Source organism: Panthera tigris, chromosome C1 (assembly GCF_018350195.1).
Source record: "Panthera tigris isolate Pti1 chromosome C1, P.tigris_Pti1_mat1.1, whole genome shotgun sequence".
Lineage (NCBI taxonomy): Eukaryota > Metazoa > Chordata > Mammalia > Carnivora > Felidae > Panthera > Panthera tigris.
The window spans coordinates 187923677-188051774 of record NC_056667.1 but is presented as its reverse complement, the minus strand read 5'-3'; the positions used below and the strand labels follow the sequence as shown (position 1 = coordinate 188051774).

Here is a 128098-nt window from a genome sequence, read left to right as displayed (position 1 = left end):
GGGGGGAGAGAGGAAAATAGTAATTACTTTCCCCTAATTAGTTTCCAAATTGACGATCCCGTTGGATAGGTTTAGTTTCATGTTGGTGGTGCTTTCCCTAATTTCCTTAATTCCCAGAATTTAATGTAATAATATCAATCCTTCAAAGACATAAGTTATCCAAGCCAAATTCTAGAAGTTCCATTGTGCTGTCCCAGCAGTGCATAAAACAAACTAGTGTGCACTACAGCCTGCAAAACCCACATGTTGTGTCCAAGGGAAGTCAAGAGTGAAAGCATCTGGGGGGGGTGGGGGGGGGGGAGGGGGGGTTACTCTCTATGGATAATAATAGCACCCTACAGTTGTCCAGAATTTGAACCCAGAAATTGTTAAAGTAGCCTTAAAGGGATTCAGAATGTCCAAGGAGAGTCCTTTGTGTACAGGAGTTTTCTTCTGAAGACATCAGAGGAAGCTAGAAAGCATGAAATGTCAAATGCAGCACCCTGATTGGTCAGATGGCAGAACACATAAAGGCAGAGGCAGCAGCCATTGGTGGATGAGGAGGGAACTTTGGCCAATGAATAGGTGAAGAAAGAGGAAACAGTGAGATGGGACAGAGAAAGGACTTGGGGGATGAGAAAGTAAAACAGGAAAGAAGAGATACTAGCCAGAGGAAGAGAAGGCTGTGAGAAGGAAACTCTACTTTCTAGGGAAGGGCTTAACAAGGGAACTGATTTATTGAGAACACCCCATTCCACCTTTCTAGGCTTAAGTATTTTCTGAGAGGCTTCTACAAAAGGGGGTGCCTCGGAAACAGAGGCTTGATCTACAAGTTCCCCAAATTTGAAGCATTCTTGTAGTCACAGGATGATTTTGTTGTTGTTGTTCTTGGGTTTTGCTTCTGTTTCTGTTTTTGTTATTTCCCAATGCCACTTGGGCTGTGATTATCTATCTTAACATTTGTGTTTCTACTAAATTTGTCCTTCTATGTTTTTATTTAAAACTTAGAGGGGCACCTGTCTGCCTCAGTTGGAAGAGCATGTGACTCTTGGGGTCCTGAGTTTAAGACATGTTGGGCAGAGATGAATGACTAAATAAATAAATAAATAAATAAAATATTAAAAGGAAGCCTTTTATTTAAAAAAAAAACTTTAAAATTTTTCATATCAGTAATTAAATGGAAAGCCAATACTACTTGCCAAGAATAAAAGGCAATGACAATAATAATAATAATAATAATAATAATAATAATAGGGAACAAATAATGCATTAAATTCTAGCCAGAAAGAGAGAAAGAGTTTAAGATGAACAAATGTTAGTAATGTGCTAAAGATATAGAGAACTATGAGATTTGTTCTTTGATGTAATCCAAAAAAGTGAAAATTGAAATGGGAAAATATATTCTCACTTTGTGAGTCAATGTTACTCAATGTCCAAATACCACCCAAAGTCATTATTTTCTGATACCTGTTAAAATTAGTGGTATCCATTCCATGCTTTAGAGAGCACTGGGGCTATGAGCATTTCATTCCTTAGAAAAGACCATGCTCTTTACAAAGTATACATTTTCTCGTTAGACCAGACAACGATGTTACCAGACTTAGTTAACCTGAGCCCCCTTCTAGGGACTAATCACCTCTGGAGGCTCTCAGGGCAAAGCCTAAGACCAGAGCTGGAAGAGGTGTCACCCCAGAGAAAGGCTGCCAAGGAGTCACTGAGCCCCTGAATGACATCCTATCACTGCCTCTATTCCTGTGCTGTCCAGTATAGCAGCCTACAGATACACGTGGCTACTGAACACTTAAAAATGGCTAGTAAACACTGAGATGTGTTGATGGGGTAAAATGCACAGCAGAGTTTTTAAGACTGTGCAAAAAATCAAAAAACAAAAAACAAAAAAAAAACCCATAAAACCTCATGGATAATTTTATACTGATTATGTGTTGAAATAACGTTTTGGATGTATTGGGGTTAATAAGACATTAAAGCTAAGTTTGCTTGTTTCTTTTTAATTTTTAAAATATTTGAGCCAGTTTTAGCCTCACAGAAAACTTGCACAGCTGTATAGAGTTCCCATATAATCTTCACCTAGCTTCCTCTCAAGTTAATATCTCACACAACCATAGTGTAATTCTCAAAACCAGAAAAAAATGTTTTAATATATGAAATTTATTGTCAAATTGGTTTCCATACAACACCCAGTGCTCATCCCAAAAGATGCCCTCCTCAATACCCATCACCCACCCTCCCCTCCCTCCCACCCCCCATCAACCCTCAGTTTGTTCTCAGTTTTTAAGAGTCTCTTATGCTTTGGCTCTCTCCCACTCTAACCTCTTTTTTTTTTTTCTTCCCCTCCCCCCATGGGTTTCTGTTAAGTTTCTCAGGATCCACATAAGAGTGAAAACATATGGTATCTGTCTTTCTCTGTATGGCTTATTTCACTTAGCATCACACTCTCCAGTTCCATCCATGTTGCTGCAAAGGGCCATATTTCATTCTTTCTCATTGCCACGTAGTATTCCATTGTGCATGTAAACCACAATTTCTTTATCCATTCATCAGTTGATGGACATTAAGGCTCTTTCCATAATTTGGCTATTGTTGAAAGTGCTGCTATAAACATTGGGGTACAAGTGCCCCTATGCATCAGTACTCCTGTATCCCTTGTCAAAACCAGAAAATTAACATCGATCCAATATGATTAACTACAAATATACTCACATTCCACCACTTTGTCCTACTGATTTTGTTTTGTTTTGCTTCGTTTCCAGGACCCAATCCAAGGCACCATAGAGAATTTAGTTGTCATATTCCTTTAGTCTCCTCCAATCTGTCACATTTTCCTCAGTGTTTTCTTGTCCTTCATGATCCTGATGCTGTTGAAGAGTACTTATATTTTATTTTGCAGAATGCCCCACAGTTTAGGTGTATCTGATGTTTTCTCATGATTGGGTTGAGGCTATTGCTTTAGGGCAAGAAAATTGCAGATGAGAATTGTCCTTTTCCGTGCATGCCATCAAGGAGTATGTGATGGTACTGTGGCTTATTCCTTCTGACTTTTATTTAATGTGGCTAGTACAAACATTGTAATTATATAAGTGGCCCACAATATTGTTCTATTGGGCAGTGCTGGTTGACACCATGCATAAGAAAATAAGTATGTGACTTACTAAAAGAGCATGTTCATAGCAGAAATGTATGGATTTAATCATCTAGATTTTCTAGGCTCTTTTGACGTATTTTGCTTTTTGATACTGATAACAACTAATGTTCGTTGAGAGCTTATTCTATGCCAGATTCTTTTGTGAACACTTACTTGTATTAAATAATGTAATCCCCATGAAATCTGATAAGGTAGATGCTGCTCTATTATCCCTGCCTTGCAACCAAGGGACCTGAGCGACAAAGAGGTTGTAGGTTGTACAATGTCCTTCAGCTTGTTAAGTGGCAGATCCAGAATCTGAACCCAGGGAGAGAATTCCAGAGGCCAGGCCTGTAAGCATGACCTTTATTAAAAGCCACAGCATCAGTTAATTCAAATCCACAACTCAAGCTTCACCAACTGTAAACTCTGTTTTAATTCTCTCCTTTCCTATATAACACCAAATGGGAGAATTGACATGTATTTAAGTTTCTACACCGTGCTAAGAACTTAACACACGTTATCTCATGTGATGCTCATGGAAGTTCCATGTTACAAATACAAAAACTGAGAGCCTTAAGAAAATCCCAACTGGCAGAGGCTGGAATTCACATAGTCCGCTCTTTTTTCCCATTATACTTCTATATTCTCCAGTTGGCCTAACTGCATAAGTGTTTCGTTTTATCAGCTTGTTAAGGTTTAATAATTTTTTTAAAAGCCAGTACTATACTATAGAGATCCTATCCATCAGGTTTTATGATAATGGATGATGACCCTGGTGTGTCTTCTCAGTTACCAAAGGAAGAAAAATGGTATCACTTTAGGACAAAGTACAAGAGTAGTTAGGTTCCAAGTAGGGGGAACCTAATCACCTATGTAAGGAATACATAAGGTAACTCTAATGTTACCTTATAGAATGTCTGAGGGAGAAACCGAACCATTTGACCTGTTTGTAGTTAGCTAGGATAATTCCTTTTACAAGCAGTAAAAAAGTGGCATCCATAGCACAGAAAGTGATACCAAAATGGAGCTGCCTGTGGTCGAATACAGAATCCATTGTGTTCATCGCTACTCACTCCGGTGAGTGAATGGCTGAATGGCAGAATCTTCTTTAATGAAAGAGTAGAACTGGGCACCTCTTCTTGGTGCTGTGCTGCTTAAGTGGAGACAGGCAGAAGTGTGGCCCAGATGAAACATTCCAGTGACGCCTGAGGCCAAAGCAGAGAGGTCCGGCTGTTTCTGTTTGTTCAGTTGGATTGCCCAAAGAAAAATCAAAGTAATGAGGTGATTAAAGAGTTGTATATAATTAAACATACTTAGGAGTATCAGCGTGGCTCATATTATTAGGTACTAAAAAGAAAAAATATGTGAATATGTATTTCTATAGGTTTCCTGCTTTGAAGTCGCAAGAATCATTTACATCTCAGTTTCCAAATATAGACACTAGGGGGTGCTGCGGAATCGTACTTAACTCACAAAATAAAAACTAAAAAACACCCATCAATTCCACAGGCCTGTGTGCAATGCAGTATAAGAGGAAAGGTTTGGGGGTGGGGTTTTTTGTTTGTTTTTTTAACAGTTTGCAGTATAGGCTCATAAAGATAACTCCGTAAATCCCTGTATTGCTAACAGAAGCAAGCAAATCTCAGCATGAAGAGATGGGCAAATCCATGTAGTGATACCTTCCCTTGAATCATTCTGTTGAAAGAGATGACTGCCTGGGGGCGCCTGGGTGGCTCAGTCGGTTGAGCGTCCGACTTCGGCTCAGGTCATGATCTCACGGTCCGTGGGTTTGAGCCCCGCGTCGGGCTCTGTGCTGACAGCTCAGAGCCTGGAGCCTGTTTCGGATTCTGTGTCTCCTTCTCTCTGTGACCCTCCCCCATTCATGCTCTGTCTCTCTCTGTCTCAAAAATAAAATAAACGTTAAAAAAAATTAAAAAAAAAAAAAAAAAAAAAAGAAAGAAAGAGATGACTGCCTGAAAACCTATGCACTTTTTGTCTTGCTTTGCTTTGGGGGATGGTGGGAGAGCTCCCCCTCAGAGCTCTGAGAAGGAAAGTGAGATGTCCTTGGAGAATTGCAACACTCAATGAAGGCAAGAAAGCCAGTTGATATCAATATGCATCTGCAAGGCTCATCTTGGTCCAATTTCTCTGTTTCTAACCACAAACGCACTTCATAGTGTCCCTCCTGTGCTTGCCTGACCAGCAGTAAATCTGTAATGTACAGAGAAAGATAAACTTGCCCTTGAAAATTCTAGAAATTTAAAACAAAATGCATGTTTGCACACGCGGGAAGGAAACAAAACAAGGAAACTAAGGCTACTGAGGACAGACCATGACCCCAGCACCCCCGGGATAGCTCATGGAACACTTGAAGAGAACAGTCAGGACACAGGCATGCGCCAACTCATGGAGAGCATGCCCTCTGGAAGTTCACTGGCAGGTCCAAGTCTGGCATTGTGAGAACTGTGAAGGATGATTAGAATTCCCGGGTGACCAAAGCACATGCAGTCATAGGCTGGACCATATGCAGCAAGGGTGGAGGGAAGCATCCTGCACTGAATACACAATGCACAGGCTGCCACCACTGACCACTCCTTACCTTATATTTCTGTCAAACAATGCTTTAAGGTGGGTGTTAGTATCCTCATTTTCCAGATGAAGATGGGGATTAAATAGCTCACGATAACCCCCAAAGTCACACAGCCAGCAAATGGCAAAGGTAAGCCTATTGACTTCGAGACCCACGCCCAGACCTCACTTGCCTGTCCCTGTTTCAGTGTGCTTGTCACTCTTCCAAGTGCGCCACATGCATCATGTCATTTACACCCACGATAGGGGTAACAGGTACTGTTATTATTTCCATTTTGGTTTTTTTTTTGTTTTGTTTTTTTTAATTTATTTTTGGGACAGAGAGAGACAGAGCATGAACGGGGGAGGGGCAGAGAGAGAGGGAGACACAGAATCGGAAACAGGCTCCAGGCTCCGAGCCATCAGCCCAGAGCCTGACGCGGGGCTCGAACTCACGGACCGGGAGATCGTGACCTGGCTGAAGTCGGACGCTTAACCGACTGCGCACCCAGGCGCCCCATTATTTCCATTTTGAAGATGAGGCGACTGATGCACAGAGAGGCTAAGAAGCCTGTCCAAGGTAATGAACGTAACTACAAAGTGATGGTGCATGGATTCAGAAGCAGACAAATGGGGCTCCCAAACTGTTTCTCTGAACCCAAAGCAGGGTTCCCTCATGGCCCCTCATGGCCCCTCAGCAGGTGCTCAGGCATTTGCTGAGTTACATATTCCTGGACCGAAGGTCATGACTGCCAAAAAAGGAAAAGGGATTGCTCTCCCTGTACTGGGCATGAAATCAAGTAACACTGGTTTAGAGCTATATATATGATATAATTTGGTTCTCACAATAGTCCTTAGAGAAAAGAATAATTATCCTCATGTTTAGGTGGGAAAATCTGTGCCAGAAAGGTTACTTAACCTACCCAAGGACATGCAATTAATAAATACCAGAGGCAAGACTAAAATGTAACATCTGTTTAACTTGGAGGCATTTCCACTGAAATATTGTTGAATAAGAAAAGCCAAACCCAAAAGAGTGCATGCAATGAACATGTGTAAAGAATTATATCATTTTAGAAAAAAAAAGGATACATGTTAGGTTGTTAATCTAAGTTATAGCAGAAAGTGTGGTAAAAATGTAAAAAGTACAGACATCACACACTTAACATCTATGAAAATTATGCATGTGTATATATAAAAATATTTAAGAAATTTAAACAAAAGTTATAAAAACTAAAAACGAAACAATTTAATTAAAATTTGACAATATTCAGTAGCCATTTCTAATGTATTAGTATACTTTACTGTTATGGATGTATCTTTCTAATCCTGGATTATTCACAGAAATCAAAAGTGAGCATTACGTTTAGGATTAAAATTCTGTATACATTCAAATTAAAGTCAGAAGGCCAGGGATTCAACTATCATTCTATGGTTACTCAACATTATTCTAGAAGTTCTGGTTTATGCAATAAGACAAGAAAAGGAATTAAGGGGTGAGAGCCTTGAAAAGGAAGACACAAAATGACACATGCAAGTAATCGAGTTATAAAAGAAAAATAAACATGTAAACATAACAATGACTTCATACAACATAGGACCAAACCTAGATAGCAATTTTTAACTAGAAAAAATTAACACTGGTGCATTTTAATTCCTCTACTACCTATCACCTACTAATTTCTAGCCTTCCAAGGTTTGACGCCATTATGTTTCTCTAAGTCTTAAAATTACCATCTTCTTTCTTTTATTACTCATTATCAAAGCTTACTTTCCCCTTTGTAGAAGAAAAAAGACCCCCCAAAACTAATTCATACTACCCCATGTCCCCATGAATGCACAACCTCCATGTCCCCATGAACGCACGACCTCCCCTACTATCAAAATCTCACACCAGAGCGATACACTTGTTATAGTTGACAAACCTACACTGACATATCATTATCACCTAAAGTTTGTAGTTTATAATAGGATTCACCCTTGGTGCTATACTTTCTATGCAGTTTGACAAATGTATAATGACATGTATCTATCATCATAGAATCATATAGAATAGTTTCAAGGCCCTATAAATCCTCTGTGCTATGCCTATTCATTACCCCCCTCTCATAACCCTGGCCACTAGTAACCTTTTTACTGTCTCCATAGTTTTTCCTTTTCCAATGTCATATTGTTGAAATCATGTAGTATGTAGTCCTTTCAGATGGGCTTCTTTTACTTTGTAATATTCATTTAAGTTTCCTTCATATCTTTTCATGGCTTAATAATTCATTTCTTTTTAACAGTGAATAATACTCCATTATTTAGATGTACCAGTTTGTTCATTCACTTACTGAAAGACATCTTGGTTGCTTTCATGTTTTGGCAAGCATACATAAAACTGCTATAAATATCTATGTGCGGGCTTTTGTGTAGACATTGGTTTTCAATTCATTTGGGTAAATATCAAGGAGTCCAATTGCTGGTTTATGTGGTATACCTATGTCTAGTTTTATATGAAAATGTCGACCTGTCTTCCAAAGTGGTGGTACCATTCTGCATGTCCATCAGCAAAGAGTAAGAGTTGCCCCATGTTGTTGCTAGCATTTGGTGTTGCCAGTGTTGCACATTTTGGCCATTTTAATAGGTGTGTGATGGTATCTCATTGCTGTTTTAATTTGCAATGTCCTGACGACATATGATGTGGAGCATCTTTTCATGTTTATTTCCCACCTGTATATTTTCTTTGGTGAGGTGTCTGTACAAGTCTTTGCACGTTTTTAAAATCAGGCTGTTTTCTTGTTGAGTTTTAAGAATTCTTTGTATATTTCTGATAATAGTTCTTTATCAGATGTGTTTTTTGCAAATAATCTCTCCCAGTTCGTGGCTTGTCCCCTCATTCCCTTGACATTGTCTTTCACAGAGCAGGTGTTTTTAACTTTAATGAATTCTACCTTATCAATTATTTCTTTCATGAATCATGCCTTTGATGTTTTATCTAAAAAGTTACTGCCATACCCAAAACCATCTAGGTTTCTCTCCTGTTATCTTTTAAGAGTTTCAACATCACTCCTCATCAGGGAAATACAAATCAAAACCGCACTGAGATACCACCTCACACGGGTCAGAGTGGCTAAAATGAACACATCAGGAGGCTATAGATGCTGGAGAGGATGTGGAGAAACAGGAACCCTCTTGGATTGTTGGTGGAATGCAATAGTGTGGAGGTTCCTCAAAAAATTAAAAATAGATCTACCCTATGACCCAGCAATAGCACTGCTAGGAATTGACCCAAGGGATACAGGAGTGCTGATGCATAGGGGCACTTGTACCCCAATGTTTATAGCAGCACTTTCAACAATAGCCAAATTATGGAAAGAGCCTTAATGTCCATCAACTGACAAATGGATAAAGAAGATGTGCTGTATATATACAATGGAATACTATGTGGCAATGAGAAAGAATGAAATATGGCCCTTTGTAGCAACATGGATGGAACTGGAGGGTATTATGCTAAGTGAAATAAGTCAGGCAGAGAAAGACAGGTATCATATGTTTTCACTCATATGTGGATCCTGAGAAGCTTAACAGAAGACCATAGGGAGGGGAAGGGAGAAAAAAAAGTTACAGAGAGGGAGGGAGGCAAACCATAAGAGACTCTTAAATACTGAGAACATACTGAGGGTTGATGGGGGGTGGGGGGGAGGGGAAAGTTGGTGATGGGCATTGAAGAGAGCACTTGTTGGGATGAGCACTGGGTGTTGTATGGGAACCAATGTGACAATAAATTACATTTAGTATATAAAAAAATATTTTCAATATACCAAAAAAAAGTTTTATAAAGTTTTGGGTTTAACACTTAGGTCTGTTTTCCATTTTGAGTTAATTTTTGTGAAGAGTTGAAGATCTGTGTCTAGATTCACTTTTTGTTCCTATGGATGACCAGTTGTGCCAACATAATTTATAGAAGAAATTATCTTTGTTCCATTATATTGCCTTTGCTCCTTTGCCAAAAACCGAGTAACTACATTTATATGGGTCTATTTCTCGGCTCTCTATTTTGCTTCCTTGATCTATTTGTTTATTCTTTCAGCAATAAGACGCTGTCCTGATTATTCTGGCTTTATGAGTCTTAAAGTCAGGTATTGTCAGTCCTGCAACTTTGTTCTTCTCCTTCAATACTGAGTTGGCTATTTTACATCTTTTGCTTCTCCATATAAACTCTGGGACCAGTTTGTCCATATTCACAAAATAACTTTCTGAGCTATTCATTGGGATATGATTGAATCTATAGATCAAGGTTAGGAAGAACTGATATATTGACAATATTGAGTCTATCAATGAATACCTCTTTATTTAGTTAGTTCTTGCGGTGCCTGGGTGGCTCAGTTATGTGTCCAACTCTTGATTTTGGCTCAGGTCATGATCTCATGGTCCTAAGACCAAGCCCCACATAGGGCTCTGCACTCACAGTGTGGAGCCTGCTTGGGATTCTCTTTCCCTCTTTCTCTGCCCCTCCCTCATAATCTCTCTAAATAAACACTAAAAAAGACTTGCTATTTCTTCCTTAATTTTGTTCATCAGAATTTTGTAGTTAAAAAACTAGATAGATCTTAAACATATTTTATTAGGTTTATACTTAAGTATTTCAGAGGTACAAGCAAAAGGAGGTTTCCAAAAGACTTCATATGCTGAAGAAGACTCACGAAATACTGGAGGTCTAGCTATTGTCAAGCTAAGATTATTTTTCCCTCTAGTAAGGCATTGACATGAGGACAGTAGGGAGTACCTGGAGGAATGTTTCACTCTGCCTATCTGCCTGTCAATGGTCTGCAGGTTACAAGGAAATTTAATTTTACCTACCATTTCTTTCTTGCCTTTGTTCTCACATCTCTAGGGAGGAGAGGGTGACGTTAGTGTTCCAGGAAACTGAGTCTATGAGTTTCTGGAGGCTGGGGTCTTGATAAGATTGCCTTTTTCATGTAATTTACCAAGACATTTGTAAACTGATGGAGACTCGTGACCTTCATGACTGTGATCTCTATCAGTTAACAATTTGTTTTTTCCCTTCCTTTTGTTTTTGGGCAGTCAGGGGTGCCTGAGGAATATCCCACATATCCCGGTGGGGGTGGGGGTTGCATGGTGTCAGCTTGCCCTCTGCTCCCTCATCAGTCAGTGTTCTCCATGTAAACAGAACCAATAGAGTGTGTGTGTGTGTGTGTGTGTGTGCGCACACATGCATGCAATATATGTATGTGTACACATTATATGGAATTGGCTCATGCAACAATAAAGGTTGACGAGCCCCAAGATCTACAGTCAACAAGCTGGAGATCCAGGAGAGCTAATGGTATAGCTTTAGCCCAAGTCCAAAGACCTGGGAACCAGGAGAGCTGACAGTGTAATTCTAGTCTGAAGGCCAGCAGTCTCTATACCCAGGAAGATGTTTTAATTCAAGTCTGAAGTCAGGAAGAAGCAGATGTCCTAATTCAAAAGCAGTCTGGCAGGAGGAATTCTCTCTTACTCAGGGGAAGGTCAGCCCTTTTGTTCCATTCAGGTCAAGTGACTGACTGAGTCTCACATCAGGGACAGTAATCTGCTTTACCTGGTTTAGCAATTTAAATGTTAATTCATCCAAAAACACCCTCACAGGCACACCCAAAATAGTGTTTGTCCAATATTCCACACCCTATGGTCCAGCCAAGTTGACACATAAAATTACCATTACAGCCACATGGGAATAGGAAGAATTGATCTTGCTAAGAATCTAGCTTCAAAATTAGCTCTAGATCATTCTGTTTTCATAGCATCTGCCCTTCCTTTATCTCTGAACCTATAGATTGTTTAAAAAGTCCAGGTAGCTTTTTAAAGTGGGTTCTAGGACAGTAACAGCAGGGACCTCTCATCTCTAGAAACAGGGGAGGGATTAACAACACTGGCTGCTATGGGAGTGAATAATTTCTCTGCAGAAACATACAGGTGAGTTAAGATCCAAAAAGTAAGGACTACTTGGAATGCTAACATGTTAAGGGTAATAAAGAACGCACATATTCATGCGCATACACACACTTATATTTGTGTGTTATACATAATACAAATAATTACAGATAGTAAAGGCCAAATGTAGCTAAGAAAATTTAAAAATTAAAATCAGATTCTGTTTAGAGAGAGGGAAAAAATATATTTCCCACATAAGAAATGAGAAAATCAGATGGCATCAGACTCCTGTGCCAACGAAGATACACTTTTGAAGTTCTGAAGCAAAATTTTCAACTCACATACCCTTAATCAAATGTGAGGGCAAAAGAAAAACATTTCCAAACTTGCATGGGATCAAATTTGTGCCTTCCACACACCCTTTCTTAATAATTTACTTGAGGACAGGGGCACCTGGGTGGCTCAGTCAAACGTCTGACTTCAGCTCAAGTCACGATCTCACAGTTCATGAGTTCAAGCCCCACATCAAACTTTGTGCTGACAGCTCAGAGCCTGGAGCCTGCTTTGGATTCTGCGTCTCCCTCTCTCTCTGTCCCTCCCCCACTCATGCTCTGTCTCTGTCTCTCTCTCTCAAAAATAAATAAACATTAAAAAACTAAAAAAAAAAAAAAAAAGAATTTACTTGAGGACATAACTTAAGAAAGCAAAGGTATGTCTTCAATTTCCTCAGAGGCAAAATGAGAGCAAACACCAGGCCTTTGGTCTTGAAACGGCTCACCACAGAGCACAATGTTCCAACAGGGGCACCAGGGACAACATGGGTACCAGGGACAGATCGCAACTTTTGCCCCTACCTCAGTGAGAGAAGTTTCATTCGGAAAAGCTTCTTATGGTGGGTTTTTATGGAAGGCTTTATTTAAAGAAAGAGTTCCGCAGATTTGAATCATTTGGAAGCTCCTAGACTGGACAATCTCCGAAGTCCCCCAGGCTTCAACACCCCACAGATCTGTGAACACAGTCCGGTTTGATCGAATAACACCGCTTGTTGAAATGTACAGTGCCAGGGCTCCCTTTCTGCAAACTAAACCAGAGCATCCATCAAAAATGAAAAGCCATAATTTCTCTCACCCTGCTTAAATCTTTCCCTTTACAGTCTACTTTTTCAGAGCAGAAATCCTGAGAAACACAATGCGATGCTGTGGAAAAAGAACAATTAGCTAGGAATCGGGAAATGTGGCTTCTAAACCTAATTGCCTTGCTTTAAGCAAGATGGTTAACCTTTGTGGGTCTATGTTCCTTTCCTGCATGAATAATAGAGAGTTGAAGAACATTTTTTAGTTAAAAAAAAAAAAAAAGCAAAGCAGAGTGCCATTCAGAGTAAGGGAAACATTTCTGTGATTCTAAGTCCGGTGTTGAAAAAATACATAACTTTGTAGAGTAGCAATATATCTTTCACTGAAAGAACACTCCAGGCTCTCCAAAAATGTATTGGCTTGCCTGCAGAAGGTTTACCAGCTTTTATCTTTATGAATGAGGTAATCATGAAATAAGTGAAGTCACTAAAACATTAAAAACGAAGTAGTTCAAACTATGAGTACTTTTTTGGTTTTTGTTTTTGTTTGCTTGGTTGTTTTTGTCACTTCATTGGCCAAAGCACATTTCTTAAGCCTGTGGGTCAGTGCTGATTTGTATAACTTACGTAAAGAACTTAGAAAATTCCTTATGATGGAAAGTTATGTATTTTATAATGTAAAAATCATACAGAAATTTTGCATAGGTCATCAAAATGTTTTGTAATCAAATAGCTGGAATGATTCTTGAGGGGTTACCAGGCCCAGCTTCAGTGTCTGAGACTTGGGCAGATGTGAACTGACGTGGCCAGTGTTCCAAAGGGACAAAAACTCCAAGCTGGAACTTGTTAGACTGTTCCAAGGCTAATAATGGCCCCATTTCATGAATTCCTTTGTATTGCTCAACCATGTGATCAACAGTTTTAACCCAATTCTTCCTATTTTATTGTCTAAAAATATTTAAGGTCCATGCCTTCTGCATTACAACTTTTCTATTTCTGAGGAATGATATTAACACTCCAAGCTAAGTGTCGCCTGGGTGGCTCAGTCTGTTAAGGGTCCGAGTCCGGCTCAGGTCATGATCTCGAGGTCCGTGAGCCCCACATGGGAGTTTATACTGACAGCTCAGAGCCTGGAGCCTGCTTCAGATTCTGTGTCTTCCTCTCGCTGGCCCTCCCCAACTCGCACTCTGTCTCTCTCTCAAAATAATAAATAAATACTAAAAAAAAAAAAAAAAAAAAAAAAAAAAAGAATAAAAAAAAAAGACTCCAAGTTAAGCAACCTCAAATCCTTCAAGGATTTTCTAGTTCATAACAGACAAAATAATTGAGGAGAAAAACCTGTTAGAGTAACTAAAAAGATGAAGAGAAAAAGGAAGAGGAGTCTAAGAAGGATAAAGATAAGCTAGTGTAGCATCCACCTGTGGTTCCCAGACTCTTGAGTTTCACAAAGTAAATGTTCAAAGCTAAATTGATCAATTAGCAGGGAACTTTGTTAGCTTTTCACTTAACCAAGTAATAACATTAAGTTTAAATACACTTTAAAACAACAAAGATCCTACTGTAAACTACCATAACAAAGTCATACAAAGTAAGCATGTTTGACACTGAAATGTAAGGAAGAATATACATTCGCAAAATAATGACAGTTCTTTAAATGGAATTAAAAGTGAATTACATCACTTGTGTTTTTCTCATCTCACTGCAGACAAATGAAACTTTGTCAAAGAAAAACACTCCTCCTTGTAGGCCCTGGCATTTGAAAACCACTAGACGACTCCATTGTGAACATGAAATTGAACAGAAAAGCCCAAGATACTGCAAGCACAGGGTAGTTTCATAGCGCTTATGTAGCAAACACCTGGCATGTGCAACTTCAGAGCTTTCTTAGTTTGAACCCCTATCAGAAAGTGATTGTATTTTCCAAAAAAAGGCAAACTACCCACCTCCATCTTGTTTCGAGTAGATACAATCCATTTTCACATATTGCTCTTGTATTCTTCAACCCCACTGAACTTGTGTATTAAGACTGTTTTTTGTGGATTCTTTAGGTTTTACTGTATATATGGTCATGTCCTGTGCCAGTGAGTTTTCTTTCTTTCTTCCCAATCTGGGTGCTTTTATTTCTCTTTCTTGCTTAATTTCCCCAATGTTGATTAGAAGGGGCTAGAAAAGACATCCTTGTCTTGTTCCTGTTCTGAAGAGAAAAGCTTTCAGTCTTTCACTATTAAGTATCACGTTAGCTCGGGTTTTTTGTAGATAACATTTTTCAGGTTGAAGAAGTTCCCTTTTATTACTACTTTGTTGTTGAGTGTTTTTATCATGAAAGAATGTTAGGTTTTTGTCAAATGCTTTTTCTGCAACTACTGAGACCGTCTTTTATTCCATTAATATAGTGCATTACGTTGATAGATTTTTGTATGTTGAACCAACTTTGTATTCTTGGTACAAATCCCATTTCATTCTGGTGTATAACCCTTCTTACATGCTGGTGGATTCTCTTTGCCAGTATTTTGTTGATCTCCTGTATTTATAGGACAAATTGGTCTGTAGTTTTCTGTAATATCTTTATCTGGTTTTGGTATTAGGGTAATACTGGCATCATAAAATGAGTTAAGAAGTGTTATTTAGAAAGATACTGATGTAGGAAACAATGGACAGAAGTAACAGAAAGATCTCAAGATACTATAGAAAAATAGAGAAGTCCTGCCTTATTAAATAACTATCAGCAGGAATTTTGTAGACTATACTCTAAACAAATGTATTTTCAGAAACTAAGAATTTTATATAATAGGTAGATACACAGTGCAAGCTAAACCCAAGGAATAACTGTCATAGCACAGAAAAGGAGCATCATGACTTGATGGCTAATTCCTAATGGAGAAAACTTGAAGTTTAATATTAAAACCCCACTGTTGACTATTCATTGTTTGTTGAATATAATTATGCTGAAGTTAACTATACAGGAAAAAAAATGTTTAAAGTTTTCATTCCTAGTCACAGTTCGGTTGTTTTTCAATCAATCTTTCCCACCCAACCCCCGCTCCCACCCCCCACCCCGCCCCGGCACACACCCCTTCTTTCTTTTTCTTTTTTAGTAATAGGAAGATTTATCTAGGCACAAAACTACACAGCTAAAGCCTACACTTCTCAGCCATCCTTGCACGTAGGCATGGCATATGACTAGATTCTGGCCAATAGGAAATTAGAAAAGGTGACGTGCAACTTACAGGTCATACCTTTAAAAAGATAGCAGTATACTCTTCTCTCTTCCCTATTCCTGCTTGTTGGAATGTGGAAATCATGGTGGAAGTTACAGCAGCCATCACAGACCACAAGATGGAAGCCATGTGTCCAGCATGGCAGAAAAAAGGGACCCCAGGTCCCTGACATCATTGAATCTTTTCACTCAGACCATTAAGTAATAGAGAAATAGGTTTCTATCTTGTTCCACTGCTATTTTGGGCTTTATTATAGCAGCCAAACTAGTATCCTCATTAATACAATCTTTGTCTACAATTCCAAGTTAAAAAACAAAAACTTTGAAATTGTTGGAGGCTAATATTTTTATCAGCTTACAGCTTTCATTTCTATCCACGATTTGGGTATTGAAAAGCAAATGAACAAAAAGACCAGATAAGAAATATCCCTTACAGAACACTGCTTTTAGAGGGCTTTCCACCTACACCCCCACCCTGGCCATTTATTTTTCTTCTCACTCTTTCTTGAACACACTCCAGTCAAGTCCCTTCTCCCCACCCTTGCACCAAAATTGCTTTTGCCAGGATCAACAATAACCTCCATGATGAAATTCTCTGGTTATTTCTCAGCCCTCATTGTACTCAACCTGTCAGCATCTGATGCATCTGTATATTTTCTCCTCTTTGAAACATTCCACTTAGTTTGCATAATAGCTCACTCTCCTGGCTTTCCTCCATCCCACAGGCTGCTCTTTCTCAGTGTCTTCTTCATCTATCCTACCATGTGTTGCTACTATGCCTCTGTCCCTACAAATCTCTTGTCTATCTACATTCACTTCTTGGTGATCTTATCCAGTCTCATGTTTTAAATATTATACAGATACTACAACTCCCAAATTGTACTTCCAGACTACTAGAATGTAAACTCTATGAGGGTAGGAATCCTTCCCTGCTTCTTTCCTACGACATTGACAGAGCCTAGAACTGGATCTGCCCTATATCAGTGCAGGAAAAAAATATTGAACGAATGAACAAATAACTAAAGGTGCTTTGCTTTATAAATAATCTCTTTAAAGTGCTTTACTATTTACTTTCCCCTTGAAAGTCTTAACAGAGGGCAAGGAAAACCATATCCTTGCTCGGCATGCTGAGCGCATGCAGAATAAATTTCAGCTATGAATTTCTGGTGGCACAGACAGGCTGTATTTCACTCTCACTATTCTTGGCCAGCTATGCAGAGGCTGTGATGACGGTGTCCTCAGTTGGTTTTAAGAATTTATAGACCTGCAGAATACAGAATGCTATGCCAAAGTCAATAACGGGCTTAAAGAAAATGAACGCTTATTAGTATTCAGCTCTTCATGTCTGTGAATTCTAATTCCCAATACAAGCTCTGTTAGGGTCATAAACAATGCTCAAAGACCAGCACTTGCAAAGGGTGTTTACAGGGTCTTCTTTGCTTCTGGGTGTATTTAACAACCTGTGCTTACCCAAAACTTAACCAGGAACTGCAATTAGCCTTTCCCTGTACAAATCACGTGCACAAGTTTAATTTCTTAAATGTTCATTTAGTGCTATCTGAGTGAGTGACTCAGGACGGGTATCTCTTCGTATGTGCATGTTTCAGTGTGTGTACATGTGTGAGTGAGTGTGTGAGAGAATGTATCTGGGTCTAGGTTCTTTTTTTTTTTTTTTTTTTTATTCTGAGGGGGAAGGGGCACAGAGAAGAGGAGAGAAAGAATCGCAAACAGGCTCTGCTCTGACAGCACAGAGGCTGATGGAGGGCTCAGTCCCACAAACCGCAAGATCACCATCTGAGCCAAGACCAAGAGCCAGACGCTTAACCAGCTGAGCCACCCAGGCACCCCGTGTCTAGGTCCTGAAAATACTCTGTTCAGATCTCCACCAAGAAAAACAAGAGCTGACCATTACCTGAAAATGTGTTTATACAGAGAAAGCAGAACATGCAGGAGAGAAAATACTTCTTCCCACTTGGGAACTTAATTCTCAGAAATGGCATCTCCTGAGTTTGTATTTGACAGATCGTTGCCAGTGCTTCAGTTTGACAGTGTATACCTACCTCCCACATCTGAGAGAAGTGGAGCTGAGAAGAGGGAATATTGTGGACCCAGTTGACTGCCCACACAACCGACATCCATTTCTCCCTTCTTCTAACAGGACTCAATTTTGTTCAGATATCCAACCTCCTACTCATGCAACTCAGGGGACAACTGACCCCATTTGCAGCTCTAGAGGTAGATCTTGATTCATCTAAGCTAGGGGTTAGCAAACATGCACTTTAAATGGCCAGATAGTAAATAATTTAGGGTTTTCAGCTACATAAATCCCTCTCACACATTCTTCTTTGTTTTTGTTTTTTGTAACCCTTTTAAAATGTACAAACTCCCTTTTTTTAATTTACATCCAAATTAGTTAGCATATAAAAAAATAAAAAATAAAAAAAAATAAAATGCACAAACCCCTTTTAGACCATGGGTCATATAAAAATAGGCCACAGGCTGGATTTAACTCATAAGCTGTAGTTTGCCAATCCCTTGTCTAGCCTGTCAAATAATTTCATTCCCCTTCAGTAGCTGCTTTCGAAGACAGCACGGCCAATTCTAACCAATGAGATACAGGGGAAAATCTGTTGAGGGTTCTTGAGAGAAGTCTCATCTCTACCACCACCAAGAAACGATTGCAGCTATCTTGCCATATGAATCAACACAGAGAAGGGAGAACCGGGGGCCAAGGGAAGTGAAATCAGATCCTAACTGCACTGTGCCTAGAGTCCATCCTGCCTCTGAACTTACTGCCATGTAGGATGATAACTTTTGTCACTGTTTAAACCAATCCAAATCATTATTTTCAATTACCTATAGCCCAAAGCCTAAATTCTAATGGATCCAGGTGGTAATGACTTCAGAGCAGATGAGAGGAGCAACAAAGAGAATACTTGACGAGGTAAGATGGAAGACGTTTCCCCAGCTCCCTAGATGTCCTGTCTTTCTCTTTATTCTCTTCAACCCTCTCTCAGATTTCAATTTATGAAGATGATCTGAATGAGTATTAATTACTTTAGTTTTGAAAACCATAGGATTTTAGAGGCGAAACAGACAGTAGGGATAATAATATGCTTTAATTCCTTCCTACAGTAGATGAGAAAATGGAACCCAGAGAGAACTAATTTGTCCCTAATCACACGACTACTTGGTGGCAGAGATGCGATTAGAAACCAGGTCTCAAATCCAAGTCTACACACAAAAATATATGATCCAAGGTCTATATACTAGGAGATAAAGTCTCCTAACAGTGCTTATTATGAAAACCTAGAAATCAAGATTTTCTCTTTTGAACAGCAAGAGATTTTGTTATACCCAGACATAAAATCACTACATCTGTGTATTGGTCAGTGTTCTACAGAGAAATACAACCAATAGGATGAGAAATTGTTGGAGGGAGGAAGATTGAGAGCGAGATTGAGAAAAAGAGAGGTTGAAAGAGAAATATTGAGATTATAATGAATTGGCTTATCCCATTACGGAGGCTGACAAGTAGTCAGGAACCTGAAGACCCAAAAAAGTCAATGTACAGTTCCAGTCCAAATGCTTGCAGGCTTGAAACCAAGGAAGAGTCAATGTTTCAGTTCAATCTGAAGGCTGGGAAAAAACCAACATTCCAGTTTGGAGGCAATCAGGCAGGAAAAGTTCCTTCTTACTGGCAGGAGGGTCAGTCTTTTTGTTCTATTCAGGTCTTAAACTGATTGAAAAGGTCTCACCTTAGGGAGGGCAATTTTCTTTTCTCAGTTTACCAATTTAAATGTTAATCGAATCTAGAAACACCCTCACATTCACACCTGGATGTTTGAGCAAATTTTCTGGGCACGCTATGGCCCAATCAATGTAACATAAAATAAACCATCACAATCTGTCGTCGCTGACTTTCTGAGATTTCTGGGTCTGGGTAAAAGGGAGGCAAAGGTGCCCATATAGTTCTCAACACCTCTATATTTGACAACTGTCCCTGGCCCAGAAGCTATGGAGGATTGTGGTGCCAGGGGAAGAGGACGTACCAAGGCCTCCTTTCTGAGCCCATTCATTTGGAGCTGGGTAAGAAGGTGGATAAACTAGAGCTAAAATAATAACCTCATTTACAGCAGAATTTGAAATGTAAATCCTGACATTTAAGAATGAAATGGAGAAAAAGAATAAAAAGGTAAGATATGGCTTAGAGAAATTTACTCTTAAATCATAAGGAGGATTTTAGAAAGGCAGAGAGTTTTATGAGAATAGCATTATATCTTTGTGGTCTTTCTTGAAAGCAAGAGCCGCCAAGTTTTGATGAAAAGGAGCCAAAGTCCTGTGCTCACAAGTGTGGTGGAATGAGGAGGGAAAAAAGCCATAATAGAAAATACAATGGAAGAGGAGGAGCTTTTACTTACTGATTGGAATTTTGGCAAACCACAGAGCTCTCTGTTAATGGCTATAAAGATCTCAGAGTCCCACTATGAAAAGACTAAAGGCCTCTAGTTGGTGGTAATGGGTGTTGACACCAAATACCTTGTACATGTTCAAAAATCAAAATAATAGGAAGAAAAAAATAAGGAGCCCTACATAAGTCACACAGAGTAATAAGTTTGCAAAAGAGTAGAAGCAATGTCAGCACTTTCTAATGGGAAGTGAAAGACCGATGAGGAACTCACTATTTAAAGAAATCAAGAGTGGCCCCCTGAAAATGAAGGTTCTACTTCACGACCTTAAGTACAATTTCCTCTGAAACTTTTGGGTGATGAACAGGGATTATTTTTAGGAAAAGTACATTTTGCAGTTCCACTGCCTGGACTGCATCTTTACTGAATTTTTAGGCCATCAAATGGCTTACATAGCCTAGAGTCCAACCAGAGGCAGGAAGGAGGTTTAGCCATTATTTCTATGGCTTGTGCCAGTACTGATACTAGGGAGAACGCCCAATAAGACCACAAATGTAACACACCTGAGCAACAATATCCTGTTTTTAAAAAATTAAAGAGAGGTTGGTTAATTACCACACTTTGGAGATCAAATCTGGTTACACCCTTCCAGGCTGAAAACCTTCCTACCAAATAATGTACCTGGAAACCTCCCCAAAGGGTGCATGTGATCCCCCACCCCACACCTAAGAATTCATCTCTCTACCTTCTGACAGATCCGGAAAAGGGAGAAAGGGTATTTGATTCTTGAGTCCCCAGAAATGGCATGTTGTTTTCCTGACCTCCTTCAGAATTGTGGCAAGGGGTAAAAGACTAGAAGCAACATATTTAGAACTGGGCTATAAATTAAATGAAAGAGACAGAAGTAGAAATGCCCAGTATTTGTTTACTGTCTAGGCCGTTGTCCAGGAACTGAATTATTCTCCGCAGAGTTAGCCTCTCTAGGTTCACCCTTCTGGAGCAGTCTCTCCACCACTGTAACTGTCACACAGCTTGGGGACCAGCAGGAGCAAACTGCAGGCCCTAAGCAAGGGAAATAGTAAGGCAGGGTGGGGGTGGGGTTAGGAATTTTGGCTAATGGCTTCCCAGACAATATTACTGATATATATAGAGTATATCTATTTTAACCTCAGGGAATAAGGGTTTTGTAGGGTTTTTAAATAAGAATTAAATGCTCTGATATTTGGAGACATGATTGCTCAAATTATATATGAGAAAAGAATCGCTTGTATTGTGATTGCTTAAAACTCTTAGAACTACTGATGAGGCCAAAGATATTACTACATTGAAACCTCACAATAACATTGGTTGGTAGGCATAATTATCTTCTCTTTTATATAAGAAAAGCAAATGAGACTCATAATTAAATCAAAATGTCTTTAACTTACAAGCCTGGCTGGGAGATAAGGCTGTCTGAGTTTAGAGGCTTTGTCCCTTCCAGGTACCATCATACGTTTCTTCAAAATTGGGAAAGGGGAGAGGAGAGGATGTAAAATACAGGAAACTTAAAAAGACATTTGTTTCATTTTTTTCCTATAATTTTTTAAATCTCCTGGAGAGTAGGAAAGTGCCAGACACTAGGAAAGTATTGTAAGTATTATTAGCAGTTGCTATGAACATATGTAAGCAATCTAATGCTAATGATATTCTACATTTTAAAACAATCCTCAAAATAGCTGCTAATCTATTAATTTTTTTTCTTTTTTCCAAGTAAAAGGTACAGAGAAGAATTAAGCTATAGCTCTCTTTTGCTCCATTAAGGACAACTTTGAAAGAAATGTCTCTCCCAAATCCCATTGGTTTTCATGATATCCAGTGACTGATATTCCCATAAGAAAAGATTTGTGAGAGAGGCTAAATTAATAACCCTTAGCAGGAAAGGATGTATGTCCTGCCTCTGTTTTGGATGGTCTAAGTCTAGTATGTTTGGTGCCGTGAGCCAGTACCAGCTGTTAAAGGGACAAGATGAAGTATGTGATTCTTGGTCAGCAAGGTTCAGGTGATGGGTGAAGGGATGAGGTCCTCACCAGAAAGACAAGCTAATGGTAATTGACAAAGGATGGCCAAGTAGGTCACGGCCTCAGTAGGCATTTGGAGGGGTAGGCAAAGGCTGTTCAGGAAAAGGAGACTGAAGTAAATCTCTCTGTACACATGAGACAGGTAATGGCGCTTCATAAAGCCAATGTCACCATGTCTCATGCTTCAGAAGACAATGAAATTTAGGTGTTAGAGAGTATCTAACCATTGTACTCTGGTTCATCCTCTTAGCAAACCACTTCCATCTTAAGGAACTGGCTTATACTAAAAAGATGGTCTTTCTGACCACATTCCTTGGGAATGGTGTCAGAAAGGCCAGTCACATCCTCGGCTAAGCTAAGCTCTACTCAGAAAAGAGGTGGTCCCTGGAGTGAAGAAACACGAATGATGTACTGAGAGTCTATGTCCTCAGTGACCCAGAGCAGAGACACAAGGCCTCAGAAGGTTTACGTGGCTCCAAAGTAACTTATGGTGGCCATCCCATATAATGCTGGGTAATCTTTAAGTGGGTCTTCCTTCCTAGTTCACAGTCCTCAGTCTTTTCCTAACCACATTTTCTTTTTTGCTGGGCTTCCTCTGGTCTAAGTGCCCATTCCTTAGTTCTCAGCATCCTTCTTTATCAGTGATAAAGCCTAGTAACCCAGAACTGTGATGCCCAACTTGACCACATCACATCATAACAGACAACCCAAAGAACGTCTTATATTCAGTTTCTGGTGCTGTAAAATGAGATTAGCTTCTTCCTCAGTTCTCCAAGTTCACATTTTAAAATGAATTCCTTTACAAGAAGTCTGGAAACAGGAAGAAATACAGAACTATTTCCCTGTCCTAGTTTTATTCCACAGTTAGCCATGACAAGAAATGTTCAATTTCACAGAGCAACTTGTTCTAATGAACACTTTATCTATGGTTCTGAACCCTGGCTACACATCAGAATCACCTGGGAAGCTTTTAAAACATAATGCCTGCATCCCAGCCCTGGTGTTTCTGATTCAATTGGTCTGAGTTGGAACCCAAGCAACAATAGTTTTTTACAAGATCTCCCAAGTGGTTGTAGTGAACACCTTGGGTCCAAGAACCACTGCTAACTTCATAAACAGTGCCTTACTGTATCCATTTTTATGAGTCAGAACTCTATGTTCATCTGAGGAAAGTGGCTCAGAGGAGATGTTTCCTTGATTCATGGGCTGTTCTTGCTGGTCACATATGTTTTCATCATAATTGACTTAAATGTCCTATGACTCATTTCAAAAGTCAAAAGAGCCCAAATTCTATTTTAGCTGTATCTGAGCAAGTACAACAATTTTCATCCTCTTGCACTTGAAAAGTGCATCCTACTTTACAGATCATTTTCTTCGTGTAGTATCTCATTCCATCCTTACCACAATCCTCAGGTAAACAAATCAGATGTTATTCTTCCATTTTAAAGAAAAGGAAATCAATGCCTACAGAAAGGGAGTGATTTCCCCCAGGATCACACTAAGGGAAAGTGGCAGAATAGGGTCTAGAACCAGGTCTCATCTTTCAATCTGGTCTTCTTTACATCCCTCAATGCTGTCCACAGCCAGATTTGCAACCCAATCCTATTGACCCAGTCCTACAACTTGACTCTGTCTGCCTTCAGTGCTCTTAACCTTAAGGTGCATGCAAATCTCCAGGGGATCTTGTTGAAAATGTAGAATCTGAGTCACTGGGTTTGGAGTGGAGCCCAACATTCTACATTTCTAATGCCAAGTGACACCAATGCTGCTGGTCCGTGAACTATACTTTGGGTAGCAAACTCACAAAATCACAAAATATATCCCTTAGAATAACACTGAAGAAAAAAATCCAACTGAGTTTCACTCATCTTCTGGGTACTCATGACACAAGACATTTATTGAAGCAAATCATCAGATCCTTGGCAGTTGTCTTTCTGACCAGAACACGTGTTATTCTTTTGGCAACCAGATCATCATTGTGCTCATGTCTGGAATCACATCAACAGCTGGAGTTGCAGCAGCCACTGACTATAATTTCTCTTTCTTTCCATCTCTCTCTCTCTCTCTCTCTCTCTCTCTCTCTCTCTCTCTCTCTCTCTCTCTCTGTTCTGCTTCTAGTTCTCAGGCCAGAAGGATAGGCCCACTGGGACCGGTGAGCCATCTGGCCATGCAGCTGGCCTGGACTTCCGAGCCTGAGAATATAATGGTGATTCACTGTGTGCACGCCAAGTCCTTAGATGACATCTTCAGTTCCTGGAAATAAACTGCCAGGAATGGTTATATTGGCAAAGGGTTTTGTCTTGAAACCCACTAAAATAGTGTTGCATTGGCATTGATGAAAATGTGCTTTTTCAGTTTGTTCTTATCCTTAGAATAACCTAATTGTTGAATAGCTTTGTAATATAGAAGAATGTTCTAGAGAACACAAAGGACCCAATGGCTTGAGTTTAGTTCCATTCTTGCCATGGAACTAAATATGGACTAGACAATTGGGGGCAAATTTTATGAGTTTTCCATCCTTTAGAGAATTAAATGATACAACTATATGATCTCCAACAATCTTTCTATGAACCACTGACTCAGAGTATTAGTGCTATCTTCACAAAGTAGGAGGAAATATGACTTCAGAGAAATGTTACCTCCCCTCTTTCTATTTGTCCATTTCCCCTCAAAAAGTATCCTACATTCCAGTTGCCCCACAGGCCATTTAATCATTGCTCACTATTCTATTGGAGCCATCCAATCCTAAACAATTAGAATGTGTCAGAGAAAAAGGCAGAACTATTCCCATTAGTGTCTCTCCCTTTTTCCAACGAAAGTCCCCAGGGAAAGAGAAGCTATCAAAGGAGCCTGAACAGAGGATTTTCCTCCCTCCCAAAGAGACTCCCCCAGGGATCTGGGGGAGAAAGAGGTAGAGCAGAAAGCAGAGAGTACCTATATTTCACTCTCTTTTGCCAGTACCTGGAAAACAGCAAGACCTCAGAGAAGGAAGGGATAGCTATAGGATGCACACATGCCAAAGGGACTGGAGACAGCCTCATCCAAGGCAGCCCTGCCCCCAAGCTGAGCCTGAGAGTGGCTTAGAGCCACTATCCCTAAAGGTTCAAGAAGACAGAAATAATGGAATTGGAGAGGTGTGGGAGGATCTGACGACAGCTTAACCCCATGTCTTAACACTGCAAGATACAAAAGTATGACACAATCCTGGGGAGAGATGGGGAAACCCCAGAAAGGGCTGAGGTTAATAGTTCTTTCCACTAGCCTAGCAGAATGAAGCTTGCAGTCAAAAATCAAAATCTGAAATTGAGTTACTAAAATGAATAAAATGAACTGAAATATACATTATCTTGGCTCTACATCCATAGAATGTTACATTACATTGCCTTGTATGAGTACCTCCAGTAGGAATTAACCAAAATATTGGGGAGTCCAATTATTATTAATTATTTCTTGCAAACTAGGCATCCTTTAAAGCACCTGGAGCAGTTCATGTCATACAGGAGCCTCTATGAATATTTCTTGCTGGCTATCTGGTTATCTAAATAACCAGCATACATAATGAAGCACTAATACATCTCCTTTCCTTTATTTTCTTGTGCTAGTTTGAATACAGAAAGGAGACTATTCAAATTAGTAAAATGTGACCTAAGATTAGGCCCTGAATAATAGCTTTTTCCAGATCCATTTCCTCTGATTACTCCAAAGATCTAGCCTGCAAGAATTCAATCAGTTTCACCAGGGAACTGACCTGGGAAGCAATAGTTGCTATGTGGGGTCTTACAGGAACTAAAGGCATTAACAGCTTTGAAGCTCTAGGACCACTGTGAAATCTGAGATGCTGTGTTTTGAAGTGAGAAGTTCACCCTTGGCAGCTGTGCTATAACCGAGCATGGCCAGGTGCTAACTGAAATTGAAAATAGCCTTTCAAGAGCCTTAGGTCTTCATTATTTTTAACATTATAGTTCACATTGCCAAAAGTATTCTTCAACCTCTCCCTTCTGATAATGTGGAAGGGGAGTTATGTATTTTGAGAAATAAATAGCTGAATAATAACCACCTCCCTACTGGAAGTTCAGGATAAAATCTAGCAAAGGCATCAGACATCTTCTGAATGGCAGCCATATTGGATTCTGTCTTGCTGCAGAAGATTCTCCCCCCCTGGCTAAGACATACTTCCAAACAACAGCTTCTACATCTCTTCTTGTATGAAAGTGAAATGGTTTCACGTTTCAAATCTCTAACAGTCACTACTTAAAAGTACCAACTCACCACCCATGAATCCTGTTTTGTTGCTTTCTTTGTTTTAAAAAACATGTTTTTAATGGGACTTGGAATCTGAAGTATAACGCAAGAAAACAGGGGAGAGATATGATTTTAACACTCAATCAAATGGCAAGGTTGTGATACTGGGTCTTACTTCAACATCAACACTGATGTGAATGCCTTCCTTACTGAAGTTTTAAGTCCTAGCTACGTTTAGCCCCCTGCACAGATGATTTTAGTGGTATACATTAAACCCAGAGCAAAAAGAATGAGTGAGATGAACTTTGACTATTCACTCCACTCCTAGTAGAATCCAAAGGGTGTGCAGAAACTAATGTCTAACAAGAACCTCCTGTCTCTAAGTTTCAAACCCCAACTTGAAAAGGAGAAGTTATGGACCCAAGATTTTCCAACAAGTCAGAAATCTGAAAATAGGTTATGGGGCAAGGATAGGAATGCCCTCAGCCTACCTAGCCTAGATTCTCTTCCACAAGCTTAGTTAGGTCATTTGAAATTAGTTGTCCTGTCTTCGAAATACTCCGCTTTCCCTAAATGCCCACACAATCACTCAGATCTTAGCTGTCTACGTGATGCCACCTCCCCAATTCTGATTTTCCAAGTGAAAGTAATAACAGTTCCTACCTCATCTTATGAAAATAAATTAATTCAATGTTGAAGTTTCAGAACAGTTTTGGTGCATAGCCAGCACTAAATATTTGTAAATTATTATCCCGGAAGACTCTCATGGTTTTTCTTAAACATATGCAAACACAAAAATACCACTTGCCAATATTGTAGAAATGTCATTTTCAATGGCTATAATCATGATTATTCTAGAACCTGTAAGTTAATTACGTGTTCTTGGTCAGGGTCTTCTCTTAGTTTTATGAGTTCACTATCATTTTCCCTGAAGTTTCTTGGACAGGGCAGCCTTTGTAATCACCCACCTCGCTCACTGTTTCTTCATCCACCAACAGGAAATTCATAGCTATAACAATTGAATCTAAGCATACCCCATTGACCCAGAAGCCATCCCTCCATTCTCAGTCTGTGAAAGTCCTCTCTGCCAACCTACCAGCAATGGGAGAAAATGCTGACTCTGCAGGTGGACATAGACAGCTTGGGGCTCTTCAACTAGATGATTATCAGTGAGGAGGTGGCTAAAGAAGATTTTTCGGGTATAGCTTTGCTGACAGAAGCTGTTCCAGGGGGCCTGAAAGTATAGCTAAATCTCAACAGAACTGACCCCATGGTCGTCTCCTCTCTTCTGTCTATGCCCTCTTCCCTTCTACTAGGACTTGAGGCCAAACAGACAACCAAGGGTTATGACTGCAGTAGATTTCTATAGCAAGAATGCCGTAATTCCCAGTTAGAAATTATTTTTAGGGCAGACTCCCACTATACTACGTTGTAAGAAAAAAATGACTAGTAAATTCCATGTGTGGAGAATGATATTATGGCATAATATGGTGACAACAAGAGGTACTAAACAAATTCCTCATTTTCCCACCCCCAGCCTAGCAAAAGCATTAGGTATCTCCAATTATACATGGGTCTCTGAATGAGAAAAGCCATAAAATCATATGATGGGATCATCAAATGCATGTGTATACACAAATGAATTCATGGCTTTTCTCTGAATCACGAATCTGAAGTCTTTTCATTAATTCTTAACAAATGTGCCAAGTTCAGGCTATGCATCCCTGTAAGAAAAAAAAAAAACAAAACAGCTCACATCTGTTTCTTGTAATTCATTAAGTGGCAAAATGCCACTCTACTGGTTCTGTGCACCTATTGTTTAACTTGGCTCTGTTTTCAGCAGTCTGAATGGTGTTCTCTTAGATGGACAATGTGTTTATTCATTTAGCTGTAGCTGTTCTGTTATTAGAAGTGTGTCTTTGAAACAGACTTATAATGTCTGGAAGGAAGGAAAACACCCAGACGAAAAAAAAGTAAGCATATAACATTTTTTTCTGAATGCTCTTTGCCCCTTACACAAATATTAAACACATCATACTCCTCAGAACATCTTTAGGAAAGGTGTAGTTACCAAAAGAGTAGAAGATCATTACCCCAAGGCTGGGGCAAAGGGGATGAGCTCCTATTCTTTATTCCTCAAACATTGATAGACCTTCACACGATGCCTCACCTTTTATAGAAGTCAGAATCATGCTTCTGTTCATCTCCATTATGCTAAAAATGATAAGCAAAATCCTCCTGTTCAGAGGAAATGAATATTTTTGTTATCATAGTTTTAAGTACACCTTCTCATTTAAGTTAAGGCATCATTTTGTGGTGCTGGAGGGCTAAGATTTGGAATGGTACTATGGAAAGGCTTCGAAGAGCACTTCCTGATGGGGTCTTTCAACATAAACAGAGGATTGTTGGGTTCACCTGATAAGAGTTCAACATGGGAAAACAGAATGAGAGAAGGGACTTTAGCTAAATGATTTGAGTCTCTTCAAGCACTAGTGTTGAATGATTCTATAATAGTAATGTGACTGTATTTTTAAAAATCTACCGGTGACTAGATTTGCTAAGGAGATAACATGAAGGAAAATCTGAGTAATGAGTAAAGCTGCCTGTCAATCATAAAGGAATTCAATAGGGTGAAACAGAAAGAGGTCTCTTGAGAAATGGTTGGCCACACGGTACAACACCTCATCAAATTTCTTGCTGGCGAAACCCTCTTGCTTTGCTGAGAAGGGCTCATTTGCTGAGCTTTCACAGATGTAGAAATATAAACTCAGCAGGTTGCAAAGCCAATTGGCAGTTTCAATGGTGTCACTTACAAGAAGAATTTGATAACCAATTCAGAAATGAATTGTGCTTCTTTCCTCTCTTGATGAGCACACCTCACCAAACCCATTCTTACTGTTCCAAGTGTGTGGTCTAATTTGTTGAGAGTCTAATGGGTTGTGGAGCTTATGTATTGAGTTCTTTCCAAAAAGCAGAGCTCTGAGGTTTAGAGGCAGGGAAGGAGGAGGAGAGAAGGGCATTATTTTAAAAATCACATGACTTTCCTTTCGTTCAATAATAAAAATTAACATTCTAGTAAGAAGGTGCTAGGAAAACAGCCTGTGTTGAATAAGTTTTACTTGCTTGTTTTCAATCGTACAGGACAATAATTATATTAACATTTATGTTCTTTTACTAATATATCCAGAAGTAGTGCCATAATAAAATAAAGCTGAAAAGAGACTGAACAGTAAAAACATTCTGTAAGAAGTTCTGGGCCTAATATGACTCTGTCGCTAAACTAAGCTAATTAACATCTCTAAGCCTTGACTTTCTCATCTAAATAAGTCAAGCAGCCTGGCACCACCTACTTAGGGCAGTAATGATGGTCCAAAGAACTGCCATTTCCTCTCACTGCTACATTTCAGCAATGTACATGAAAATGCTTTTAAAACAGAAATGTATTCCTCAAATAGAAGGTATTGAGAAAATTCACACTCAGAGAAGTTAAATGACTTGCATGAAACGGCAACCAAATAGTACTGTCTCTGGGACTCAGGGCTAGTCATCTTTATTGTCTAGCAGTATTTCCTCCCTAGACCCTGTTACCTTTTCAATTTCTCCTTGTGAACCCATCGTGAAACCAAGATGACAATTTTTATTTTTTTTAATTTATTTTTTTAATAGGAAATTTATTGGCAAATTGGCTTCCATACAACACCCAGTGCTCATCCCAACGGGTGCCCTCCTCAATACCCATCCAAGATGACCATTTTAAAAGAACATGCTTTAGAAATAAGCACTATACTCAGGCCTTTACCACCCAAAAGGAACTGAAAGAGTGTAACATCAAAATGCAGAACAGACCTACTTAAAGGGTTCTCCTCTAAAATAACTGAATATTCTGCTTTGAAACGACATTTGGGAAACACCCAGACATGGCGCTAAGTTGTCCCTCTATGGATGACATACTCCTCCTCCCCAAGTCATCCACCAAGGAGGCCTGTGGGCTTCTGCCTACTCCCATGTACCCCAACACAGGTCGGCTTCCAGCCACTTGAGGAATGGGTTAATGGAATTTTGTGCTTGAGGTTTGTTCTTAAAATATGCAGAATTCCAGAATACAATTTACTCTTCTATCACTCCCTGGGAAGTAGATGACAGCTTCTTACCTAGCAAGCAAATGCCCTCCAACCTCTTGAGGGTTTCTCTTTATATTGATCTTAAGTTTCTTCAATGCTTAGCCCCTTTTTCATATTCAATCAGGTACTCATTCCACTGGAGATATTCATTGAAAATCTACTCTTTGCCAGTCACTGTTCAATGTCCAACCTGTTACGGTTGAAAAAATGGGCAGAGTGGAAAGAAAATATTTCAAGACCCTGACACCAGCACTGAGAAACCCACAAATGACCTCAAATCCCTGACAATTGTAATTTATGTCTGGGATTATACTCATAATTAGCCAAGATGCAACTTGCTCAACATAGTTCACGTCCAGGACACAGGGACTTGAGATGTCCTTCCATATGAATGAGGACTGCTCCTTAATTCTACCCTTAGGCTCTTAACAAAGGGAGGAAAGAAGAAAGAAAAAAAGCAATTGATCTTTGTATGAGCCAGTTTCCATTTCCAATCTAACTTTGCGTCTCTCTTAAGTTCCTATCTTTTAAGTTATTGAGCCAAATCAAATCACAGCACCCAAGTCTGATTTGTGCAGTGACAAGCTACTCTCACGGATTGCCTTGCACTTCCTACAGATCACGCTCTGTGAATATCCCCCAGATTTACTCAATTTGAGCCACATCATGTACTACTTACTCATCCCTGAGTCTTTTTGCTCATGTACTCTCACACAGCCAGGCATTAATCACCTGGCATTTCCACCATTTATTTTTCCCCCAAGCGTGCTTCTCTACACTTGTTCTTAATTGAAATTCATCTTGTTTGTATCTGAAAACCTCTGCAGTTTATCAAGATTACTCTGGATTCTAATGATAGTTCTGTAGGCTTTCAGACCGAAGGGACCTTGGACATAGCAAGTCCGCCCAACCCCCTTATGCTATAAGGGAGGAAACAGAGATCTGGATGCAAGGAGACATTTCCAAGGATATGTGATGTATTAGTTAGGATCTCAGCACTAAACAGAATTCACCTCTGATAGCTCACCTAAAGAAACTGGAATAAAGGGACTATTTACAGAGTTGTGGACAGGGTTAAGGGAAAACAGCAGATACTGAGATCCCAGCAACAGCAAAAATTCTTTACTTTCCCTAGGGCTTAAGGAAAAGGGAAAAACAGAGGAAGACAGGTGATGTGGTCCATTCAGGTCAGCTTCTCCCCACATAGCAGGGCAGGAAGCATAGAGAATAGATTTGGAGAAGAATAACCAGTGGATGTAGTGAATTCGATCACCCAACATCTACATTAAAAAGAGCATCTCCATTTGAACCAGTATGTGTCTTATTGCCAAGGCTCCATTTGCCTAATATTTGCTGAAGGGGAAATGAAAGATAAAAGAAAACAAACTGGAAAAATAGAACTTTCCTGTGCCAGGCACTCTACCAAGTATTTTGGGGGGTCACGAAGAGATAATAAAAGTATTCTGTAGCAATACACTTGCTATGTATATTAGTACATAACATAGTGTTTAGCGTATGCCAAGTCCATTCTAAGCCCTTTATATATACCAACATTTTTCATCTGCAACCTCCTTCTATAGATGAGGGAACAGAGACATATGGTATTGAACAGAACTATCCCCAATTGCCTGACAGCAGAGCTCATGCTTTAACCTCTCCTGCACACGGCCTCTAGAAAGTGAAAGAAGTCCCTGAGGGAATTCATTATGTATTTGGAGAGAAAGTAATATTAATGTATGAAAACTTAATTTTGAGAGTCAAACAACAATTACATCAAAAATTATATAGATACAAAACAGCACAAGAATAAGTTCCAGGGATGAGGGTTCAGCTGGGGCTGGAGCAATCAGCAGAGTGACCTGGTGACTATCAAACAGCACATGGCCCAGAAATGCTAACCTGCTGGGACACAGCCAACAACAGATCCCGGGTCTCCCAGCTCTCTAAACAAGGACTGCTGGTCCCCTTGCCCTTGACAATTTGCTTTTCAGGGCTCCAGAGATATTTCCTTAGGAACAGGGTTCCAAAGTACAGATGTGGTACTTCACCCCACGGGACCCCAGAGGGTCACCTTGGCCAGCCTCCTGCCCTCAGGCCAGGAAACACATGCTCTCTTCTCAAATGAAGTAATTTTTCTGCATTCGTCTTCACGGTTCTGTGGGAAAACCAGTGACCAGTATTTTTAAGGAATTGAACACAGAACTATAAATCTATGCACAGGAAAACATTCAAATAATAGAATATAAGCAAAGTAAGGCTAACCTTGTCCATTACACCTTTGTCTCTGTTATCACCACTTTTGAATTTAAGTTAGACTCACGGTGGGTGATTATATTTCCTTTCTTAACTATCTCAGGATTTTTATTAAATACTGCATTTTTCTAACAGAGCGGTCTTTTGTTCAAGGGCAAAGCAAATTATTTTCTTTACATTGCGCGTGCATTTTGACCTTGAAGGGAATAGACATCACATTCGGTTTTACGATGTTGCTGTGTGGTTTTCAATTAGGTTTCTGTTAGGTTCTGCAAACAGAAAAACCAGTGTGTATCTAATTTAATACCTATGAATTTCCACAGATGGTCGTAGTCTAGTGGATAAAGATTTTGCCACATGTTTTCCAATTCATGACTTAAATTGTGCTTCTACCGCATTCTTTTTTATTAAAAATTTCCATTGACTCTTTTTTTTCCAGAGAGTATGATTATAAAATAATTCAGTTTCACTAGGCATAAATACATCTAATTTGCACAAATTTGTATGTTAGACAGCCAAGTAAGAGATAGCTCAGCTGCGACTGAATAAAGGTGCTAGGGTGGTTGTCAAAAGTCAAATTCATCCACACTACTTTGATCCCAGTGTATATAGTGCACCAAAGAAGATGCATTTCTTAAGGGGGGAATTGGGGACTCTGCTTCCAGGGTAGCCAGGGAATTCTTCGTATGTCTCTCTATGCTCACAAATGCAGCCTTGTTCCCCTCCTACCTAAGCCGGTGCCAAGGTGCTGAAAGGCACACCTTGAACTGACTTGAACTCAAATCCCTCTGCCACTTACTGTGATGAGATCTTGGGCAAGTTATTTAACAAAACTTGAAGTCATATCTTCCTATCTAAAGTCTAGGTAGACAAATGTAAGAGGGACTCTCCCATTGCCCACAAGTGAGCTCAATCTAGAGAAGACCCAAACGATACTGCAGAGGGGTGAAAGCTAAATGGGGGAAGGACTAGTATGGTGAGGGTAACCAGTGTGAGGGTTTAGGAAGGCTCTTAGAGGAAGGAACACTGGAGCTGTGTCTTGGAAAAGGCAGAAGAGGAGGCTACAATCCCTGGGGTTATCAATAACATCTTGAATGCCATCTGTCATGAATATAATTTCCCAGAGAACTGTACTGAAAAGGATTCTGAGATGGTACCTGGGATCAATGGCCTACAGGTTAATCCCAGAGCTAGTCTATGGCCATACCTCTAGGCAAGATCTCCAGGAAAATAGGGTCCTCCTTGACTAATGAAGTTCAACTGGACTCTGGCCTCCATTTAATTGCCCAGCATGCCAATTCTTCCTGACACCCTTCCTAGCCCCCACCCCGAGCATGGTATCCTAATCTCTGTACCCCCAAATAGCTGGAGGTGTCTTAATGTGAAGCAACTGACCCTCCAGAAGAGCAATGAACATCTGGCTTTGGGTATTTCCTACCATATCACTTCGTGCCATGGCGCTCACCTACCAAGTTAGCGTCTATGGACAGTGACACCTGCCTGAATGAAGCCTGAACCCATCTCAGGTCTCAGATGCAGCCCATAGGAGAGCTGCCTGCCCAGCAGGGCCTAGTTCCTCAACCGGGTCTATTTCCTCAATGCCCTGCCCCACCCAATCTCCTGGCATTCCCCTTCCCCACCAGCTGATGTTGATGAGGACTCGGCGGGCCTGCCTTGAGCCAATCTGCAATATGACCCAATAAAATGTACTCTCCCTGGGCTGAACCCATGTCTACATATAGGAAGAAAAATCATGCTGATCCCCTATTCTACCATGTGCCCCTGTGGAACACTGGGGCTGAGTGCTCTAGGAAGCCCACAAAGCAGATTTAATTCTATCTACATATGATAGCCCTTTACATCTTGAAAACATTTCTCACACCTTCCCTGAACCATCTTCTCAAGCACAGATTACAAACACTATAAACGCTCAAATTGGCACAACTACAATCCGTGCTACTTAGCTTTGTGCAGGCTCAAAGTACTTAGCAGTTCCTTTGTGATAGTCCTTGCTGCTCTCTCACAACGAGCTTTTACCCCTGTGCAGTACTTACTCCCACACCACACACCTCTGCCTCCACCACCGTCCATCCAAAGTGGAACCATTGCCTTTAATGCCCATTCTTGGCAGGGAAAGCCTTTTTCTGTTTCTGGGCCCAGGTGCTCCCACACATCAACTTCTGGTAGAAATTACGCACCTACCTCTGTCACGACCTTGCCTGGATAGTGCCCTTGTTCTGACATGGGTTTCTCTCACTCTTCCATGTGGCCTGTGGCCTTGGGCCATGCTCTATAATTTTGATCCCAGAATACTGGTCCACTTTGTTTGCCCTCTGGAGGGGATCCTCAGGCCCCTGTCTTCTGCCTTTGTTCTCTTTTTTTTTTTTTTTTTTTTTTTTTTTTTTTTACCTCAAACGGACTTGTTGCTATTTTCCAGCACCCCTCACCTTCAACTCAGAGGCTCTCGCTTCTCTTTACTCTCACCCCCAACCTTCCCTTCTGCTCCGGACTGATTACTATTCTTTCACAAACCAGCCCCATTCCACGGGTCATAGAGACACATGCAGGGTGGGTCCTACTGACTTCCACTGGTCATTGCCTTCTATTATCAGCCTGTTTTCAACGCGGAATGATCCCATTTTCAGGGAGCACACCACAGTTACATGAAGATCAACCCTCCCCACTGGTTGTCAAAAATGGTTTCCGTTTTCCCTCATCTCCGCAGCTGTAACACCTGCGATCAGCCAGCAATGTTGTCATACTTAACTTCAGTGCCAGTGAACGGGCAATCAGCTACTGCTACAACTGTGGATTCGAACCAGCAGTCCACTGTTAAATGTCTTCGATTTCCTGTTTTCCTCTCTCTGGTTACAACTTAGCTGCTAGAGCTAATCTTATAATTGAGCACCTTCAAAAAATCTTTTCAAACATTTGTCCAGAATACTTACTTATTCTGACACCCATTTGTAGACCCCATGATACACGCTTTATACTTCCCTAGCACTCCAATCCCCATTTACGTTCCGTGTTGCCGTCTTCCTTTCACAGGTAACCCGCAGAATTAAGATAACGGTTGTTGGAAAAGAAAGTGGGCTTTGGAATTCACCATCGTTTCTAATCCTGACTCTGCTGCTTACTAGTTATGTGCCTTTGGTAAAAACAGCATGAAGTAGTAAAACCTTTGTGCACCTCAGTTTTCTCATCTGGAAAATGAGAATGCTGGCAGTCCCTCCTCTGCAGAGATGTCATGAGAATTACTTAGGCCAGTGTATACCCACGTGGTGTTAATGGCTTCACAAGTTGGTTTCTTTTCCCTCTTCATTCAGAATAAGGACCTCGTGAAGTATAGCCACCATGGCAGCTTCCTCTACAGGAGAGCAATACTAGAGAATGCTGCTTTTTCTTCACAAACCCAAGTTTCCTGTCTTCAATGTCCAGTCTTGGTTAGAGGTCACTTCGATGTGCCAGGGACAGAAAAAGATGTTCATAGGAAACTCGAGACCTTGTCTGAGTTGCAAGTTAACTACAAAGAAGGAAAGCAAGATTTATTTTCAACAAGTTGAAAAAAAAAAAAAAAGCTAACAGTGGGATGACTGCAGCACAGGCTAAAATATCGTCAAGGTGAAGCACTAAGAGGAAGGAAACATCCTCAGAAAAGTGCTGTTCATGAGAAATCATTTGTGTTGCTTTCTAAAATGCGAAATTGCCTCCTGAAATATGTTTCCTACAATTCCTCCCGGAGAGAGCCTCCTCTTGTTGTTCGACTAGGTAAGATTCTTTTGTAGGACTGATATCGTGTTTTTAAAACACTGTTGGTTGCTATGGCGACCTGATTGCGTGTGATAAAAAGAGCACGTATCCTTTCACTGGGCTGTTACATGACTTCCCGCAGAATTTGGAAGCTTTCTCAGCATACTGTTGGCTTTGCTGGCAGAATCTTGGCAGTGGTGTGCTTTCTGTTTGCCTCTGCTGCATTCTTCTGTAGCTTTGCTGAGGACAGGCTGCATCACCTGAGACTCTGTTGCTACTGCCCTGGAAAGTTAAGGGAGAGCTAGAAAAGATACAGCCAAGATGGGAAACAGCAGTAACGATCACAAAGAGGCTTACCAGAGCAGCTGGGGTGGAGGTGGGAGGAAAAGCAGGTTTTCTGGGGGTAGGCTGGAATGGTGATAGTGACACTCCAAGGCAGCCTGAAAAACACAGCCCCTGGGCAGAAAGGTTCATAGTGTCACCCAATGCACAGCCTTGATGTGAAAATCTAGAGACCTGATTCTCAGCCTGGTTCAAACCCTGTCTTCCCCTGGGGACTTGGAGGACAAGGTTGCTAATGTCTCTGAGCCTCATTTTCTTCTGAGACGTAAAGATAATTCCCCAAGTCCCTTCTCCAATCTTAATCATCTGTTATGGTAGGATCCTGAGTTAGACCAGGACTGCTGAAAGTATGATGCCAAGACGTGCTGGATAACTAAAATCCCTAGGTCTTGTCTCCAATCTTATAAATGAGAAGCTCTGGGTCTGAGGCACCTCAATCCTCATTTTTTTCTAAATCCTCCAAATAATTACCAAACACAATAAATACAAGAATACCTATAATAGAGTGTACCCAGGAAAGCAAAGATTTCCAAGAAGGGTCTGAATGTTGGACTTCTGACCATATAGACCAGAGTGGGTTGAATTCTTCTAAGAAAAACATTTGGAAAACTAATAGCTGCCCCCTCTTTGTTGCCCCCAACAACACTAAGTAGCAGTCCCACACATGCCCAGGAATGGGAACAGGAGAGGCAGAGTGTTAGAATTGAAAAAGCAGTCATTCTCAGGTTGTTCCTGCCCAGAAACTTCTGCGGAAGGTCTCCAGCACGTTTTATTCACACCACATTAGAGGTATTAACTTTCCTGCTGATAGGGTTGTCAGATCAAACATAAAGCATCCTGTTTTTGGGGTTTGTGGCTTTTTGTTTGGTGGGGGGTTGGCTGAATCTGGCAAATCTACCTATAAACTCCTATTCCAGCCTGCAGCCAAAGTCACATCAAGGAAAAAGGAAAAAACCTTTCCTCTCTCTCCATTAATAGAATGTGTCATCCTTCTGGTGTGAACAGAAAAAGTTGGCCTAAGATAAGACAAAATAAAGAATAAATAAAACAAGGACCCCAGGGCAGCAGGTGCAAAAGAGAAGTGAGGCAACGGGAATAACTTTCCAGAGAAAGCCATTTTCTCTTTTGCTTTGAGACCTGCCAAAACAACAACTTAAATGTATAACTTCTTAAGCTTTTTAGCTGGCTTTGCTCCAATTAACAGCACAGTGACATCAACATTTTGCAAGTTCTGTCCCAAGTAAGTTGTGTATCAACTGTGAGGGTGGAAGAAGGCTCAGACACAGTATAAAAATACAGTCTGTTCTAGCAACAACCTACAGTTGAAAAAAGAAAGGCAGTAACAACGAGACTCATCTCCTTTCCCCTCTCAAAAGAAAAAAAAAAGAAGAAATTATTGGAAGGCTGGATTGAGATAAAAGTGAAATTTTTGAAGCAGGGCAGCCAGCTGGAGTTCACACTCCAGAGTCTTCAAGGTTGAAGCCAAGTGATAGACTGACCCACACACAATTCTTCTGGTCAAATGGGAAAGAGATTAGACTGAGACCAAGAAAACATGGAAGGCAGTTGTCCTCTCATAGTCCCAGATGTCCTAGCTTCCCAGCTTTTCAATATGTCGACTTGAGCGTCTTCTGGGTGCCTGAAGCTGTGTTGTTTCCTATTTTGGAGACGTTGCCACTGAAGCTAGGGAGAAAAGACATCCACACTTGAAATTATTAGAGATGAAACCAAGTATAGCTGTGAAACAGAAGGGGAGAGATCAACGTGGGCTTGACGTGTCAGCAAATCTGATGCTGGATGAAGAATTTGACGTGAATCTTTTTGGGTGTGAAAATGAGGGCTAAAGATATTTGGGGGTGAGAAATAGGGAAATAAGAAGTAGCAGAAAGGAGAGTGTCATGTTGGAAGAAGGGAGGGGGGCAGAAGTATGTTCCGGGAAATGCTGGAGGAGGGGCTGATCCAGGCAGTGCTGGATGTTCCCTTTGTCATCCACATTCCTACCTGGGAGCAGTGGTTCAAGGGAAAAGTGTTATGGTACCCAGCCTTCCTCTCCATAGTGAACCAAGCCCTATTGAGATGAGTGGCGTCTTTGGGCTTCCCCAGGACCCTAATGCCAGAGTTGGAAATTAATAATGATGACGTTTGACATGCCATGAAAAAGTTGGTCCTTTGATTTGGGGGCAATGAATCTCTCTGATTATTGCAGGTAAAGGATCTATCCTCAGAAAAAAAAAAAATGGGGATCAGAAGAGGCTTTCATTTGATGCCCAAAAACCTCTATATTTTCTATCTCCCCTTCCAGTGGAAGCCCAGGTCCCAGACTTTCTTGCCCTTTTCCTCTGCCTCAAAGGAAACTTTTTTGAGTTAAGGAAGATTTTTTTTAAGCTAATACTGAATAGAGAGAGCGATGCTTAACTCAATAGCTAATGGCAGAATTTCAGGTATTAAGCTTATATAAAGTAGTCCATGGTCTAATGTTGTCTGAAAGATACCTGAGAGGTCCTTCATCTAAGGCCCTTTGTCATTTAAATTTGCCATCAAAGATGGAAAAGAATCTTCTCTCTAAAGACATTTAAAGAAGTAGAAATAGTATCACTCTCTCCACTGGGGCTTCTAAATTGTGTGTTTCTCCATGGCTTCCAATCAAAGCCTAAGAGGGCAAGAAGTACAGTCTTTGACCTAGTAGGAGCTCTTTCTAGGTAATTGTGACTACATATTTTGAAAGACAAATTCATTTTTATTTTTAAAATCTTTGTGAAATTCTCATATGTGCTGTCCCATTTGTTTGTTAGCACCTGCTGAAAAAAGAGGGAGAGATAGAGCGCGCTATGGGTAGCAAGAGGGTGAGGGGGCTGCCTGCACAGTGATTGTCAAAATTTGATGAGTATAAGAAGCACTGGGGAGCTTGCTGGGAGAGCACACTCCTGGTCCTATCACCCAAAGCTTCTGATTCAATGCATCTGAGGTTAAGCACTTGAATTAACATTTTTACTAAGTGACCCAGTTGATTCAGTTACAGGTGGTCCCTGGCCACACTGACAATCATTTCACAAGACAATAACAGGATATAGAGGTCAAGAATAAGAAACCTGGAGAGGAAACCAAGCAGACTGAGGCCACACATTGGTTAACCAAGAATCACAGAGTGCTCAGTGGGTCAGGCCCCCGTCTGCCAGCTGATAGCAAAACACAGGACCACAGGTATGTTTTCCCCACATTTGTGAAATAGTCCATTTGGAAGCCACAAGAAAAAGCTCCATTTACTTTGGAAGCAGATCAAAATGGCTGCAAGGAACACAATAGACAACAGAGGAGTTGCCATGGCAACCGTAGGAGCCACGCTGAGGAAGTCGTGCGTAGGCAAGAAAGGGGAGATGGAGAACTTATGCTAAAGAGAATGCTGTGTGACTTATAAACGCTGCTGTATCTGCACTAACCCCTTTGTATCTCAAATAGTTGTAAAGAAACCAAAAGGACAGAGGAGGAGTTCCTTCCAAAAATGACTTGCAGATAATGGCTGATGGACAGCTGACTCATGAAGCATTATTTGCCTTTTTATCAATTTGTTCCCAATATTCCTAATAATGGAGACTTCACTGACAGCTGAATGGATCAATTAAAAATAAACTCAAACAGGGCATCTCAGTGGCTCAGTTTGTTGGGCGTCTGACTTCGGCTCTGGTCATGATCTCACAGTTCGTGAGTTCCAGCCCCACGTCGAGCTCTGTGCTGACAGCTCAGAGCCTGGAGCCTGCTTCAGATTCTATGTCTCCCTCTCTCTCTGCTCCTCCCATGCTCATGCTGCGCGCGCTCTCTCTCTCTCTCTCAAAAATAAAAACATTAAAAAAAAACCTGAAACACAATATTCAAATATAAGGAAGATAAAGACAACTCTGGAAAATGACCACCACAGATTTTTATTTAATTAAAAATATTATACATGTTGTTGCATTTTCATGGAAAATAATGAGTTAAAAAACACCAACAGTGTTAGTTTTTAGAAACTTTCATCACCCCGTTCTGCCACCTGCTGCTTTTTTCTGTCCATGGCATGAACCATGTGTTAGGAATTGGGGCCCTTGTGAAACTAGAGCTTCCTTGAAGTTCATACCTACAAGACCCCTGGAGTGAGCCATTTTCTTGAGGTTGGTGTTCTATTGAGTTACATCAGATACACCAGTCTGGACTCCCTTGCAAACCTTTGAAAGGAGCTAACATAAAAGCCCAAAGCACATGTCAACACCAATTCAGCTCAACGTGTCTATAAGAATCAGTTATGACCTCATCCAGTTTCCAAGCCAGTTACCAAGTGACTTTGTATTCTACCTGGTGTATTAGTGTCCTGAGCCCCTCCATAAAACTTCCCCTGAACCCATGGTGGGAAGACACTGCCATATAGTGTTTATATTAAAACCATCAGCAAATACACAAAAGCACATGTGGCCCCCATGCACAATACTATCAAATAAAAAAAATACATATTGGTACAATACAACCTTTGGAATCACTGGCTAAAATATAGCCATGTGAGTATTTTTAAAGTCTTTATGTAATTCCACATTTAAGAAAAATAACAGCACAAAACTTTAACTTGAAAACATCACTTCAGGTATAAACTTCTCATGTGTAAATACAAAGTGTGTACAATATCATCCTCTCCCTAACTCTCTTCCTTTGTATTCTTTGGACAGCACCACCCCCTAACCCATATCCTTCACCTACAACATAAGACTGCATCCCTATATTGCTCCCGAGTGATGCTTTTACTAAAATTGGATCTGATGTGACAGAAACATCCTGGCTCTGTTTTCCTGCACCTTTGCTTCAAATTGTAGTACACTTCATCTGGATTTTGCATCCAGCTTTATATTAAAGAGAGATGAATCCCCCCCCAAAATACACAAATAAGCAACATAGCTGGATAGCAAAAAGTTAGAATTGCCTCAGCTCTTAGAAATTGGACAATGTTCTTCCTTCTTCATAACGGTGTGTCAATTGATGGGAATAAAATAAGGCTGAAATTGCTTTTCACATTCTGGCTCTGTTGGGGGCATTTTCACATAGACCCCTGTAGTAAGAGGGCTTCTTTTCTTTAGCTGCCAAATGCAAAAAAGGAAACAGTAATTATTATTGAGAAATACAGAAGCCATTTCTAGACATAATAGGACTCATCAAATACTGGGTCCCTATCCTGTTGAAAAATGAATGTTCACCACATACAGAATTATAAGCCCCAGAAGATTTTCTTGATTCAGCTATTACAACTCACTTTAGGTAAATAACTCTGTGCTATTGATGTAAAATGGCAATCATTTTCCCTGACTGCAAGAGAGGAGTAAGAGACTTTGAGAAAGCTTTAAAAAGGACACCCAAAATGCCTATGGTGATCGACCACATCTTATCTGTGAGGGGAGGAGCTTGATAAGATAATAAACTTCAGTTACTCTGTTCAAGAGCTGTATTTCTCATATCCACTCCTCATATACTCTTTATAACTTTTTGCCCACAATAGTGCCCATTTTTTATCACCTCCGTAAATTGAGATTCTGTGTCCATGTGGCAGTTTCTAGAAAATGAGGTAAGAAGAATCTACAGCAATTGAACAGGTTGAGTAGAGGATCTTGGAATCCAGTGAGGGGTAAGGGGAGGGAGAGAAGGAGAGGGAGGGGAAGACAGGAAGCCAGGGAGAGAAAGAGAAGCAGGGAAGAGGTTTGTGTTGACAAAAGCAAGCCATAGACAGAGGTAGATGAAAGGAACCACCAAAAAGAAATCCCGATAGGAGGCCTGAATCCATATTTCCATCTCTTCCACCAACACTGCAATAAATAAAACCTTGTATTCTCATTCACTGGTCTAGAGGGGAGAGCAAGACTCTCCATTTGAGCAGACTGGATAACAGGGAGCCCTGGACAGGTATTGGGTGGACAGCTACAGCTTGGACAAGGAAGGCACAAGCAGGGTGGCACCAAGAGATGGCTTCCAGGTGAAGTGGAGTGACATGAAGGGGGAGACTAAAATCCATCCAGTGGTCTTCTATAGCAGCATTTTGTCCAACTTAATCTTACATTTCAGGGTTATGAAGTACAATTGTCTTGAAGATAAAGTGCAAAACAGCTGCCCCGTGTTGTTCAAATGGTTACTCAAACTGAAACCCTGTTCAGAAGCACACAAACATTCAATGTCAAACACACTCATCTGAAATGTTAGTCATCCTGAAACCTCAAAGGCCAATGCCAAGGGTTCTAGCGTGTTCTTTACCACTGCCCTTCCTTTACCACTGTTCTGCATTTATTGCTTCATCTCCAGAAAACTGAACTCAACAGCATCATTCGGTCAGTTGCTATCACTGGAGGCATCCCCACCAGAAGTGTTGTGTTGTCAGCATTGCACTCACCATTTTGCTCAAAGAAACAGCTGTGATAAGGAAGCTATAAAAAAACAATCCTGAACTGACTGCTGCGAGAATCCAGAGGAGGAAGTCAGAATCTGGGCAAGGTTCAGGATCTGCAACAGAAGACAAAGCACAGCTTCCTTGAGACTCTCTTTAAACTTAAGGGCCCTACTCCCCCCCCCACCCAACCCATTAGTGAAAAAAAAGAGCTTCCAGACCTTGGTGTCCACCCCTAAGTAAGTCTGACTGCTGGGGGCCACTTCTACAGGAATGTCCTATCAAAGGCCCAAAGTCAAATTTTTCAATGCTTATCACTCCAGAGTAAGTGCCCCCAACCTCCAGTAGAAAAAAACACTATCCCCAACCCATTTTAGTTTTAGTCAGAACGCTGTTTGGGTCACCACCCATTAACCAGACTCCCATGCAGTATGCCAAAGAACTCTTAAAGAGAATTTCCATAATCCTAAAAATGAACCACCTGAAGTTGAGGAACAAAACTGTTTTCATGCAAAGAAGACAGCAATGCAAAAGGTGTAAGCTTAGTGATAAGGTTTTGCTCACCGATGACATAAATCTGGGTTCCATTGCCCATGCCTGCATAGTAGGGTGGTGGGTACATGAGCTCCACCTTGCAGATGTAGAGTCCCGTGTCCATGGCCCTCAACCCTTGGATGGTGAGGTTCACTTTGTTTCCGCTGGAGATGCCAGTGCAGGTGGAATCATCTAGGAAGGCCAACTCATTCTCCACTGTGTATGTCGCAGCACAGACTTCAGTCATCTGGCTGCCAGTCTGCCTCAGCACAGTCACTCGGACTTCGGCGGCATTGCCTGAAGACCCATATTCACACACGAAGCTGGCGACACCTCGGCTGCTGGCCAGCACCACTGCAGGCTGGGCCACATGCATCCCTAACAAGGGAAAATTAGAGGGAACTCAGTGAACTCCTGCTCACCCGCGACCAGGCTCAGGCAAAATCTCTGGCTGAGGGAAGTGGATCTTTGATGGACACTCTCCAGCTTCACCTTCCAGTCCTTCCCTCCCTTCAGCCAATACTCTTCATCCCTTCCCTTCTCTCCCCATCCATCCCCTCCATCACTCAGCTGGCTTCCAGCCCATCTCCATGAAGGTGTTTCCTTACAGAACAGAGTTTCTTGAAGGCAGTTGGTTGTAGCAGGAAGAACATTGATGTGACAAACTGAAGGCCAGGCCCTACCATGAAATATACTTGATTTGGGGTGAGTCATGCCTCCCCTGTAGCCTTCATTTTCCTTCACATGTACTAAGAGAGGATTAGGTCAGATGAGAACAGAGTGCCTTCCACCTCTGATATTCTATGGTTATCACAGAACTACAGGAACTTTAATGAGCAGGAGGGGAAATTTTGGAGGTTGAGGTACAGAATTTCACCTTACCTCTCAATGCATATGTCACAAACCTCTGCCTATATTTACCTGGCCAGAGAGGCTGAGCCCCAGGTCACTGCACCGGACGTCACGTTTCCTAGCATTATTATCAGAAGGAGGGACGCTGCTAGATGAAGGAAGCCACAGAGCAGAGGGCACCGGGTCGTTTCCTCTCTAGGTTGAGGCAACCCTGCTATTAACTTCTGTGGGCTTCCCCTGACGCCACCACCACCTCTTCCGCCACTCTCTCCTCCACTTGAACACTCTCGTGCTCCTTTGTTCTTTCTCCCTCTGGCTTCTACAGGATAAAGGAAGCCAGCTCTCCATTCAAAAAGGCTTGCATCATCTAAAAAAAACTTTAGCTTCATGTCAAACTACCTTCCTGCAACTAACTCAGCCCCTCTCCAGTCGATCATACAAGTGACACTCAACACTTGGATGAACCATGCCACTAATTAATTCTGCTCAAACACTTTGATGCCTTGCATACCATTGACTGCAAAAACAAATGAAATAAGTGGCATTTATGTCCTCTATGATCTAATCCCAACCTATCACTCCAGTCTGAGTTTCCAGGACACCTCTTCCTATGTATAAATGACTCTATAGAAATCGCTCTATCACTAGTCCTTTCTCCCAAGTACCTGAACTGGACAACGTCTGTCCTTACAAGAGAGAACAACATGGTAGCAGCCCTTGCCAGAATTAATCCAGCAGCCCTGGCTGGCTAGATAACAGTCTTCTTCCCCAACCCTCATCTCAGTCTATCAGAGCATCCCCTGAACATCCTCTGAGCATCTTTTGCACTGTTATAAATCCGTCACAGTATTTAATCAAGTTCTATCCTGTATTAAAGGTTTTTTGCGCACTAATTTGCAGCTTCCGCCTTTGGCTTATAACTCCTAGGAGCGGCCATTATAATCTGCCCATATGAGCACCCAATAATCTCTGTTGTATTGATGCTAAGCCTAAAGACCAAGTTTCCTGCCCTCCCCCCAACCCCCAGGCCAATTCCCAATTATCACCAGTAAATCTGGTCACACTCGATTTTTCAGTGGGAGAATCTCAGTAACAGGTAGAGATAAATTTTCTACAAAGTAAAGGTAATTACTTCTAAGAGTATTTAATCTTTACATGTTCAAAACATGTAGAATAAGATAATGTATATAAATATTTCTTATAATATTATTGGTAATAATTTAATTATGGAATACCCTTGAGCATCCAAGATATATCGTACAAACCACATGGTTTCTTAACTGATATGGTCTAGAGAGAGAGAAGGTTGAAATTCAGTGAGAATGCTCATCATTTTATATGTAGCAAACCTAGAATCAACCTGTAAAGAGCTTTATTTCATCTGAAAACTGGGGAATCTGCATCTGAAATCCACAGATAGGTCAGGTGGCAATTAAGTATCTTAGGTTAAACAGACTGATGGTGTTCTTTCTTCTCTTCTTCCTTTTCTTTCTTTCTTTCTCTTTGTGTGTGTGTGTGTGTGTGTGTGTGTGTGTGTGTGTGTGTGTGTTATGGTTTCAAACTGCTTTCATTTTTTAAATAATTAGCTAACTAGTTTATAGAATTGACTGAAGACCTTAAGACTTTGAATTGAGTAAAGAAGGCTTAAATTTTAAATAAGCCGATTCATTTATAGAAGTGAATTCGAGGATCTTAAAATCTCAAATTGGGTAGGAAAGAAACTTGATATGTTTTGCTTAAATCAATGTTTTTGAAAAAGGAAAATCTTGAGCTCACCCTGATTCCAAGCTCAAATATATTAAGGCCTGTGGAGATCTTTCCTCTTAACTCACTTAACTTTACAGTAATTTCTTCCAATCATATAGAAGTATATGAAATTGCTTGTCTCCCAAACCAACTCAGATGTATCTATTAAGCTCCTAGTCAGTGCCTGGGACTCTGCTATGAGCTGTATCTCTGCTCATTTGCTGCTGCCAGCTGTCCCCTTTGCTGTCTTGGAATACAGAGTTATCCAAGCCAGGAGTTTGGAGTTTTACCTTTAGCTTCTGGCTTTGTTATAAATCACTGCCCTTGACTGCTGAAAGAAATGAAACCCAGGTGGGAGAAACACCTCCTCCACCTTCATGCTCCAAAAGCCTCACTCACCTTTGGAGAAGACGGGGATAAAGAGAAGAGAAAACAGAGCAGTGCAGGGCCAGGTCCTAGAAGCCAGGTCCAGCTGAGCCCCATGCCTCCGGAATCCAAAGCAAGCCATGGCTTTATGGGAGCAGTGTTCAGGTCTTCAGGAAGCAGAGTGAAACCTTTCAGGATCCTGAAGCTTTGAAATGTGTTTGAACCCACACAGAATCAAGGACTTTATATAGTTGGCTTTGATCCCAGGTATGTACTATACATGTGCACACACAAGAGGCACCTGAATAGAAAGCCTTTTTGTTTTGGTTTTACGAGAAAGGAAGTCGTGGGTTTAGCTGTTACGTCGAAAAGATAACCTCAAACACTCAAAGTAAAACTGAACAAAACAAGCCAATCCATGGATGGAAAATGCACTCAATTTGAAACTGAAGCTTCTTGCTCACTTTGAGGATAAGTGGAGACTTGGAGAATTTCCTGGAGTGCAGGAGTCTCCCTAAGTCCCAATTATGTCCAATTATCTAGGCATCTTTTACCACCCAAGTCACTTCGTTCACATCTCCAAAACTATGAAGCTGCTGGTTCTGAGCCCTTGACCCAATGACAGCAGTAGTCTGTAGACATTATTAATAAAAGCTCTGTATTCACCATCTCTGGCAAGCTTACAAATAAGAGTTTATTTCTCCAAGCTCCATTGAGCATTTTGTTGAGAGAAAATACCAAAATCACAAGAAATGAATGATTTTGCTTCTGGTTTGCAAATTAGGAAATAATTCGGGTACTCTCGAAAGCCTTCACAAAGACAAAATAGAGTTGGAGACATTCCAGCAAACATCAGCCAAAATGATCCAAGAGATTCTTCCTTAAGAAGATGGACATTTTTTTTCTGAAGAGAATTTTTCAAGTATAAAATCCAAGAACTGAGGTTAAATATGACTGAAGTTCCTAAATGTATGAAAGCTGTAAACAGTACAAGTGTTCATTCTATAAGAGAATACTAAACATTGGGGCCACCTACCGTAAAACTGATGAGTTTTCATATACTTCAATAACAAAAGAGACATTTATTGAAAACCTATGCCAGTTCCATGGTATGTGCACTTAGATTGAATGGGGACCAGACAAAACACAATTAATGCCTTAAGGGACTTCTAGGAGATTGACATGCAAACAGACAGTTACAGCATGAATAGATGTTTGCCTATTCCAGCCCTTCACGGTTTCCCATTGTCCATATAGCTCAGCACAGCAGAGGAGGCTCTATAGAATATGGACCTAATGCCTCTCTTGTGAGCCTGTCTTCCAGCATTCCCACACATGACCCCTTCTTCCGTTTGTCCTTTCTCCAAAACACTTCTTTTGGGTCTCATCAACTTTATGCGGTTCCAATGCCTATTTTCTCCCAATATCTAATCCTCCTTCTCATCGTCCAGGAGTTAACCAACATGACAGCCTCTCCTGAGGCCTTTTTCTGTACTCCCCTACCACCTTATACAAGCCTTCCAACCCAGCTGAGATGCCAACAGGCAAGAGCAACCTAATGGGCTTTTACTAGGGGCCAGATCCCAGATAGGTCACTGAAGATACAAAAGTGAAAATTGTATGTTCCTGCCCTTGAGGGGAGACACAGCAGAAGGAGTGGGAGATAGTTACACCCGTGATCATGACAGAATAGAGAAATGCTGGAATTGAAGTATCTTGCACAGCCATAGAGGAGCAGAAGCCGTTGGTTCAGCCTGTGGAAGTCAGAAAGGGCTTCTCAGAGAAAGTAAAACCTGAGCTTATTATTGAGGACAAGAGCAAGGGCTGGGTATTGAAACAAAAAGAACAATATGTGCCAAGATTGGAAAGGGCATAAAGCACTCATTATGGCCAGAGGACAAGACAAGTATGGGAATCCACAGTAGGTGGAAGCTGATGCTCTTAGCACTGAGGGTGAATGCACCAAAAAGGAGCAAATTGGCATGGCTGAGTTCACATTTTAGGGAAATTCCTGCTTGCACGGGAGAAAGGATGGGGAGGATAAGTTCAAGAAGAAGTAAGATGTAACCAGGAAAACCAAGAAGGAGGTTATTGCTATACCCTAGGCAACCAGGAATTGACAAACTTCTTCTGTAAAAAGACTGACAGTAAATATATTAGGCTTTGCAAGTCATATGGTCCCTGTTGCCACTACTCAACTCCACTGTTATAGGGTGAAAATAGCCACAGAAAATACATAAATGAAAGGGCATGGCTATGTTCCAATAAAACATTATTCACAATATCAATTATACCCTAATTAAAAAAAAAAAACATTATTTACAAAAACAGGTGGAGGCTGGATTTGGCCTGCAGACCGTGGTTTGCCAATTCCTGGTGTAAAGTAAGGCAGTGACAGCAGTGGTGACAGGTTCCTAAGAGGACTATTCCAAAGGCAGTGAATGCATAGAGAACACCAAATTTATGGCTTAAGAGGTACTGTCGTACTGTGACAGTTCAAATGTCTGTCAATTTTATCTCATCCAAGTCTCAAAACAAGGCAGGGATCATAGGTTTTCTCAATTTATAAAAGGTAAAACCAAGGCACTAAGACTTGAATTTATCCAATCCCCCATTGTCAGTGGTAGAGCCAGGATCTGAAGTGGGAAATGCTGTTCACCACTGCACTAAAGGTTTTAATGTCCAAGAGAACTAGATTTGAATCCTAGTATGAAGACTTGCTAGCTGTTGATCTGGGGCTCAGAGCCCAAAGTCTTCCAGAAAATAGTGACTACGACTCAAGGCTGTTGTAAGGATTAAATGAGATCATGCATATAGCATGTATAAAAGAACTACTATGGTATCTGGATATTCAAGAAAGCTCATTGAGAAAACAGAGGTACAATTTCTGGGAATAGGGAAGGAACATAAGCAGATCAGGAAATGAAGATGATGAGTTCCATTTGGGTACATTGAGTTTATCTACAGAATGCAAGGGGGAAAGACTCCAAAACGATTGCTAATATGGTCTGGAGCACAGGAGAATGATCTGAGTTAAGACATTAGTTTAGGCAACCATGAAGCCACTGATGAAAATTTCACAGGCAAGTTTTCAGGTGAACGCTCTATAAACATTTGTTAAATGAATAGATAAAGGAGTGAAAACAGTTTAATATAAGAAGACATGAAGGTTGTAATAGGAACTTTCAAAGAAGCTTACCAGGTTCCCTAATTATACTTTCATGAAACTATTTCTGCAATAGCAAGAGAATTCGATTGTTTTGAAAAACACTAGATAAAAAGAATGTTGGTGAAAAAGATATATTCTTTTCCCGTGTGTCATCCCATAGATTATTTGATAATTAGAAAGGGGAAAAGATAATGGATAAATCTAGCAGATACTGCTTTAACCAAGTGATCAAACTAAAGATCACCCATGATGAGACATTTTGACATCATGTGACTCCAGATATAATGCACTGAGAAGAACACGACACATCTGTAGTAGTATTGCCAAAATGGGTTAAATTGAATCTAATCGTGAGAAAACAATTAGGCAAATCCATATTGGGATCATTCTGCAAAACAATTGGCCTTCAAGATGGGCCTTTGCTTCTTCAAAAATGTCAATATCGTGAAAGATTTTAAGAAGAAAAAACCTTGAAAATTGTTCTAGATTAAAGGAGACTAAGGAGACATGATGATAAAATCCAATGTGCGATCCTTGATTTAAAAATAATAACTACATAGCACCTTATAGAGGCACTTGGGGAAATTTGAATTTAGACTATATTTGACAATAGGATTGTATTAATGTTAAATTTGCTGAGTGTGATCATTTAACTGGGGTTTTGTAGGGAAACATTCTGTTTTTATATGATGTTTGCTTAAGCATTCAGGGATAAAGTCTCAGGATGTCAGTAAATAACCCTCAAATGGCTCAACAAAAATACGGGTGTATGTTTGTGTTAGCCCAGAGAGAAAAAGAATAAAACAACAGAGACAAAATATTAACAATTGGTGAAGCTAAGTGAAGAGTATATCTGTGTGTTCATGATACTATTCTTAAAAATTCTTTGCAAGATTGAAGTTTTTCAAAATAAAAGGCTGAATGCAAAAATTGTAGAACCACTATTACTATGGAAGGCACTATACCACAGATAAGCAGACTGAAATTTAGAGAAAGAAGTGACTTGCCCAAGGTTGTTATTCACCCCCCTTCCTTACATCCATTTTCCACCTGGGAGGCAGACCCACAGGGACAACTGGGTTCCCTGGCAGATTGGCTTCTGGGAGGGACCAGCGGATGGGAAGCACCTGAAGAAGATCCAAAGGAAGGAGGGCAGAGATCAGGATATTTCTTCTCTCTCCCAGATTCAGGACCTTATCTCTGGCAGTAACAGTAGCTCTGCACAGCTACAGCTTTTGTTGAGTACCGCCTGCCCCTTCTTTGAGCCAATTCTCACTCTTTCTTCCCCCGGTCCTTTCAGTATTGGGAGTGGACCACCTTCCAGGGTTGCTAGCATCTGTGTGCATTAACATCTTCTATTCCTGACCCTCCGAATACCTCTTAAAACAGTCCTTTTGCTGAATCTCTCATTTGAACCGCCTGTTTGCTGTAGAGTCCCTGGTTGATTTAGTCCCACAGCTGATAAGCAGCAAAAACTGGATTTAAATTCTGGTCTCATTCCCATCCAGCACTTACTTTTTCCCTATTTTCTCATGTACAATAATAACATATTTATTACAGTCAATTCTGTGCAATTCTTCTATCTCACCTATATCAAATTCTATTTCCATGGCACTCACACATTCACCCTAGCATCTAACTAGGGCCTCCTTTGTACATAATAGGCGATAGAGAATTTCTGCATTTCGATTTAGGTCTCAACCCACTTTATGTTTCTGGCATCTCATTTCCAGCTCTGGGAAAAGGGCTAGTAAGTAAGGATTCAATCAGGGGACTGACAGATACTAACAAGCCCAGCACAGTGGTGAAGAGTATGACTGGAGTTCAAATCCTAACTCTACTGCATGATGTGTGATCTTAGGTACAGTTTTTGAACTTCTTTGATCCTGAGCTTCCTCATCTGTAAGATAAATATAGCTAATTATGGTAGCTATCTTATAGGGTTATTGTGATGATTCAGTGAGACTATGCCAATAAAATGTTGAAAACTCTGCCTATAGTACATGCTCAGTAAATGTTAGCTTACATGTTAAATACGGAGAAAACTATGGGTTTCAAACTTCAGCTGTTATATAAACCCTTTCATTATCATCTCTAATGGATGAGTGGTACATCAGACTTAAGCCAGGGACTGACTATTCTAATACTCACACACTTACTAAATTTCTGCTATCGGTGTTCCCATCAGTATCTGAAACCAAATAGCTTATTGTAACTCACATTAGACATAACCTAAGGATATTGTAAGCTCTCAGTTATTCAGTGGTTGAATACTCAAATGTCTGGGGGTACTACATCCTTGGATATTTTCATTTCAGGGTAGAAAGGGGAGAGTCGGTTTTGTTATTTACTTTTACCACCCCAACAACAGCAACAAAAAAGGTTGGTGGTAGAGGAAATGAAAATAATTGGCTAAAATTAGGGCTCGGGGATTCACTGTGATTTCATTTCCTCACTATCTTCCTGTATCCTACTAGTTTGAGTAAACCCCAGACTGGTTTTGTAGTACTCTTAGTGGTTACTGGATTTGAAAGATCTCTCAAGATTTGCATAATTTCAAGTGATGCCTACAGTGGGTGTCTTCAGAATTCCAGATGAGATAGAGTTTGGGTAGGGTAACTGCATTATTTTACTTAATTATAAAACTCCTCTGAATTTATAAAGCTCATTCTGAGATTAATTGGACTTTTCAGTTTTATTAAGCTTTTTTTTTTTCCCTAACCCTCCTCCTATTATCCTTTCCCCAACTAGCTTACCCCAAAACCAACCTTTTGTTGAAAGATGTGCACCTGGCATTGACTGCGGTACATACTGCAAAACATCCTTTGCTTGATGGTTTCAGATGTAATGGGAGGAATGAAAAGTCTAATATTTGCATAGCCTGCAGTTTCAGGACATCCCATTACGTTGAGCCTATTATCATGCCTAATTAAGGTTATATACTCTGTTTTTGTGCTAATTAGCTCATCACAGTACAACTCCTTTCAAAATTGACTTCAAAGGAAAAAGAAAATCATCTACTCAAGTGATTGCTAAAGAAGGACCTATCAATCATCTCACTTCGAAAGAGAGCTAAGAGAAAGGAAACGATATGCAAAGTGACTGGAAAGAAATTTTAGCTTCATTACCATTAAAGGGTGAAAATATGGGCTGGGCAAGAACTCACTTAAATAAATGTGGTAGATTAATTTTCAGTCCCTAGGGAGCTGTAATCTACATCATAAAGTCAGGTAAAAATGGATGCTTCTGAGCTGTGGACCTTCTGACAGCCCCTTTGTGGGGAAAATAGAATAGATTACTGCTGTCCTTTCAGTCTACATTGTCACCTTGCTGAGGGTAAAGTGAAAAGGGTTGTCAGGGAAGCTAAGTTTTATTTGCTGATCTTAATGACAAAATGAAATGCTGAAACCACTTCAGTTGAAGGCTAATCCTATCTGTCAGAGCTTCACTTACGTAGAAATGAAAACAAATATTTTTGAATGAATAAATGACAAAGTCGTTTGTAGGAAGAATCTACGTTCCAATTGCCTAAGCTCCTTACTTTATATGATTAAATCTTTTTGAATATCTTATCTCCATTTATATATAATGGTCTCTCATTATATTTCTGATTTAGCCATTATCATCTCTGATTTTCCCTCAATCTCCTTAACTTCTCACACCTAAAAATAAGATTAAATTTGGATTGGGTTTTAGTCTTAATCCTTCACCCCTGTTGCAACATAGCCAACCATGAATAATTTGGGTGAGGGACTTTATCAAAAGCCAGGAATAGACATTTTCAAAATAGGTAACCTCTTTATTTTACGGATCAGAGAACTGATGTTGAAAGTTAATTGACTTGCCCAATATCACACATTTAGGGTTTATCCCTGTGCATGTAGATCTTATTTCTTTATCATCAAGAAGAAATAAAAAGAAAAAAGAAAAAGGGAAGGGTAAATAGTCTTGTATTTGACCTATAATGCACCCCAGCTCACCCCACCTGAATGATAAACCCAGAGTACACCTGATTCCCATTTGGAACAAGTTGAGATAGCCCAGGATTATTTCCATTTTACAAAAGCAGAAATGTCACAAGTCACTAATGTTTTCTTGTCCTAGTGCAAGCTCAGAGTGTGACTGAAAATTGTCTTTAATGCTGAATAACCACCCAACCTCAAAGAGTTACAAGCTCTCTCTAAAGAGTAACATTGGAAGTACCAAACATTTGATGGAATCCATTTCTCTAATGATAGTTGTGGCCTGTATAATCTGAGCTTCAAGAACTTATTTCAGTTTCTTGGTTACAGAGGCAATCACTGTTTTCACATTTTGAGCTGTGTTATTTCTAGCCCTACTGCCATTGTAGCATTTGAATGATTTCAGGCCATGACCTCCTTCACACCTCCAGTTCATAGGAAACTTTTATGTTCACACCTTAAGCATAGAAAAGGAGTGTCTTTGCTCCTTTGCAGTGTGAGCATTAGCAGCTATGATGGTGGAGAAATGTGTATTAGATAATAAGGAGCACAGTGTATTTGCACAGCCTATTGCAGGCATTGAATCCTAGAAGAAACGTTAGTTTTGCTCTCCCATTTTACAGAGGACAAAAGAAAGACCCGGGGAGGTGAAGTGATCTACCCCAAATTACATGCATAGCCTATTGGTGGCAGAACCGAAATGAGGCCCCAAAGTCCTTAACTTAAAGTCTCTTCTCACTATGCCTTCACTATCATCCACCATCTTCCCAAGACCTCTTAAACTAACATGTCTTCTGGTTTTAATTTCCTGCAAGTTTACAACTTGAAGCCCAGCCCCAACAAACTTCCTCATAGGTTTTTGGTACCGACAAACACAAATCAGCAAGTCAGATTTTGAGTAAAAATTAAAAATGACGGTCTTACAGCAATACCAAAAACAACAGGCAAAAGATGGAAGCAACCCAAGTGACCATCAACTGACAAATGGATAAAGAAAATGTGCTACATCCACTCAATAGAATATTATACAACCATAAAAATAAATGAAGTACTGATGCATGCCTGACTACGGATAAACCTTGAAAACATCATGCTGTGTGAAAGAAGCCAGACACAAAAGGCCACATATTGTATGGTCCATTTATATGAAATACCAAGAATAGGCAAGTTCTTAGAGACAGAAAGCAGACCATTGACTGCCAGGTATTGTGGGGAGGGGGGAATGGAAAGTGGCTATTTGATGGTACAGGATTTCTTTTGGGTGTGATGAAAACATTCTTGAATTAGATAATGGTGATGGTTGCACAACATAATGAATGTATTAAATACCACTGAATTATATACTTTTAAATGTTTAAAATGGTAATTTTATGTGTCCTTTACCACACATACATACATATACAATATGGTTATGATGATGGATTCAATTGGCATTAACCATCTTAGAAAGCATACCACTGGTCTTACGATATGTGTTGACCATACGTTTTGCTCTTCTCTGAATGTAATCTGGACAAAATCTATAGCCAAGTTGACTACACTCCAAGTGTAAAAAGAATGAACTGGTAAATGCATCATTAACTGGCTGAGGCAAGGGAGAAATGTTCTTGTTTTTCCTCATCATCTACAATTCTGACCACACATCACACTGAATCATAACCAGCAAGAATCTGAGATATGGATCATTTGGCTTTGCCTTTCCCTGGGCACAGTTTTCTAACAGGTTACTCAGTTGTGGAATAACTAAATGAGATGGAGAGAGGCCATGTAGGAAATTTTGGCTCAGTGAACTATATGATTCAAGCATGTTTTAGGAGAATATAATTTGAGAGCAGCTGGTTGCATTTAGCAGCTTTCCTTAGCAGGCCCCATACCATGGATTATGCTCTAAGAGGAAAATCTCTGTCCCAGAGCTTCATCCATGAGCAGGAAACTGAATAATTGCACTTACATGAGCACATCAGAGCCTGCTGAAGGCAGTAAGAGTAATGCACTGAAATGAAAACCCAGGGTCTGCAGTCTTTGTCTGGCACATACATAGAGCCCAGCTTCCATGCCCATCTAAGAGAATCCTGTTACAGAAATGACACTGACTTTAAAATCCTGAGGAATCCATTGCTTATCGTTTTTGTCGTTTCTCAACATTATTTGAGTTCATTCTGATCACATACAGTTCTTACCCTACATGCAGACTTTGCAGTTCTGGTCATTTGTGTTATCTGGTTAAAAAATACTGACAAGTAGAATATACCACAAACATTTGTTTCCTGTCCTCCCAAAACATAAGCAGGTCAAGAAACATCAGTCAACTGTATCCCCTGCATTTTACCTTTTGGATAAGATAGACAATGTGTACTGAAGAACATATGAGGTTGTTAGAAATTTTTAATGCATGATGATACAAGAAAGTTAAAGGAAGTTATGATTTTTCAAAATTAAATCTTTGCTACTGGAATTTATTATCCTGATTTATAAGACAAATTCAGGAACCAAGTTTGTGGTGATAAATATATCGAGCAAATGCAATTTTCTTTCTTATCACTTGGAACCACTGTTTGTATTTGAGAAAACAAATTACTTGCAAATCCTCTGACTCTGTCTAGCTATGCAGGCCTTCTTTTAATTAGCATCATAAACTGTCTATGTAAGTCAATGGCCTTTGTAAATCTGAATATATTCAAGGACTTCAATATCTCCTATATCAAAAAAATAAACTGGAAGGGAAATCCACAAGATTTTTTAATTTAAGAGAATGGAAGTAAAGAGGAAAATGTGAAGAAAGAATAAGAGAAATGAGAAGCAAATGGAGCAGAGAAAAAAAAGACAAAGCAGAAACTTTAAATGAAGGATAATTTGCATATATTCAAAGAAATATCAATTCCGACCCATCTGACAGAATTAATCAACCATAAGAGAACATTGGTTTTGATTGTGGGTGGAACTTTCATAAAATCCCAAAAACCTCTTGAAATCACAAAGCCCCTAAAAAGATGCTCTGCTAGATGTTTTTATACAAAGAATGTGCAGATAATGTCATTCTAGTACTAAATTTAGCAAATAAAATGATTGTGATTGATAAGACTCATAGAACCAGTTTTAAAAGTCTTTAACTCAAATTACTGCAGCATAAATGTTTTTTTTTTTTTAAGTCACCAACTTAAAAGTCAGGAAACTCTTACTTAGATTTAGCCACATTTCTATGACACTGGTTAGACAATAATTTTTTATAGACTTCTAGCAGTTTGGGATGTCACCTAGATTGACTGCCTCAAGCCCTGTTGTTCTGGTACCCGGATTTCAATTTGAAGCTTTAAAGATTGAAAACTAATTAGTAAAATCTACAAATTGTTTTCTATAAGATATTTTCAATAAATTCTGAGACAATTGACCTTTACCACTGTGTTTTCCAGCAAACATTTAGCCCAGCTAAAACATATCAGGGGAAGATAAGATTTTCTCACACTCTCTAACTCTGATTTATTGTTTCAGGGTTGGTTGTAGCAAATAAGGTGTAAAATGCATAAAATGGTGACATGGGATTTAAGAGTTTTGAATTATAGATGTGGTTCTAATGCTACCTAAATGGAAATCAGTTTAATTATATAATCTCGCTAGTTTAATTTTCTCATCTGTGAAAATGAGGAGGCTCAATTAGAAAGAAACTCTAACTTTCAGCCCTAAATAATTTTTAATTAAAAGCATATTTTCCCTTCATGATATGTAAATGGGAAAAGCAGGTTAGAAAACTGTATTTAGAATATGATTCATTTTGTAAAAATAAAGTGAAAATACATGCAGAATTATATACAGCAACATGCTACCAGTGATTATAGAATTTTTATTCTCTTATCTTACCTCTATTTTCCATCTTTCTGAATGTATATGTATTATTTGTGACTAGAAAAATAAGATATTACAAGCCATATAAATTAAAGTCTTTATTGTTTATAGAACACTAAGTATATACCCGTTCATCAGAACTTGAACATTCCTATTTTGGGGGAAAAAAAATGAAAGAAGATTCATGCAGAGATTTGAAGTATGAGTTTATACAAGAACTCTGGTTTCTGAAATATCAACCAAAGAAGGAATTTCACCAGCACAACGTATTGTAGCATCAACTTCTCTACTTTTGTGACCGCATTGGCATCACAATACTCTGAAAGCACTTCTTGTGTTAATTTTCCTAGAACATGGTGAAAAACATCGTATACGTTCAGAAACACACTCCTTTTCCCAAATATAAGTAATGTGTTGGATATGGTTAATTGGACATGCAAATAAATGGATTATGTGACCAGTATAGGAGAAAGACATTAGTGCGGTAAATTTTAGAAGAGGAAGTAGTCTAAGTTATCCAGGCCCTAATATACTGAGATCTTGAATATGGGAATCAGAACTTTAAGGTCCATCTCTTGCCCTCTGATCGTTTGTGAAAAACAGAAAGTGATCCTCACAGGCAGATGGTTAGGCCTGGCTTCATATCATCTGCAGACTTTGCATTCTCTAAGTGTATGTCCTTGGTTTCCAACTTGACAGAAATCATTCAAGACATACCATGCAGGTCATTCAAGCAGATCACTCTCAGTTGAACATGGACTTCAGGTGTCGTGGGGAAAATCTGTCAGAATCAGATATTCAGTAATATAAATTAGACACGATACTTAGCATACAAAGACAGAAAATTCAAGAACTAACCCTAAGCATTTTTAAAATTATCTGGCCAATTCCTCTATGTCAGAATTCCTACTTAAAAGTATCTTTTGATGTGCTATGGGAGTCCAGTTGAAGGCTCCTAACCATGCCAGCCTCTTCCCTGGCAGAAGGAAGCAAGAGAAAGAGAAGTTCTTCTTGGGGCCCTACATTCAAGGCGATGCTCCACTATTTCACAAAGAGAATTCCAAGGAAATGTAAGGCTGACTGGCTTCCCACAACTCATTATAGTTAAAAAGCAAAACAAAACAAAAACTTTCAGTGATAAAAGGTTCAATCGCTTTATCTAAAATTGCAAATTCAAATGACTGCAGCCCTTCAAATATGTCGTCTTGGAAGGTTATATTTTTCCAGTGATACTGTCATTGTTCAGAAAATCCCTGGGATGCCACTTTTGGAATTATTCTCATTTTTATGGAGGGGGAAAAAACGCAGTGTCTTATTACTGTATGGTCATATCTTGGTGTTTTAACCACCAACATCCCTCAGATAATGAGGAAATTGTTGTCGGTGGGAGGGAATATCAAATTATTATTCATATAAATAAGTGTTACCTTTGAAGATGTTGGAAGGATTGTGCTATATACAGGCCTTCAGATACCAAGAACATTTTCCGTAATGGTGGCAGCACTAGAACAGGGATGAACATCTTAGATTCGAGTGGGAATCATGACCTTACTCCATGGCCACACAAAGCAAGTGTAACATGGGGAGGAAGGCTGATTCTCTCATTAGCCATCACTACTGCAGAACTGCAGCTGAACTTCAGGCCCCTGGGGGACTAGATGGTGAGTTATGCCGAACCTTCGCAGGGCACAACTTAAGTAACAGCACTGGAGCCCACAGAAAAGAGATTGTACACAGTGAGTAGAGCACAAAAAGTAGGACTCCAGGCAGATAGTAGCCTGATACTTCTTTATTCAGAAAGCCTGTCCACATACTGATGAGCCCCAGGCCCCAAGATACAAAGATGGAGATCAGGTCAGGGTTTCTGGCCCCAGGGGAAGGGCAAGACAGAGCAAGACACTCAAAAGTCTCAAAGCAGAAACTCAGTCCTCTGAGATGCAGACAAAGGGACTTAGAGGAAATCTAAGCCTTACCTGAGTATGGCAGGAGCCCAGTGGCCATTTTCCAAAGTGACAGTCCCATGGTCAGAACTTCATTGGATCTAAGTCTTGGATAGTGACTAATGCAAGCCTCATTCAGTGAAGGACTGAGAATTTTAAAACCCTTAAAACTTCAGTTAGGAAAAACAGGGCCTGCAGGTGAGGCAAGACATTTGGGGACACAGATGAAGAAAACTGATCAATACAGAGATATGAGACATAAAGGGGGCTGGTTGGATACCCAGGATCACTTTCTGAAGAGGCTATCACTCATAAATTCTGAAACATTATTTTAGAATATCTATCACTTTATTGGCAAACCTAACAAGAAAACTTCCATGCTTCCTTTTCTTCTGGGTTTAGTGTCCTTAGAAGAGTGCTATTGTGCTCCATGGATTGATGGGATTTTCTAGTCACTACTTTTTTTAAATTAAACTATCCAAGTTTAGTTGGGTTGAAACCAGACCGTGGTTTTCAAAGAGCAGACGAATTGAGACCAGACTATATTCTAAACTCCCCCACATTCTGGTTTCATTATGTTCTTGAAACCCAGACCAATTTTATGAAAAGAATTGACAAAAGTGGGCTTGATTCTTAGCAAACCTGACCCAGTTAGAACCTGACGTTGGACTAAAATCGGCTTTAATTTGGGGGTGCAGTGCTAACCGTAGAAGTGAAACTGAATATGTGCAAATGCGTAAGAACTGAAGAGGAGGAAAAAATTATTAAGTGATAAATTTATTAACCCAAATCTCCTAGCAATCAGTGGACAATAACTGGTAAGAAAATATTTCCAGATCTAAAAGCCCAGCAATTACCCTAAGATCATAATTCTAAAATAACTTTTCTGATTAAGTTCAAACTTTCCAAGAACATTCACCTTTTATCCGAAACCAAACCATGAGAAATTTCAAACTAAAAGTCATTGTAAACTGCTTGCATGAGAATTGTGTTTTCATGATGGAACTGTTGAGTAATCATTGTCATTTACTAACTATACAATATTAAGGCAAGAGACAAAAAGTCACTGGGGCCAGAAAAGAGAGAAGGAGAGAAAAGGAAAGAGAAGAGAGAAGGGGTATGGGGATTAAGGAATGAAACAACGAAAGAAGAAAGGGAGGAAGGAAGGAGGGAAGCCAGAGTGGACAAGGGTTGTTAAGACCATGGTTTCTCAGAGAAAGTCAGTTCTGACCAAACCCCTTGGAAGCAGAATACTGTTAATCTTAGTCCAACTGCTTCTCAGAAATATCATTTTTCTTGGTGCAGCATCTGCCATCTGGCGCAATCCTCAGGAGCTCTATCTCCAGGGAATCACAAAGTAGTTGAGCTAATATTGATACTCAGCTCCTGCTGTTATTATCTCTGTAAGCCAAAGTTTCTCAACTTCAGAACTATTGACACTTTTTACCAAAATGGGATTAAGCATGCAAAGGTCTTATTAGGAGAAGTATCTATGAAAGAAAATGGGGAGGGAGATGGGGAAAGCTGGAAGAACCATCAGATATTTATGCAAAGCTGGCCCCTAAGGGAAGAAGAGTGGGAGGGAAGGTTGGGTGGAAGCATGCTAGACCCCTATACAGTCTAGGAGAGGTTTGGCAAGAGTGTCAGTGGTCCTTGAGCCAAGGTGAACCATCTGGAACAGGCTTGCTTTAGAATTTTTGCCACTCAGAGTTATTGGCTAGGAGCAGCCCATGGGAGGCAATGCCTCAGTATAAACAGGGCTATGGATGTCAGAGTGCCCCAGCTTGGGTCTTTGGTCCATAACCCTCCTTACAGTAGGGGATTTGTGAGGTTTATTTTCATAATCCACCCCTTGTGCCACATGGATCCACTTTTCCACTTAGGTTCAGGCAGCTTCTCTTCCACTTTTCCTATGAGCCTTTCTTCCTGAGGGAAAACTCAAAAGAGGGAAGTTAGTGGATGAACAACAACCCTCATCATTGCAATTGACCTCAAGCCCATAACGAGTCTTCCTCCTCTCCCTCCCCCAGTCTTCATTCTAAATTCCTTCCCCACATTCTTAGCTATCACTTCAGTAGACCTGGGTGAGTTACCTCCTGATGTGACCCAAACCTTCATTTCTGATTATCTGACCCCTTGAAAATCATATCCTTCACAGTTCTGGGTAGCTACACATGTTTGTTCATAGTTAAAATAGGTCAAGAGTACCAGGAAACATCCAAGTAGATCATCTGTGTGCCACATGTAATCCTCCCTGTCCCATTGTGTAGAAGCAGCCTTATCTCCTCCTGTGATCATTGTCAATTACCTCTACCAGTGTGGTGAAACTGTTTTTTGCCTGCTGATCCGGGGACAGAGGACTCCGAGGCATCCTCATGGCAGCCATAATCTGTAGTTCTTGGGGAGTCTTTCTGTGTCTTCTAGCAAGAAAGTGTTCCTCATCAGTAGCAGAGACCGAAAGCACAAAATCTTCTAATGGGTCAATGGGAGTGGTGGTAAATGGGCTCACTTCCTCTTCCACCCCTTCATTCTTTGACTCATGTTCCCTTTCTACTGGGTACACAGCACAAAATAGGAGTCTCTGATTTAGTAAATGCATTGCATACTAAAGGAAGTCACTCCATCCTCCCAGAGTGTTTTTTCCAAGCTGGCACTTCTGTTGCTTTCAAAGGACATTACCGCAGTCTATGAGGCTGACAGCGTCTGGGTACAATATGTGATACAACCAATGGACCTGAGTACATTCCAACACCTCCTTCAATGTGAAGTGGATCCCCTGGTCACATGATATTCAGAATGAATACTCTGCATGTAGATCAGGCATGCTAGAAGTCCCTGGATAGTAGTGTTGATAGGAAGCTTTACAGGCAGATAAAGCAAGTCTTCCTAAGAACAGGCATCTGTTCCTGTGAGAATGAACCACTGGCCTGTCTGGGATGGAACAGTTTCAATGTGGTCAACTTGCCCCCAAGTAGCCAGTTGGTCTTCTAAAGGAATAGTGCCATATGGGAGGCATGGTATTGCTAATAATTTGGACATTCATAGATAGCATTAGCTATCAGCACTGGTAAGAAGTCCATACTACTGGACGAATATGTTGCCTCCATTTCTTCCACCAATGATGAAGGCTGGCTAATGTCAACTGCCCAAATCATTGTATCCTCTTAGTTGTTCAGTGCCTCTTCTTCCATGGTGAATGCTTTCTGATGGGCATTAATGTATGAAACAAAAGTTTTGTGCTTTGTGCCCGCTTCCAAATGTTTAGCCTCAAGACTCTACCCCAGACTTCCTTTTCTCCAATCTCCCAATCCTTTTTTTCTAAGTCCTTTATCAGATGTCCAGGCCATCGGCCACCTCCCAGGATCCATATTCTCACTTTAGGCCACTTTACTTTCCACAAGATGAAGGAAAGCTCACAGATCGGTCCACTGGAAAGATTCTTTCCCCCCACTGTCTTCCAGGGCCATACTAAATGAAGCTATAAAGGAGCCACTGTCAACATTCAGCTTGTACGCAAGTACAGGCAGAGCCACCCATAAGCAACTCATTTGGCAATAGGTACAAGCTGGGAGAGAGGCACTGGTATGAACGTGGTGGATGACATGGGATCTGAGCCATCTGATCATTCAGCTTACTCATGGCCTCCAGCTCTTCTTAGGCTCAATCCCAGATATACCATTTCCATCTTGTAATAGACTGATTTGGGGCCATGTGACTTTATAATCTGGTGGCTCTAGTAGAACCCTGCTCATTGTTGGCCGTTCCAGATGCACAGTCACTTAGAGTCCCACGGTAAACGGTAAACTGTCTATTTGGGTCCAGTAACAAGCCAAGAACTATTTCTCTATTTTTCAAAAGGTAATGGTGCAAATGCCATGGCCTTACTTCAGAATCCCAGATGTCTGCATTATGGTTCTCCTGCCAGAGTGTGGAATAAACTCCATACTGCATCTTTTTCCACCAGTGATCCCTTCTCCACCACAGGGTCTCCTGAGTGATATGACACAAGTGGCAGGGCCGATTGCACCACATTCTAGATGTGATATAGTATACTTCTCTGCACTGAACTGCACTCAAAGCTAGTAGCCTTCCATATCCCTGATACAGGGGTAAGAGCAATATCCCTAGATGTGGGGTGAGTTGCCTCTAGAACTCAGAGTCCTACCAAATGCTGTTTCTTTCTTTCTTTCTTTTTTTCATTTTCTTTTGTGTTCGTGTGATAGAAAATACAAGATACAGCAATTTGTCGTTCGCTTTCAAGGAGCTATTCCAGCATGCCCCTGAGTACTGGACCCCTAAAATCTTCACTGAAGTGCCTGACCCTGAATCTTCATACCCACTAGAGCATACATGGTTTACCAAAGCCCTGCATACTAGTCACCTCTTGTTCAACCTGTCATGATGTCATCATGATATCATGATGTCATCTATGAAATAAATCAGTGTGATGTTTTGTGGGATGCCCAGGTAGTCAAGGCCTCTTCAGACTATACCATATCAGAGGGTGAGAAAAACATAGACCTGAGGCTAAATTGCAAGTGAATATTATTTTCCACCCCATGAGAATGCAAACTGTTTCCGACCCCCTTTTCTAATTACAATGAAAAAGAATGTGTTTATCAAAACAATGGCTGCCTACCTTGAGCCTCAGCCCTTACAGTCTGCTCTAGGAATGACTCCTTATCTGGTACTGCAGCTGTACTTGGGGCTGCTACTGCCATAGTAGTCTATAGAACTATTGGAATCCATCCAGTTTCTGAAGGGGCTAGACTGGTGAATTAAATGGAGACATTTAGATCTGCATTCCTTATATCTTTCATGATGGCACTAATCTCCACCATTCCTTCACCCCAAGATATAATGTTTTGGGGGTCTACTATCTTGGATGGGGAAGAAGAAGGTTGGGAAATTTTAAGATTTTTACATGGCCTTCCAAAGATAACTCATTCCACAGACCATAAATCCCCTATGGAGGGTTTCTCCAATTTCCAAGTATATCAACTCCAATTTTGCAATCCTCCAGGATTCTATTTATCCCTTGGCTTCCATAGGCTCTCACTCTAACAAAGGATGCCATGATGACATTTTGGGACTCCAAATATTGATGTCATCTCAGACTCTGTGCCCATTAATTCTCCATATGTCTGGTTATTCCTATTCCCCTTCCCCCATTTGAGTAAGTGGTCCTAGTCTCTCAAGGAAAGAACTGAAGGAATTGTCCTAGTATATTCTTGCCATGGTGCTAATGGGTCCATCTTCCTAAGCACCTGGTCACCTCTTCAGTCAGCAGGTTCCAGATCTGAAAATTAGATCATTTGAGGAATTGAGCAAGGGATTGTGACCTTTAATGGTGGTAATTTTCCTCAGTTTCCTGATCCTCCACTGTTGCCTTTGTTTTTCTTGCAGTTGCATAGCTTTCCAGGGCTCCATCACCCCTAAGTATGTCAATAAGCCCAGCACTGTGACTCCCTCTTTTACCATAATCTCTGGTATACAGAGGAGGCAACCACTGAGATGTTGATGCCCCTCTCCCAGCATATCATAGCCTTGACTATTCTCTGGTCTCTCTGATGGAATAGCATCCTCTGATGGTTCTTCTGGTCTCATAGAATATATCCATTCCAGCATGCCGACCTCCTGTTGTTTTTTTTTTTTATTCCTTCCTTTCCATGTGCCAGGGCAACTCAGGTATTTCTACTTCATGAGTTTGAGGCACTGCATTATCCAGTCTTCTAAGAGGCACCCCAGCAGTGAGTTTGCCACATCCCTTAACAACTTCAGTAGGGTATTAAATCCCCTGCCTCAAGAAAGTGCTCTTAAGTCAATTAATTCTCTTTTATCCCACCTTATATTCCAGCCCCTTTATCAAGGCTCCTCAAAATCCAATCCCAGGAGAATTCTCCTGACTCCTGCAAATATATGGTGACTAATTATTGCAGTTCTTTGGCTATTGAGTCTCTTTACTTACCAGGCCCAGCATAACCTCAGCCATAGTACACTGGGGCTTAATCCTAGTTAATGGCTTAACCCAAAGGAGAGGAGATGAGGATGGTCCTGAAGGTGGCATCTGTAATGGAGGTGATGTTTCTACAGCATATTCCAGCGCCATAGAACTACTAGCCCTTATTAGGGAAGGTGGGCCACCTCTGCAAGCCCAGAGGTTTGGGAAAGTTGCAGAGTCAACATCCTTGAGGCATCATCCAGATATCTTTATCCCACATTTCAGTATTGTACATTTCTGCACCAGATCCCTGAATAGACCTGCCTTGGCTGAACATTCAAATGTCTCTGGCTCTAGACTCTAATGATTAGGTCTCAGTCTGCCTCTTAGCTATATCTGTTCCTCTACTGCAAGGGATAAAGGCCTCTTTGAGAGCTACCGCAGAAATTCTCTGACTCTCACACTTAGCAATACTGCTTCCTAACAGTCCTCAGTCTGCCTATATCTTCCTGCAGGCCATTAATACAACTTAGGAGCTTGAGAATGCTGGGAGAACCATCAGACTATTATGCAACCTTAACCATGAGTAAAGAAGAGAGGGAAGGAAGGCTGAATGGAAGCTTTCCCAATGGTTCCATAGTCTGAAGGGGGGTGGGGGTTCAGAAAAACCTCTGGGAAATCTGCACTCTAAAGAGAGCTATCAAAGGTCCTGTGTCTTTCAAGAAGTGGCCTGCCCCAGTGTCTCTGCCACACTCAGTCATTGGCTGGGAGTTGCCCTTGGGAAGCATGGCTTTAGGAAGAGTGATAGATTCAGAGTACAGAATGTAAGAACCTTCATCAATTATGCTCCTTGTAGTTGAAGGTCTTGAAGCCTAGAATTGTGTGATTTTTTGTTTGTTTGTTTTACATGAGCTCATCTTCACTGAAATTTTTTACTGTCAGCATCCCAGGGTTTTTAGGTGCGAAGACGTCCCCATCAAGCAGTTTCTCATTTGCTTCTGCTGAATCTTAAGTGTTTTACCAGAGAAAGACTACTTTTAATGTTATTTCCTTGGTCTGGGTTACTTATTTCCACGCAGGTAGTTCTGATTCAAACTGCATGCACTCACGTGTAGGCTTCCTTGAAACTTCCCACAAATAGCAAGGCATAATTTTTATGATCTCCACTTCAAGGGTGATGTAACAGTCATTCATGTTCCTAAACTTAAGCAAAAAAACTAAATCCTAGATTTTGTCTTAAAATTACAGGTTAGTTTTATTCTTTAAGATTAATTGCCAGGAACGGGATCTTGAGTCAACAAACTTTATGGCGTTTGATATACGTATATAAAGTACTAACCAAATGTATTGCTTTGTATTCCCATCATAAAGATACAAATCCTGCAGCTTTTCTGGCACTTCTAGCTTTTTTTTGCTATATCTGCTAATTTCATAAATGTGAACATTTTTGCATTATTTTAGTCTGTTTTTTTAGTTAGTTTTTGGTCGTAAAACTGAGCATTCACTGATTAAAGAGCAACAGCAACCTGGGGTGCTGGTGTCTGGGAAATGTTCAATAATTTTGCCCAGAATGGCCAGGAGGATGGAGATCCAACTTCTCTGAAGTTGCTGCCTGCTCTTGAATCTTCTTTCCTTTGCACCCTGCTCTTTGGTCTGAAGAATCCACTGAACCTACCAGAATCTTTGAAACTTTGATTTTCCTTATGTAACCCCCTTCTGCCTGGGCTGCCCTACCTTTTCATTAGCCTGGCAAGTGCCTACTTTTCCCATGAATACATTTTCCCTCCTCCCTTATTTCTACCCCAATAGATTTACCATTGCTTTTGCCACTGCTGTACCTTATAGATACTTCTATCAACATCCACAATGCTCCACTGGCTTTCATAATTTTCAGGTCTTCTCCCCATATTCTATTCCTTAAAGGCAGAGATCATATCACTTTTGTCTTAATGTCATCAGCATTTTGAATGATGAGTGTGTATGTAATGAACACATAAAATGCTTCAAGATTATCTCTGAGAGGAGAGGGGAGTAAAGTAACATATCTTTATATTCTTTTTTTTTTATCCTTTTATGTCCTCTTTGCATTTCTTTTCTTTGATCAATCAGCACATTCAGGTGTCCATCCACCCTATCAGGCTGACTTCCATTATGGTGGCTTTTCAATGGCAACAATCAAACCTTTCCAAAAGAGTAATTAGTCTGAGTTCACATGATTTAGAGGTTCCATACAGGTATCAAAAATCACAAGTATTCTAACAGTCATGCACCTAGACTTCTTAAAAATCTAGATCTGGAATGTCAATTTGAAAAAGCATGTGGATGCCAAATCAGAACTTTCCATCTTGGTCTGGACACAGCCCTACTTTCACTAGGAAGCTGGAAGGAATGTTATTAAGGATCACAGCTGCTCTCATGAATTTGCAGTTTCCAAAGTGCATTAGAGTTGACAGCACTTGCTGAGCCTCCAATATGCATAAGGAGAAGATCCCAAATGGGTTCCAGATGTCCACGGAAAGGGACTTTCAATAGTTTGGACTAAGAAATGAATTCAACAATAATAGAACGATATTCTTAAGATGCCTGCATCACAACCTTTTTACAGGTGAAAGCAACCCTGAAGTGAAGTTGTAACTCCCGTAAACACATACATGCACACAACCTGGTCACACAGAAAACATCTCAGTAATGTTCTCTCTCATTCCCAGAACAGTGAGCATGGAGTATGGGAGGGAGGCTCCAAGAAGAAACACCACCCCCTTTCCACCTACATTCTCCCACAGTTTTAAGCCCTCACACGGGTCCAGAAGAAACCTAAAACTTATTATATGCTTGACTTAGCATTAGAAATGCAGGAGGAACTGGGTCTACTGGAAGAAAAGCAATCAAAGGCATTTATTTGTGAGCTGAAAATATGTTGAAAACATATTACAACATGGTAACCTAGAATTTCAGTGGTTTTGCTAAGCCAGAAAGAAGGAAAAAGGAAAGAAAATGTGTTTTTCATTTCTTGATTTGTATCATCTGGAGTAACTGAATTTTTGTCCAATAGGCTTCCTCAGGTTTCAGGCTCCAATAAAGTTTAATTGAAAAGAAATGCACCTATTCAGTCTTTCTATAGCTTGTAAAATTCAGGATTTTTGATACTATGTCTATGAAACAAAAGAGAATCTTTAAACCAAGTCATGTCAGGTGGGAAGGGGAAGGAAGAAGGTCTGCCTGACATAATTCCTCTTTCTCCCCTTTTCTCTATGGCCCCTCCCAGCCAGGACAGTTGAGTTGAAGGTGTTTCCCTGCTAAAGTCACTTGATTACTGTTAGTTCCTGTCCAGCCTTGTTTAGTCCTAGAAGAGGGTCTAGTTCAAGTTGAACATAAAACTGGAGGGAGTGCTCACATTCTACAGACCTACCTGAAATACACTGAGATGTATCGCCCCTGACTCCTACCCTCTTTATCAAGAATTATTACTCATTTGTGTAGCAGGTAGTCTGAGCTAGAAAAAAAAAAAAAAAGCACCGTAGAGGAGAAGAGACTATAGGAAAGATGTCATAAATAATACTTATGCAACCAGATATTTATATGCACATACATAGTATGTGGGCGATAAATGAAATGAACTTGATTTTTCTTCACATAAAGCTGCTGGAATATGGCTGATAAGTCAGATATAGAAAAGAAAGAGTAGTTCATGATTGAAAAAAAGAAGAAGAAAAAACTGAAAGAATATGAGGGCAGAAAAACACTCTGTTAAAAATTTATGTACCAGCCTAGAACATGATTTATAAAATCAAGGCAATGTATATTCATTTTTATTATAAAAACAATGCATGATAACCACATATAAACTAGAAATTCCTATATCCCAATAAATAGTAATGCTAACACTATGATAGATGTATACATACTAGACTGTGGACAAAGGACTCTATTAGTCTTGCTCACCACTGTTAACTCAATATTCTTAAGGTGATTGGATTTGAGATATTTTTCTATGCATTTATACATATTAAATGGAATTAACCCATGCATACTATTTTGCATTTGACATATTTTTGTGTCAACATATATTCATCTACAGCATTATTTGATGTATTTTATGATGGTCATTTATGTCGTAGACTCTAAGTCTAAAGTTCTCTTTTGTCTAGCAAAAGAGCGGACACAGGATTAAAAAGGGAGATGGCTAATGTCTGGGGGAAAAGACAAGAGCCCCGAATAAGGGTCCTTGCCCTGTATTTATTCAGATCAGAAGGCTTGCAAACGTGATGGACATGTACAAAGAGACAAACTAGGGACATTAACTTGTGGATGTGAGGGGGAAAAGGGGATTTTGAAGATATACAGTGTTTGGGGTTTGGGTCAATATAAAACAAATTCCAGGTGCTGGGCAGATGGGTAGATGGCTGTTAACAGCAGACAGGAGGCGCCGTGCCTGTTTATCTTTGCCAGCCTAGGGGATGAGACTGACAGGGGGAATAACCTCAGGGTTAACAAGACACCTTTTCTTTTGTTAACTATCTCTGCTCTGGGCTGCTTTCCCTACAGTGCAGTGGTCCAAAGTCCAGTTCACCAATTTACCTGCCCTGGCCCTATTCTCCTATGAAAGCAGCTTTCTGCTGTAGTACTAAACTTGGGGTGCTTTCACCCTAAATATCTAATCTTGTTATTCCTATGTATTGGGCACCTTTGCGCCTATTCTATTTCAGGCCTTTGCCTCTCTATATATATTTTTGGGGGTTCAGCACCCCCTCCCTATTTTGGGGTGTCTTTGCACTTCCCTATTCTTGGCACCTTGGTGCCTCCCTATTCTTGGAGTGCCAATCTGGTTACCCAAACTCGGGTGTGAGCATTTTAGGACTTTGTGTTTCTTTGTGCCTTGTTAACCCATTGGTGTAGGCCCAGGGGATTCCTAAGCTTATCCCCCACACATTTATACTAAAATTTACATAATGGATTCCTTTTCTGTCTGAGCTCATGGACAGGTGGCCTTTCCTCCCTCCTTCTTCATCAGGACTATTGCTCATTCCTTTGTTTCTCCTTTTCCTTGAGCTTTCATAGAGGTGTTCTCAAACTTTTATGAGCATTATACTTTCCTGAAGACCTTGTTAAAAATTCACACTTCTGAGCCCTGCCCCTAGAAATCTGAATTCATTTGACTGAAGTGAGTCATGAGAATCTGCACACTTAAAAATGATCCAAGGTGATTTGTCTGCAATGGAGTGAAGAGATCCCAGTATGAGAATCACCATTTTGCCAAACTACAGCATATTACAAGCATATTTTCACTTTTTCTCAATATTTGTAACCTCCACCCTATGGAAACCCTGCCCTATTTTGAGAGGAATATATAAAGGTCTGCTTCTAGGTCCAAGAGATCCAAAGTAAAGAATTTGGTACTTATGGATTCTTAGCCATAAGACGGGCCAATGTATATAATCCAACAGAAACACCCAGGCTTAACACCTCTACTGGTTTTGAGAACAACCAAGCATTTGAGACTGACTTGTGACAGAAGGATCCTTCCCAAGGTCCTCTAATAAAATTTTAACCTAACTCCAATTTTACATATGCCTTTGAGTGAGTGAGTGAGTGTGTGTGTGTGTGTGTGTGTGTTCACTTAGACCATACTTCCGATTAAAAAGGGCAGAAAACATATTGGGAAGTTCCTATTTTGTTTGTCTCATTGAGTAGCCTTCTCTCCACCCCTGCTTCTCACCCCTGTCTTTGGTATGATGCTGGCAAGGGGCTGACATAGACATAGAGAAGTGTCATTTATGGAATCTTTGAGTAAGCTTCTCTTCTACAGTTAAGCTTAGAATCCTATGGCTTTTTGGAAACCAAATAATAGTGGACTGTCTTAGTATTCTGTGACCCTGTCACTTCACCTCTTTAAAGGATGAGTAGGAACCACAACAACAGTGGTAAATGAGGTCTGATTTCTGAACAAGGATTGTGGTGCATCTGGAATCATGATAGAAGGGGCAGCAATGTCTGTGGCAGCATCTGTTCATGCCACTCACCTGTCCTCCAGAGGCTGGTACAAATATGATCATGTGAGAAGACTTCTTAAACCCCTTCTAGGATCTCCATTACATTAACAAAATCCAAAAACTTAAGCACGGCCATCAAGGCCCCTCTACCGAGTGTTTTTATGTCTCCAGACTCCCCTATTACCCATCCTCTCTCCAGCCTTCCTCCAAATATGCATGCACACCTACTGTGTTCTCCAGTTATAACCACACTCCACTCACATTCTCAGAATCACCATCCCCTGTCACTTCTAGGCCTTTACCACACAGTTTCTTCTTTGTGGAACCTTTTGGAACACTCTTGGCATCTCTCCATCTGAAGAACTTCTACTTATCTTTTATGTCTTGGTTTAGACATTGCTTTATTCTAAGAAGCCTTCCTTCATCCTTACTCCTCCATAGTAGGTTGAATAATGGCCACCCAAAGATATTATGTCCTAATCCCTGGAATTTCCTTATTTGGAAAAAGGGTCTTTGCAGATGTAATTAAGGATCTTATGATGATAAGAATATTACCTTAGATTGTCCATGTGGGCATACAAGTGTCCTTATAAGAGAGACAAAGGGAGATAACACAGAGGACCCAGCCACATGACGATGAAGGAAGGTGTTGGAGTGATGTAGCCACAAACCCAGGAATGCCAGGGCAGTTGCCAGAAGCTGGAAGATACAAAGAACCGATTCTCCCTTATGATCCCTAGAAGGAGAGCAGCCCAGCTGGATTTCTAGCTTCCAGAACTATGAAAGAATCCGTTTCTGTTGTTTTAAGCCACAAAGTTTATGTGGTAATTTGTTAAAACCTTAAAAAATTAATACACTCTCCAACCTGGAAAAGTTCTTCCTTCCTTCTCCATGACACACCTGGTACAGAACTTACAGCACTCAATTAATATCACTTATTTGCCTGTCTTAAGACGCCCATGAGACGAGGATAAGGAGGAGCACTGTCTGTTCTGCTCCCCACTGTACCTTCAGTGCCTACATTGGAGCTTTCATAAAGTAGCTGTTCAACAAATATTTGTAAAATGAACACATGAATGAATGAATGGGTAAATGAATAAACAAGGAAATATTTTATTATAGAGAGAAAAAAATGGACACCTAATAATGACTATTTGAAAGTCGATTATGTCCATAGAGGGAGAAGAAACTAAAATATATCGAATGTCTACTATACCAGCTACCATGCCAGATGAATAATGTATATTATCTCATTACTCCTCACAGAGTAACCAGAATAACCAGAGTAGTTATTACTGCCCTGGTTTTGTAGAAGTAAGGCTCAAAAAATGAAGTAATTCCCCATAGCATATAAGACATCCATGAAGGCTCTGAGGGTGTAATGAGGCCCAACGGGTAAAAGATAGGGTGGAAGAATTCAACTTAGAAAGCGTTCTTTGTATTAATAACCAGAGCTATCCAACAATGAGATGAGCTGCCTCCTCAAAAAACAGACAATAGCACTGGGTACATTAAGCAAAGGCAGGATGATCATTCATCCGGATATAAAACAATATCTGAATTAAAGGGACATTGGTGTAGATTCTTAGATGACGTCTGAGAATCATCCCAACCCAGGCTCTTCGGTTCTAGGGTAAGCTGGGAAGTCATTGAGCAGCTCTGATGAAGGCTTAATAACCATGTGAATTTATTCTTATGGGCTGTAAAATCTAGTAGAGAATTAGCAACCTGCAGTCCATGTCCCAAAATGGAGCTGAAGTTGGCATGAGAGTCTAGTGCCTCTTGAGACCATTCTCTCCCATCTTTGGGTCAGTGACCCACTTTCCCTTTCCCTTCCTCTGGTGAAGATCAATCCTCAGCATTAGCCCAAACCTCTTCTCTATTTCCTGATACCAGGATCAAAATGTTCAGAAAACTACTTTTGAAAGTTGTCTGAGCCTTAATTTCCCAAAATTTCCCTAAGTGTTTTAGACCCACTAGATATTCCATAAAAAATAATCTTCCCTGGAGATAGGGTTTACTCCATAATGACTCAAAGATACCGTATGAATAATTCTTTTTTATTTTTTTAATAAAATCTCTGACATGAACTTATTGTTTACCTCTTTCTCCCAAGGGTGGACTACAGAAAATAAGATCAGTAAATCAACAGTTCAGCTGGACTTCTGATCCCCAATCTGATACGACCTCTTCTTTCAACATCCAGGGATACTTTGTACTTTGTGCTTCTCTTAGCATCCTTATTTCATTGAGTTCCTAAACTGCCTTGTATTGCTGTTATTTGTCTTTTTGTCATCTCCCTATGAGATCACAAGCTACTTGGGAGCCAAGATAAATCTTACTTGTTTTTTATTCCTTGAAGTACCTTTACTTAACACCGTATAGCATGTGCTAGTCAATTGAACTGGTCCAAGTTTGACTCTGTTGTAATTTTTTAATTTATGTGAATCTGATTATATTTCATTAATAGATAAGAATTTTTTGGCTGCAGGGTAAATAGTACTTTCTGAATTCACATCAATGTGATGACCTTTCAGCTTGGAAAGATTAACAACTTACTATATGCAGAAATGATTACAACCAAGATTTTAAGATTTTTCTCTGTTGCCTATCAATTAAAAGATTTGTGCTTTCTTTCTCAGACACACCAACATACTTAATGATTGTTGCTTAGGTTTTTATTTTAATCTGATTTTCTAAATTAACACACAATAAAATCTACTCTTTTTCTACTTTGTATTCAATTCTATGAGTTTTTACACATATATAGACCACCACTATCATCAGAGTACAGAACAATTCCACCACCCCAAAAAACTCTCTCATGCTATCCTTTATTTTCATGCCTTTCTTCAACCCTGATCACTGGCACCCACTTGCTCTAGGACTATAGTTCTGTCTTTTGGAGAATGGCAAATAAATGGCATCATACACTATGTAACTTTTTAAGACTGGCCTCTTTCACTTAACATAATGCTTTTTAATTTTTTTTTTTAATGTTTATTTTTGAGAGAGAGCGAGCATGAGCAGGGGAAGAGCAGAGAGAGAGAGGGAGACACAGAATCGGAAACTGGCTCCAGGCTCTGAGCTGTCAGCACAGAGCCCGACGCGGGGCTCGAACTCACAAACCATGAGATCATGACCCGAGCTGAAGCCGGACGCTCAACCGACTGAGCCACCCAGGCACCCCAACATAATGCTTTTTAGATTCATCCAGGTTGTGTGTATGAACATTTGTTCCTTTTTATTGCTAAGTGGTATTCCATTGGATGGATGTATCATAATTTACCCATTTACCCACTGAAGGATATTTAGGTTGTTTCTATTTTTAAGTGGCTATGAATAGAGCTGCTATGAACATTTAAGTACAGATTTTTGTGTGAACATAAGTTTTCATTTCTCTATGGTAAATGCCCAGGTGTAGGATTTGCTGGGTCATATGGAAAGTGTATGTTCTCTTCATAAGGTGCTGTCAAACTGGCTGAACCATTTGGCTTTCCCACCAGCAATGTACGAAAGTTCCGGTTGCTTTGCCTCTTCACCACCACTTGGTATCATTTGCACTTTTTTTTAATCATTGTAAAAGACATGTAGTTATATCTCATTGTTATTTAGGTTTTTATAACGTTTATAAATGAAGTAATTCTATTAAAGTTGGGCAAGGGGGGGGCGGGTATTGAGCAGAATACGTGGTCCCATAGCTAGTTTTCATCTTATTTTCCAATATCCCAAGTGTATAATGTAGTAGCTACCTTACAAAATATTTCAAGATTGAGCTTAGAACTGTATTATCATTTTCTGAAAATATATTTGAAGTTTAACTGACAGTGTATAGTAGTAAAGCAACTGGATGATCCAGCTGAACCTAAGCAGAAATCATGACTGGACATAACAGAAAATGCAATAACTCCAGCACAGGGTAAAGGCAAAGTGATACAGAGTGTAGAAGAGGGAAGTCACCTTTCTGCCATAATCTCTGGGTTGGGTTCTTCTTCCCAGGACTCCCACTCCCTACGCTGTATGCATGCTGAGCCATATTCATTCCCACATGAGGGTTTTAGCACATTCTGTCCCCTCTGCCTGAAGGACTCTTCCCCCATATCTTGGTAAGATTGGTTCCTTCTTATCATTCAGATTTCCTCTTAAGTATTGGTGTCATTAATGATATCAACGGCACCTATCTTAATGAAGGGCCACAAATCACTCTATTTTCAGCACGGTTCTCATCATTACCTGACATTATCTTATTTATTTATGATCTTCTCTCCTTATCAACTCAATAGTTTCTGTGCCCAAAACAATGCCTCATACATAGTAAACACTCAGTAAATGGGTGTTGAATGAGTGGATGACTGAATGGATAAATGTGCTTGTAAGAAACTTTCTTTCTGCAGAGACTGTGGGGGGATGTGTTACTCATGATTCTTTAAACCTAAGCCCTGACCGTAACTTAGTCTTCACATCTTTGAGGCATTGATGGGAAGGGTAAACAAACTGGAACCACCATTTCAAGGTTGTAAGCACTTTTCTGTCTTGCGAGGTGGAGACTCAAATCTTTGATACAGACCATAAAAGTGTTCAAGTAGGCTTTTCATTTATAGAGCAAAGACCCTAATCATAAATACACATATCTGAGATAATGTCACACCAGATAATGTCACACACTGCTCTTCTGAGAATGTGAAAGGTTGTCTGTAGGGTAAGCAGACCATGTTTCCTTTGAAGAAATGTTTCTTTTCTAAGAATGAACTTGGATGATGCTGGGTCTGCACACTTGCCCTTATTCTCATGGAGCAGTGTTTTGTATGAAGAGAGGCATGCAGAAAATCTGTTGCTGGGACCTTGAAAATGAAGGGTATACAGACCCAGTTTCATTTCATGTTAAAGTAAACTGCCCTGGGCCTGGTGGCATGCAATCAGAACTCTAAGACTACAATCCAACTTGTGTGTTTCTAAAGCCTGAGTGACCTAAACTCTGAGAAAGATTTAAATTAACTAAGTAAACAAGCAAGCAAGCAATCTGCCCTTTAATTTTGGGATTCAGAAAGGAATAATAAATACACAAACACACACTTACCCACATACATATACCACTGTGCATTATCTATAACAATGTGCATTATCTATGACAATACTGTCCTATTATGTTCTGTTGTCTGTAATCAATCCCGTGGATAAAGGTGACCTCATTTAGAAATAGGCCAATCTAGGAAATAAAAAAGCCCTGGGAAACTGGACCTTGGAATGAGCTGCAAAAGAAAAGTCTTCCACTATTTGGGACTCACTGCCTTAAACCTGGACCCTGAAAAACCAACATGTTTTCAGAGTGCTCCTTACCAACAGTTTTTCTTTATAATAAAATGACAGTAACTATGACAATGGCATCCTCAAGTGTGAACATAAATCCTTCATCTTCACAAAAGAATTTTATTCAGCCACTCAGTCATGCGATAAATATTTGTCGAATACCTACTATATGCCAGACACCTTGTAGACACTGAGAAAATAGTGGTCAGCAAAACAGACATTATCCCTAACTTGTGTTGCTCACAATATAGTAAGGAAACAAACATTAGTTAAATACAACAATGCCATTTAAAATCATGAAAAAGCAAGGAAGCCCTGGAAGCATTTAACAGAGAAGCATCATCTAGTTTAGGGAGCAAAGGAGTCTCTCCTAAAGAGAGTAATTATTCCTGAGCTGAGATCTCAACATTGAACAGGACTAAACTCCACAAAGAGGAAGGGAGGAACATTCCAGGTACAGGGAGTAGTATGGACAAAAGCCCAGGAGGGGGAAAGAACATGGCACATTCTAGGACTGGAAGGGAGACCAACAAGGCAACAAAGAGGTCTAGGAGTCAACTGATGCAGAGTTTACGGGTCATAGTAGAAATCTTTGCCTTTATTTTGAGATGGTAAGAAACTTTGAAGAGCTTTGGAAAGATCACACTCCAGTGCAGGACAGAGCTCCCATTGGAAAAAGCAAGAGGTGATTCGAGAGAAGCATTTAAGAGGCGTGCTGGCCATTAAGTTATGGTCTCTCATCTCACATCGACTCTTCTATACTACCCAACGTGATGCTGAGGCTGAGAGTCTGCAAACATTTCTACATTCAACAATGGGATCCGTGCTAGGCTCTGTCAATAGAAGGTGTTAAAGGAGATTGCAAGGCTGAAGCAGGAAGAAGGGACTTGGTTTTTCCTGTCTGCTCCATGTTTGTGTGAACATCACCCAAGATTCACTTTGCTTTTGCAGCTGCAGTTTCTTCCATTAGCATCAGCTGGATCCACTTTGAATTTTTTTCCAACACTTGCAGAGCCAGCTCCACTGCTCTCACCCCTACTCCTCAGATACCAGCACTAACCAACTGGAGACCCCTCCTCAGAGGTCTGGGTCCCAGACAAATAAGGGTCCTTCTGTAAGTACCTAAGCTTTAGTGATTCTAACCTCTTCATCTTGTTCACCCTGCCCTGGGTGGTAGTTGCAGTTGCTATCTCCTTGGCACATTGGAGTTCTCTTTTTGCTTCTCATTTACCTAGTTCACATCACTAGGCCTGGTAAACTCCTTATGTTAAATTCTCTCTGCTCAAATAGGGTGTTTTTTTCAGAGTGGCCAAAATGAACAAATCAGGAGACTATAGATGCTGGAGAGGATGTGGAGAAATGGGAACCCTCTTGCACTGTTGGTGGGAATGCAAACTGGTGCAGCCTCTCTGGAAAACAGTGTGGAGGTTCCTCAAAAGATTAAAAATAGACCTACTTTATGACCCAGCAATAGCACTGCTAGTAATTGACCCAAGGGATACAGGAGTACTGATGCATAGGGGCACTTGTACCCCAATGTTTATAACAGCACTCTCAACAATAGCCAAATGATGGAAAGAGCCTAAATGTCCATCCACTGATGAATGGATAAAGAAACTGTGGTTTATATACACAATGGAGTACTACGTGGCAATAAGAAAGAATGAAATATGGCCCTTTGTAACAACATGGATGGAACTGGAGAGTGTTATGCTAAGTGAAATAAGCCATACAGAGAAACACAGATACCATATGTTTTCACTCTTATGTGGATCCTGAGAAACTTAACAGGAACCCATGGGGGAGGGGAAGGAAGAAAAAAAGAGGGAGAGAGAGAGAGAGAGGTTAGAGTGGGAGAGAGCCAAAGCATAAGAGACTCTTAAAACAGAACAAACTGAGGGCTGATGGGGGGTGGGAGGGAGGGGAGGGTGGGTGATGGGTAATGAAGAGGGCATCTTTTGGGATGAGCACTGGGTGTTGTATGGAAACCAATTTGACAATAAATTTCATATATTAAAAAAAAATAGTGTGGTTTCTGTCCCCTAACTGGACCCTGGCAGATACAGGTGGCTACTGCAGCACCACAGCAGACAGGGGTAGGGGTAACAGAAAAAAGAGAAACAAGGCTTTTTTTCTGAAGCTTCTGTTCCAAGTTAGTTACTCCATAATTTATTTTTTCTTTAAGACAAAGAGGATCTGTCTTCCTCATAATTGGTAGAAACTAAGTCCACAAAAGGTACCCAATAAATATTTATTGAAAAATGTCAATGGACTTTACAAGAGTGTAAAGGGTCTCAAGGGACATCTTTATAATTTCTGATTTATTCTACCATCTTGAAATAGGATATATGCCTATTTATGTTTAATAATAGGTATATCTAGAAATTGAAGGCTTAAAATATATAATGGCCCAGTTTACTGTGCTAAAATAACATGAGAATATTGTTTAATAGTTTTGATGTAGGATTTTGTAAAACACCCTTTAATCCTACTGGTGGATATGAGACACAAGTTATTTTGCCCAGCTTGATAACAGATTCATTTCAACGGCTCAGCAGAAATGAAACACACAGCTGTTGTTTGATTTAGGGTACAACTTTAAATGCCTTGGGAGAATAAGATCCATGAGCTTTCATTTATCTGGGTTATGAAAAAGCAGACTTATATCCCCAATGCTATTAATAAAATATTTAAACTGTGTGACACATCTACGAAAATGTTAATTATTCTTCAAAGACTATAACTTTTATTAAATTTTTAATTCAACTTAATTTAAAGTTGCAATAATGTCTTTTAATGTTTGTGTCACTGTACTAATCAAGGCTATCAATTTGCAGAATCACTATTTTATGTCAAATTGGCCAATTCTCTTTCCTTAAAATATCTGAATATTCTATAAGAAAATTAGTCTTTTGGATCCTGGCTCATCTTACCACATTATAGTATTGCAAGCCACATCAATCTTTCCTTTCCAGTTCTTTCACATCCATACCCTTCTATCAGCTTCTTTTTGCACTGCCCAAATTAGCCTTTGTTATTTCTTACTTGGACTATTATAATAGCCTCCTAAATAGGGTTGCCAGATTTAGCAAACAAAAAATATAGGGTACCCAATTAAGTATGAAGTTCAGGTAAAGTACATATACTTTTTTAGTATTTCCCAAACATTGCCTGGGACATACCTATACTTAGAAAATATTCATTGCTCCTCTGAAATTTAAATTTAACTGGCCTTCCTGTACTTTTTCTGATGATCCCAGTTCTAAATCATGTTTTTATCCTCCCTTTGTCCCAATACCCCCTTTATATATTTCCATATATATCTACAAAATATACTTCTGATCATATCACACCATCATTACCTTTAATTTTTCAGGCAAAATAAATTCACTGATGATTTTAAAATACAAGCACCCTACTCTAGCATTCAAGGCTATAATCATATCCTCATAAAATCACATTTTGGCATTTTAACTTAATGTTTCTCAGTTGAATTTACACTATTCATTGACCTCATAACTCCATGTTTTCCTGTTCCCAGATCTTGTCAGCACAGGCCAACTTCTAGAATGCCTTGTTATCCTTAAAGTTTCATAACAGAAACAAAAAGTAATAATATCTATACAGAAAGCACTCAATAAATGTTTGCCCTCATATTGTAATTGTATAATACTTCAAAAAAAGAAAGTGGGTGAAATATTTTTAAATAGAGCAAAATATTGATCCAGTTCTTATCACACATTTGCTATATTGAACCCAAACGCTGCAACCTGGAAGAAGATATTTTATTCTATAATAAATGTAAAAGTTCTTCTGTAAACTAACAATGCTAATTCCTCGACACGTGAGTAATGAATTAGAGTTGTCTAGAATGGAAAAACTTAAAAATGAACCACCTGGGACCTATGCGTTAGTGAAATGAAAGCACCCCCACCCATACCCATGCTGCTCCAAAAATAAACTGCAGTTGTTTTTCTCCTTTGTACCATATTTGAGTCTTACTTTGTTCTTTTTATTTATATTGTAGAGCCATTCTGAAATTCTGACGGTTTGTTCTTTACTCTAAAACTTGGGTATTTGGCATGAATACATATTTTAATTTTCCAGGTCTGCTAAAAACAATGAATAAATAAAATCTCAAATATCCCAAGTACACTTTGTTGTAAGTTGATACACACACCAAAGAAAACCGTCATGATCTCAGCTTTTATATTACCTTTCAGTTGGTTGTAGTATTAAGCAGGGCAGATGTTAACCTTATTTTTAATGGCCCCTTTTAAAACACTAGTAACAACAGTGCTTGCATTGTGCTTTTGCCCCCCCTAATATCATCACCTTACATGGAAACTTAACCTGAGAAAAGAGATTGGCTTCTGAGAAATTGTATAATGCAACTTACAGTATATGAGTTCAGTGACTCAAGATGGTGAGGTAGAGACAACCTACTTCTCCTTGGTCTCTCGTTTTACCAGTTTACACATTTCCAAGTACTCCACATAGACATTTTTCAAACTGCTTCCTTCTACAACCTTCAGAAAATATCTTTCCCACTTTGAAACAGTTACATTGCTTTCCTATTAAGACTACCAAATGCTAATCATAATGGAATTCCTGGCATCCTTGAAGTGCCCCAGGAGAATGAAGCATGGGCATGGCTAGCGGGTATGACACCATACAACTGGGAAATGACTCCAGTTCTCACAGGGGCATTCAGTCCCCACAACAATGAATGGATGAGCCAGCACCTTCCCCTCCTAGTGTTGCTGAGTGGGCCTCCAGGAAATGAAACGTCTCCACCAAACCCCAAACCCCAAACCAATGAGAGGAGCAGCATTTCTGGCCTTAATCATACCCCACTCAGCTCTATGGAAACAAGACTGATGGCTTGCAAAGAAGCCAGAAATAACACTTCCTCTACTGGTTCAGCCAAGAACTGAGAGACACCTTGAGAGGTTACTGGGTTCATGCTTCTCTACCTAGAACTACTTATTTACAAAGTATTTTGGAGGACTGTACTTTTGGTTGGGAAAGGGGAAGAGAACAAAGAAGAAAACTATGAGCTCCATCATTTCCATCACTGACTGTCTCCAGCATGAACACTGTGCCTGGCACACAATAAGAGCCCAACCGATGGGTGCTAGAGCTGGCTCCCACGTTCCCAGGCGACTCAACTATTAGCATCACTTCACAACTCCCTGATGAGTGACACCATGTTGGTAGTGCAAAATTAGCCATCGTGGGAGTATGTGCACCATGGAAATTGACAAATGTTTCAAGTCCTCCTCCTCTCCTCCCCCAGAGAGCCAGTTGTTAAACATTTGTCAGCCTACCACTAGGCTCAGTTAATGTTTGTTGTTGAAAGTTATGGAATGCTTATTGTATTCCAAGTGTTTTTACAAATGCCATCTCCCTTGATCATCACAATGTTAGTGGTGGAAATGAGCAGATAGGAGTGTAAAGCAGCTATGATATCTATCATTCCTTTGTGTGCCAATGTTCACTATAATTGCCTTCATGTTACTATACAGGTGAAAAGACTACGACTCATGGGATTAAGTATCTTGTCCAAGGTCATCCAGCCAATATGGAGTATATCTGGAATTTGAACCAAGGCTGGCTGAAATGAAAACCTCTGTGTTGTCACACGCCACTGCCTAATCAGGGAAAACCCCGACAGGGCATTGAACTACACTCTACTGAGATATTACATGAAGGCTAAGACCAAAGCTAAGCTTTGGTCAGGTTAGTTGCTGGAAGCAGTGCTGCCTTGCCCTTCGAATCTGACCCATCTCAAAGGATCCCTATATTTTGGGATGCCTTCTTTGAGTTCCTCCTTTGAGTTCCCTTCCAATGCCTCCTTTGAGTTCCCTTCCAATGTCTGGGAACAACCAGAATCAAGTACCATCCAGGCAGGAGCCCAAACAGGGAACTTTGTTGGCCCTTGTTTCTGTTGCATCCCCTTTGGGGATGTTCACCAACATACTAACTCTCTACCCCAATCCCCCTACCCATGTGGGAAGTGGACCACATGACACAAAGAGCTCTTGGCCCCATGGTCAAGCCTCATTCCAAGAGGGTAGCCTGACAAATGGATTGCTCCTGCTGGTGGAGTATTTCTTTCATGGGTTCATGCAACACTGGGCCCCCCAGAATGGTGCTAAGATGCTGATTTGGGGTGAAGCTCACTCATATCAGATACAGGATGAGCTCAGTGTTTTAGGGCTACCAGCAATCCTTGTGGTAAGGCAGAATGATGGCCTGCAGAGATATTCACACTCCAGTCCTTGGATCTTCTGAATTTGTTGTGTTACATGGCAGAAGGGACTTTGCAGATAGAATTAAAGTACAGACCTTAAATAGGGAGATTAGCCTGTATTATCTAGCCACATAAGCCCTTAAAGGCAGAGAACTTTCTCCATCTGAAAGTAGAAGAGAATGAGGCAGAAGGTGAAAATCAGAGAGATTAAAAGCATGAGAAGGACTCAACCTGATGCGATCAGCTTTGAAAATGGATGAAAGGAGGCCATGAGCCAAGGAATGTGGGTAGCCTCTAGAGGCGAAGAATGATACCTGGCCAACAGCCAGCAAGCAAATAGAACTTCATTCCTATAGTCACATGGAATGAATTTTGTCAACAACCTAAATGAGCTTATAAGCAGATTTATCCCCAGAGCCTCCAGAAAGAAATACCAGCCTGCCCACACCTTGATTTTGGCCTCATGAAATCTAGAACACAACCAGCTGAGCCATGTGTGCCTGGACCCCTGACCCATAGGATTGTAAAATAATAGATGAGTATTAAGTTGCTAAATATGTGTTAATTTGTTATGGCAGCAATAGAAAAAGACTATAGACCACCAACAATTGACTCTAGGGTTTGAGCCACATATGCAGGCCCACACACAGGCTTTAACATGTCGATGTTCTGACCAAAGGCCTGCCTCTAGTTACAGTACTGAAGGAAGTGGGAGTGGAGGCAGTTGTGTGCTTTGTTTGTACAACCCTCTCCCCCGCCACTAATGCTCCCACCACCAAGGGGTCCTTCCAAGCAATATCTTCCCCTGCCTCCAATTTTATTTATTTACTCATTTATTTTTTTATTAGAGAGAGAGAGAGAGAGAGAGAGAGAGAGAGAGAGACTCTTAAGCAGGCTCCATGCTCAGCACAGAGCCTAATGCAGGGCTCAACCCCCCAGCCCTGGGATCATGACCTGAGTCCAGAGTCGATGCTTAGCCCACTGAGCCGCCAAGGTGCCCCTACCCTGCTTCCAATTTGTGTGGCGATGTCATGCTTTCCCAGGGCAGTGTTTAGCTGTGCCTGACATGGGACACAAATTCCTTACGTGAATGAGACCACTTTTCTCAATCTGCCCATGAGAACTTTCCCTCGCCTCCCAGTTTGTGCAGTGTATGAGACAGAGATACACTCACCATGAAAGAAGATCTCATTCTAGGAATGCAGTGATGATGACCTAAAAAGTTCAAAAGTTCAAAAGAATGCATGACTGGAAGATGTGCTGTTCTGCCTTATTCTATAAAATCCTGACCAAATTCAAAAGCCTTTTAAGCTCTTTGAGCCTCAATTTTCTTATCTCTGAAATAGGGGAAGGAATTAGATCTACTTTATAAAACAGGGTTGTCACAGGGACTATTAAATGAAGTAATAAATGTAAATCAGTTAGTACAGCACTTAGTATGTAATAAGGTCTTAGTAAATGGTTACAGAGTGAATTAACTAATTGGCTAATTAAACAATGATGTAAGTTAAGTACATGCATAATTTTCTTCTACCTCATTGACCTACTCTCTATTTGCCCTTGATCAAGACTTGCTATTGCCAATGGGAAGGTGGAAATCATATTAGAACAATTCCCGACTCATTTGTTGTAGCAATGTTGACTATTTTGAACTGTCTGAAATAATTGGACCAAGGTCAGCAGGGTCTGGGCGGAGAGGGTGCTCTCTGGAAAATAAAATGGCTTGTCCAACACGATTCAGGAAACTCCATTGCCTGGCTTCTCACTCTTCCCACCACATCACTCTCTCCTTTTCTCACCATTATGCCACATGCCCTGTACTCTGAGACTGTACCTCTATGTAAGAGTGACTGTAAATGAACTGGAAACCTTCAGTGCCAAAGTGACACAGTACAAATCAAATGAGATATGACAGCTTTTGTTTTGTTTTGTTTTCTAAGTAGAAGTGGCCCATTTGGCTCTAATTCTGATTTCTTACAAAATCCGAGGAGATGTCGGCTAAATTGAGTTACAGAGAACCCAATTATTCCCACAGGGGTTTTAAGGACTGAAGCTCTCTGGTTTGGAAGTTTCTAGAAACATAACTCCTACATACAAATTAGAGCTCTCCATGAATGGAAAATATTTGTAACCCACTCCAATCCAATATCATAGCATACCAAAAATGTAGAGTTCTAAAAAGAGAAAAAGAAAAACAAAACTCCCTTAAAGAAAATATTTAGATGAAACTGAAAGTTCCCAGTGAACTTTAAACAATTACATTTGAAATAATTTTCACTGTAGTGAAGATTTTCAAAGGTAAGGACAAACCACTCTCTCCTTGCTATCATGGTCACTTTTGGCAGGTTTTGTCTTGGATTGTTTTTTAAGAATCTGTGTATAGCAAGGTTTTTATCTTCCCTGGGGCTGGGGGTGGGGCGGGGGGGTGGGTAGTGTATTTTAATTTAGTTCCTATCACGGACAGTTGTCACTTCTTCTGGCTGCCTACCATTTGAATGTCCCCTCTGTATTTGAGGACTTTCTTAGGAGTTTTTCAGGGGAGGCAGAGCCCGCTTGCTACTATAAAAACGGACACGCCAGATACTGCCTTTCCAGGCATCTCTTCCAGCATCCCTTGCAGGTAGTTAGGGGCGCAGGATCAGCATCCACCAATCAGAAGCACCCACTCCAGAGTGTGAATCAGGTGCTAGTGATACAGAGAAGCAGCCACCCCGAGACCCTCTCTGGAGGTGGCCCAGCGGCAGTAAGATGGTGTTTCCATGGCAGCAGTGGTCGCATGCACCTGGAGCAGAAGTGCTATCGCGTCTGCGACAGAGTTCAGCACCTGGCAGGGGCAGGGGCGATGGCATCCCCTCCCCCCCCCCACCCCTCCCCGCCCAGCGCACTGTGTGGCGTGATGGCAGGTATTGCGCTCTGCTACTGCAGCTCCATGCCTAGCTAGTTCTCCAACTCCTCCAGGAACCCTGCCAGCCACCCAATGTCATTTTAATGGGGTAAAATCGGCTGGAGTCTGTGCTGCCTACAGCTGAGACAGAATCTCCGACAGATTCTGAGCACCGAAGGGGAAAATAAAAAGGTTCAGAAAGCTGGAGCGGGGCTGTTCCCACCTCTAGGGAGTCTTAGGCCAGTAATAGTATCTCCTTCTCTTCAGACCCACCACCAGAGAGCTGGCCACCTGCGGGGGGCTTTTAATACCTCAGCTCACATAGCTGCATGTTTAGTGGAGTGTAAAAGAAAACAGATCAAAGCAATGAACTGCACTGTACTGAATGCGGAACAGTGAGAGAGAGGAAGCAATAGGCACCCAGGAACTGTGAATACTTAAAACCACAAATTAAAAATCTGTGCTCCCTTCGGTCGTCTTGGGTCTGTTTTAAATAAGCCTCCCAATTCTGTTAGGGTAATTCCAGGGATATTCAAATAAATGGTTCAGCCTACTTTCTTTTAAAGAAACATATCCAACAAAATTTTAGCAAGGATGTATCCTGTATAGAGTACCAATAATGTAGGGTTCTAAAAAGGGAAAAAGAAAAACAAAACTCTCTTAAAACATTTAGATGGGGAACCTGGGTGGCTCAGTCAGTTAAGCATCCAGCTCGGGTCATGGTTCATGGCTTCAAGCCTCGCATCAGGCTCTGTGCTGGCAGCTCAGAACCTGGAACCTGCTTCAGATTCTGTGTCTTCCTCTCTCTCTGCCCTTCCTCCGTTCCCACTCCCTCTCTCTCTCCCTCCCTCAAAAATAAAGGAACATTAAAAAATAAAGTAAATTATTTGGATGAAGTGAGATATGTCAAGGATTCAGAAATTAGATTGCAGGTTTCAACATCTCTACGTTTATAGAAATCATGTTAGATGATCATACAGTACTCCAATTAATTCCAAGTGTTACATTCTTTTAATACTTCCTATAATATGTTTCATTAGCAAAATAATCTTGTTTTTAAAAAAATGCTTATAAAGTGCATAAAAAGAGCTTATTCTCTTACATGGATGAAATATATTTATGCACTCTTGTATGTACTCATATAATAAAATTTAGATGTTCTGAAAAAATCACGTATTCTGGATATAGAAAAATCTCCATCTGGCCCATAGATTATGAACTTTCAAGAACAGAAAACGTTAAGATGTACCTACTTTTTTTTTTTAATGTTTATTTATTGCTGAGAGAGAGAGAGGGCATGAATGGGGGAGGGAGAGAGAGAGGGAGACAGAACCTGAAGCAGGCTCTAGGCTCTAAGCTATCAGCATACAGCCCAATGCAGGGCTCAAACTCAAGAACCACGAGATCATGACCTGAGCAGAATCGGACACTAAACCGACTAAGCCACACAGGCGCCCCAATATGTATCTACTCTTTAAAAATATTTATTTCTATGAGGGTTCAGAAAGATCCTTTACCTCCAAAATTCTCAGCAAATGCCTTTGGAATGACATTATGAACTCTAGTGTAGATATGTCAATGACGGACAAAAGGAAGGAAATCATTTTGCTTCACCCGCTGCTTTGAGAGGACAATATGAAGTCAGATTTCAGTGTGGTCGTTTTCCAAATTAAACATACTTCCAATACCAAGAATGAGAATAGATAAGATTTCACCACAGGCCCTGGGAGTATGTCTGGCTGGGCAGATCTGGGGCTATCCAAGCACACATGCATAATGCTCACAGCAGGACTAGGCACAGTGTGGTCACAGGAACCTACAGCTGTCCCTTGGCCCTGCATTCTCCATCCCACTGAGTAATGTCAACATCTTGTCACACCAAGAAAGCCTGAACAAGATCTGCTGCTGACCCACAGAAATCTCAGGGTCCAGATCAAGTCCACCATGGACACTGACATAGCTGTTACTCTGTGTCTTCAGATCCCTCAGACTCTTCACAGGGACTCCCCTTCTCTATATTTGGTGCCCTGTTTTGTTTTTGTTTGTTTGTTTGTTGCTGCTTGCCTGCTCCTGTTTCTCCTCTGTGGGTCCTTGAAACAGGTGGTCCTGAGAGATGACTCACTGTCCACCTGCTGCCAAGCCCCAAATAGGGAACACCCAAGGAAGAGAAGACCTACCAGCCCAACTCTCCACACCTCCGTGTTCTTTGTCTTGTGATCTAGGTCTTTGGGATCACAGTATAGACCTTCCTTTCTGGAAATCCTGCAGTCCACTTGCCCCCACAGCTGCCCACTCTATCCACTGCTGTACAACCAAGATATTTTGGCAGTGGTTGCAGACAAAACCTTGAGTCAAGTTACATCTTTTTCAGATTTCCATGCTCAGTTTTAGCTCAGAAAGTAGCTCCACAGGCTCAACAACAATTACAAGGGGACCACCCAAGATTATATGCGTTTCATGCTGGATTTGTAGTATAATAAGAAATGTATTTGGTCTTTATCCCTGGTTCCTGGCATGGAGCTTCTAAAAACCTTGGAATTTCCTGATAGAAGTGTCATAATGAGCCCCTTTCAGTCACACCTGAGTTTATTCTAATAAGGTGACTTAAGGTAAGACCCTTAGATAGCCTCAGCTTGGAGCTCATCATCACAAAGAACAAAGGATCGTGGACTGAAACATTCAGCCCCACCCACTGACCTTGGGGAAGAAGAGGGAGGGACTGGAAATTGGGTTATAAAAACTTTTGAACAATGAGGTTGGGAGAGCTTCAGTGTTGGTAAATACACTCAAATGCTGGGAAAATTGAGTGCCTGAAGAGGGCATGGAATCTGTGCCACACCCCCTCAATACCTGCCCTGTATCACTTCCATTTTTCTGTTCCTTAGTTGTAGCCTTTATAATAATAAACCAGTAAACCTAAGTAAAGTTTTCCTAAGTTCTGTGAGCCATTCTTGCAAACTTCCATACCTCAGGAGGGGGTCCTAAGAACCCCAGATCTATAGCTAGTTGATCAGAAGTACAGGGGGCCTGGGACTTGCCACTGGCATCTGATGTGAGGCCAGTCCTTTAAGTTGGGGGATATGATGCTAACTCCAGGTAGATAATGTCATAATTGAGTTGAACTGCTGGATATCCAGGTGGTGTGTCAGAGAACTGGTCGGTGTCAGAGAAAATACCCCAGAGACATCCATGACTCTACTATGAGAAAGACTTGATCACTAGGGCCTTAATAGACATGGCCTATAAGTGTTCCAGCAGAGGAATGCCTTCTTTTCCAGCATCAAGTTTATTTTGCTCTTCCTTTGTCGATGGAAAAAGTTAAATGCAGCCTCACCCAGAAGCCACAGACCAATAAATCATAATCTAGCTCTTGAGGGGTAAGGAAATAGTTTAGTCTGCTTGAGCCACCATAACAGAATGCCATAGGCTGGGAAGCTTACAACAGAAAATTATTTTCTCACAGTCCCAGAGACTGGAAGATCAAGGGCCCTGCAGGGTTGGTATCTGGGAGGAGCTATCTTCTTGGGTTGCAGATAGCCACCTTCTCACCATGTCCTCACATGGCCTTTCCTCTGGTGTCTTTCTCTTCTAATAAGAACAGTAGTCCTATTGGATTAGGACCCAACACTTTTGACCTCATTTAACCTTAAATAACTCCCTAAAGGCTGTGTCTCCAATAGAATCACAGACTCTCCTGACAGGTCAGCATTCTTTTACTACTTCCTCAGGGATTCCCCCAAAGGATGGGTTCTTCCGAAGAAATTTTGAAGGACCAGATCTTGATATTAGCAAAGGAGGGCTTTAGAACAATGAAAGGAGCCATGAAATGTTGTACAGACAGTAGAAACTCAATACATATTCCTAAATCCAACACTTGGGGTTTTCCCTTGTCAAAATCAGGATAATGGGGTTGGTCAGACTGGATTCAAAAGATCTTAGTCAACTCTGTGGATACAGCATAAGCAACTCCTTCTGAGCCTATGTGGATTTTCTAAAACTTAAAGGGGTATCAGTGAGCCTCCTTATGCCTTGACCTCATTGCTCAGGAAACACACTATTGCCAAGGTACAACCATCAAGATGTAGTTTCCTGCCCTCCCCCTCAGTATTCTATATCTCTTCGGCCAATCAGAAGTCAAATGACCAGGACTGCATGTAAACTCCAACTCCTATTTTTGTCCCACTTTTGCAAAACCAGGTATTTCCCACTGGCAATGCAAAGCCATTCTCTCATGAGCCTCAAATTATGCTGACAGGATAGTCACATGGCTTCAGGACAGGTGAGGCAACAGTTGCTTGCAAAACTGGGAACAGTTTTCAAGGACCATCTTGACACTAACTGCTGAGCCAGGTGCCCCTGACATCTGGGCAACCCCACTTGGGACCCTGAATACCCCACAGTCTCTAAGCCCCAGGTCGTCTAGACACTGCTTCATATATTTGGTTCTAATCCTACCAGTCACCCCTTTTACCTGGACTGACCTCTCCAATTCACCATAAATACTGCAGCCAAAATCACCTCATAGGACACCATTTCTCTGTCTCACCTTCAAAGGCATGTATGTATGTATATATGTATATATATATATATGTATATGTATATATATATATATATATATATATACACACATAGATATAGATACACACACATATATGTATAATTTTGAATATAACAAGATTTTATTGTATTCATAACAAAACAAAAAAGAAGCATAGAGCTGGATTACTTGGCCCCTTCTCTTCTTATTTCTCTCCAGTTCAAAATGCTTGGCTCTACAGTTGGGCTCAATACATTCAAGCCCCAGCACAGTCCTCTTTGTAATTGATTTACAGTTTATTACATATTTTTAGTACATATTTCAAAGGATTGCATTATGGACATAATTTTTCCAATTCTTCTCTGAACTCTGGGAAATGGCTTTTCTCAATTCATTGATGGAGAAAAGTTCTCTCCCTTCCTGAATCTGGTGGTCTTATCATGCTCCAATTAGAGGCCTCTCTGCATGATCATTATGCTACATCTATCCTCAAGGACAGGAATAAAAACAACTTCTACCCTAGAGTGTTTTCCCTTCTCCCCACAGGACCAGAGGGGAGTCAGAAAACAGGGGCCTGCCCCATTGCTGCGCTGAGAAAATGGCACACACAGCATGCTCACCCTCAACCCTACCATGAATTGGTGATTGGGTACTTTATTACCTTTTGCTTGTTTTCTAAAATAAACCTCCCGGTTCAGTCAGTTGAACACCCGACTCCTGATTTCAGCTTAGGTCACAATCCCAGGGTCATAGGATTGAGCCCCGCATCAGGCTCCATGCCAAGCATGGAGCCTGCTTGAGATTCTCTCTCTCCCTTTGTCCCTCTCCCCTGCTTGTATGTACTCTATTTCTCTAAAAATAATAAAAATTAAAAAATAAAAAAAAATAAAAATAAAACAAAAACTTTTTAAAATAATAAAATAAATTAGACCGCCAAAGAAAACTTAATAATGGAACATGTACAATTTTGCTATTTCTCCCTCCTGATGCCTCCATGTGTCCTCTTATTGGCCAGTGGGGATATAGACAGGATCTCCTGAATGCAATACAGAAGACAACCATTGGACCTGTAGCCCTACAAGAGTGATGTTAGACCCAAAGGAGAGGTCAGAATGCAGTCAGTATGTGGCATGCATGTCCAAGGGGATCAGGCAAGGCCTCCTTCAGGAAGTGACTGTGAAGCTAAAGTATATAGGATGAAGAGGACTTACCAGGATACAGAGGTTTCAAGTAGAGGCAGCAGCAGATGCAAAAGCCCCTAGTGATGGAGAGCATGACGTTTTCCAGAAACTGAGAGCGCCGGCATGGTTGGACCAGGGAGAAGACAAGGGAACTCAGCACAGAAACAGGCAGGTGCCACAGAAATGGAGACTTAAGGGGGAAAAAAGCTTGATATGAGGCAACTTCATGAGAAACTAGTTTCTCTTTCTACCTGAGGCTGTCTTGAACTGCAGACACAGGGGACAGGTGGTCTCCTCCTTTCCTGTGGCTCTCATTTCCTCTAAAATCCAGAACCTACTTCATCTCCAAAGAGTCCTCCCTGATTTCCCTTGCCTTCCTTCCTTTCACAACGCTTGAACTTACCTTTGTTCCATCAGTGGCCTTCCCTATGCCAACTGGCGCTAAGAAAAAAACGCTGGGACAATAGAAAGTAGAAATAACTCCAATGCCTGGCCCATCCCCTTTCCCAGAAAACTGTGGGAAAATGCAAGCCTCACAGGTTTTTTGTTTTTTGTTTTTTGTTTTTTTTTTTTAATGACGTCCTGGTCATTTAACGTAGAGGAGAGGATTTCCTGGCTATTAGAAACACATTACCAAATGAAATCCAGACATCCAGGTCCTTCTTCATGCATGTCTACATCTCAAGGCAAAATTTCTCCCTTGTTCCAGAGAGAGGATTCCTGATAGTCACAGAAAGTGTTAAATCTATCCAAAACAAAAACAAGGAAACCAAAAAATGAAACAAGGCTTTCACAAAAATGAAATCACATTGTATCTGAAGGTGCCACAAGGGCTTACAGTCAAAGTTGCAAGGAAACATCCCGACCCATAGATGGCGCAAGGTGACTGCTAAATAAACACCTAGTTGCAGATTACATCACAGAATCTTTCAGACCTGATAACCAAGCTGCCTCAAGGCTCGAGAGCCTCTGATCCGTCCCCCATCTCTGCTACAACCACACACTGGGTGTGCAGCTTCTTTCTCCAGTACATTGGATATTCATGGGCGGGGGAGGGGGGGGGCTCAGATTTCACCATTTTCTTCAAGAACTCCTTCTGGTATTTTCAAATCACCTGTGTATAAAAATGTGCCCAAATTCCTCAGACTCTGAGTTCATCCTCTTCAGACTCTGCAGTTCATCCTCTCCACATCCTCAGTGGGCAGATACTAATCAGTTCCAGTGCACCACATAGAAGCTCCACCTTTTACTCATGTCTGACCTTGGCCTCTGAACCTATTCCATATTTTCCACAACCTCCCTGGTCACAAAAGCATTTGGACAATGGGAGTTGTAGCTGAAGGGCTACTTCACGTTGTTAATTTAAGTGTTTATATTTGTTTACTGATAATAACTTATAAAGCCCTATCTTTGCCTCAGTAAATCTTCGCAATGATGCAATTATCTCCAATTTGGAAGTGAGAAACAAATTTAAGAGACCAAGTGGTTAGCATTTTCCAGGCTTGTAACATCAGACCAAACACGGTGAAGAGTGACTTTTTCAACCCATCTAGCTGTGACTCTCTATGCTTTGTTCATGTGTGTCCTCCTAATTTTGTTCTTTTTTTTTTTTTTCATGACCAGTGATACAGTGGTGATCTATAGTTAGTTTGCTAATAACTATTATGGTTTATAGAATTTATACTTCCTGGGTATAATCATGTCAATAGTGCTAAAATTTCTGCCACTCGCAGAGCATTTCCAGAGTTCAGGCATCTTTCTAAAGTACTTCTTAACTGTGTTAACTCAGGTGACCCTCACAACAATCATATGCAAAAGCAAAGCACCATTATTAATCCTCAGTTTACATATGAGGAAGCTGAGGCACAGAGAAGTTAAATAACTATAGTGAAGATCACACAACCAATGGATTGTAGAACTGGGATCTGAACATAAGCCATCTAGCCTTGAGGCCATATCCTTACCCATTATACTAGTGCATGTTTAGAACTATTACTGGATCACGCAATGAACTAAGTTCATCTTCCCTCTCCTTGATAAATTTGTGACAGGTTGGCTTGAGGTCAAGCATCGGGGTGGAAATAGTTCCCGCCTGGAACTCCACTGTGTGGTGTTCACAAGTTCACCCTGGATCAAGGGAATCTAGTATAAACCCATTAAGGCTGCCCACAAGCACTCGGTGAAGCTTCCTAGGGGTAGAGCTATGGAAAGTTAGTGGAGCTTTCATTACCAAGAGAAGAGTGGCTTAGCCTTTCTTATTTGTTTCCCATTTCCAAAATGGAGATTATTCCATCCAGCTCACTTTAGCATAAGTTACTCAGAAGTACCCTGCTCAGTGGGCAGCATTAACTGGCTGGATCCAGAGTATGAGGCTCTATCAGAATTCTATCAGAATTTCAATGTGTGGTTTCAACAACTGCAAGTTTATAAAAACTAAATAAAATACAAAATACAAAATGCATTTGTGGGCTCCTCATTTTAAAAGTTAAACATAGGGGCGCCTGGGTGGCTCAGTCGGTTAAGCGTCTGACTTCAGCTCAGGTCATGATCTCACGGTCCGTGAGTTTGAGCCCCACATTGGGCTCTGTACTGACAGCTCAGAGCCTGGAGCCCGTTTCAGATTCTGTGTCTCCCTCTCTCTCTGCCCCTCCCCTGTTCATGCTCTGTCTCTCTCTGTCTCAAAAATAAATAAACGTTAAAAAAAATTTTTTAAGTTAAACATAGAATTACCATGTGATCCAGCAAGTCCTAGGTGCCTACCTAGAAGAATTGAAAGCAGGAACTCAAACAGATATCCATATACCAATGTTAATAGCAGCATTATTTAAAAGAGCCACATGCTAGAAGCAGCCTCAATGGTCTCAATGCCTGTGTCTCCCTAACCATATGTTGAAATCCCAATGCCCAATGTGATAGTATTAAGAGATGGGACCTTTGGGAAGTGATTAGGTCATGAGTGTGGAGTCCTCATGAATAGGATTAGTGTCCCTCTAAAAAGAGGCCCCACAGAGATCCCTCACCCCTCCCATAATATGAGGGCAGAGCAAGAAGTTTCCTTCTACAGCCCAGAAGAAGGCTTCTAGCAGAACTAGACTATCCTGGCATTTCCAGTCACTAAAATTGGTGTTTTGTTATAGCAACCCTACCAGACTAAGACACAACCCACAATCAATAGACAAATAGATAAAGTGTGGTATACCCATTCGACAGCATATCATTCAGCCATAAAAAGGAATGAAATACTGACACATGCTACAATATGGATGAACCTTGAAAACATTATGCTAAGTTAAGTGAGCATGTCACAAAAGGACAAATATTGTCTGATCACTTATATGAAGCACCTAAAATATGCAAATTCATACAGACAGAAAGTAAAATAGAAGTTAACGGTGGCTGAGGGGAGATGGGAGTGGAGAGGTCATTGTTTAGTGGGTTTATAGTTTCTATTTCAGATGATGATATTCTGGAAATGGATGATGGCGATGGTTACACAACCCTGGAAATGTACTTAAATGCCAATGGATTGTGATGACCACAACTGAGATAAGGGCGACCATGTGACTACTCTGTGCAATGAGATTTAAGTTCCATCACTGAGTGGGGCTTGTGGGAAAGTTCATTAAAAGATATGGGTGGAGAATGCAGATTCATCTGGCATGCTCCCTTTTACCTTTGACCCTTTCTTCCTTCTTCCAGCATGGGACAAGGGCACGATGGCTAGAATTCCAGCAGGCATCTAGAAACTATGAGATAGAAGTCAGCACTGAGGAGGCAGAGAGGAGAGAAGTCTGACACAACACTGGCATTGTAGAATTGCCACTCCTTTTGTGGAATGCTTATCCCCGGATTCTGTTATCTGAGAGAAAAGAGGACTCGTCTTTGGTTTAAACCAGTGTTTAAACTACAAATCCTAACTGATTCAGCACATTAATCTCTATCGTTGTTGTTGTTGCTATTAGTTATATTACCAAGAAAGGGGTGCCAGGCCATGGTTGGTCTGGCAATTTCAGCAACACTTGGAAGACCGGTGATGTTGGAAAATGAGTTATCCACAGGCCTAACAGATATTCATGTGAAGTTGGAGGATTCGGGAAAACAACCCTGCCAGTCCCAGTGCCTCAGATGCCATTATAAAAAATAGAGATATCACTGCCTGTCCCCTGGGGCAGCCATGTTGATTGATATACTTCTCCCTTAGCTCAAGTGGGAAGAGTTTTCTGCTCCACAGAGTAGAAAGGACTGGTAGGCATCTGGCATCTTTTCCTTGCTAGATTTAAAGGGAAGGTGAAGGTTTCTGTAACTGTATTTCACAATTTCATATCATGACAAACACCAGGATAGACTGACTGGCTTGTCATCTGGGTGAGTTATTCCAACACCTCATATTTCGTTGACTTCTGCTTCATTGACCCTCACCTGCACAGCACTCCACACCAACAACTTCCTGGTATGGCTACACCCTGGACCTTGGCAGGAGAGGGAACTACTACACCAGAATCTTGATATCTGACATTTCATTATCCAACTGCCCCTCCCTTTTCTGCTGCCTATTCCTGTGCTTCTGCTCTTTGGCCTGATTATGACAGTCAATCCCATGGGTGTGTACATTGGTTCTAGGAAATTCAGCCCTATCCGTCAATATTTCAGATGCACATGCCCTTTGACCAAGCAGTGCTGTTCCTAGATATTTATCCTATAGATTACTAGAGTGTGCTAAATAACACACATGTATAAGAATAATTATTTCAGAAAAAGACTCATTAAGTGTGATGCATCCATTAAATTGAATGCCATGCAGTTATTTAAAAAATTGAGGCAAATCTATACGCAACAATATGAAAAGTTCCCAGTTGGTTAAACATCCAATGCTTGATTATGACTCAGGTCATGATCTCATGGTTCATGAATTTGATTCCTGCATTGGGCTCCATGCTAATGGCATAGAGCCTGCTTGGGATTCTCTGTCTCCTTCTCTATCTGCCCCTCACCCTCTTTCTCTCAATAAATAAATAAATACATATTAAATATATATAATATGAAAAATTGCCCAAGATATACTTGTGAAAGAGGCAAAGTGTATTATATGCTACCACTTGTGTGGGGTAGTTTACATAAAAATAAATGATACATATATTAACTGTACCCAGCTTATGTATAGTATAACTATAATATAAATATATGTGTATAATATATATACACATGCATACACACACATAGTACCCTACTATCTCTAAAAGGATATACAGAACACCAGCAATGGTAGGAGACAGAAATGGATGGCGAAAAGATTTACTTTTCACTGCATATTCTTTTCATACTTTTGTCCTGTGTGCCAATATTACCTATTTAAAATAATTTTCAAAAAGATGTTCGTCCCAGAACTGTTCTTCTAGGCTCCTTGTAGGTTTGCTACCTCCCTGACCAACTGCAAATCCATGGTCCATCTGTAGCAGACACTCTTGATGCCTGGTCATTATGCCCTCAGGCCTTATTTTCCCAGACTTCCAACAGCCAACATCTCTTTGACTGAAGCCTTTCTCTGGCCATCAGAGTCTTCTGTATCTCCACGTGTGGAATCTCTCAGCTCATGCATGATTACCCCTGGAGCAGTCCTAACCAATGGCTAGTGGGAATCCCCTCAGGGGAGATAACTCTGAGATGTATTTCCACACTGGCTCCCAGAGTCCCCCAGCAGGATGAAGCTCCTGTTGATTGCAGAGCACACCCTTTATTGGTGTCTTTCCCTCCCCTGTCAAGCTTCCTGCCCTCCCCTATCAGCATCTTTCCTACAATTGTCTCCCCGTAAACTCCTTGCTTTCGAATATCTGTCCCAGGGTCTGCCTTCAAGGAGCCAAAAGATCCAAGTCTTTTAACCACACTCTCTTCAAGACCGTCAATTTCTCTTGGCCTTCTGTGGACCTCCCATGGAAAAATCTACCCCAACCACCAGTCCAATGCCCCTGAGAAAAATCTCTGAACCATGCTGATTTACCTTCCCCCAATTTAGTATTTATAATCTCAAGCTGACTCTTTAGTGCTGTTCAAAATTCCTCATCAGTTCCTTTCTCCTTTTCCAGAAGAAACATCTTCAAACTGTTACTATTATTGAGTTCTACTTACTTCCAGCTCCCTGCTTCAGAGTCCCCACCCACTTCCCTGAGAAAAGAGAAGCAAATGACAATAAACTCCTGGGGATTACTATTTCTAAGTTTCACACATTTTTATTTACTTTCTCTGATGGATAAGTTTTCCTTCTGGGCTTTTCTTTGCATTTGGTACAGGATGACTGTGGAACTAGACAAGGTAGTTTCACATCCTGGTCTGCTACTTACCAGTCTTGTGACCTTGGGCGATTGATTCAATCTCTCTCCTCTATAATGTAGAAACAGAAGCAGTACCTGCTTCATATGATAGATTGCAGAGTAAATGAGTTAATGCTTGTAAAGCCCATAGACCATCGCCTGAAAATATTGTAAGTACTTAATATATGTTATTGTTCTAAATGTTCTGTGATGAACACCTGTCACTTTTGAAATCGGGGAGAAAAAAAGAATATATTACTGTATATTTGTATGGATGTTGATATCTCTGTTTACCAGTTCTTACCTACTTTTCTTGGAAGACCAGAGGCCTCTATGTGCGCATTCCCACTCCTCCACCTGTACTCACTAACTCAGCCTCTAATTTATCACCTACAATTCTGACTCTTCAGTGTCCCCCTTCTCACTTCTGTCCTCATTCTCTCCTTTTCCATTGAATCAGCCTCAAATATGCTCAAATTATTGTCATCAAAAAAAAATAAAAAACAAACTGTCTCCCACCCCGCTGTTGTATGAAGTTGACTCTCTCCTGTCAGCTGCCCCTACCTTTCTCACCTCATATTACCCACCAAAATCAGACTTGCTCCCTACTACTGTTCTAATAAGCTCTTCTAGCATGGCTCCAGGATCACAATTACCAAATGGACATTTTTTTTTTTTTAAGTTCTCTTCTCTAGGACTTCTTTCAATAGCATTTTATGCTGTCTATTACCACCACCCTCTACTGATTAATTCATCATGACTTATTGAGCATTAACCATAAATGTTGTATTATGTAGAGTTTAGGTGCCAGGGATACAGTGATAAAGTCTGCCTTAGGTTGTGTTTCCCCAGGAAGCAGACCCAGAGACAGAAGTTCAGTGTAAGTCGTTTATTTGGAAAGAGATTCTGGAAACACTGGTAGGGGAGTGAGGAAGTAAACAGAGGAGAAAAAGCCAATATAGGTACATTCATGAGCAGGAAGGATAATTTGGCTCAGTCCTACTTTGGACCTCTCAGAGACAGCAGAATGGAAACTTCATCACTGTCCCTGACACGGGGCAGAGGAAAGGAAATATTCTGTCACCTCCCATCTGTCAGTAACTTCTCAGCTCCTCCAGCCTGCCTCACAAGAGGACCAGCATGCTTGAGGAAAAGCCTCAGACAGAACGTTGTGGAAGCTTGCAGTGAGAAGCTCTTGGTATCTATGGCAACAGGGGATATGTCAGGGGCACCAGCAGAGTCTGCTGCAAAGACAGGCAAGATTCATGTTCTGTGGAGCTTCCAGAGACAAATAACACAATGTGAGCAAAAAAATGAATAATGTAGGGGTGCCTGGGTGGCTCAGTCAGCTAAGCGTCCAACTCTGGCTTAGGTAATGATCTCACAGCTCGTGAGTTTGAGCCCTGCATCAGGCTGTGCTGACAGCTCAGAGACTGGAGCTTGCTTCAGATTTTGTCTCCCTCTCTCTCTGCCCCTCCCCCTGCTCACGCTCTGTCTCTCTCTCCTTCAAAAATAAACATTAAAAAAATTTTAATGAATAATGTAATTTCAGATACAGACACATATCATGAAGGAAATTAAACGGTGCGATGTGATGACCACTGGTGTTGGCAATGTGGGTTGAATTGTGTCCTTTCAGATGTTGGAGTCCTAACCCCCAGTACCTCAGAGTGTGACTATTTAGAAATTGTCCTTATGGAGGTAATCAAGTTGGACATCATTAGGGTGGTAATCCAATATGATGGGGTTCTTATGTAAAGGGGACACTTGGACACAGAGATTCACAAAGAGGGAGATGATGCGATGAGACACAAGAAGAAGACAGCCCCACAAAAGCCAAGGATCAGATTGTCCTTCACAGCCCTCAGGAGGAACCAACCATGATAGTACCTTCATTTTAGACTTATAACCTCCATAGGGTGAGACAATAAATGTCTGTCATGTAAGCCACCTGGTCTGTGACAACTTTGTTATGGCAGCCCTCACAAACTAATACAGTAGGTGTCTAATTAGATGGGGTGGTCAGGGAAGACCTCTCTTTGGAGGTAATATTTAAGCTGAGGCCTAACTAAAGGCAAGAGCCAGCCTTGCATAGGTCTGGGGCAGAGCACTTTAGACAAAGGGATAAGTAAATGCAATGGCCCAGAGGGAGAATGGATTTGGTATGTTTAAAGAACAGAGAAAAGACTTTGGTGTGGCTGGATTTAGTGAGCTGTAGTGGCAGAATGTGCAGATGGGGTCAGAGAACTGGACAGGGTTCTAATGTGGGTCCACTTAGGTCAAGATAAAGTTTGGATCATAGTCAAAGTACAATGAGAAACCATTGGAGGGTTTTAATCAGAGGAACGACATGATCTTATTCATGCTTTTGTAAAAGCATTCTGTCTGCTACATGGAGAATGGTCTAGGTAGAAGAAGAATAAGATCAGAACCAGGGAGGCCACTCAGAAATCTGTTGCAGTTGTCTAGGGGAGAGGTGTTAGCATCTAGGAGTCATGGGGTGCCTGTGGAAGAAAAAGAAGTGCAGACATTCATATATAATTAGGAGCTTAATTGATAAGACTTTCTGGTGGGAGGAGTTTGGGGAGGGGAGGTAATCAGAAAGGTATCTGTTTGCTTACTTGAGCAGCTGGGTGAATGGTGAGCTATTTACTGAGATGGGAAAGCCTGGGAGAAGAAAAGGTTGGGGTGAGAAGGGAGGAGAATCTCTCTTTCCTTTGCTTTCAGGATACTGCCCACTCCTGTTTTTCTCCAACTCTCTGACTCTTCTTCTTCTTCTTTTTTTTAAGTTTATTTATTTTGAGAGAGAGAGCATGCACGTGCGCAGGGGTGCACATGTACAGGGTTGGCTCTTGCCTTTAGTTAGACCTCAGCTTAAATATTACCTCCAAAGAGAGGTCTTCCCTGACCACCCCATCTAATTAGTAGACACCTACTCTATTAGTTTGTGAGGGTTACCATAACAAAGTTGTCACAGACCAGGTGGCTTACATGACAGACATTTATTGTCTCACCCTATGGAGGTTAGAAGTCTAAAATGAAGGTACTGTCATGGTTGGTTCCTCCTGAGGGCTGTGAAGGAGAATCTGACAGAGAGAGAGAATCCCAAGTAGGCTTCACGCTGTCAGTGCAGAGCCCGACGTGGGGCTCCATCCCACGAACCGCGAGATCATGACCTGAGCAGAAATCAAGAGTCAGACACTTAACTGACTGAGCCACCGAGGAGCCCCTGTGACCCTTCTTTCTGTTTTTCTTCTTGGTTCCTCTTTCTCTATTCACAGAAATGTTGGCCTTCCATTTTCCTTTATCCTTTCTTCTCATACTCTCCTTGGGTGATTTCATCCTTTCCCAAAACTCTGGTACCACCTCTATCCCAATCACTACCAATTGTACATAACCAGCCCAACCTCTCTTCAGAGTTTTCAGAACTACATTTTCAACTGCCTTATAGATTTCATACCTGGAAATTCAAACTAATGTGTCCAAGCCTCTCTAAACCCATCCATTCAGGCTTACCCTCAAATCTACTCATCTAGGTGTGTTCTCTGACTCAGCCAGTGGCTCAACCATACACCTTTCCTCTCTTGTTCTCATCTCCTCCCACATCTACCCCACATTCTTCCCTAAGCCCCATGATTGTTAAATGTAGTTATAAGAACTGTTACTGTGGAGCAGAAGAAAAAGCATTAAGAATTAGGATTTTAAACAGTGTGAATGGTTTATCTAGAATTGAAAATCTTTCAAGATAGTATTCTAAGGTAATGTGAAATATTGTGAGGTTATCTGAAATACTTCATGATTGGGAAACCTGCTTGATGAAAACATAAATTTACTAGAGGAGAGTAATGGGGAAGAGTTCTTAGGCCATAAATTAGGCATAAAACATTTAAGTACAGATTTTGTCACTAATTTACCATTTGTTCTTGGCTAATAAGTCATTTACCACATTTGTGTCTGAGTTTTCTAATTTATCAAATTGCTATGAAAATTAATCCCATTCCTATGCAACTCACAAGGATGTTTCACCATAAAGGAAAGAAGATTGTTATCATTAAAAGTGTCAGGGAGGAAATAGAATCAAATAGTATATTAAAATAATAACCCATCATGACCAAGTAGGGTTTAATCCCAGAAGTAAAAATAGTTTAATATTTAGATATCTATTAATATTACTACATTAACAGATAGAAGAAAATAAGTCATATAATTATTGAGAAATATGCCCAAAACCATTGGAAAATATTCAACATTAATTCATGACTTAAAATAAAAACCCTCTTATTAAGGTAAGCAACTTTTAATTTTTGGCTAGCTAGTTACATTTACTTTGTATTTCTCATAAATAGTAGGTTTAGGGTGAAGAGTATCAAAAGCCCTTGCTTTCAAAAATTGTTTTTTGCCCTTCCTTTTTGTTGCCATCGCTAAAGTGCCAGCAGCCAAAATGAAGTTCAATCCCTTTGTGACTTCTGACCAGAGCAAGAACCACAAAAGGCATTTCAATGCATCTTCCCACATTCGCAAGAAGAAGTCTTCCTCTCTCTCCAAAGAGCTGAGACAGAAGTACAAGGTTCATTCCATGCCCACCCGAAAGGATGATGAAGTACAGGTTGTGTGAGGACACTACAAAGGTCAGCAAATTGGCAAAGTAGTCCAGGTTTACTGGAAGAAATACATCATCTACCTTGAATGAGTACAGTGAGCGAAGGCAAATGGCATGCCTGTCCATGTGGGCATCATCCTAGCAAGGTGGTTATCACTAGACTAAAACTGGACAAAGACCACAAAAAGATCCTTGAAGGTAAAGGCAAATCTCATCAAGCAGGAAAGGAAAAGGGCAACTAAAGGGAAGAAACAATTGAGAAGATGCAGTACTAAAGTAATCTTATATACGGCTTTAAATAAAAACCGTTAAAATGAAAAAAATCCTTTTCAATTAAAAAAAAAAAACCTACCCAAAATACTTTTCAGTGGTAACAAGCATGGAAGAATAGAATTTGAAGTAGAATTTCATTATTTGAAATCATGTTAAAGGCTTATACTTGTTCCATTATTTTCTTTTTATGGATAGTATTGGTCACAGCCTTAATTTATTGATACACAGTCTTAGATCAGAAATGCAATCTCCCATAATAACTTTGTAAAAGAATACCTGTTCTGGGAATATGGATGAGCGCAACAGTAGAGAAGCAGGGACACATAATGAATTTTGATTTTTCTTTTCTTTTCTTTTCTTTAAAGAAATTGTCTGTAGACATTCCTATCCCTTTCCAGCTGACTATATCTAATTGGAACACAAAGACCGGTCATTCAGCTATCCCACCCCTGGCCTTTCCCATTGCTTCCACACCATGGAATGAATACTGCAGCCCTAAATCATTTCCACATCGCTGGTAGTGCAAGAAAGCTACCAGAGTTTATATTTATGTCTACTTTCTTCAGCGTAAAAGCAGATTGCCTATATTTCAAGCCATAGAATTACAGAGCATTATTATGGAAAGAAGTCTGAGAAACGCAGTCTAAACCAGTAGTTTTCAACCCTGGCTGCACGCTAGAATAACCAGAGGACTTTTAAACAATTAACAATGCTCTGACCTCACCCTCAGAGTCTAATTTAATTGGTCTAGTAAGAGACCCTGGCTTTGGTGGTGTTTTGTGTTTCTTCTTATTGAAGTATAATTAACATATAGTGTTATATTAGTTTAAGGTATAAGATATAATGATTCAACAATTCTATACATTATTTGGTGCTCTTCAAGGTAAGTGTACTCTTAATCCCTTTTATCGATTTCACCCATCCTCCTGCTTACCTACTCTCTGGCGACCACCTATTTGCGATCTGTATTTAAGAGTCTATTTTTTTTTCTTTATTCATTTGGGTTTTTTTTTCTTAAATTCTACATATGAATGAAATCATATGATATTTTTTTTTCTCTGATTGACTTATTTCACTTAGCATTCATTATACCCTCTAGGTCCATCCATAGATGAATGGATAAAGAAAATGTAGTATACATATACACACATATGTAATATACATATATTGGAATATTACTGGTCTTGGTAATTTTTAAAAGCTCTCCCAAGTGATTCTAACATATAAGTGCAGTTTTAAAACACTACTGTAGTTTTTTTTTGTTTTTTTTTTTAATGAGCAAACATAGACCCCGAGTGACCAGCTAGGTAATGGCAGATCTCATTGACTTATAGGTGATATTTATGTTATGAAGATTTCCAAAACTTGGAAATGAATCACAAAAGATGACTGTGTCAATTCAATGCCTCCCTAAAACATGGACTTAAGCCCACCCAAGGATCACTTTTTAAGACATGAGACATTTTAAAGACATGTTTAAGTCTGTAAAGGTTAGATGTTAATTTGTGAAAATGAATACTATATAAATGAGTTTTTGTATAATAGAAATAAAAATTATTTCTATTCATCTGAGAAGATAATCCCAAAGGTTATGATTTTATTTACCTATGGGACATGAACGAGTTTTGTATCTAATTTATCAATCCTATTCCAACATAATTTTCCATTTATATTCTCTCTTGATTTCTCTTGCTCGCTCTCTCTTTCTCTTTCCCTTCTAATACATCACTTACTTTCTCTGTGTTTCAGTTTCCTAACTGGCTTTATCATCTTTCTGGTTACTTCATTAATGAGAAATCAAACTTTGATACTTGCTCACTAAGTATTTATATGGAAATTACAAATATAAAATCATGAGAATTATGTTTTGACACTTGAAAATGTTGTAAATTTTATTAAGCTATCCTAAACCATTAAGAAGCTTTAATTCATCATTCAAGATGTAATTTATTCTGTTCTCCAAATATATTATTCATCAAACACATTCAGAAGCCATAAAATTGGAGAATTTTACTGCAGGCAAAGTAGAGTAACAAGAACCTAACTAATGCTCCCTTTTGGAAAAAAATAAAAAATAAAAATAAATAGGCAAAATATATGAGTCTACAGTTTTCAGATATTGGACACCAGGCAGCACAGGATAGTGATCCCTGAGGAAGGGAAGGAAACAAGGAGAGCTCTGTGATCATCCCAGCTTATTGCCTAGAAAGAGTTTCCAAGAGGCAGTGCAGGGAGGAGGGCTCCCCAAGTTGTGGAGTTGGAGCTAGAACTCAGGGATGCCAAGGCAGCTAGAGTTTCACAGGTGAGAGCTCCACAGAGAGAGCTTTAGCGATCTGAGAGAGTCTCCCTGGAATGTTCAGGTAGAAAGTGATCAGTATAAACATGTAAGGAAACTACCTGAGGCCAGGAAAAGAATTAGTGGGGAAAAAAAATACTGGTTGCTTACCTAAGACCGGAAATAGTTCCTGCTTCCACCAACCTGGGTGGAAAGTTTCCTATTTCACAGCCCATTGGGTGGAAGAATCAGTAGTTAGGGGAAAATCAGCCCTTGACTAGAAGCTGCTCTTGTCCCATCTAACAAGGCTTAAAAGCAAGCCTCAAAGGAATGCAAGTAATTGAGCTCAGAGCAAGCATCAAGAATATTTATAGGAATATAAAAATAACCAGCACCCAACAAGGTAATATTCACAATGTCTGACATTCAATCCAAAATTACCAGGCAGATTATATTTCTAAAATTTTGCCTCTGTGCGAGAAAGGATTATCAAGAAATTGCAATCTTCTAACAAAGTATTGTCAATCCGATGGATAGAAAGGAAACAAAACTGAATACAAAATTTTACTTGTCTGTAAAAAGTAAAAAGAGGAAGATTGTTTTTTATGTGACCATTAAGTGCAATTGACACTGAGGGTTTTTTTTTTTGTTTGTTTTAATAGGTCTATTGTGTTGCTATGGTTACAAGTTTGCATTAGCATTTTCACTAGGAAACGGTGTGGTCTGAACATTCCTCCCACTTTTTACATCTGCCCACTTGCTCCAGACAGTGATTTGGTAACCTGGCTTCCAGCCCTAGCCTCCTCCACCAACCCCAGTGAGTGCACATTTTTCATCCCCTTCTCAGAAAATTTTAGCTCCTCTGAGATGTGAAGTTAGGTTCTGGCTCCTACTCAGAATGCATATTGTCAAACCGCAAGACACTGATCAGCTTCCTTTGTGCAACTCAATAAACTTTTACCTCTTTGGCATGATCTATATGCATGAGATCACTATGAGATAATTCATTAATTTTAATAAGCTCTTTAAAAATGCATTTAGAAATAAATTTAATCACTACAGAAGATTTCCACTTTGAAATTCTGGGTGTTTTTCTTAAAGCAATCCTTGTAAGATAATTTTGCAGCTTCGTGATGAGTCTTCTTCTAAGTTTTACATGTTCATGTATCTTTCCATTCTTCCTCTCTCCTTCTCCTTTTCTGATCTCCTCCTCCCCTCTCTTTAACGACTTTTTCTTGTTACAGTTATTCCCATCATTCAAGCTTGTATCTCTGAAATTTGGTCCTCGAATCAGATTATTGGAATGTCTCCTAAGAAATAAAAAGGTAGTGGAGCACCTGAGTGGCTCAGTTGGTTAAGCATCTGACTCTTGATTTCAACTCAGGTCATGATCTCATGGTTTGTGAATTCGAGCCTCCCATCAGGCACTGACAGTGCAGAGACTGGGATTCTCTCTCTTTCCCTCCCTCTCTCACACTCGCTCTCTCTCAAAATAAATAAATAAATAAATAAACATTAAAAAAAGAAAGAAGGATAAAGGCAATAGGCAAAAAATTCGCAGGATTGGGCCTCCTGAAGACTGACTCAGTAACAGAAACTGAAGTTGGTCATCTTCAAGCATGGGAAGAGCTGCTAACCACTAACCTAGCTCAGGTTCTTACCATTTCTAATCAGTCTTTATTCCTGAACCCCCTCTCGAGCTTCCCTCCATACACCAACCATACATCTTTCTAAACTGCAGTCTGTCACTTGAAATCCTCCTGTGGATCCCTGTTGTCAATAAGATGATGTCCAACCTCCTTAAAATATCATTTGAGGCCTTTAGTGATCTGGATCCTGCCTCTTACTCTGACCTCAATGATCAGTGTTCATGCCCCTCCCTATCCACCCACCAGTCTCACCTCTCTCTCTCTCTCTCTCTCTCTCTCTCTCTTTCTCTCTCCTTCACCTAGCCACTCCAAATTCCCTATCACTCCCAGCTCCCCAGTGCACCATATTTTCCTATGGTACCATGCCTTTGCATGGGAGGCTTTCCTTTGTTCCTTGTTCCCCAACTGACACCAGCCCAGTGATATCAAATTACAATAATATAGTTTCAAGACTGATCTTTTATCCTAGAAAAGTGTGCATAACACTCTGTCTCATAGCTTCTGTTGTCTCTGATCTTTGCAGCCAAGTTTATTTATAACTGTGAATTGGAATTCTCTACAGTTGTGGTTTCATGATGTCAGATGCCAGCAGGAAACTGAACACTTAAATCAGTGATCCACATGTCTGAGAATATGTGAATGCTTAGCACTGTGTAGCTCTAGTCTAAGAAGCAATTAGTATTAACGGGTCCTTGGGTCACCACACTCTGAAATCTCCCAGTACTTTCAAATACATCATTGCATTCACTGGTCCTCTCATGGTGGCCATAGTGGCATTGCTCACATTCTGATGCTCTGCATAAGATGCTTTTAATGTGCAATAGTAGCACAAATTCAGGGATGCCTGGGTGGCTCACTCTGTTGAGCGTCAGACTTCGGCTCAGGTCACAATCTCGAAGTCTGTGAGTTCAAACCCCAAATTGGGCTTGCTGCTGTTGGCACAGAGCCCGATTCAGAGCCTCTGTCCCCCCTCTCTCTCTGTCCCTCCCCCACTCACTCGCACTCACTCACTCTCTCTCTCTCAAAATTAAATAAAACATTTTTAAAAAATTGTAGCACAAATTCAGATTGCCCAAGCCATGGGCTGGTATGTGGCAGGTTTAATACTCCCTCATACATGGTCCACTGCCTCGCTTGGCACATCTGACCAGTGACCGCAGGGCTATCCTAACCCAAATATATAAGAACTGTAATATCTTGGAAAACACACAAAACCACAAGTAACGAGACTTGAAATTAGACTGTCACTCTATTCCTCTACCTCCACGGTGTGACCTGGAAGTCATTTCCCCTTTCTGTGTCTCATTTATCTCATCTATAAAACTCATGAGTTAGACAAGACCATTGTTTCTTCAACTGGAATCCACAGACTGCCTGCATCAGAATCACCTGGGATGCTTTTTGGCAATACAGACACTCAGGACCCTCCCCCCTACTGAGTCACACTCCTTAGTGGGGGACGAAGAGAGCAGGGGGAGTCTAGAGAACAGGAGAAATCCAAAATCAACAGTTTAAATAGCTGAAGTAACTCCTATGCTACTAAAACTTGGGATCCACTGCAATAGATGATCATGTAAACGGTGGCTCTCTACCATGTTCCCACCATCTAGGTTGCTTTCTGTGGTAAGATGTGTTATAAAGAAAAAAAAAATCATTAATGAATTTTAAAAGCTAAGCTTAGCAGTGTATTTAGAATACAAAATTTAGAATCGTGTTTGAAAATTAACTGTAGGCAATTCAAGGTGATCATTATAAATTGCACCACTTCCATTCATTCATTTTCCCTTTTATTTGCTTGTGTGGGATAGCAACGCCTTCCAGGCCTTTCTTGAGTATGTGCATGGTCCTGTACAAGCATGTGGCCTTCCAGATTTGTTGGAATATGTCAGAGCTTTTCAGAACCTCCCAATTCACCAGTTTTTCCTCTTAAGTTTTGTGGTCAGCCTTGAAATGCTACAAGACTTACTGTTCTGAGATTCAGCTATTTTTCCTGAGTAAATACTCCTTGGATTATTGCAAACCTTTAGTTAATTTCCAGAGTTCTAAAAAAGGTTGATTTTGACAGTTTTTATTGCTCATAAAGAAGAGCAGATTTTTGGAGGTCTTTACACCCCTGATTTGTTTGTTTCTGTTTTTGTTTTACCCCATAGTCATCTCTGAATCCCACCCCAGCTAGGTGCAGATATAACCCCAGAATTTCAGGGCAGTTAAGCTCCCAGGAAATTCTCCACTATGGGTGACTGGACACAGTCCTTCAGACGGATGCTTCTGAGAGGCTTCTGTATGCTTTTCCAAAGTTCTGAGAGAATCTAGACCCCATTGCTTAAAGCAACAACCTCAATAATACACACTTATGTTAGCTTTTCCTCCCTCCCTGCCTCACTCTTTCCATTCCTTCACTCTTGTTTCAAAGAACTCTCTCCCAAATAACTCACACCCTGATCCTTGTCTCGGCCTCTGCTTCAGAGAGGACCCAAACTGAAACAGCTGTCTGTTCTGGTGAACTATGTATAGTTGTGGCACTTATAAATTACTGTAGTGCTTTACTTCACCAGTTTTCTGGGTTTTAATCAAATCTGAATACATTCACCAGGGGTATGTAGCACTCATGTGTATCCGAGAGTAAGAGAGGGATGAGCATTAAGAAAAGCTGTTCTAAAGCATTATGATTTCGGGGCACCTGGGTGGCTCAGTCAGCTAACCGACTTCAACTCAGGCCATGCTCTTGTGGTTCATGGGTTCAAGCCCCGCTTTGGGCTCTGTGCTGACAGCTTAGAGTCTGGAGCTTGCTTCTGTGTCTCCCTCTCTCTCTCTCTCTCTCTCTCTCTGTTTCTCCCCCACTCATGCTCTGCCTCTCAAAAATAATAAATAAACATAAAAATTTTTTAAACAAAGCATTATGATTTCTAGGACAGAAAAAGAACTGCCAACATTTGAATTTTGGGGTAAAAAGCAGATGTCTCCATATATTACAATCCTTTACTACCTAGACCAGATTTTATAACCAGAAAAGCAGCCTCCCTTACGCTAAGTATATCATGAAGTTAAACAGAATGAGGTCTGGGCAAGTTCTTTCTTGGTAGAGCTCTCAATCACCACAGGGCTTGATAATGATGATTATTATGCTAGCAACAACAGAAATGATAGTCCCTATGATTGACAGCTGACCATGCTGGGCACTCACTGTAACCACTACTCCAGCTATTAAGAGTTAGCACCTGATGGGAACATACATCTGAGTTGCCTTCTCTTATTAGGTGCCTGAAGGTCATAGTGTCCGTCTAAATTGGATTTGGAATTACATAAAATACATGTGTATTCCCAGACTTCCAAATGTCCTTTTAACTATATACAATCTCATTTGCAGTATCCTTCCATCTGGAGGCTCTTGTTACTATTCCAAATGGCCATGGGATGCATTAGCCACTGGGACACATGTTTGCTATTACCAGGTGCTCATAGAACAACTGCCCCTAGCAGTTCCTAGCGAGAAACCAACAACAGAATCTGGAGGGATTGGAGAGGTCCACAACATCACTTCTAGTGTGGGTAGGAGGTGATTCCTCTGCCAGCAAAAAGTTTTCATCTACCACTGGGCCTGTCTAGTGGCAGTCACGCGGCCCTGATACAGGGACTAAAGGCATCTTTCAATTAAGGATTTGACACAGACAATAAAAATTACTGCAAAAACTGTAGACAAATACTGAATCTACTTTGTGGGATATAATACACAGTTCTGTACACTGTTAATTACAAATAGTATCTAATACACTCTGATGCCTTCTTAGTAAAATGGTTGTGAAACCTTCTGTCAGGAGTAGTTAGCACTAAGCTAGGCACCTAATAAGAATGATAATGACAACAACAGATTCTATTATTTTAGTACCTGTTATATGCCAGGACCTTCACGTTCATTATCCCTAGCCTTCAGAGATACACTGTAGGCAGTAATCCATAAGATCCCTATTTTACACATGAGAAAACCGCCATTCCGAGAGGTTAACTTGTCTAACTTAGTATATGATATTTGAATGAATTAATATTTTTGTATGAATGAATAAATGACAATGAATAAGTGAAATTAACTAATTAAATGAAAGGGGAATTGGGATGCTCTAGAGCTGGTCCAGTAATGCTTCTATTTTTGTCATACTGGGTCACAAATAATATCTTTTTTTTTTTTTTTTTTTTTTTTTTGCTTCTCTTTAATACTTCCTGCCAGGCTGGTATTTTCCTGATAGTGGATCCAAAATACTATTATCACAGTATTGTCATATTTTCCTGTCTGCAATTTCTTATAGTTGTTTTTTGCCCCTTACTAAAAACATATGTATTTCTGCCTTTCTGTAATGTTTCACCAACTGTGTAATGCCACAAAGGGTGAAAGAATGACTCTAACAACCTCCACAATATGCTTACAAATATTTTGTGTCAAAATACTTTTGCACTTGAATTAGAAAAGGTGTTAAGTTTCTTGATTTCTTTTTTCATTATAAAAATACATGCTAATTACAGAAAGTCTGACAAAACAAAATAGAATAACTTTTTATGAATATATATGGTATCATTTTTGAAAGACAAGCATTGTTAGCAGTAGTGTGCTAGATTTCCTTCCTGCCTAGGCTTTTTTTGTTTCTCTTACTTAACTTTAAAAGGTTTTAGCTATTACATACTCTTCTTAAGCATCATTTTGAATAACAACATAAAAAAAGATAACTACTACAGTGTCATTTGGAAAATAGTCTATATGTCCATCAACTGGAGAATTTAAGCATTTAATGCAAAAAATTGAAAGCATTTAATGCAAAATTGAGGCTTGAAAGTATTTAATGCAAAAAAATTTCAAAATTTAGATTTAGGTTTATTTCCTTAGGTGTAGTCTTACTATATGTATATATCATACTCATGTATTACATGATTATTTCTATACATATATGTATAGAAAGACATATACATATATGATTACATGATTACATTTCTATACATATAAATAAATATATGTAAACTATTCTTAGATATGATTCTTCATCCTAAAATTCATAAGCTCTTTCCCTGACAGCTTTGTGGTCTTTCTCTGACCATTGAATATTATCTTAACTTTAACAGGTTTGGTAAAATCCATTTGGTAAAAATCCATTGGTTTCCTCACTAATATTTTTCTACTCAACTATTTCATATTCACAACTGTTCAAGCTTCCTACCTTGAGTATGAGAGAAAAGATGGCAGGTTTCACTAAAGTCTTTTTGATTCTAAAGCCAACTAAGAATCAAAGTTTTCCATGTTTTTCCATGTTTTTTCCATGTTTAATGCAACAAGTGAAACAACACCGTTCCAAAGCATATGAAAACAAAGCTAATTATATCCCTCCTGCCCCTATCTCTCCACTTCCACCCCCTGAGGTGCCAAGACTAGCAACCCAGTGTGCATCCTTCCACGTTTTCCTTTTTCCTGGTTCATGATATTGGCACAGCATACACAAAGATACATGTTGGAAATTCTTACTGAAATACTTCCAGATGAAATCATATGGCATTTGGGATTTGCTTAAAAATATTCATTTGCTTGAATATTTGTTTATAGGTAAATACACACACATTTATTTTTACATAAATAGCATTACATTTTACACATTGGACCATTTTAGGAAAGTTTTTTTGTTTGCTTTTGCTTTTTTTTTTAACTTGCTTCTGTCCCTCATCCCATCCTCTCTCCACTCACCCTGACTCAATTTCCAACTTTACAGCTCATGTTAACATTAAGGCTCACCCCTCTTTATTTTTCACATACATACAGCCATATACAAGCAAATTTGTGCATATACATATATGTAAATATTCATAAATTATCAGATTTATAGTAGGATTTTAGCAGTGTTTGCTACTTGTAATTATAGTTGCTATTAATTCTTAGAAAACAGAAATTGTTATATTTAAATAATCTCATTTTATTCCTATTTTGCTTGTAGTTTTTATTAGGAACCAATGTTATCAAATGTCTTTTCAGCACTTATTGATATCATATTTTTTTCTCTTTCAATTTATTATTGAAATAATCACCCTCATACTCATAAAATAAATTTTATATGATGATAGTGTGTTATTATTGTGATACACTGCTGGGTTCTATGTGCTATTTTATTACATTGCTTGTACTATATCAAGTTTTGGTATTAACATTATGTTGACATCATAAGAATTTTTCCATCATTTTCTATGGTCTGGAATAGTTATATAATACTGAAAATACCTGTTATTTTTTTTTTTTTTATTTTTAACATTTACTTATTTTTGGGAGACAGAGATAGAGCATGAGCAGGGGAGGGGCAGAGAGAGAAGGAGACACAGAATCTGAAGCAGGCTCCAGGCTCTGAGCTGTCAGCACAGAGCCTGATGCAGGGCTCAAACCCATGAACCGTGAGATCATGACCTGAGCTGAAGTCAGATGCTTCATGGACTAAGCTACTCAGGTGCCCTGAAAATACCTGTTATTTAAAGGCTAAATAGAACTCAGCTATAAAAACATCCCATCCTAAAGCCTTTTTGTAAATCGTAGGCCTACAATTACCTAGCCTAAATCTTCTATGGCAGCATTTCCTAAGTTCACTGATAATAGAAATCAGTGCAGGCTCTTGATAAATACAGAAATTATTGGGCCCTGACCTAATAATAGACTTGAGATTCTGGTTCATCAGATCTGGGATACAATCAGTTGTAGGAATTTATAGTTTTAGCAAGCACAGTTGATTTGTATCATAACTCTATAGTAATTAGTCTAATCAAGTTTCCCAATTAATTTTGAATTAATTTGGGTAATTCTATTTTTCTAGAAAATTATTTCTTCTAAGTTTGCAAATTTGTTGCACTTGAGTTATTTGGCATTATCTTGCAATTCTTTCAATCTCGTACATTTCCGTGGTTATGCTTCCTGTCTCATTTCCAATTTCACATATTTTTGCTCTCTTTTTTCCTTAATCAAATCTTCATGAACTTATCTATTTTACCAACTTTTACAAAGAACCAATTTTCAGAATTATTTAGTCTCTGTGTCATTTTAAAATTTCTGTTTCATTAATTTCAACCTTCCTCCATATTAGTTTCCTCTTAGGTTGTACACATTCAGATAGTTTATGATTATCCACTTTTATTGAACTACATATGTGTGTATATATATATATATATATATATATATATATATATATAGCAAGATTCCTACCTTACCACTGTTTTCTCCCCTGAACATCTTTTTTTTTTAGTTTTTTTTAGAGTCTATTTATTTATTTCAAGAGAAAGCGCATGCATGCAGGGGAGGGACAGAGAGAGAGGGAGAGAGAGAATCCCAAGCAGGCTCCATGCTGTCAGCACAGAGCCCAGCGCGGGACTCCATCCCATGCGCCAAGAGATCATGACCTGAGCCAAAATCAAGAGTCCATTGCTTAACCTACTGAGCCACCCAGGAGTCTCTCCCCTGAATATATTTTCCTTTCTTGAAGTCTTTATTTATTGTTTGCTTAAAGTCTTTCCTTTAGCAAATTCCTCAGATTTTGTTTAAGTCTGCTGTGATTCTTTTATTTACTCTTCTCTATGGCTGCTGGCCCTTGAGATATAGTGTTATTTTCCTTTGTCCTTGAGGATACTGTAGCACTAGAATCTTGAGAGTGGTGAAAGCAGAGGGGTCTCTGACTGTGTGGTCCATTGTATTGAAGAAAAGGTTTTCAATCCCTTTCTGAAAAATTGAGAGGATGCCTACCTTCTCTGTGGGAGAAAAACAGCCTTCTTTGTCTTCCTGGGGAACAAAAAGACAGGCACACTCATGCTGGCTAATGTCAACCTTCTCCCTGAGTGCTTGGGGGTATCCGTGGGCCAAGCCCTCCCCAGGAACTGTAGCTTTCAAACTGTCCCCAGGCTTTCTCTGGGCTTTATCTGGCTTTAGAGTGGTAGGGGGAATGGAAGCTTGGCCTCCAAGCCCTAGCTCCCAGTTAACCCAGGAGAAGTTTTAGCTTGGAGTTATCAGCAGTAAGGTGGACTTTCTCAGACATCATCTCCCAGTATCCCCTATGCCATGTTTAAGATATATCTTGATTATGTAAGTTCTGAAAACATTTATAGTTGTCACAGATATGTATTCCTCCTTTGGGTGGCCCCATCCCAAACCCACCATGTCCAACTCCACCTCCTCCAAGAGCAGTCCTGTTCATTCAAGGAACCAGTAAATCCAACTCCAAGGTATATATGGTCCAGAAAGTATCATGGATATTTATATATATATTTTTTTTATCTGAACAGCTTTCCTCTGGGAGATAATCCCCTACTGTCTATATCTTGAAGTGAAACTAAAAGAACTGAATATACTCAACTCAGCCATGAAAGACAAATTAAAGGGTGCAGGTTCTACCAATCAGATGCTTTTATCAGAGACTTTGACTCTTGCTGGTGACACAAAGATCTAGGGATGGCTGAGAAGTTGTACGTGGTGACAGTGCCAGCATCATGAGTCCAGTGAGGGTGGCATTAAGACGTGGTGAGACTCTGGCCATGTTTACTGCAGCCAAGTCTCTCTTGGTTCCTGTCTATTTTCCAAGCCTAAGCCCAAGTTTTTAGACCTTCTATTGATTCTGTGAGTTGCCTGCCAATTTATTTTTCATTTAAGTTAGCTGGGGTTAATTTCTGATGCTTATAACCAAAAACCCTGCTGGATCCACAATGCCAGAAAACTCCCCTATATCTAGGAACAGGTTAAACAGCTATACCTCAAACCAGATCACCTTCATTCAAATCCAGGATGGCATACTACACGAGTAGCTATGGTTTTAGCCAATTCTAAGTAACACCAGTTTCTCATCACTATCTCTTTAAATCCTACCCTACCCTACACTCACTCCTATCTTCCAGTGACTATAATCCCTGGAATGACCAACAGTCCTCTCCTGAAATGCAGCCAGATTAGATCACAAAAATAAGAAAATCCAAAATTTCAGATGACTTTTTTTTTTGCTCATATTTTTATTTTAGGATGAGAATCATATGATTTTGTAATAACGTCCTCTGGGATATCATTGGCTTTAGTGCAAGAATATACAAAATATTATGATAATAAAATATTAGGTTGAAACTGGATAAAGCAATCTGACAAAGGTTATCAGCGATTATTTGGTAAAATTTTTATTTGGTCCACATAATTTTCTTAGATTTGTGTACTTTTATTAAGATCATAATTCATTTACTCGTAACTCACTTCTGTTTTTTCCTCCAATATACCTAAGAAAATACCAAATGACTAGTCAAATACTTCAGCACCAAAAATATTAGAAAATGAGAACAGTCAATTTGTTCATTTCTAACATGAGCCTTCTCATCCTACAGCACCACCTCAATACAAACCAAAAGAGATAGTTTCCCTAAATGTGGATTAGTGCATACAGGGTGTATTTGATTTTCTAATTAATTGTGTGCCTGTAAGAGACATGGACTAGAGAACGTCCAATTCTCCATACGCATTGGTTTTGACCTTTAATATCTTCTGGTTTTCAGGGAAATAAATAAACAAATAAACAAAGTAAACTTGATCCACCTTTATCTTTGCCAAAATCATGAGACCGCTTTTAATTTTCTGGCTCTATATGACAGAAATTTCTGGTTCTGATTCAACTTGCTGGAAAAGTAGATCTCATATTTATTTCCTAACACATCGCCTTTATTGAGTCACGTTTTGTCTATTTGAACATATGTTAATTATGTGATACTCTTCTAACTTTCATAAATTCTATTTCTGCCTCCACAGGGAAGTACCCCAAAGCATTTGCAAGATCTATGCATTTCCATTGGTGGCTAAGTCTGTCTCCTTTGGAGAATTTCTCCTTTGTTCATCCTTTTCATTTCCACCCTTTGGTTCTAGACCTAGATTGTGACCTATCCTTCTGTAAGGTTCAGCATGTTTCCTCTGATCCTGGTGCTGCACCAAGTTCTTAATGAGTATCATCTCATTTCAGCCTCACAACTCCATAGCTTTCTTCATTGTACAGATGATGATCCAAAAATGATAATTAGGCAACTTGCCCAAGACCACACAGTGAGTTAGCTGAACTGAGACCGGAATCTTGGTCTAATTTCATCTGTGCTTTAACTACTATGCATATTGCCACTTTTGGCTAAGCTGCACGCATGCCATTCCCACCAGAGAAGACAAAAAAGGAAGCATTTTCCTTCAGCTAATTACTTGGTTTTACTGTCATTATCCAGGAGAGACCTCAGTACATCATTGGCCCTGCTTCTAATTACTGTTCCAATGTAGCTCAATATCAACTATATCAAAAACATCATATTTGGTAGATGACCCCTTCTCTAATATTTAATGGTCTTATGGCTAACTATCTTATAAAGCAAGTCAAGTCAGGACATCTCAGTGTATATTTTGTAATCCATTTATATTGGAGATTTCTCTAGAAAGTTGAAAGTCTCAAAGAGAGATATTCTCTGTACACTATTAAGCTTTAAAAGTTTTGAGAACTAAAATCATTATGGTCATGATCTAAGCCTCTGGCTATTTAAATCTAAATTAATTTAAATTATATACAATTAAAAGTCCAATCTATCAATTATTCTAGTCATGTTTAAAGTGCTCGATAGCTACATGTAGCAAGTGGCTACAAAATCAAGCAGCACAGGCAGCACAGATATAGCATATTTCCATCATTGCAGAAAGTTCTATTGGATAGCTCTGGGTCTAAAGCACATACCTTTGGGGGCTTGGCAGTTGTCTCAGAAAATTGAGACTCTATATTATGTTTCTATAATTTCTTATTCAACTTATAAAATAGCCTCTTTATACTAAACATATATTTTGGTACATTTCTAAGTTTTCTTAAATTTTTTTAATGTTTGTTTATTTTTGAAAGACAGAGCATGAGTGGGGGAAAGGCCGAGATAGAGGGAGACAACAGAATCCAAAGCAGGCTCCAGGCTTGAGGCTGTCAACACAGAGCCCGACATGGGGCTCGAACCCACAGACTGCCAGATCATGACCCGAGCCGAAGTCGGATGCTCAACCAACTAAGCCACCCAGGTGCTCCACGTTCCTAATTATAAGATGATCTGACAAGTCTTATTCTGTTGGAGTGAGTTAGAACTTGATCAATGAGGTCAGAGTCAGCAGATCTGTTAGCACAAAGCTGGTTTCTCAGTTAGGATTTTCAGCATTCAAATGATCCCAAAATAATAGTAGCTATAATAAAATAGCTATTTATTTATGTCTCATATAAATGAAGTGTGAATATAAAAGGTCTTAGGCAGGTATGACCCTCTCTATGGTGTCAGAATCCCAGGTCCTTCTGTTTTTGCACTGCATTGTCCAAGACAACTTGCCATTCCATCCACATTCCAGACTCCACAAAAGAAGAAAAGTAGGGCATATTCTTGCCCTTTAAGAATATTTCCACGAGTTTACAAATTACTTCTGCTTACATCCTATTGGCCATAATTTAGTCACATAGCTATATTCTAGGTATCCCTATACTCAGCTAAAAATTCTGTTGCTGTGAAAAAAGGGGTAAGTGACCATTGGTGCAATAGAAATCTCTTCACAGTTAATGAATAAAACTTCCTATGGAAAATAAAGTTTTCTACTTAACAGTTTTCTTCATTGAGGATTCTATGAATATAATTTTTTATTTCAAGTATTCAAACCCTCAAAATTATAAGCCAGCAATCCTTGAAACCATTAAAATCTCAATACTTTAGGAAAATTATTTACTTCTATTAAAGAGAAAATAGAAACTCAATGCTAAGAAACAAAATAGGAATTAAATTAACCCAAATTTTATGGTGCTGATAGGCAAATATTTTCTAACATACTTTATCTTTCAAAACAAGATGTTAAGAAGCCAACTCAATATTTTGTGTTCCCAGAGCACCTATATCAACAGTTCTTCATTATTTCAAGGGTCCTGTTACTTACTAAATATTTCCAATTTCTGATTTCAGCTGAATTTTAATCAAGCTGAATGAACGACTTTGGGGTTTGTGTTTTTCTTTTATTTCTGTAATTATCTATTCTTCTGTGTGCTGGAATTGAGCCCAAATTGTTTTAAAAGAACATGTAGAAGCTCTTTATACAAACCAGTATTCTCCCCTCACACATGTTTAGAGAAGGGAATGACTATCTATTTAGATATAGACCCTCAGTGAGTTTCTCTGGTTCCTCGTTGCCTTAAAGGAAATGGCTAACATAAAATATCTTTACTTACCCACATAACCTAGAATTCACAGCTGTTCAAGAAGTAATATTTGTGAAAGACCTCTTCACTGCACTGAATACACTAAAAATTTATCGTCAAATTAAATCAAACCATCTGAAATTTGCACACTGTGTTTTGCCCCTCGTAGAGTTAATTTTACTGATGCAAGTCTTAGCATTGTGCCATAGTCCGATATTAAAACATGTTATAAAGAACTGCCCTGTGAAACTTGTTATTATAGTTACAGTAAAGATACTAAGAATGGTGTCAAAACATTATTCACTGACTTGCCCTGTGATTCATAAAAAATTATTTTTGTACCTCATAAAGAGCCATAGGTGGGATCCGGCACAGTTTGAGCTCAGCTGCTCATACACCTCGGCCACAGGGTCATTGTCAAGATGATGACTTTAAATGCTGTGTATAGAACATATGTTTAGAAATCAGAGCCTTTGTCCCTAGAATAAACCCCAGACATGGCCACCTAAACATACTTTTGAAATTACCTCTGTGGAGGGACTTCTGGGTGACTCGGGTGGTTAAGCGTCCACTCTTGATTTCGGCTCAGTTCATGATCTCAGGGTTTCAGGAGTCCAAGCCCCATGTCAGGCTCTGCACCCACAGCATGGAACCAGCTTGGGATTTTGTCTCCTTCTCTCTCTGCCCCTCCCCCACTCGTGCTTTCAATGTCTTGAAAGGAAGGAAGGAGGGAAGGACGATTTGTTTACCTCTGTGCTGTGGAAGGAGTTCCAAGTTTGTTAAGAGAAGCATATCAAGACCAAAGTAAACACGCACTCAATGACAATAAGAGGAGAAACAGAAAAGCAGCCCAGCCCAGGAGGGAAATGTACCCAAGAGCTCCATTTGCCCCAGAGCCCTCCTTGCTCTGGCAATCAAGGGAGCCCCAGCTGCCTCCCTGCTTCTGCCAGCCAGCGTAGGGGAAAAGCTGGTTTGGAATAATTGTCAGCCAGAAAAAGGTTTCCCAGGCCTTATTGTTAGCAGCTTGGGAACAAAATAGGAACTGGATTGATTTTTGCTTTTTAACAACTGCTAAATCTACAGGCTGAAGGTCAAACTGCATGATGAAGATAAGGAAATCTGGATTCAGACTAATATTTAAAAGGAAAAAGGAAGAAGAAGGAAAAGAGGAAGAGGAGGAGCTACCTCCTCGAGATCTGAGGGCTGAATGAAATAACGCAGTAAAGCCTAACACATGGTAAACTTGTTTACTAATTCCTTTAATGATTCTTATTGATTACAAGGTTCAAATCTGCCTTTAGTATAGGCCAAAATGAACTGGACTTGATACATCATTTAAAGGGTCAAGTCATCTAGTTCAGCAAATAAGAAGGAAAGGAGAGAGGGAAGGAGGGAGAGGGAGAAAAGGAGAGAGGGATGGAGAAAGAAAATGAAGAAGAAAATAAGGAAACAAAATCTGGACCCTAAATTTCAAGTCAAAAGATTATTTTATTTATAAGATATATATTTTTATATATATCTTTATCTTATGTATATATTTATAAGATAAATATTTTATTTATTTATAAGATGTGGCATTTGTCTTGTTACAAGTTAGTCTAAACTTGCACTCTACAACTCCAAACTCAGTCAAACAATTAACATTTTAAACCTGCATTTCCCAATCAGAGGGCAGAAAACTCCTAAGGAGCTTAGGGAATTATGTCAATGGGCACACCCATTGATACGGGTATTGCCACTTTTATCTTTATGTAGCATCTGTAAAAGATGCTGCTGATCATTATATTCATATATATGAGTAATATATGAATCTGTTTTTGTTAAAAACAAAAACAAATTTGTTTAAAAGTATTACCAAGTTTTCAGAGGCTTCTTGTCATTATCTCCTCAAGCAAAAGATACCATTATGTGGGAAAGGTGATCAGGAGATCAGGGTACATGATATTCTTAAGAGATTCATATCTCTATTTCCAATAATGACAGGCTAGGCTTTTTGATCAGTCCTTTCACTGAAAATAAAGGTATATCATTATCATTTTTATGGGCTTTCTTAATGGGCTTATTTTTTATACTGGGGACACAAAAATGAATAGATTATGGTCTCCATGTTCAAAGAATTCATAACGAGCACACAAAGTGGAAAGTGCCATACATAGTTGCAGAGGTGACACAGAAAACTCAAACTGGGGTGAGTTTCACCTTTTTGAAAGAATTCAATTTTGAAATGTTCTTGAAGTATGTGAATTGCCAGAATTACATGGGGAAGGCATTCTAGGTGGATAGCACAGGCAACTTCCCAGAGGAAGGAATTTAAATCCTGTGGATGGACAAAAAATGAATTGACTTGGCTAGAGCCTTGGTCCTTGGCTGGAAAGACCCTAATGACAAATGTAAAAATCTAAATTCCTTATTGAAAAGGATCATAGCTTGCACTTCCATATGATCCCAACGCAGGACCTAGCACAGGACATTTCTAAGATAATAAATAATTGTTGGTTGATTAATTAAACCCAACTCCAATGCAACATATATTTTATTCAGCACTTACTCTAATAAGAAATGAAGCTAAAGACACATGAGAGGGTTGGTGAGATGAATCATCATATGGGGGGAATACCACTGGCCAGCAATTCTGAGAAATTGGAAAGTCAATACTAAACGAAAATATCTGAAAACTTCTTCTTGTTATTCCTGTTTATTTTGGTCTGTCAGGTAGAGACCAGGAGATACACAGAGAAATTCCCCCAAGATTCTGTATCAGAAAGACACAAGTGACTTCAGTCAAGTGAACCTTCTCCTTTTGCACATTTTCATTATGTTCTTGGCCTGCTAAAACAATTTGTGTGTCTCTCCTTTCCACAAGCTACTTTCCTACATTAGAGAGAAGGGTGACAGTGGCACATCCATTATTTGAACTGACTCATAGAGAACCTCCTCTTTTCCCTTATTAAATGTGAAATTATTTCTTGAGCAAATGATTCATGGTCCTAAAATAACCAGCAGTGTATTTACCACTAATCTTTACATTAAACATGAGAATATTTAGATTTTTGCCACCTGTCTCTGCTGCTCTGTGTAAAATAGGATTTTTGAGGGGCGCCTGGGTGGCTCAGTTGGTCAGGCATCTGACTTCAGCTCAGGTCATGATCTCACGGTTAGTGGGTTCAAGCTGCACTGATAGCTCAGAGCCTGGAGCCTGCTTTGGATTCTGTGTCTCCCTCTCTCTCTCTCTCTGCCCCTTCCCCCCCTCTCAAAAATAAATGGTAAACATTAAAAAAATTTTAAATAGGATTTTTGAAGGAAGCTTCAACCTAATAAGCTAAAAACCTAATAAATGACAATTGCATTTAGAAGCCCATCTTGATCTTGGCTTTCCCGAACAAATTCACAGTTCTAAGAATATCAGTTTGAATACTCACACCATAGTGTTCAACACAGATTGAAAATTACACAGCATGACTAGTTTCATGGCTACAGAAAGCCTTTTCTAAAGCCTTCTCTTTTGAAATAAAGGCAGAACTTCTGTGTTGTAATATAAAATGGAAACATCCCAGAAAAATCAGCCTTCAAGGTTATCCAAATTGCTAGTTTAGCTTTAAGATTCAACTATTTTCCCTCAAATATACTCCAGGGTACAATGAATTGTTATGGGGTTTTCCATAATAAGGGAAATTTCAAAGTTGCAGATTGAAAACCTCCATTGAAACAAATGCATTATGGCACTCGAAATAAGAGCATCTGTAAATACTTTACAGAATAATTTTCTTTGTTCAGCAGAGGAAGGCCAGATGATGCAATAGCTAGCTTCCAGCTGTGCTTTCCTCCTCTAGTAACTCAGCCTCTTTTAGTGCCATTTGAAGACTCCTGACCACTTACTGTGCAATTTTGATGATGTGCTTAAACTCAGTTCTTCATCTCCTCCCTTATGAGGAAGAAGGAATAGAAATTGTATGGGACTGCATGTGTGTCTACAAAGCAACAGAAAGATGGTTATTTTTCTCCTGGCCATTATTTTTTAAACACACACAGTGCCAGAGGAAGAGGGAAATCAGTCAGAGAGACCTTGGGGGATTCAGAATGAGGAAATCCTTCCACAGGAGGACCTATACATCCCATAGAAAGTACATAAACAGCATTATAAACTGGATATTGTTGTGATTTCTCTGAAGTCTTACATTTTCCAAGTCTTTAAAACTATTCATTGTTTTATTGTGCCAAAATAGATGAGCTAATAAGTTGGCTGTCTGCTTTTTAGAAGACTAAAAGACAAGCAGAGAAAAAATCCCTTAAATAAAACATAATGGATTTATTTTAGTTGGTTTAAACATATTCTTAGCACTTGAAAGTGATAGTATTATCAGGGCTAAATGTTAAACAATAAATAATGAAAATCAGAGTGTTGAGATGAAACAGATGTTTAATCAGCCATTTAATGGAGGGGAAGAAAAAGTGGTTCAATTAATTGTTTCATATTATAAAGACAAATGTCTGATAACACTTTAACTTTTCAACTTGGTTTGAAGGTAGTACTGAATATACATTGCCATTGTCTAGTCTTTGATTGGTCTGAATCCAGAAGACTGACTTTTCCTTATTTTCCATAACTTTGTCCCAAGGTCAATGTCCTGTTCTCTGGTATAATGAAAGCTTTACAAATAAGATTCGTGATGGGGAAATCTCTTGAGGGGACCATCAAAGGTTTCCTGTTGTACCACCATTGCTGGGGCATGGATTAGACTGAGCAGTAGTCATGGATCTTTCCCTCTCCTACACATGCTTTCTAACCTGCACTCCATCACAAACAGGGGTGTGTATCAACACAACCCCTCAAAAGCTAACCACTCTTAGACCCAAGGAGCGAGGTGGAGTTTTGTCTCTCTTTTGTTTCTGCTTTCAAAACCTGGATACTGCCTGCGGCGGCAGCAATGGGAAATGTTGAAGGAACTCTCTGATCTTGACCCCGATTCCCTTGCCATCACCATCACCCACGTACCCCTCCAGTTCATGATGACCACTGTTGTGTTTAGATTGCTCGGATGTAGGAAAAACTTCAAAGTGTGAATTATTTTCATGGGGACACAGCCTATAAACTTCTGTGTTTCATAACTGTGAGCAACAAAAAAAAAATGAAACCATTTGAGGATATAAATATTCTTGGGACTCTTGGACATAACACCAAGCTCACATAATTCTGTAACTATTATGATATGGTAGACTTTTTGCTCTAAGCAATTTGTGGCAGAAACTTTAAATAGATATCTAATGTGTTGTAAAGAGAAATACTGCCTGTGGCTCCTCACTTCTTTAAATGAGTCAGTGTATGCAAAGCATCTCAGATTGTGCCTGGTCTTCATTAGACCTTGACACTTTCCCCTTCCAAATGAACCTCAGCTCCACGTAGGCTGTGAAGTGCCTCCAGTTAATTTCCCACAAATTGTAAATAGCTCTTGATCCAGCACCTGCCCCAAGCCCACTTACACCATCTGTGTGTCTCAAAATCAGATCCAAGGACAACCTCCACCTCAAACACTTGGTGGAGCGAGGTTAAAAATGTAGATTTCTGGGTCTTGCCCCCGACCTACTGAATCCAAAGCTCCTTAGTAAAAAGGACCTATGAATCCACCTTTTTATCAAGATCCCAAGGTGATTCACTAACGCTTGAGAATCTCTGGTATAGAGCCTCACATTCTATCTCTTTATAAACTTAAACCCTGGAAAAACAATGTTTTCTCCTTATCAACAGTCTGTTACAAAATTGACTTCATTGTTGCTTCTTAAAATTATTCCTTCTGTCTTTATAGGTTCAAGAATCATTGAGGGTTTGTTTCAGTATCCTTTACGCTACTGAAGTTAAGATTCTATTCACTCCATAAATCTTTATGTTTCATACAAGACCCCATGATATTTATTTGTGATTTCATGCAGTTTCAAAGGGAAAAAAAACTATATGCTGATGGATTTATTTGCTTCCTGTTGTCAGAAAATTAAAAGTATATAGTACTGTGTTTCTCTTATAACTTTAGCAACTGGAAATCTTACAGCCACTTTCTTGCCCAAATGTGATAATCTGTTTGACTGTGTGGTCTAAATATATTTATTCTTTCTCCTCCAAGTAGGCGAACTCTATTTTGTTTACATTTAAATGACATATTGTACTGTCGTGCTCTGTGGTGACCTCCGAACCACTTTAGACAGGGTATAAACTTTTGCAAACTAATGAGTGTACATTTTCTTGTATACGGTTCTTGGCACGCGGCAATTCCTGAAAGGGCACTTGGGTCAAAATTAAAATCTTGCTTGTTGTAAGATGAAGAACTAGTAGTACTCTATTCTGTCCAGTTGAGTCTCTTACTTGGATTGGATGCTTGGGTCAAGTTGTATTCGTTTTGCACATCTATTTTTACTAATACAAGCCAGAGACAGGAAGTTATGATGCATTTCTAATGCCTTCAGAACCCATTCTCCCTTTGTGGGCTATGAATTTCTGGAGCAGCACAGTGTCTCTATGGCTACTTGACAAAATTACTAAGGCTGTCAGAGCCTACTCCTATGTAGGGCTGAGTGTGAACTAAAATTACTACAGCCTACCCAAGAGAAAGGATCTGTATCTCCAAGCCCTCCAGAGGGAGATGTTGAGCGACCAGTGAAAGCACAACTTTTCTGGCAGTGGCTATATCAAGATTTACTTTGACGCTGGCTGGACCTTCAGGCATAGGAAATAACACCATGGGGTCATTTTTATCCCCCATACCTCCCGATGCTATTCATTACTTAGGGCAACCATACTTACGGCAAATTTCAAGTTGCACCAGCAATGGGTTTTGTTTAAATCTGCCTCCCTGTATGTTTCTTCTGCTGCTTCAACTCCCTTCCACACAAAAGCATTAGTTACTCAACAGAGACAGTCAATGTTCCCAAAAGTTTTTTTATACATTTGTCATGAAATACCTTCCGTGTCTGTCTAATTCAGACACAATGACAAAATCTTCTTTGAAATATTCCTGTTGAACTGCTATCCACACTACCTGATACAAATTCCCTGAGGGCAGTGTGGCATAGGGTTTAAGTGCACAGGCTTTGGGTTCAGAAAGACCAGAATTCATATCCTAGCTCTGTCTGCCCCTTACCATCTGTGTGTCGTTGGGCAAGTTGCTTAATCTCTCTGAGACTTGGTTTCCTTATCTTTAAATTTTTTTAATGTTTATTTGTTTTTGAGAGACAGAGAGAGACAGAGCATGAGCAGGGGAGGGGGAGAGAGAGAAGGAGACACAAATCTGAAGCAGGCTTCAGGTTCTGAGCTGTCAGCACAGAGCCCAACATGGGAAACCTAGGAGACATGGAAGCCAGAGATGGAAGAAGCTGGAAACCCTGGGGTAGAAAGCTACCTGTCAGACACCTGCCAGACTGTGACACAAGTAGGAGATAAACCTTTATTGTAGTAAACAGTTAAGACGAAGGTTTATTCATCACTGTAATATATCCTAGTCTATCAAGGCTAATGCATTTTTGTAGTTACCCATCTCTGGACATGTACTTGCTGGTCAGTGGCCCTCTTAAAAGATGACACAATTTTTGTACCATTGGAATACAATTTTCGAATGTGACCTGGCTCTGATGGAAGAAAACTACCTCCTTATTTTCCTGAGTAGATTTGTACCAATGCTTTCCAAAGTTGCTTTATGCTTAGCAAACACATCATACATACATATGAGGTATAAGTTAAACTTGTAGTTAACAAAAAACACCAAAGTATTTGCAAGGCAATTTCTGTTAGCCAGTGATGGCACACTTAGTATTCACCAATTATCCCACTTACTTTCCTATACTTCCCAGCGTCCCTTGCAGTTCAGCTGAAGCCAGTTTATATTTATGAGAATGGAAATGGCATGTGTCACTCCTGGGCTGAGGCAGTTAAAAGACAGCGTCCCCCTCCATTGCTCTCTTCTCTACCGCAGTGAACTTGGAGGATGAAGGTAGATTCCAGATGAAGGTAGACTTCACAACTTGCATCAGACTTTGCATAAATGAGAAATAAATGTTTACTGTGTTAAAATGCTAAAATTTCAGAGTTTGTCTGATACCACATCTACCATTAATTAACTTGCCTCCCCAACCTGGTACTAGTGCAATTCATTTGTTTATGCTTTAATTCAAAACTTTGTATGTATCTTTATTAATGTTAAATTGTTTCTTTATTAATTATATACCTATAGGAAAGTGACACATCATAAGTGAGTTAATAATTCAATGAATTGTCACTTAATGAATGCACATGTGTAACTGACACCTAGATCAAAAAAGAGAACATTACCAGCATCTCAGAAGCCCTTTTAGCAACCACTGGTATCTTCCCAGGTGTTTTATTCTTTTTGGTGTAACTGTAAATGGGATTATTTTCCTAATTTCTCTTTCTGATAGTTAGTTGTAAGTCTATAGACATGCAACAGATTTCTGTATGATGATGTTGTATCCTGCAACTTTAGTGAATTCATCCAACAGCTTTTTGGTAGAACCTTTAGGGTTTTCTATATATAGTATCATGTCATCTACAAATAGTGACAGTTTTACTTCGTTCTTACCTATTTGGACACCTTTTATTTCTTTTTCTTTCCATGGCTAGCACTCCCAATACTATGCTAAATAAAGGTGGCAAGAGTGGGCATCCTTATCTTGTTCCTGGTCTTAGAGGCAAAGCTTTCAGCTTTCTACCATTGAGTATGATGTCAGCTGTGAGTTAGTCATATATGACATTTATTATGTTGAGCAACGTTCTCTCTATACCCACTTTGATGAGAGTATTTTTCATAAATGGATGTTGGACTT

General features: G+C 40.0%; 1 protein-coding gene and 1 pseudogene across 3 annotated transcripts; one reads left to right on the top strand and one right to left on the bottom strand.

The window, feature by feature from the left end:
• Positions 1-40979: 40979 nt before the first annotated feature.
• CTLA4 (cytotoxic T-lymphocyte associated protein 4) lies at positions 40980-119654 on the bottom strand. Of its 3 annotated transcripts, none has more exons than XM_015540987.2 (4): positions 119618-119654; positions 44024-44371; positions 43466-43575; positions 40980-42167 (listed from the first exon to the last, which is right to left on the bottom strand). In XM_015540987.2, exons 2-4 carry the CDS (start codon positions 44367-44369, stop codon positions 42063-42065), a joined length of 561 nt encoding a protein of 186 aa, XP_015396473.1. In that variant the 5' UTR covers positions 44370-44371; positions 119618-119654; the 3' UTR covers positions 40980-42062. The 3 variants fall into 3 exon arrangements, with proteins under 3 accessions (XP_015396473.1, XP_015396470.1, XP_042851079.1); XM_015540984.2 differs by lacking the exon at positions 119618-119654 and adding an exon at positions 46991-47218; XM_042995145.1 differs by lacking the exons at positions 43466-43575; positions 119618-119654 and adding an exon at positions 46991-47218.
• Positions 102711-103144, top strand: LOC107180343 (annotated as a pseudogene).
• Positions 119655-128098: the final 8444 nt, after the last annotated feature.

Excerpts from the sequence above, each read along its gene's own strand:
- CTLA4 (XM_015540984.2), bottom strand. The coding sequence starts at position 47,099 with ATGGCTTGCTTTGGATTCCGGAGGCATGGGGCTCAGCTGGACCTGGCT. Across the intron at positions 43,576-44,023 it reads AACCCAGATTTATGTCATCG|ATCCTGAACCTTGCCCAGAT; the intron begins GTGAGCAAAACC and ends CTTCTGTTGCAG. Across the intron at positions 42,168-43,465 it reads CTGTTTCTTTGAGCAAAATG|CTAAAGAAAAGAAGCCCTCT; the intron begins GTGAGTGCAATG and ends TGCATTTGGCAG.